The sequence below is a fragment of the Sparus aurata genome, chromosome 9 (assembly GCF_900880675.1).
Source record: "Sparus aurata chromosome 9, fSpaAur1.1, whole genome shotgun sequence".
Taxonomy (NCBI): domain Eukaryota; kingdom Metazoa; phylum Chordata; class Actinopteri; order Spariformes; family Sparidae; genus Sparus; species Sparus aurata.
In genome coordinates, this window is record NC_044195.1 from 34,782,410 (window position 1) to 34,923,545 (window position 141,136).

The 141,136-nt window shown below is 43.0% G+C and overlaps 9 protein-coding genes and 2 long non-coding RNA genes across 16 annotated transcripts in view; 6 read left to right on the forward strand and 5 right to left on the reverse strand.

The window, feature by feature from the left end:
* The window catches only part of LOC115588002 (tRNA (guanine-N(7)-)-methyltransferase non-catalytic subunit wdr4-like), a 5,484-nt gene extending 3,890 nt beyond the window's left edge, over positions 1-1,594 (reverse strand). Inside the window, exons 1-3 of the mRNA XM_030428233.1 lie at positions 1,438-1,594; positions 396-464; positions 13-156 (exon numbers count right to left, since the gene is read on the reverse strand). Coding sequence (XP_030284093.1) covers positions 13-156; positions 396-464; positions 1,438-1,520 — 296 coding nt within the window. The 5' untranslated portion in view covers positions 1,521-1,594. The remainder of the gene's footprint in view (positions 1-12; positions 157-395; positions 465-1,437) is intronic.
* A 1-nt stretch (position 1,595) lies between these two features.
* On the forward strand, positions 1,596-10,465 carry LOC115587996 (coiled-coil domain-containing protein 8 homolog). The gene is made up of 8 exons (XM_030428222.1): positions 1,596-1,740; positions 1,979-2,092; positions 2,301-2,367; positions 4,811-4,910; positions 6,094-7,125; positions 9,046-9,109; positions 9,789-9,913; positions 10,135-10,465. Exons 3-8 carry the CDS (start codon positions 2,323-2,325, stop codon positions 10,164-10,166), a joined length of 1,398 nt encoding a protein of 465 aa, XP_030284082.1. The 5' UTR covers positions 1,596-1,740; positions 1,979-2,092; positions 2,301-2,322; the 3' UTR covers positions 10,167-10,465.
* Positions 10,466-36,190: 25,725 nt separating this feature from the next.
* Positions 36,191-36,744, reverse strand: LOC115588016 (uncharacterized). Its single transcript, XR_003985259.1, has 3 exons — positions 36,665-36,744; positions 36,444-36,539; positions 36,191-36,345 (listed from the first exon to the last, which is right to left on the reverse strand). It is a non-coding gene; the product is annotated as an uncharacterized LOC115588016 (long non-coding RNA).
* Positions 36,745-41,684: 4,940 nt separating this feature from the next.
* Positions 41,685-52,096, forward strand: LOC115587988 (neurofilament heavy polypeptide-like). The gene is made up of 6 exons (XM_030428205.1): positions 41,685-41,696; positions 43,910-43,963; positions 44,844-44,956; positions 46,817-46,928; positions 47,370-49,094; positions 51,788-52,096. The coding sequence occupies exons 2-6, from the start codon at positions 43,939-43,941 to the stop codon at positions 51,952-51,954; spliced, it is 2,142 nt and encodes a 713-aa protein (XP_030284065.1). The 5' UTR covers positions 41,685-41,696; positions 43,910-43,938; the 3' UTR covers positions 51,955-52,096.
* A 452-nt stretch (positions 52,097-52,548) lies between these two features.
* On the forward strand, positions 52,549-64,948 carry LOC115587999 (homeobox protein PKNOX1-like). Of its 4 annotated transcripts, none has more exons than XM_030428229.1 (11): positions 52,549-52,638; positions 54,143-54,255; positions 56,337-56,467; positions 56,944-57,115; positions 58,144-58,344; positions 58,474-58,591; positions 58,792-58,889; positions 60,049-60,177; positions 60,270-60,346; positions 61,171-61,337; positions 63,182-64,948. In XM_030428229.1, the coding sequence occupies exons 2-11, from the start codon at positions 54,205-54,207 to the stop codon at positions 63,358-63,360; spliced, it is 1,323 nt and encodes a 440-aa protein (XP_030284089.1). In that variant the 5' UTR covers positions 52,549-52,638; positions 54,143-54,204; the 3' UTR covers positions 63,361-64,948. The 4 variants fall into 4 exon arrangements, with proteins under 4 accessions (XP_030284089.1, XP_030284088.1, XP_030284087.1 ...); XM_030428228.1 differs by lacking the exon at positions 52,549-52,638 and adding an exon at positions 52,647-53,644 and having other exon boundaries at positions 58,474-58,624; XM_030428227.1 differs by lacking the exon at positions 52,549-52,638 and adding an exon at positions 52,647-53,585 and having other exon boundaries at positions 58,474-58,624.
* On the reverse strand, positions 64,315-76,816 carry LOC115588750 (transmembrane protease serine 3-like). The gene is made up of 14 exons (XM_030429519.1): positions 76,750-76,816; positions 76,608-76,657; positions 75,417-75,630; positions 74,818-74,931; positions 72,837-72,953; positions 72,297-72,420; positions 72,015-72,134; positions 71,264-71,310; positions 70,144-70,309; positions 69,539-69,708; positions 69,355-69,450; positions 69,139-69,281; positions 67,468-67,620; positions 64,315-65,116 (listed from the first exon to the last, which is right to left on the reverse strand). Exons 1-14 carry the CDS (start codon positions 76,814-76,816, stop codon positions 65,072-65,074), a joined length of 1,626 nt encoding a protein of 541 aa, XP_030285379.1. The 3' UTR covers positions 64,315-65,071.
* Positions 76,817-79,892: 3,076 nt separating this feature from the next.
* Positions 79,893-83,369, reverse strand: LOC115588009 (fibroblast growth factor 4A-like). The gene is made up of 4 exons (XM_030428242.1): positions 82,073-83,369; positions 81,028-81,156; positions 80,683-80,786; positions 79,893-80,596 (listed from the first exon to the last, which is right to left on the reverse strand). Exons 1-4 carry the CDS (start codon positions 82,239-82,241, stop codon positions 80,411-80,413), a joined length of 588 nt encoding a protein of 195 aa, XP_030284102.1. The 5' UTR covers positions 82,242-83,369; the 3' UTR covers positions 79,893-80,410.
* An 850-nt stretch (positions 83,370-84,219) lies between these two features.
* On the reverse strand, positions 84,220-94,659 carry LOC115587991 (coiled-coil domain-containing protein 93-like). Of its 2 annotated transcripts, XM_030428212.1 has the most exons (24): positions 94,503-94,659; positions 93,881-93,994; positions 93,620-93,714; positions 92,983-93,094; positions 92,512-92,610; positions 91,640-91,696; positions 91,361-91,461; positions 90,802-90,819; positions 90,481-90,517; positions 90,278-90,376; positions 89,955-90,005; positions 89,632-89,718; positions 89,349-89,465; positions 88,878-88,940; positions 88,499-88,572; positions 87,923-88,004; positions 87,502-87,576; positions 87,315-87,386; positions 86,557-86,665; positions 86,375-86,457; positions 86,250-86,287; positions 86,074-86,158; positions 85,751-85,864; positions 84,220-85,091 (listed from the first exon to the last, which is right to left on the reverse strand). In XM_030428212.1, the coding sequence occupies exons 1-24, from the start codon at positions 94,587-94,589 to the stop codon at positions 85,035-85,037; spliced, it is 1,926 nt and encodes a 641-aa protein (XP_030284072.1). In that variant the 5' UTR covers positions 94,590-94,659; the 3' UTR covers positions 84,220-85,034. The 2 variants fall into 2 exon arrangements, with proteins under 2 accessions (XP_030284072.1, XP_030284073.1); XM_030428213.1 differs by lacking the exon at positions 90,802-90,819.
* Positions 94,660-96,095: 1,436 nt separating this feature from the next.
* LOC115587985 (U3 small nucleolar RNA-associated protein 14 homolog A-like) lies at positions 96,096-98,716 on the forward strand. The gene has a single exon (XM_030428203.1). The coding sequence runs from the start codon at positions 96,188-96,190 to the stop codon at positions 98,528-98,530; it is 2,343 nt and encodes a 780-aa protein (XP_030284063.1). The 5' UTR covers positions 96,096-96,187; the 3' UTR covers positions 98,531-98,716.
* An 11,500-nt stretch (positions 98,717-110,216) lies between these two features.
* On the forward strand, positions 110,217-117,229 carry insig2 (insulin induced gene 2). 2 transcript variants are annotated; one of them, XM_030428239.1, is made up of 7 exons: positions 110,217-110,375; positions 111,861-112,096; positions 112,236-112,408; positions 113,754-113,878; positions 114,030-114,196; positions 114,902-115,001; positions 115,109-117,229. In XM_030428239.1, the coding sequence occupies exons 2-7, from the start codon at positions 111,975-111,977 to the stop codon at positions 115,148-115,150; spliced, it is 729 nt and encodes a 242-aa protein (XP_030284099.1). In that variant the 5' UTR covers positions 110,217-110,375; positions 111,861-111,974; the 3' UTR covers positions 115,151-117,229. The 2 variants fall into 2 exon arrangements, with proteins under 2 accessions (XP_030284099.1, XP_030284098.1); XM_030428238.1 differs by having other exon boundaries at positions 111,884-112,096.
* A 7,534-nt stretch (positions 117,230-124,763) lies between these two features.
* On the forward strand, positions 124,764-134,671 carry LOC115588017 (uncharacterized). The gene is made up of 3 exons (XR_003985260.1): positions 124,764-125,444; positions 132,803-132,900; positions 133,007-134,671. It is a non-coding gene; the product is annotated as an uncharacterized LOC115588017 (long non-coding RNA).
* The last annotated feature ends 6,465 nt before the right edge of the window (positions 134,672-141,136 follow it).

Here is a 141,136-nt window from a genome sequence, read left to right on the forward strand (position 1 = left end):
CGGAGGACAGACCTGGTGCTGATGCAGCGCCATGACGGCTCACAGTGAAGCAGAAACAGCCGTTTGTTGTCGTCAGTCAGCGCCAGCAGCTTTCCAGACGGAGACACGGTGAAGGCGAGAACTTTGTCACTTCCTGTTTCCTCTGAGCCGCCATCACTGACGACAGCGGAGACAAAACACAGCTGTTAAAATATTCATATTTCCATCTTTTTAGAACTGCTCTCATTTGAATCTCACATGCCACCTTTTTCTTTTGTTTAACAGTGACAAATGTTTTTATATATTTAGAAGCCACAACAATAAATGTTTTAGTTGTGACTTTAAAGATCAGTATTGGTCTCACGTTGTAAACATACAGACTTCAGCACTGACAGGTGTCATGTTTCTGTTCTCACCTGTTGTTTTCATCCTTCGGGTTCTTCGGCCTCTTCTCAGCAGCGCTGCAGTCGAACACAAACGGTTCTCTGCAAGAAAGTAAAGAAGAGCTCGTTATTGTTCCAGTTTCTTAACGGCTTTAAACGTTAGTTCAGTTCAGTTGACCTGAGACTCTGACTATAACTACGATCTGATGGCATCATGGGCAGTTTTCCAGGTAAAATTGTTTCAGGTGGTTTGACATAATTTTTTCTACTGTTGAAGCAGTTTTCATTTACAAAAAATTCAGGCTATGTTCCGATAGATCGGGCCCTCATCTGGCAAAGTATTGAAAACTCCTAATCATTACTATCCAGTCAGAGTGCTGTGATTAAATACTTAAACCAAAAGCAAATGTCTTGTTTTGTCCACAACTTAAAGATATTCAGTTTACTGTCACAGACGAGGAAAGAAACCAGAAAATCTTCACATTTAACAAACTGACAGAAGGGAATAATGACTTGTTTATTATATTTACTACTCACAGATGATCAAAATAGTTGGAGAATAATTTGATAGTTGACAATCAATCAAACTTTGTTTATATGGCAGCTTTCAAACGAATCACAATGCAATTCAACGTGCTTTACAAGTGATTAAAATAAAACATGATGTAAAAACAGGTTCAGGGAATTATACACAGCAAATATGATTTTATGAGAGTTTATAAAATATATGATAATACGAGCAACTAATAGATTAACCAATTAATTGTTGCAGCTCCAGTTTTAAGTGAGCAACATGAAGATACTTAAGTAAAGTCAGTACTTAGTAAATGTACTTAGTTACTTCTACCTGTCACATGTCTGAACATCTTGTCTCATGAATCCAAACGTTTATTTTCTCGTCACAGACATAAACTTTAAACCATCTGACACATGTCTCCATGTTCTCTCACTCCTTCCACATCTGTGTAGCTGGCTAACACTGCTAGTAGCACTGATGCTAACCCGCCCGATCGCTACAAACAAACAAACAAACAGACTCATTAAATAAAAAATAAAAGTTTGAATTCACTCAGACCTGCTCTGTTTGCTGTGGACCGCTACGAGCTTGGTGTCGCAGGTGAAGATGAACCAGTCTCCACAGAAGCCGACAGCAGCCATGACTGTTTTGGTGTCATGCGACGGCGGCGCACACACACGCGGAGGAGCAGAGTTCTGTCGCGCTCATGTGACGTCACCGCCACCACAAGTACACGCCCCCCTCGAGAAAGTACAGAATGTACACAAGCTCTGCAGGCTGGTGACAGAAGAGGGTTTCTGCTGTACAATACTCACTTTTAACCCACTAAACAGCGACGTAACGATACAATACTAAACCAGAGTAAGTAACGTCACCACAGCTGCCATTAAAGACGATTTAATCAATTAAATTAATCAATTTTAGCTCCAAAAGTTGCTAGTTGAGCTCATTCATAGTCGATATAACAACGCAGTGGTGTTTAATATTAGAGATATGTGGTGATATTAATGTGCAGCAGCAGATAAAGTGATTAGTGAAGACAGTGTGTGTGTCTGTGAGGGAGGGGGCGTCACTGACATGTTCATGTGTTACATAAAAGGTGAGGAGCTCGGACTGAGTCAGGACCATGCTGCTGCTGTGAGCTGTGAGCCGAGCACCACACCACGAACAAGAAGAAGGAGAAGCAGCATATTTAAGCCTTATTTATCAAAAGGTAACTATATTCATTTATTCCTAACATTCACCTGCACAACAGGCTGTTTGTGTGTCTGTGGTTGGAGAGTCTGTCGTGCTATAAAATCATGCACGATGCTAACACACCTGGATAAATGTTAAATATGTTCATGTACAGCTCGTTGTTGTTGTGTTGTTGTTGTGTTGTGTTGTTGGCTCATCGTCGTGTGTCTGTTGTTGATGCACAGCTCAGGCACTCTGTACAGAAAGATGGCGGCTTCCCTGCTGAGGATAGGACGACTGGGCTGTCTCAAGGTAAAACAATTTAAAGCGTTTAATATTATAAATGTTTGATTTAATCATCGTGTCATTGTTGTGAATCTTCAGTCAGTCTCATTGAATTCCTCTGCAGCAGCTTGTCTGTGCTGCCTCCCCTCTTCTCTAACCTCATGGCTGCAGACTAGTCAACCAGAATAATGTTATTAAATCAATGGAGCCAGCAGTGATCTCAGCCTCATTGTCAGCTCTTTTTTTTTAAATTGTCTGTTTTCTAAATGGAGTTTTGAATTGGTGAGGCACAAACTTGAGCCCCTTTGCACGCCTCAGTGCTGCAGGCTTCAGCCACACTCACAGGCCCGCCTTTGACTTTCTGAGCACACGGACTGTTGACATGTTCATTTTAACATGAAGCTAGCTGCTATGAAGGTGGACATGTTTGTACAAGGTTACTGAGGATTCACCAGCACAGAGGCACTGGTTCAACTGGAACATGCATTTAAATGTTGCTGCAGACTGGATTCAAGTTCATTTTTAAGATTTTGACAAACTCATCGTGTGCTGTGAAGAAGAATTGTTCAAAGTCTCAAAGGAAGATCTTAACAGTTCAAACGATACAAAATTCAGTGTAAATCTTGGGAAATGTGCACAAGACGTCCAGATCTGTTAACATTTTAGCTGCAAAAACAGATTTTTCACTTTGTGTATGAAAGGCTGCAACTTAGGATCATTTCCATTATCCAGGAGACTGGATAGGACACTGATCAGTTTGGTCGATAAAATGTCCAACAAACAAACTGAAAAGTGCTCATCCACGTTTCCAAGAGCGTAAACTGACATCTGCTGGACAAAAGAAGCAGTTTGCAGTCCGAAACCCAAAGACTCTTCAGTTACTGTCGGCAAAGAAAAGGCAGCAAATCGTCACGTTTAAAAGCTGGAACCAGCAAATATTTGACATTTTTGCTTTAATAGTGACTCAAATGTTTCTCTTGCAGCTCTAGTTGAAACATTTGCATCCTAATTAGGAGCTGGAACGATCTGATGTGATTCTGTGTGGATGTTTTACCAATTTTAAAACCACTTTGGGAGAGATGAAAGGCGGTGAAAGAAATGTTAAGATCCATGAAACCTCAGCAGGACGTTATGGTGTCAGGATGGCAGTTCTGCACAGCGGAGTGTCTGTTCTAGTCTAACATTTGAATGTGGCATTTAAAATATTCAAAAACATGAACAGAGCCTGGTTGATCATGAACATGCACTCTTGTTGTTTAACTACTCAGGTGCGCCTGTATCAACAGATCCTGGAAGTCTGATATGATATTGATGTCGTGACAGTCGCACAGTCCAAATGTGGAGGCAGTTTTCTAAAAGGTGGAAGAATGTTAATGAATTGTGACGCGTGTCGTCTGTCTGGATTTCACCTGGTGGCTTCGTCATGATGTCAGCAGCAGATTAATGATGTTTGTGTTGTCTGGGACAGAATCACGTGTTCACTGAGGTTCAAACTGCTCCTGACCTGTGGTCAGTCTGAGACCAGCTGATGGGTCCTGTAGTACCACCAAGACACCACCAGAGGTCGTCATATCTTAAACTTACTCATTTCAGGGACTGATGTCTTCAGTTTGCATCCTCTGTAGGATCGCAACGATTCATCGATTAGTTGGCAACGATTGAATTAATCTCAGATGAATCAGTTTGAGTTATAAGTTAATATTTTCTGACATTTTAGAGACCAAACAACTCATCGATTTAATACAGGAAAAAATCAAAAGACTAATAAACATGAGATCAGTCATTAACTGCAGCCTCATTGATCTGTAAAGTTCAGATTTGTCATCATGTCAGATCTCGTGGAGGCTTCACACAATCTCACATGTGGGGAAATCTTCAGTCAGTTATTATCTTAAATTCTCCTAAATTTTTCTCATTTCCACCTCTTTTTTTTTATGTTTAATGACTAAAACGATTAATCGATTGTAAATTGCAGCTTTTCTAAGGGAAATTCTGGACTCTTGTGCACATTACCCTCGATTAAAACTGAATCATCCATCTTGTTTCAGATCTCCCCTCCAGACTTTGAACAATGTCTTCACTGCACACGATGAGTTTGTTTAAAAAGCTTCTGAAGACGTCACTTTGGACAGTGAATCAAAGAAACTGAATAGATTAATCATGAAATGAGAATAATCTATAATGAATAATTGTAGTTGCAGCCTTATAATAATAAATGAACGGCATTAATCTGCAGCTGTAGCTCAGCTGAACCTTTTTGTTCTGACACAGTCAGAAGGTGGAAGTCAACGTTAAGCAGCAGTTCAGTAATAATCTGTTTTTGATTTGTATTAATCAACAGCTGTGTGAGTCCTGCAGGCTGAACTCAGGCCTTCTGATGATGCTCAGTTGCAGCTCCTTTTTATTTAAGGTATAATCTTAAAATATGTGTAACTTCATGTAATCTGTGTGTGTGTGTGTGTGTGTTCAGTGTTTGCAGGCTGAGAGCTGGACTGCTCTGAGGAGAGCACCTGCAGCTGCAGCCTTCAGCTCAAAATCAGGAGGATCCAAGAAGTCGAAAAAGGGCTCAGGTAGGATTCAGAGTCTCCGGGTGTTTATCAGCTCCTGAATGAAGCTCGCGCTGCTGAACTGTGGTACAAACGTCACTGATATCAGCCAGAAACATGTCAGGCTTCAGTGCAGGCGACATTTGAGGTTATTTTCTTACTTAAACACAATATTCTTAAAATAAGACGAGCAGACATCTGTGCATTACTTTTTACCATCTACAACGCTGCACACAACACTGTCCGACACAAACAGTCTGCAGTTGTAGTTGTGTTCAATTTATTTTTATTTCACTTAACGTCTGCTGTTGTATAACAGTGTCCATGAAGGTCAAACATTCATAAATCAGTTTTAAAGTACAAGTGGATGATTAATTTGACTTCAGATCTGCCTCACAGCCATCAGAGGGAGTTTATCGTGACGCTGGCGGAGGATTTCTTCTTCTGTCCTCTGAATGTGTGATTGTACTTGCAGCAGTCGGGAGCCTGAATATACTCGACTTCAGTTGTAAATATTGAGCAGAAGTCGTGTAAAAGAAAACAGAACTCTGCGTGTTCCAGCTGCCTTTCAGCTTTTCCTCTTTGACCTTGTGTAGTTTGGCGCCCTGCTGGACAAAATGTGACAGGAAGTGCAGTAAAGGTCAGGAGAGAGTCCAGCCCACATGCTCCATGTCATGGTACAAACATGTAACATGCAGCTGCTGCAGGCTGAGAGCGAGCGGCCGTGTTAATAAAAAGCCTGTCTAACAGTTCGCTGTCAGAACCTGCTGCGTGTGCAGGATCTGGAGTGTTTGCTGACACTGGTGTTAGATAACCTTCTTTAATCAGTGATGTTTGCTCCACAGTTCATCACATTCACTTTTGAATTTCCTCCCACAGGTTTTGAAGACTTTTTCACCCCATCAGCTGAAGTTTTAGCTCCTTTTTGGTCATAAAATATTCCTTTTTATCTCAGTAGAAAGCTGCTACGGTCAAGGTTAAAACTATTCTGTTAAGTGTTCTATGATACTTTTGCTCTTCTGTTTTGGCTCCCAGGCTTGTTATGGTTTTTCTTTTTTGCGTTTCTTTTTGTATAAACCGCTACATGTACCAGATACCACCTTCCAGGATTTTCTGTGTATAATGATGACATTTTATGGGGACATTGTGGACATTGTTTTTTAAAGGAAAATAATGCATCTTGTCTGCTTGCACTCCTCCGTCCTAGACTCGACTCAAACGTACTTCGATATAGAGAAACTTGTCCAGCACAAGACAGTTGACCCTGCCAAGAACGTGTCTGCAGCAGCAGCTGCAGCAGCAGCAGAGGCTGCAGTTAAACCAGTGGCAGAGCCTGCGCCCTCTGCCGCCGCACCTGAGGCTGTGGCAGAGGCTGCTGCTCCAGCAGCTGAAGCCACACCTGTAGCTGAGGCCCCCCCAGCTGTCGAGGCAGTCGCTGAAGCCGCACCTGTGGTCGAGGCAGTCGCCGAAGACGCACCTGTGGTCGAAGCAGTCGCCGAAGCCGCACCTGTGGTCGAAGCAGTCGCCGAAGCCGCACCTGCGGTAGAAGCTGTTGCAGAAGCCGCACCTGCGGTAGAAGCTGTTGTAGAAGCCGTTGCAGAAGCCGCACCTGCGGTAGAAGCCGTTGCAGAAGCCGCACCTGCGGTAGAAGCCGTTGCAGAAGCCGCACCTGCGGTAGAAGCCGTTGCAGAAGCCGCACCTGCAGCCGAAGCCGTCGCCGAAGCCGCACCTGCGGTAGAAGCTGTTGCCGAAGCCGCACCTGCAGCCGAAGCCGCACCTGTGGTAGAAGCTGTGGCTGAAGCCGTAGTCGAAGCCGTTGCTGAAGCTGCACCCGTGGTCGAAGCTGTGGCTGAGGCGGTTGTCGAAGCTGCACCCCTGGTTGAGGCTGTAGCTGAAGTAGTTGCCGACGCTGGACCCGTGGCTGAAGTTGTTGCTGAAGCTGCGGCAACAATAGCCGAAGCTGCAGCAGAAGCCACTGCCCCAGCTGCTGAAGCTCCAGTTGAAGCAGCACCAGCCACTGAAGAGGCTGCAGCAGAACCTCCCGTTGAAGCAGCTGCAGAAGCCGCACCAGCTGCTGAAGCTGAACCAGTTGTAGAAGCTGCCGCCGAGGCTGCAGCTGAAGTTTCTGCCCCTGTGGAGAGCGCCGAGGAGCTGGTGGACGTCGCTCCGGTCGTAGCTGAAGCTGCAGCAGAGGAGCCGCTGCCGGACGCCCCAGCTGAACCAGTCGAACCGTCTGAGGGTACACACCACAACCCCCCTCCCCCACAATCCTTCTCTTTTCCTCTGTGGACCCTGCAGTCTACCAGCAGTCATTTTCATCACCATTTCTATGAATTTAGAATATAAACGTTTGTGATGAGTGTAAAGGATAAACTGTAACGATACCTGACATCACAAACACACCTTTCTTTTGTTCTAGCTTTGCACAGCTTCTTCCTAATAGTCTAATCATGTTAATTGAAGCATTTTAGCCCAGAATCCTTCCCAGAATCCTCCCTGTTCTCATGTGGTTCAGACATTTTGAAGTTCAGCTCATTGTCTTGTGTCGTCGAGGTTGTTCACACCTGTGTCGACATCCGTCCTGAGTGATCCGATCATAGCTGCACAACTCTGAGTCGGTCAGTTCACATCTGGCATTCACGTCCGCTCTATTTTTTACACAAAGAAAGACCTTAATGTGGAACATTTGCCGAATTTAAAAGAAAGCACAAATAATAAAGAATTGATTAGAGACAGCGTTTCACAAAGTTGATCCTAAATCAACAACTCACAAAATTGCGAAGACTTTAAAGGGCGTCTGGGGATTTTCTCCAAGACGTAGCCTATACTGATTACTGTTTGCTTTAATGGTCACATTTCGACGTGTTTACCTCAACAAAATGTTGAAACAGCTGCTGAATGTTGGCACAGAAGCAGACGGGCTGGTTCAGCACTGCTTCCACAAACAGACCCATTTTACATGGAAAGAAACAACTTTACGTTTTGCATTTAATGCCGAATTTACAAGAAGGCAGCAGAGATTTAGAGGCTGTTGTAGACGGCGTTTCACACGGGTCAGAAAGTTTATTCTCAAACAACAACTCTTAGAATTATGTGATTTGTTAATGGAGTTTGGTGATGTTGTGTTTGGATCAGCTGGTAACATCTGTAGGTTAAGAGAGACACACTGAACATGGTCTTAATGATCGGATCTCAAATCTCGGTCTGTACTTGAAGCTCACCGCTGTGATCGGATCACTCAGGACGGATTTCGGGTCTGAACCGCCTCTTTGTGCTGCTTCAGCCATCTTCCATTGACTGCATGTTTTAACTGCATCGCATTTTGCACTTATTACTAACATCTGCCTGCTAAGTGCGCTCATGTCTTTAGTTTGCATCAGTCTGTTTTCTGTTCTTCACACCTTCCACTCATGCTTCGTTTCTGTTTTAAGTCACAGATGTTTTCTTTGGTTTTTAAGCTCCGCGCTCGTCGTCCCTCTGATGCTTCAACATGATAGAAAATAATTCTCGGCACCGTTTCTCGGTGTCGTGTTGTGGTTTTATGGACCTGTTCTGTTTTGATTTTTGTTCTGGTGATTTGTCACACACTAAAGATAATGTTAAAAGTTTCCACTGATGAAGGAGAATGTATGCCATCTTTTATTTTTTACCTCAAACTTCTCTCCTCCTCCTTCCTCACACCTCTCACACTCATCAGGGAGTCGCATGGTAAAAGTAATCAATCCCTCCACGTCTGATCCGACTGTTTTTGGTGTATTCTGTTAATGGATAATGTGTAACTGTGAACTTTCCCGGTGAGATTGCACCCTGGTTGCTGTGTGTGGGCTCAGAGTTGAGGATTTAAATGGATTCTCCACTGTTGAATACTTTTGTTTTACCTCCCAGCAGTTCTGTAAACGTGTAGCCTAGCATGACGTATCACAGCAACCTTTTTAACCTGTTAACTGACCTTTCACACGTTCTTTCCTGTCTGAGCCCAGTAGCCGGCTGCTCTGTCCACCACTCCCTGGTGCTGTTCTGTGCATGAGGGTTATGGTTAAGACTTGGTTCTGTTCTAGCCGAATGGACAGACGATTTCCAAAAGCATGGTCCTGGTTTATGAGCATGTTTCTGTGGAGAGAAGTTGACTAATGTGATATTTTCTCCCTGTGACTCTCAGCTGCACTGGACCCGATTCAGAAGCTCTTCCTGGACTCCATACGAGAATACTCCACAAAAAGCCAGTAAGTCATCGTCGTTGGCTTAGCTGTGTTTTGCACGTGTGGCTAATCTGGAAGTTTAAAGTGTAGCAGCTATAATGTAAGATGGAAATGACCATTTTAAAGGTACAGTTCACCCCAGACAGCTGCTAAATGTTGGCAGGTAAGACGTACATAAAAACCAGCACTTTTAACAAAGAGAGAAACAACTTAATGTTTTGCATTGAATGCTGAATTTGCAAGAAGGCTTCAAAAATGTTAAGATTTTTTTCAGAGAAAACATTTCACAAAGTTTATAAACTTTAAAGCCAACAACTCTTAAAATTGTGTGATTTTTGAAGGGAATCTGGTGACTTTCTTTAGGGACGACAAAGAAGTAGCCTATATTAGTTACACTTTACTGTAATTGACATGTTTAGAGTCAATAAAATGTCGTCTGCAGGTCACTTAAACTTCAGCCGCAACAAACCAACACTTACCTCCACATTTATATTTACCTGTTGGTTGAACTGGAGCATCAGGACCACAAAGCCACTGAAGCTTTCATCATAAAATAATGTACGGCAGCCAATCAGAGGCAGAGTAGAGTCTTTGTAAGGAAAGCAGGTGGATCCATATCAACGCTGGGCTCTCTTAAATTGGATTAAATGGGGGTGAAAATGAAACGTTGCTCTGCTGACGGTCTTTGTTTGTCCTCCTGGAGGGACGCTGGCGGTCTCGTGGATGCAGGTACAGAGTATGAGAAGGATTTAGCAGAGGAGATCACAAAGCTCCAGAGACTGTACGGTGGAGGAGACCTCACAGCTTTCCCAGAGATTAAATTCACAGGTGAGTCCAGTTCATCCAAGATCACATCGTGTAGCTTCTCTGTGAGCAGCAGGAGCTCGCTATACTGAAGGGTTTAATACTCAAGTTAACCAAACAACAACAATGAATATTTATTGATCAGTGTTGAAGAAACGGTTGAGCTAAAAATAAAAGATTCATTCAGAACTCTTCTCTTCTGAGAGCAGTAAACATCATTAACTCTCTAACTTTGTGTTTTTTAGAGCCCAAGTTTGAAGAAGTCTCCCAGAAGTGAACCTCGACACTTTGCAACTGAACTTTTCTACTGTCGCCTTCTCTCCTGTACATCTGTGCTGCTCCATCGTGTTACTAACCGTCTGTTCGTGTCAAACATCCCGCCTCCAGCGTAGCGTGTGAGAATAGAGCCAGTTTCAATAGATAGATCTTTTTTTTGGGAATGTCGGCTAAAGCAGTAGATGTACATGTCCGGCAGACAAAGTGAACTTTGAGCTGTGAAACGAGCTTCGTGCAGACGGATCTGTGGCTGCTGAGCTGAATGTAGAAGGAAAAAAACAATAAATTCCACTTCATATCTGCAGTGTGAACGCGTCTTTGTGCTGCACGACAACATCACAGATAAACTTCATGTTCTGATGAACATCACGCTCTCTGAGCTGTGAGCGCTTCATTTCCACAAATCCAAATGTTGATGGATGTATTCAGAGTTAAAGGTGAGCAGAAGTCATGTGTGATTAAAAGTCAAGTGTTGAAATATAACTTTGGTAACAGTGAAAGTCGCCAGGAAGGAAAGAAAGAAAGAATGGAGGGAGGGAGGAAGGAGATGAAAATAAAATGATTAAAAAATCATTTCAGATTTTTTTTTTTTCCTCATAATTTGGATTTGAAGCCCAGAATTCTGAGAATATATATTTTTTATCATATTTTATGTCCATATTTTTATGCAAATCTTATTTTTTCTTCATTTGGTTTAATATAATAAGCTTTATTTTATTTCAGTCCCCTCCAGGTCATGTGACACATTTAATCTAAATCAGTGCTGAAATGTCTTCATGTCCTTTGAATGACACAAACCTCCTTTTATTGGATTTAAGTTCTTTTCTTTTTCTATTTGTTTTCTTTACCTTTTCTATGTAAAATCGGTCTGATATTTCATTAGATTGATGAAAAACAGACTTTTACTCTAATACTTTTTTTTTTTTTTTTTTTTTTTTAAAACTCATATTTGTGATTATCAAAACATCAAGAGGAAACGTTCACAAATCTACAGGAGAAAAGATTATTTATCATTTATGTGAGTTTACAAGAAATCAAATCTCTGAGATTAATAAGTTAAACATTTACAAGAAAGAAGCAGATGACGTCATAATTCACCAGATAAAATAAAGATAAAAGGAAAATATTGTCTGAGATTATAAAATTATACAGAAAAAAATTACATAGTCTAAGAAATTAAAAATGTTGATTGTCAATACGAGAAGTTTTATAGTGATTTTCATCTTTTTCACAACCTTTCTGAGCATTAAAGAATCCAACAGGTGTTTATGAGTGAGTCCACAGGTGTAAAAGCAGAGGACAGCACCCGTGGTAGATCCTCAGGGCGCGAACCCGCGAGGTTAGAGAAACGCTAGTTAGGAAGTAACCACTGAGCTAAACCTCCACAGGTGAATGAGCTCACACCAGAGCTTTATCAAGCTGAACATGAGGAAGTGGCGTTCAGCAGCAGTGTGGACTGGTACCTGCTGCACACACAGGACAGGTGTTGTTAATGAGTCCACAGGTGTAAAAGCAGAGGACAGCGCCCGTGGTAGATCCTCGGGGCGCGAACCCGTGAGGTTAGAGAAACTGGATGAAGTTAAGAAGTAACCACTGAGCTAAACCTCCACAGCTGAATGAGCTCACACCAGAGCTTTATCAAGCTGAACATGAGGAAGTGGAGTTCAGCAGCAGTCTGATCAGCTGGGAACTGATCAATAATCCCCACAGACCCGTTTACAGAACCTACAGTCCACTTTAACGGGTCTGTAACATGGTTCTGTTGGTGACAGTCACACAGATGTGGAGGTCGTGTTGACTGAGATATATGTTGGACTCAACAACGATCAATACATGTTAAAGAGACAGACCCACAGGACAGGAGACGGTTCCGCTGGGCTGAGGGAGGTAAACACAGAGTCCGCCCACCACACCACACAGGTCGGTGTCCGAACCGGCGGCCGGTGTGAAAGTCGCCAGGAAGGAAGGAGATGACAATAAAATAATAATAATAATAATAATAATAATAATAATAATGTTCTGATTCTTTTCTCATAATTTGGATTTGAAGCTCAGAATTCTGAGAATTTACTTTTTCGTCACATTTTATGTCAGTATTTGTACGAAAATCTTTATTTTTCTTCATAAGGTTTAATATAATAATCTTTATTTTATTTCAGTAGCTTCCAGGTCATGTGACCCGTTTAATCTAAACCAGTGCTGAGGTGTAAAAGCAGAGGACAGCGCCCGTGGTAGATCCTCGGGGACCGCTGGACGCGAACCCGGTGAGGGGAGATAACTAGTCGGATGTTAGGAAGTAACCACTGAGCTAAACCTCTACAGACTAACATGCACACACAAGAGCTTTATCAAGCTGAATACACAGTCTACAGTCATGTTCACTTCATGTGTGGATCTGGTTCGTTTTAAAGCTGCTCTGAACCTGAAGTGGACCAGAACCTGCTGCACACACAGCACAGGTGTTGTTAATGAGTCCACAGGTGTAAAAGCAGAGGACAGCGCCCGTGGTTTGATCCTCGCTGGACGCGAACCCGTGAGGTGAGAATGACTGACAACAGTTAGGAAGTAATACTGAGTTAAAGAACTTTATCAAGCTCAACATGAGGAAGTGGAGTTCAGCATCAGTCTGATCAGCTGTGAACTGATCAATAATCCTCACAGACCCGTTTACAGAACCTACAGTCCACTTTAACGGGTCTGTAACGTGGTTCTGGTGGTGACCCTCTGTGTTCTGCTGGTCTCAGCCTCTGGTTCGGACTGTAGCGTGCAGAGTCATACAGATGTGGAGGTCGTGTTGACTGAGACTCAATAACGATCAATACATGTTAAAGAGACAGACCCGCAGGACAGGAGACGGTTCTGCAGGACTGAAGGAGGGAAAAGACAGAGGATGATAACTGCACCTGACTGAAGAACATATATTTATATATAATAATGTCTCTGACGCTTCCTGTAAAGTTTATTATTCCTGCATGTTGTTTAGAGGTGACAGTAAAATAACCTTTAGAGTTTGTTCCCTGGAGGTTTTCTGTCTGTTTGTCCTTCAGTGAGTGTTTGAAACAGACTGATGTTCAGAGTTAAAACACCTGAATGTATATTTATATGTGTGAACATGACGTATTAAAGAGGAACACAGAGAACAGAGGCTGCTGAAGAAAGAAAAGAAAAGAAAAGAAAAGACAGAGGACCACTCAGGGGTTCGATCTCTGTGCTGGATAAATTCCCACCACATGACGAGAACACTCCCATAGAAGATCAATGGCAGTGTGAACCGCTGAGCTAAACCTCCGCCGTATGAAAGTGGAACAGCAGGGCTAATAAAGGTGAACAGGTGTACTTCTGAACAGGTGTGACAACCCGGATAGAGAGCCTAAGCCACGCCCCTTCCGGTTTGCCCAGCACTCCACTGGAAGTCAGAATTTCCGACTTTCAATCTAAAAGCGGTCCAATCAGCCCCGTTTATTCTTATTACCGTTTCTTGCCCAAACAAAAAAAGAAGGAAGAGGATGAAAAAAGAATAATAATGACACAAATGTTTTCGTCATATTTATATCTATAATATTTATGAGAAACATCATTTATTTCCAACAGGTTTCATGTTTAATCACCTGTTTTCAGACCGGATCAATACTTTATCTGTCTGTCTTCATTGATTACTGTCTTCACGCCCTGAAGTCCCTCAGTCCTGACCCGTTAGAACCTCATTACATGAACCTTTGTCTGGTACTGAATGAAGTGACAGATGAAGTACTGATCCGGTCTGAACTGTGTCATGAATCTCACACATGATGTTTGTCAGTTTGTTGTCATTAAAGTCAAACCTCATGTAGTTTAGTGTTGAAGCTCAGTGAACTACATCGTCTCATCAACACGGAACCAGAACCAACATGGAGCCAACTGGGTCAGAAAAGGTTCTGAACAAGATGAACGTCACAATAAATCTGCTCATATTAACAATTATAACTTTTTAATCTCTGAGATTATGTAGTTTTATTCTGTATAATCTAATAATCTCAGACAACATCCCTGTTTTGTCTTGTGTTCTTGTGTTCTGGTGAGTTCTGTCTTCATGATCTCAGATATTATCTGAGTTGTTTCTCATATATCAGATTCTGTCTTGTAGATTAATGACTCGTCACAGAAAGAACAAAGAGAGATTGAAATTGTAATTTCCAATGGAGTGCTGGGCAAACTGGAAGGGGGCGTGGCTTAGGCTCTATCTGGGTTGTCACACCTGTTCAGAAGTCCACCTGTTCACCTTTATTAGCGCTGCTGTTCCACCTGCACACGGCAGAGGTTTAGCTAAGTGGGTTGCGGTCCGGTAACGAGAGAGGCTGCGGGATGCCTGAGTCGCATCGCGCAGTCCGCGGAGCTCGGATCCAGCTCCCCGGGTGGTCCTCTGTCTTTTCCCTCCTTCAGTCCTGCAGAACCGTCTCCTGTCCTGCGGGTCTGTCTCTTTAACATGTGTTGATCGGTATTGATCGATATTGATCACTTCACACCTGTTCAGACTGCTGTTTAACCAAAGTTTATTATTTCTAGCATGTTGTTTAGAGGTGACAGTAAAATAACCTTTAGAGTTTGTTCCCTGGAGGTTTTCTGTCTGTTTGTCCTTCAGTGAGTGTTTGAAACAGACTGATGTTCAGTGTTAAAACTCCTGAATGTATATTTATATGTGTGAACATGACGTATTAAAGAGAAACACAGAGAACAGAGGCTGCTGAAGAAAGAAAAGACACTCTGTGTTACCTGGCGCAGATCCGCAACTTCACGGCACCGTAGACCACTGAGCCACACCTCTGCCGACGTCACACTTTCATTCAACATTTATATATTGTTTAATTCCACACAAACACTTTTATGAATGTTGTTGTAGTTGTTAAACTTCTTCTATACATAGTTAAACAGCAGTCTGAACAGCTGTGAAGTGATCAATAACGATCAATACATGTTAAAGAGACAGACCCACAGGACAGGAGACGGTTCTGGTTCTGTAGGGCTGAAGGAGGGAAAAGACAGAGGACCACCTGGAGAGGTATCCGTGCACGCGGACCGCGCGATACCAGCCAGGTATCGAGACCACTCAAGTATCGCGCGATCTCTCACGTTTCCGGACCACAACCCACTGAGCTAAACCTCTGCCGTGTGCAGGTGGAACAGCAGCGATAATAAAGGTGAACAGGTGGACTTCTGGACAGGTGTGACAACCCAGATAGAGAATCTAAGCCACGCCCCCTTCCAGTTTGCCCTGCGCCCCATTGGAAGTCGAAATTTCCCACTTTTAATCTAAATGCGGTCCAGTCTGCCCGTTTATTCTTTATTCTTGTTTTTAAGGGTGGAAAATCAGCAGCTGCTGCATCATTTTCACTCTCCTGGTCTGTTTGCTCTCCTTCTCTCTCTGTGATAACTGGATCTTCCTCGGCCTCTTGATCCATCTCTGGATCTACTGGCTCTCTCTGACGTGACCTGTTGATCTTTTCCTCCCTCAGCATCTTCTTCTGCCTGATGCTTCAAGATACACTGAAACACAATGAGTTGAATTAATAACTGATCAATATTGAGGCTAATTCCATGACTTTCACTCACAACACAATAATTGTTTGCTCACAAATATTTTGAAGTTGCACAGATAACATTTTGGGCACATATGACTAAAATTGTTTTCTGAAAAATTAGCTTTCACCACTTTCTAATCATTACTCTCCTTAATAAAAGCTCAAGTTGAATCAGTCTTATATGGTGCAGCTTGACTGAAATGTTTCATATTTCATATTCATAATGAGTTCCAATAAAAAAGACTGCCTGCATCACAAATGACGCATTTGAGGTCTCTCCCCTCTCACTCCCTGTGCTCCTCTGCCCTGACTCCTACATTATTATTATTAGTGTATTATTATTATTTATTAGTCAAACAGGGAGCACTTGGTTCATTAATTACATGGGACATCCTGCTGTTAGCTGGGGGCGGAGCTAACTAACTGTTACTACTAACTGTTACTTTCTTAAATAATAATCCTCATGCTGTTCTAGTCGCTCTGTGTGCTTCAACGCACACACACTGCAGAGTGCAAGCAAGGTCTCAGGGAAAACATGGACTGGACTTTCAGTGATGCGTTCTCTATATGAGCAAGTGGAATGGATTGGATAACGACGCACTGAAGGGGTTCATACTTTACACAATGAAGTGAAGGGAAACTGACCGAAAACAGCTTCCCTAAAATAGGCCTAATGACGCCACTGACCTGAAGTGGACCAGAACCTGCTGCACACACAGCACAGGTGCTGTTAGTGAGTCCACAGGTGTGAAAGCAGAGGACAGCGCCTGTGGTAGATCCTCGGGGACCGCTGGACGCGAACCCGGTGAGGTGAGAGATAGTTAGGAAGTAACTACTGAGTTAAACCTTCACAGATCAACGAGCACACACAAGAGCTTTATCAAGCTGAACATGAGGAAGTGGAGTTCAGCAGCAGTCTGATCAGCTGGGAACTGATCAATAATCCCCACAGACCCGTTTACAGAACCTACAGTCCACTTTAACGTGACTGTAACATGGTTCTGTTGGTGACCCTCTGTGTTCTGCTGGTCTCAGCCTCTGGTTCGGACTGTAGTGCGCAGAGTCATACAGATGTGGAGGTCGTGTTGACTGAGACTCAATACCGATCAATACATGTTAAAGAGACAGACCCGCAGGACAGGAGACGGTTCCGCAGGACTGAAGGAGGGAAAAGACAGAGGACCACCCGGGGAGGGATCCGTCGTTCGCCCACGGCGCGACACCTCGTTGTTGTCTGCACCCAGCGGCGCACACATCGCTGGGTGCAGACAACGGCCATCGGTGTCTGCACCGATCGCCGGTGTCGCACCGAGCAGCGTGTGCGCCGAGCGGCGCAAACAACAACGAGGTGTCGCGCGGTCTGACGCTGCGGATCGCAACCCACTGAGCTACACCTCTGCCACTGACACAGGAAGCAGCATTCATATATGAACCTGAAAAAAAAAAAACTTTCTTAGCGCAAAGGATCAGGATAAATGTTAATATATAAACATATTATCTAATGTTACACAAACATTTTCATGAATGTTGTTGCTGTTAAACTTCTTCTATTTCAGACTTCTGTTACTTTTGTTCTTTTACTTCCTCATTGTGAAACCTGGAGGAAGAAGAGGCGGAACCTTTGTGTTTCTGACCGTCTCCTCCTCAGATAGTGACTGACAGGGAATTGAACCAGTGACTGAAGCCTCTGCTGTGTGCAGGTGGAACAGCAGCTGAACTGAAGCTGAACATGAAGCTCAGTCTGAGTGAAACAGGTGAGCAGCTCCCACTGAGGGACTGAGGTACCTGTGGTGACGCTTTGATATCTGTCATTAGACTTAGACAAGACTTTATTTATCCCTTTGAGAGGTTCCCTCAGGGAAACTGAAGCTCCATATCACACACAGAACTGTTAAATATACATAAGTTGGTCTCCCAGGCCAAAGCCTCCACCTGCTCTCTGGACTCCATGCCAACAACTCTGGTGAAGTCGTCCCTGCCTGCCCTGTGCTGTGCCTCTCATGGTGGACATTATCAACTCGTCCCTAGAATCTGGCATCATAACGTCCATCTTCATAACAGCTTCAGTGACCCCCATCCTCAAGAAGCCAGGTCTGGACCCAGATGACTTACATAACTACCGGCCGATCTCCAACCTTGCTTTCCTGAGCAAAATCCTGGAAAGAGCAGCACATGTCCAGCCATGAGCTCTATGAACCCCTTCAGTCTGGCTTCAGGGCGCGCCACAGCACAGAAACTGCCCTCATCAAGATCACCACAACCTCTTCATCGCTGCAGAATCTGGCCACATCAGTATTCTGGTCCACCTGGACCTCTCTGGAGCCTCTGACACAATCTCCCACACCATCCTCCTCACACACCTATCTGACTACCTTGGCCTCACCGGTACAGCACTCTCCTGGTTCCAGTCCTATTTAACAAACAGGAAACAGTTTGTCACCATCAGAGACTCCAGTTCCACCCCAGCTCCAGTCAACCAGGGCGTGCCTCAAGGCTCTGTGCTTGGACCCCTCCTCTTCACTATCTACATGCTTCCCCTTGGTCAGATAATTCCCAAACACAGTCTCAGCTTTCACTCCTATGCTGATGGCACTCCATCCAAACCATCCATAAATCACGCATCACTTACGAATTTCTCCTCCTGACCTGTAAATCTCTCCATTCCCTCGCCCCCCAATATCTGTCTGACCTCCTCCACCCCTACACTCAGTCTCTGACGCTGCGCTCATCAGGCACCAGCTCTCCATCCCTCACACCAAACTACAAACCCTCGGTGACAGAGCCTTCAGTGTGACAGCCTCCGATCTCTGGAACTCTCCCAGCTGAAATCTGCAAACTGACTTCTCTGGAGACTTTCAAAGGGACTTAAAAATCATCTTTTTAATGAGTCCTATTAGCTCTAGATCCAGCCCCATCAAATCAATCAACTTTTCTATTTCTTTATCTTTTATCTCTTTTTGTTTATCCATTTATTCTTTGTTTTGTTTGTTTCACTTTGTTAAGTGTCCTTGGGTACCCTGAAAGGCGCTATATAAATGAAACGTATCATTATTATTATTATCATTATTATATAGATGTTTAGGTCGTGTTGACTGAGACTCAGTAACGATCAATACATGTTAAAGAGACAGACCCGCAGGACAGGAGACGGTTCTGCAGGACTGAAGGAGGGAAAACACAGAGGATGATAACTGCACCTGGCAGAAGAATATATATTTATATATAATAATGTCTCTGATTCTTGTAAAGTTTATTATTCCTAGCATGTTGTTTAGAGGTGACAGTAAAATAACCTTTAGAGTTTGTTCCCTGGAGGTTTTCTGTCTGTTTGTCCTTCAGTGAGTGTTTGAAACAGACTCATGTTCAGTGTTAAAACTCCTGAATGTATATTTATATGTGTGAACAAGACGTAATAAAGAGAAACACAGAGAACAGAGGCTGCTGAAGAAAGAAAAGACAGAGGATCACCCTGGGAGCAATCCGTGGTTTGCGGTAGTGCGACCCCGCCCGGTTAATCGCGGTGGCAAACTCGACGGTCAGCAGCCCACTGAGCTAAAGCTCTGCCACCGTTATCTGAAGCTGCATACATATATGAAGCTGAACAAAATTGTCTTTAATCCAGCAAAGGATCAGGATTAATGTTAATATATATATAAACATATTATCTTATTTCACACAAACACTTTTATGAATGTTGTTATAGCTGTTAAACTTCTTCTATTTCAGACTTCTGTAACTTTTGTTCTTTTACTTCCTGATTGTGAAACCTGGAGGAAGAAGAGGCGGAACCTTTGTGTTTCTGACCGTCTCCTCCTCAGATAGTGACTGACAGGGAATTGAACCAGTGACTGAAGCCTCTGCTGTGTGCCTCTGACTCAGTGATGGCAGTGTAGAAGTGCACCATCATCGTCTTTGGCAGGTTGAACTTCTTCAGCTGCTGCAGGAAGAACATCCTCTGCTGGGCTTTCTTGGTGAAAGATCTGATGTTCAGCTCCCATTTTAGGTCCTGGGTGATGTTGGTGCCCAGGAAGCAGCAGGACTCCAGAGTCGACTGGGGAGCCACACAGGATGACAGAGGCTGGGTTCTTCCTGAAGTCCACGACTATCTCCACTGTCTTTAAAGCGTTAAGCTCCAGGTGGTTCTGGCTGCACCAGGTCACCAGATGGTCAATCTCCCACCTGTAGGCGGACTCGTCCCCGCCAGAGATTAGCCCAATGAGCAAGGTGTCGTCTGTGAACTTCAGGAGCTTGACGGACTGACGGACTGACTGGAGGAGCAACAGGGAGAAGAGCAGGGGAGAAAGAATGCAGCCTTGGGGGGAACCAGTGCTGATGGTCTGGGAGTCAGAGACATGTTTCCCCAGCTTCACGCGCTGCTTCCTGTCAGACAGGAAGTCTGTGATCCACCTGCAGGTGGAGTCAGGTACGTGGAGCTGGGAGATCTTGTCCTGCAGCAGAGCCGGGAGGACGGTGTTGAAAGCAGAGCTGAAGTCCACAAACAGGATCCTGGCATATGTTCCTGGGGAGTCCAGATGCTGGAGGGTGTAGTCGGGTGTATATCTGTCACGTCATTAAAAATAAACAGTTACGGGGTGCCGTTTAGCTCAGTTGGTAGAGCGTCCCATGTACAGAAGCTCTGTCCTCGCTGCAGCGGCCCCGGGTTCGTTAAAGTGTTCCCGGTATGGACCCTCTGCTGCATGTCACTCCCTCTCTCTCTCTCTCTCATCCTGTTTCCTGTCCTGACTTCAGCTGTTCTATCAATAAAGGCCAAAAATAAAAGAGTTACATGGTGAATGTAAAGTTAGTTTATACTTATCTCACTGTTAACAACCAATGAAATGCTTTATAACTATAACTTATAACTATTATCAATTCTTATTAGAAAGATGCAATTAATGTTCATAATCAATTGTATTGTTTGTTTATTTATTGGTCGGTGATATTTATTTATTGTATTGGTTGTTCATATTGTTTGTTATCTATCTATCTAGAGATATGTATACTGTATATGTGTGTGTGTGTGTGTGTGTGTGTGTGTGTGTGTGTGTGTGTGTGTGTGTGTATAATAATGTCTCTGATTCTTGTAAAGTTTATTATTAGCATGTTATTTAGAGGTGACAGTAAAATAACCTTTAGAGTTTGTTCCCTGGAGGTTTTCTGTCTGTTTGTCCTTCAGTGAGTGTTTGAAACAGACTGATGTTCAGAGTTAAAACACCTGAATGTATATTTATATGTGTGAACATGACGTAATAAAGAGGAACACAGAGAACACAGGCTGCTGAAGAGAGAAAAGACAGAGTTACTCTGGTCTCGATCCGCAGTCCGTCGATCGCTGCCGACACTCTCTGTGTTACCTGGCGCAGATCCGCAACCTCACGGCGCCGTAGACCACTGAGCCACACCTCTGCCGACGTCACAGGGCGCACGTCACACCTTCATCCATCATTTATATAGATAGGTATTGTTTAATTCCACACGAACACTTTTATGAATGTTGTTGTAGTTGTTAAACTTCTTCTATACATAGTTTAACTGCCACATGTATTGATCGTTATTGATCACTTCACACCTGTTCAGACTGCTGTTTAACTATAGAGGAAGTTTAACAACTACAACACCATAAAAAAAAAGTGTTATGGAATTAAACAATATGTAGATATATATTAATGATGGATGAAGGTGTGACGTGCGCCCTGTGACGTAGGCAGAGGTGTGGCTCAGTGGTCTACGGTGCCGTGAGGTTGCGGATCTGCGCCAGGTAACACAGAGAGTGTCGGCAGCGATTGACGGACTGCGGATCGAGACCCGAGTACCTCTGTCTTTTCTTTCTTCAGCAGTCTCTGTTCTCTGTGTTTCTCTTTTTCGTTTATTCTCATTACTGTTAAACAAGTTCTGACTTTTTCTCACCCATACAAAAAAAGAAGGAAGAGGATGAAAATTCAAAAAAGAGTTCTGATTCTTTTCTCATACAAATTTAGATTTGAAGCTCAGAACTGTGAGAATAAATATGTTTGCATCATATTTATATCTATATTATGTGTGATAAACATTTAGGCTATTTCAACAGGTTTCATGTTTAATCAGCTGTTGTTCAGAACCTTTTCTGACCTTGTTGGCTCCATGTTGGTTCTGGTTCCGAGTTCACTGAGCTTTAACACAAAACAACATGAGGTTTGACTTTAATGACAAGAGACTGACAAACCGGACCGGATCAGTACTTTATCTGTCACTTCATTCAGTACCAGACAAAGGTTTATGTAATGAGGTTCTAACGGGTCAGGACTGAGGGACTTCAGGGCGTGAAGACAGTAATCAATGAAGACAGACAGATAAAGTATTGATCCGGTCTGAAAACAGGTGATTAAACATGAAACCTGTTGGAAATAAATGATGTTTCTCATAAATATTATAGATATAAATATGACGAAAACATTTGTATCATTATTATTCTTTTTTCATCCTCTTCCTTCTTTTTTTGTTTCGGCAAGAAACGGTAATAAGAATAAACGGGGCTGATTGGACCGCTTTTAGATTGAAAGTCGGAAATTTCGACTTCCAGTGGAGTGCTGGGCAAACCGGAAAGGGGCGTGGCTTAGGCTCTCTATCTGGGTTGTCACACCTGTTCAGAAGTACACCTGTTCACCTTTATTAACGCTGCTGTTCCACCTGCACACGGCGGAGGTTTAGCTCAGTGGTTACTTCTTAACTACCACAAGTTCTCTCCCCTCACCGGGTTCGCGTCCAGCGGTCCCCGAGGATCTACCACGGGCGCTGTCCTCTGCTTTTACACCTGTGGACTCATTAACAACACCTGTTGATTCAATGATGCTCAGAAAAGGCCGTGAAAAAGATGAAAATCACATCAAACCTTCTCTTGTTAACAAATATCATTTTTAATCTCTTAGACTATCTAAGTTTGTTCTGTATGAATTTCATAATCGCTACTTTTCTTGTATCTTTATCAGGTGAATTATGACGTCATGATCTTAGAAATTTTTTCTGGGTTTTTTTCTTGCAAATGTGAAACTTTTTAATCTCAGAGATTGTATTTGTGTTCTTGTAAACTCACATAAATGATAAATAATCTTAGACAATATTCACGTTTTCCTCCAGTAGATTTGTGAACTTTGATCTCAGATATTATCTGAGTTTTGTTTTTTATTAACGGTATTAGAGTAAAAGTCTGTTTTTTCATCAAACTAATGAAACATCAGACAGAGTTTTTACAAAAAATGTCAAGAAAATATAGAGAAAAAAGATTTAAATCCAATAAAAAGAGGTTTGTGTCATTCAACCAGGACATGAAGACATTTAAGCACTGATTTAGATTAAATGTGTCACATGACCTGAAGGTACTGAAATAAAGTATGTTATTATATTAAACCAAATGAAGACAAATAAAGATTTTCATACAAATATTGACATAAAATGTGACGTATATTCTAAGAATTCTGAGCTTCAAATCCAAATTATGAGATAAAGAATCAAAACATTTATTATTATTATTATTATTATTATTATTATTATTATTATTATTATTTTATTTGAATCTCCTTCCTTCCTGGCGGCTTTAACACTCTGGTGTGGTGGGCGGACCGCAGAACCCTCCCCGGGTGGTCCTCTGTGTTTACCTCCCTCAGCCCAGCGGAACCGTCTCCTGTCCTGTGGGTCTGTCTCTTTAACATGTATTGATCGTTGTTGAGTCCAACACAGATCTCAGTCAACACGACCTCCACATCTGTGTGACTGTCACCAACAGAACCTTGTTACAGACCCGTTAAAGTGGACTGTAGGTTCTGTAAACGGGTCTGTGGGGATTATTGATGAGTTCACAGCTGATCAGACTGCTGCTGAACTCCACTCCCTCATGTTCAGCTAGATGAAGCTCATTGATCCGTGGAGGTTTAGCTCAGTGGTTACTTCTTAACTTCATCCAGTTTCTCTAACCTCACGGGTTCGCTCCCCGAGGATCTACCACGGGCGCTGTCCTCTGCTTTTACACCTGTGGACTCATTAACAACACCTGTTGATAGAGACAGACCCACAGGACAGGAGACGGTTCTGCAGGGCTGAAGGAGGGAAAAGACAGAGGACCACCTGGAGAGGTATCCGTGCACGCGGACCGCGCGATACCAGCCAGGGACGAGACCACTCGGGTATCGCTCGGTCTCTCACGTTTCCGGACCGCAACCCACTGAGCTAAACCTCCGCCGTGTGCAGGTGGAACAGCAGCGATAATAAAGGTGAACAGGTGGACTTCTGGACAGGTGTGACAACCCAGAGAGAGAGCCTAAGCCACGCCCCCTTCCAGTTTGCCCAGCACTCCACTGGAAATTACAATTTCCGACTTTCAATCTCACTTGTTCTTTCTGTGACGAGTCATTAATCCACAAGACATAATCTGATATATGAGAAACAACTCAGATAATATCTGAGATCATGAAGACAGAACTCACCAGAACACAAGAACACAAGACAAAACAGGGATGTTGTCTGAGATTATTAGATTATACAGAATAAAACTACATAATCTCAGAGATTAAAACGTTATAATTGTCCATATGAACAGATTTACTGTGATGTTCATCTTGTTATAAACCTTTTCTGACCCAGTTGGCTCCATGTTGGTTCTGGTGCCGTGTTGATGAGACGATGTAGTTCACTGAGCTTCAACACTAAACTACATGAGGTTTTACTTTAATGACAACAAACTGACAAACATCATGTGTGAGATTCATGACACAGTTCAGACCGGATCAGTACTTTATCTGTCACTTCAGGACTTCAGGGTGTGAAGTCAGTAGTGATCAATAAAGAGAGAAATAAAGTATTGATCCGGTCTGAACTGTGTCCTGAATCTCACACATGATGTTTGTCAGTTTGTTGTAATTAAAGTAAAGTCTCGTGTAGTTTTGTCACATTCTCTTGAGAAGTCAGTTTTCAGACATGTTGCTCTTCAGAAGTGGACTGACCAAGACAGGTGTGACGTCATCCGGGTCTGACAGGTGACGACACACAGAACGAACACGAGCCAGAAGTGACTGAGAGTTATGGATCGTGTTTCACACCGAAGTCAGACTGGAAGCATTCACTGCTGCACACACAGCACAGGTGTTGTTAATGAGTCCACAGGTGTAAAAGCAGAGGACAGCGCCCGTGGTTTCATCCTCGGGGACCGCTGGACGCGAACCCGTGAGGTGAGAATTACTGACAACAGTTAGGAAGTAATACTGAGTTAAACGTCCACGGATCAAGTTTATTATTCCTAGCATGTTGTTTAGAGGTGACAGTAAAATAACCTTTAGAGTTTGTTCCCTGGAGGTTTTCTGTCTGTTTGTCCTTCAGTGAGTGTTTGAAACAGACTGATGTTCAGAGTTAAAACTCCTGAATGTATATTTATATGTGTGAACATGACGTATTAAAGAGGAACACAGAGAACACAGGCTGCTGAAGAAAAGAAAAGACAGAGGACCTCTGAGGGCTCGATCGGTGGTCTATCGACTCCCGCGGTGCACTGGGGGCAGGTGCGGCGCGCAAAGTGGACGATTCACGGCTCGCAGCCGGCTGAGCTACACCTCTGCCACCGTTACATGCAGCAGCATCCATATATGAAGCTGAACAAAACGAACTTCAATAGAACAAAGCATCAAGATTAACATTAATATATTTGTGTAATTTCACACAAACACTTTTATGAATGTAGCTGTTAAACTTCTTCTATCTTCTATCTAGACTTCTTTGACTTTTGTTCTTTTACTTCCTCATTGTGAAACCTGGAGGAAGAAGAGGCGGAACCTTTGTGTTTCTGACCGTCTCCTCCTCAGATAGTGACTGACAGGGAATTGAACCAGTGACTGAAGCCTCTGCTGTGTGCAGGTGGAACAGCAGCTGAACTGAAGCTGAACATGAAGCTCAGTCTGAGTGAAACAGGTGAGCAGCTCCCACTGAGGAGCTGAGGTACCTGTGGTGACGCTTCATAATATCAGAATCAGAAAAACATTTATTTATTGCCAAGAAGGGTTTTACACCAACGAGGAATTTGTCTTGGTGGGTAAGGTGCATACATTGAGACAATAAACAGTGAACAAACAGTGACTATTATATATACAATATACAATATAAACAATATATAAACAGAGACACAAGTGAAGAGATTAAAGAAGATAAAGATAAAATTAAAACAATGTAAAAAAAAATAAAGGATACTTAAAAATTACAAAAAATCTACAAATTCTGCATTACTGTAATGCATACATTCATGGGGGGTGATGGTGTGAGTGCAGGAGTCAGTGGGTCCTGGGACCTGTTCAGGATCCCAACTGCAGAGGGGAAGAAACTGTTCATGTGGTGGGAGGTTTTGGTCCTGATGGACTGCAGCCTCCTGCCAGAGGAGAGTCTCAAAAAGTCTGGGACCGGGATGGAAAGGGTCGGCCACAATCCTGCCTGCACGCCTCAGAGCCCTGGAGCTGTGCAGGTCCTGAAGGGATGGAAGGTTGCAGCCAATCAGCTTCTCAGCAGAGCGTCTGATCCGCTGCAGTCTGCTCGTGTCCTTATCAGTGGCAGCAGTGTACCAGATGTGATGGAGGAGGTGAGGATGGACTCCATGATGGCAGTGTAGAAGTGCACCATCATCGTCTTTGGCATGTTGAACTTCTTCAGCTGCAGCAGGAAGAACATCCTCTGCTGGGCTTTCTTGGTGAAAGATCTGATGTTCACAGCTCCCATTTAAGATCCTGGGTGATGTTGGTGCCCAGGAAGCAGCAGGACTCCAGAGTCGACTGGGGAGCCACACAGGATGACAGAGGCTGGGTTCTTCCTGAAGTCCACGACTATCTCCACTGTCTTTAAAGCGTTAAGCTCCAGGTGGTTCTGGCTGCACCAGGTCACCAGACTGTCAATCTCCCACCTGTAGGCGGACTCGTCCCCGCCAGAGATGAGCCCAATGAGCAAGGTGTCGTCTGCGAACTTCAGGAGCTTGACGGACTGACGGACTGACTGGAGGTGCAACAGGGAGAAGAGCAGGGGAGAAAGAACGCAGCCTTGGGGGGATCCGGTGCTGATGGTCTGGGAGTCAGAGACATGTTTCCCCAGCTTCACGCGCTGCTTCCTGTCAGACAGGAAGTCTGTGATCCACCTGCAGGTGGAGTCAGGTACGTGGAGCTGGGAGAGCTCGTCCTGCAGCAGAGCCGGGAGGATAGTGTTGAAAGCAGAGCTGAAGTCCACAAACAGGATCCTGGCATATGTTCCTGGGGAGTCCAGATGCTGGAGGGTGTAGTCGGGTGTATATCTGTCACGTCATTAAAAATAAACAGTTACGGGGTGCCGTTTAGCTCAGTTGGTAGAGCGTCCCATGTACAGAAGCTCTGTCCTCGCTGCAGCGGCCCCGGGTTCGTTAAAGTGTTCCCGGTATGGACCCTCTGCTGCATGTCACTCCCTCTCTCTCTCTCTCTCATCCTGTTTCCTGTCCTGACTTCAGCTGTTCTATCAATAAAGGCCAAAAATAAAAGAGTTACATGGTGAATGTAAAGTTAGTTTATACTTATCTCACTGTTAACAACCAATGAAATGCTTTATAACTATAACTTATAACTATTATCAATTCTTATTAGAAAGATGCAATTAATGTTCATAATCAATTGTATTGTTTGTTTATTTATTGGTCGGTGATATTTATTTATTGTATTGGTTGTTCATATTGTTTGTTATCTATCTATCTAGAGATATGTATACTGTATATGTGTGTGTGTGTGTGTGTGTGTGTGTGTGTGTGTGTGTGTGTGTGTGTATAATAATGTCTCTGATTCTTGTAAAGTTTATTATTAGCATGTTGTTTAGAGGTGACAGTAAAATAACCTTTAGAGTTTGTTCCCTGGAGGTTTTCTGTCTGTTTGTCCTTCAGTGAGTGTTTGAAACAGACTGATGTTCAGAGTTAAAACACCTGAATGTATATTTATATGTGTGAACATGACGTAATAAAGAGGAACACAGAGAACAGAGGCTGCTGAAGAGAGAAAAGACAGAGGTACTCTGGTCTCGATCCGCAGTCCGTCGATCGCTGCCGACACTCTCTGTGTTACCTGGCGCAGATCCGCATCTTCACGGCACCGTAGACCACTGAGCTACACCTCTGCCGACGTCACAGGCCGCACGTCACACCTTCATCCATCATTTATATAGATAGGTATTGTTTAATTCCACACGAACACTTTTATGAATGTTGTTGTAGTTGTTAAACTTCTTCTATAGCCTACATAATTTAACTGCCACATGTATTGATCGTTATTGATCACTTCACACCTGTTCAGACTGCTGTTTAACTATAGAGGATGTTTAACAACTACAACACCATAAAAAAAAAGTGTTTGTGTGGAATTAAACAATATGTATATATATTAATGATGGATGAAGGTGTGACGTGCGCCCTGTGACGTCGGCAGAGGTGTAGTTCAGTGGTCTACGGTGCCGTGAGGTTGCGGATCTGCGCCAGGTAACACAGAGAGTGTCGGCAGCGATTGACGGACTGCGGATCGAGACCAGAGTACCTCTGTCTTTTCTCTCTTCAGCAGCCTGTGTTCTCTGTGTTTCTCTTTTTCGTTTATTCTCATTACTGTTAAACACGTTCTGACTTTTTCTCACCCAAACAAAAAAAGAAGGAAGAGGATGAAAAAAAAATCAAAAATAAAAAAAAAGAGTTCTGATTCTTTTCTCATACAAATTTAGATTTGAAGCTCAGAACTGTGAGAATAAATGTGTTTGCATCATATTTATATCTATATTATGTGTGATAAACATTTATTTCAACAGGTTTCATGTTTAATCAGCTGTTGTCCTTCAGCAGCCTCCAGGTCAGGTGACTTACTGAGTTAATCAGTGCAACATTCTTCATGTTCTGGTTTAATGAGACTCTCTTTGTTCTTTCTGTGACGAGTCATTAATCTACAAGACAGAATCTGATATATGAGAAACAACTCAGATAATATCTGAGATCATGAAGACAGAACTCACCAGAACACAAGAACACAAGACAAAACAGGGATGTTGTCTGAGATTATTAGATTACACAGAATAAAACTCGTAATCTCAGAGATTAAAAAGTTATAATTGTTAATATGAGCAGATTTATTGTGACGTTCATCTTGTTCAGAACCTTTTCTGACCCAGTTGGCTCCATGTTGGTTCTGGTTCCGTGTTGATGAGACGATGTAGTTCACTGAGCTTCAACACTAAACTACATGAGGTTTGACTTTAATGACAACAGACTGACAGACATCATGTGTGAGATTCATGACACAGTTCAGACCGGATCAGTACTTCATCTGTCACTTCATTCAGTACCAGACAAAGGTTCATGTAATGAGGTTCTAACGGGTCAGGACTGAGGGACTTCAGGGCGTGAAGACAGTAATCAATGAAGACAGACAGATAAAGTATTGATCCGGTCTGAAAACAGGTGATTAAACATGAAACCTGTTGGAAATAAATGATGTTTTTCATAAATAATATAGATACAAATATGACGAAAACATTTGTGTCATTATTATTCTTTTTTCATCCTCTTCCTTCTTCTATTGTTTGGGCAAGAAACGGTAATAAGAATAAACGGGGCTGACTGGACCGCTTTTAGATTGAAAGTCGGAAATTTCGACTTCCAGTGGAGTGCTGGGCAAACCAGAAGGGGGCGTGGCTTAGGCTCTCTATCTGGGTTGTCACACCTGTTCAGAAGTCCACCTGTTCACCTTTATTAGCCCTGCTGTTCCATCTGTACACGGCGGAGGTTTAGCTCAGTGGTTACTTCTTAACTACCACAAGTTATCTCCCCTCACCGGGTTCGCGTCCAGCGGTCCCCGAGGATCTACCACGGGCGCTGTCCTCTGCTTTTACACCTGTGGACTCATTAACAACACCTGTTGATTCAATAATGCTCAGAAAAGGCCGTGAAAAAGATGAAAATCACATTAAACCTTCTCTTGTTAACAAATATCATTTTTAATCTCTTAGACTATCTAAGTTTGTTCTGTATGAATTTCATAATCGCTACTTTTCTTGTATCTTTATCAGGTGAATTATGACGTCACGATCTTAGAAATTTTTTCTGGGTTTTTTTCTTGCAAATGTGAAACTTTTTAATCTCAGAGATTGTATTTGTGTTCTTGTAAACTCATATAAATGATAAATAATCTTAGACAATATTCATGTTTTCCTCCAGTAGATTTGTGAACTTTGATCTCAGATATTATCTGAGTTTTGTTTTTTATTAACGGTATTAGAGTAAAAGTCTGTTTTTTCATCAAACTAATGAAACATCAGACAGATTTTTTACAAAAAATGTCAAGAAAATATAGAGAAAAAACATTTGAATCCAATAAAAAGAGGTTTGTGTCATTCAACCAGGACATGAAGACATTTAAGCACTGATTTAGATTAAATATGTCACATGACCTGGAAGCTACAGAAATAAAGTATATGTTATTATTTTAAACCAAATGAAGACAAATAAAGATTTTCATACAAATATTGACATAAAATGTGACGAAAAAGTATATTCTAAGAATTCTGAGCTTCAAATCCAAATTATGAGATAAAGAATCAAAACATTTATTATTATTATTATTATTATTATTATTATTATTATTATTATTATTATTTTATTTGAATCTCCTTCCTTCCTGGCGGCTTTAACACTCTGGTGTGGTGGGCGGACCGCAGAACCCTCCCCGGGTGGTCCTCTGTGTTTACCTCCCTCAGCCCAGCGGAACCGTCTCCTGTCCTGTGGGTCTGTCTCTTTAACATGTATTGATCGTTGTTGAGTCCAACACAGATCTCAGTCAACACGACCTCCACATCTGTGTGACTGTCACCAACAGAACCTTGTTACAGACCCGTTAAAGTGGACTGTAGGTTCTGTAAACGGGTCTGTGGGGATTATTGATCACTTAACAGCTGATCAGACTGCTGCCGAACTCCACTTCCTCATGTTCAGTATGATGAAGCTCTGGTGTGTGAGCGGCGCTCCGTGGTTACTTCTTAACTCACGTTTGACTAACCTCATGGGTTCGCGCCCCGAGGATCTACCACGGGCGCTGTCCTCTGCTTTTACACCTGTGGACTCATTAACAACACCTGTTGATAGAGACAGACCCACAGGACAGGAGACGGTTCTGCAGGGCTGAAGGAGGGAAAAGACAGAGGACCACCTGGAGAGGTATCCGTGCACGCGGACCGCGCGATACCAGCCAGGGACGAGACCACTCGGGTATCGCTCGGTCTCTCACGTTTCCGGACCGCAACCCACTGAGCTAAACCTCTGCCGTGTGCAGGTGGAACAGCAGCGATAATAAAGGTGAACAGGTGGACTTCTGGACAGGTGTGACAACCCAGATAGAGAGCCTAAGCCACGCCCCCTTCCAGTTTGCCCAGCACTCCATTGGAAATTACAATTTCCGACTTTCAATCTCTCTTTGTTCTTTCTGTGACGAGTCATTAATCTACAAGACAGAATCTGATATATGAGAAACAACTCAGATAATATCTGAGATCATGAAGACAGAACTCACCAGAACACAAGAACACAAGACAAAACAGGGATGTTGTCTGAGATTATTAGATTATACAGAATAAAACTACATAATCTCAGAGATTAAAAAGTTATAATTGTCCATATGAACAGATTTACTGTGATGTTCATCTTGTTCAGAACCTTTTCTGACCCAGTTGGCTCCATGTTGGTTCTGGTTCCGTGTTGATGAGACGATGTAGTTCACTGAGCTTCAACACTAAACTACATGAGGTTTGACTTTAATGACAACAGACTGACAGACATCATGTGTGAGATTCATGACACAGTTCAGACCGGATCAGTACTTCATCTGTCACTTCTGGACTTCAGGGTGTGAAGTCAGTAGTGATCAATAAAGAGAGAAATAAAGTACTGATCCCGTCTGAACTGTGTCCTGAATCTCACACATGATGTTTGTCAGTTTGTTGTAATTAAAGTAAAGTCTCGTGTAGTTTTGTCACATTCTCTTGAGAAGTCAGTTTTCAGACATGTTGCTCTTCAGAAGTGGACTGACCAAGACAGGTGTGACGTCATCCGGGTCTGACAGGTGACGACACACAGAACGAACACGAGCCAGAAGTGACTGAGAGTTATGGATCGTGTTTCACACCGAAGTCAGACTGGAAGCATTCACTGCTGCACACACAGCACAGGTGTTGTTAATGAGTCCACAGGTGTAAAAGCAGAACACAGCGCCCGTGGTTTCATCCTCGGGGACCGCTGGACGCGAACCCGTGAGGTGAGAATTACTGACAACAGTTAGGAAGTAATACTGAGTTAAACGTCCACAGATCAAGTTTATTATTCCTGGCATGTTGTTTAGAGGTGACAGTAAAATAACCTTTAGAGTTTGTTCCCTGGAGGTTTTCTGTCTGTTTGTCCTTCAGTGAGTGTTTGAAACAGACTGATGTTCAGAGTTAAAACTCCTGAATGTATATTTATATGTGTGAACATGACGTATTAAAGAGGAACACAGAGAACACAGGCTGCTGAAGAAAAGAAAAGACAGAGGACCACTGAGGGCTCGATCGGTGATCTATCGACTCCCGCGGTGCACTGGGGGCAGGTGCGGCGCGCAAAGTGGACGATTCACGGATCGCAGCCGGCTGAGCTACACCTCTGCCACCGTTACATGCAGCAGCATCCATATATGAAGCTGAACTAAACGAACTTCAATAGAACAAAGCATCAAGATTAATATTAATTTATTTGTGTAATTTCACACAAACACTTTTATGAATGTAGCTGTTAAACTTCTATCTTCTATCAAGACTTCTTTGACTTTTATTCTTTTACTTCCTCATTGTGAAACCTGGAGGAAGAAGAGGCGGAACCTTTGTGATTCTGACCGTCTCCTCCTCAGATAGTGACTGACAGGGAATTGAACCAGTGACTGAAGCCTCTGCTGTGTGCAGGTGGAACAGCAGCTGAACTGAAGCTGAACATGAAGCTCAGTCTGAGTGAAACAGGTGAGCAGCTCCCACTGAGGAGCTGAGGTACCTGTGGTGACGCTTCATAATGTCAGAATCAGAAAAAGATTTATTGCCAAGAAGGGTTTTACACCAACAAGGAATTTGTCTTGGTGGATAAGGTGCATACATTGAGACAATAAACAGTGAACAAACAGTGACTATTATATATACAATATACAATATAAACAATATATAAACAGAGACACAAGTGAAGAGATTAAAGAAGATAAAGATCAAATTAAAACAATGTAAAAAAAATAAAGGATACTTAAAAATTACAAAAAATCTGCAAATTCTGCATTACTGTAATGCATACATTCATGGGGGGTGATGGTATGAGTGCAGGAGTCAGTGGGTCCTGGGACATGTTCAGGATCCCAACTGCAGAGGGGAAGAAACTGTTCATGTGGTGGGAGGTTTTGGTCCCGATGGACTGCAGCCTCCTGCCAGAGGAGAGTCTCAAAAAGTCTGGGACCGGGATGGGACGGGTCAGCCACAATCCTGCCTGCACGCCTCAGAGCCCTGGAGCTGTGCAGGTCCTGAAGGGATGGAAGGTTGCAGCCAATCAGCTTCTCAGCAGAGCGTCTGATCCGCTGCAGTCTGCTCGTGTCCTTATCAGTGGCAGCAGTGTACCAGATGTGATGGAGGAGGTGAGGATGGACTCCATGATGGCAGTGTAGAAGCGCACCATCATCGTCTTTGGCATGTTGAACTTCTTCAGCTGCAGCAGGAAGAACATCCTCTGCTGGGCTTTCTTGGTGAAAGATCTGATGTTCACAGCTCCCATTTTAGGTCCTGGGTGATGTTGGTGCCCAGGAAGCAGCAGGACTCCAGAGTCGACTGGGGAGCCACACAGGATGACAGAGGCTGGGTTCTTCCTGAAGTCCGCGACTGTCTCCACTGTCTTTAAAGCGTTAAGCTCCAGGTGGTTCTGGCTGCACCAGGTCACCAGATGGTCAATCTCCCACCTGTAGGCGGACTCGTCCCCGCCAGAGATGAGCCCAATGAGCAAGGTGTCGTCTGCGAACTTCAGGAGCTTGACGGACTGACGGACTGACTGGAGGTGCAACAGGGAGAAGAGCAGGGGAGAAAGAACGCAGCCTTGGGGGGATCCGGTGCTGATGGTCTGGGAGTCAGAGACATGTTTCCCCAGCTTCACGCGCTGCTTCCTGTCAGACAGGAAGTCTGTGATCCACCTGCAGGTGGAGTCAGGTACGTGGAGCTGGGAGAGCTTGTCCTGCAGCAGAGCCGGGAGGATGGTGTTGAAAGCAGAGCTGAAGTCCACAAACAGGATCCTGGCATATGTTCCTGGGGAGTCCAGATGCTGGAGGGTGTAGTCGGGTGTATATCTGTCACGTCATTAAAAATAAACAGTTACGGGGCGCCGTTTAGCTCAGTTGGTAGAGCGTCCCATGTACAGAAGCTCTGTCCTCCCTGCAGCGGCCCCGGGTTCGTTAAAGTGTTCCCGGCATGGGGCCCTCTGCTGCGTGTCACTCCCTCTCTCTCTCTCATCCTGTTTCCTGTCCTGACTTCAGCTGTTCTATCAATAAAGGCCAAAAATAAAAGAGTTACATGGTGACTTCAGGGTGTGAAGTCAGTAGTGTTCAATAAAGAGAGAAATAAAGTACTGATCCGGTCTGAACTGTGTCCTGAATCTCACACATGATGTTTGTCAGTTTGTTGTAATTAAAGTAAAGTCTCGTGTAGTTTTGTCACATTCTCTTGGAAGTCAGTTTTCAGACATGTTGCTCTTCAGAAGTGGACTGACCAAGACAGGTGTGACGTCATCACAGGTGTGTGTAGGGCGCCATCTACCGGGTCTGACAGGTAACGACACACAAAACCAGCACGAGCCAGAAGTGACTGAGAGTTATGGATCGTGTTTCACACCGAAGTCAGACTGGAAGCATTCACTGCTGCACACACAGCACAGGTGTTGTTAATGAGTCCACAGGTGTAAAAGCAGAGGACAGCGCCCGTGGTTTCATCCTCGGGGACCGCTGGACGCGAACCCGTGAGGTGAGAATTACTGACAACAGTTAGGAAGTAATACTGAGTTAAACGTCCACAGATTAAGTTTATTATTCCTGGCATGTTGTTTAGAGGTGACAGTAAAATAACCTTTAGAGTTTGTTCCCTGGAGGTTTTCTGTCTGTTTGTCCTTCAGTGAGTGTTTGAAACAGACTGATGTTCAGATGTGCGAACATGACGTATTAAAGAGAAACACATATGGTTTTATTTTCATTTTAAAGGCTGTTTTAATAATAAAAAGAAGAGAAGACAGAGGACCGCCCCGGGAGCGATCCGTGGTTCGCAGACAGCGCGACCTCACTGTGTCGGTGTGTCGCACAGTCCACCGCCACGGATCGCAGCCCGCTGAGCTACACCTCTGTCACTGACACACACAGCAGCTTTCATATATGAAGCCGAACAAAACGATGTCCAATAGAACAAAGCAGGGGGTCAGTATTAGTTAATATATATAGGCTACATATTATCTAATTTCACACAAACACTTTTATGAATGTTGTAGCTGTTAAACTTCTTCTATCTAGACTTCTGTTACTTTTGTTCTTTTACTTCCTCATTGTGAAACCTGGAGGAAGAAGAGGCGGAACCTTTGTGATTCTGACCGTCTCCTCCTCAGATAGTGACTGACAGGGAATTGAACCAGTGACTGAAGCCTCTGCTGTGTGCAGGTGGAACAGCAGCTGAACTGAAGCTGAACATGAAGCTCAGTCTGAGTGAAACAGGTGAGCAGCTCCCACTGAGGAGCTGAGGTACCTGTGGTGACGCTTCATAATAATATCTGTCACGTCATTAGATAAACACTTATATACATACATGGTGACAAACTGTTGATCACCACATATGGTTTTATTTTAATTTTAAAGGCATTATTCCTATTTAAAATGTTTGGTAGATATCTTTGTTTGTTGTAATGATTTATTATTGACAGCATCCAGCCCAGCAGCACTGCAGGGACTCCTGCTGAGCCTGTTACTGTCCATCATCTGTAACTGTTAATATCGCTTTTAATAAGAATTGTTCTTGTTAATAGTGAATAATAATCTGTAAATAGTTATTTATGCTGTAATTTTGTAAATAGTTGTATTAATAATAAAATAAAACATTCCTGTTCAGCACTTGATGCCGTTTGCTGTTATAAATTATACTTAAGCTGTAAATACTGAATGGAATTGACAACGTGTCACAATAGAGCAATATTTTATTTTATGAATTATATAAAATGAACAATTATGAACAAATAATGTTAAAATAACTCACAAATTAACTAAATAACAGATATAATGTAAGGATTGTCCTCTGGAGCAGAGAAGAGTCTCTCCATCCTCTCTGCAGCCTCATGTCCTCCTTCATCCTCCTCCATCCTCCCTCCTCCTCTTCCTCCCTGCTCCTCTTCCTCCTCCTTCATCCTCCCTCCTGCTGGTCACTGGACCTGGTGTGTCCTCATGGATGAGGTGTTAGGACAGAGGAAGGTCTCTGTCCTAACACCTCCTCCATGAGGACACACCAGGTCCAGTAGCAGCGCCGGGCCTCCCGCTGACCCTCTGCTGTCCCTGGATATCTGCAATCCTAAGGTGGTGGAAATCAATCAGCAATTATCAGCAAATTATTTATTAACTTGCATGGGTAAAACAAATATAATTTAGTTTCCACATCATCATTCAAACCTGCAGCTACTTCTTTCTGTTCTTTAAATGGTCCCACTTGTTTCTGGCCTGCTGGACTCGACCTTCCCCTGCAGGCCCGTTGTTTCCAGAACTGTTCTGAACACAGAGAGAAGCAAGAGTAAAGGTCAACACAAGATCACATTAACACAGGGATGCAGAGATTTGTGACATCAGGACTGACATATGGGCTATTTATTATTTATGATTTATGACTGTCTTACTTCCATCCAGCCGAATGTTTCTCCCTGTGAATAAATCTTCACTCTGACCTCGGACAGTGATGAAGCTCTCTGTTGCTCCCTAAAACACAATGAAATGTAAAAGATGTATTTTGTTATGCCAACAGACAAAAGGGTTCTAATACAACAAAAAAATATATAATCACCATTTAGCTCTTTATTCAATTCAAAAGTTTAACTAGACTTTACAGTGTTACAGTCTGAAATAAAGCAGGGATCTGATCTGAATCTGTTTATCTTGGTACATTTATGTACATGAAGTCAAAATAGTCTCTAACATCTCCACAGTCACAATAAGATATAAGATATAAGTCCACCTCTGAACATCTAACGTTTGAAAGTGAAGGCTGAGCATTACCAACATATTTTAACTGACATTTTGATGTTTTAAGGTCCCTTGAAGTTTAACATAGTACAACATGAGTAAAAACCTATGGGATCAGATTTGTGCCAAAAGAAACAAACAAAACTTCCCAAATGTCAATCAAAAATAGGAATTTGAGAGAAGATAAAACTAATAAATAAATCAAATACAATTTGCAATCAAATAATTTGCCAAATAGTGTAAAGTATTGTTCTTTTTCTCCTCTAATAATGCATTATTTTGTTTAGGTTCCCTCTGCTTCTCTCTCCCCGCTCTGACTTTTGCACTGACTCTCTGCAGCTCTCTGATTTGCGCTCCTGACTTTTTGTTTGCAGTTTTGGCAGAACCTCTCGGGTGGGCGGGCTTTATCGGCAGAGCGTCCCCATTGGCTAATTAGTTTTTGACTGACACAGCTCAGCACCTATTTGTAGGTAGATGAAGATGACGACGACAATGAAGAACAGTAACAATCCAAGAAGGAAAAACTAATGAAATGTAAGTAGTTATTACATATATTGTTCTTTATTGTCGTCGTCATCTTCTTCTCTCTGTTTTAAAGCTCGGGTCGTTAAGCGCTAGCTACCTAAGATGCGAGCAGCACAACATTTCCTACTGATCTGATAGAAAACATTTGACAACACCAAGCTTGTAAAATTAGTTTGACTGATTTAATGCTCCTGTTACGACCAGGGCCTCGGGGAAACCCTGGTACAAGCACCACCACCAGCCAAGCATTTTTAAATGGTTTTTAAAGTGAAACTCTCGCCAAAAAGCAACCGAGGCTTTATTTGGGATTGAATATGAGTCAAACCTTCGTGTGAAAGCATAATTACGACGAAAGAGGCACTTTTAAGATTAACCGTAGTTTCGGTTTTGGGCACGTTCATTTTGAACGGGAGTGCATGGGGCAAGACATGCTAGCATCAAAATCGCTATTTTTAGAACAGTAAGAAGGCTCGACACAACATGAAACTTTGCTGGTAGTATCACCAGGGTCTCTACACATGAACACGAGCATTGAGAACATTGTTTGTGTACACAGAGTTTATGAAAAAGAAGGTTTTTGAACAACTCACGTTAGCAGTAGCTTGTTCCGCTCGCCGCCGTCCTGCCAGTGGAGAAGTGTGGATCCCTGAGTGCGACCTGACAGGCAGGCTTGAGGAGCGCTTCACCATCACTCTCCTGCCTGTCAGGTCGCACTTGGGGGTCAACTCTTTTTGTCTGCCATGACGGGGACGCGCCGGAGCTGCAGCAGCTAACGTGAGTAGTTCAAAAACTTCTTTTTTTTTTAAGTAAACTCTGTGTACACAAACAATGTTCTCAATGCTCGTGTTCATGTGTAGAGACCCTGGTGATACTACCAGCAAAGTTTCATGTTGTGTCGAGCCTTAGTGTTCTAAAAATAGCGATTTTGATGCTAGCGTGTCATTACCCATCCACTCCCGTTCAAAATTAACCTGCCCAAAACCGAAACTACAGTAAATCTTAAAAGTGCCTCTTTCATCGTAATTATGCTTTCACACGAAGGTTTGACTCATATTCAATCCCAAATAAAGCCTTGGTTGCTTTTTGGCAAGAGTTTCGCTTTTACACACATCTCGTCAACAATCAACCATGCTGACAGTCTGGGACAACGGAGGAGAGCATGGCCATCGCTGCTGGTAAACCAAACTATCGGTATTTAACGACCTGTGAATGAGACTCGACTATTCTCTAGAATCATTTACTGATCCTAGAGTATTAATGAACAGCAACTGAAAAATCTCACACTTTCTGCCTTTAATTTTTGCAAGTCTATTGCACTGACCTTGTTGGACCAGGTGTCTCTCCTCTCCAGGTCTGATCACCACACAGGTCAGAGCTGTCCCACCTGAAGCTGAAGACAAGTCCCACTGTTCACCTGGAGAGAGGAGGAAGTTCTTTAATATAACATGATGACTACATGCATATGTGTGAGTGTACACATATATATTCTGATTGTAACAGGAGAAAAGAAGATGTAATCAGATTACAGACACGTCTGGTAAAAATGAAATTATCATTTCATAATAAAGAATGGTATAGCAGTCTGTAACCATGTGCATGACATCACTTCAGGAGTCTCTCACCACTCTGCACTGTAAAATCTACTATAATCTGATTTAATAAATGTGTTTTTTAAAGGTAAACCAAAAGTAAGCAAAATGTATTCAGTCCTGCGAACATTTAGGGCTTTATACACAAGTAATATGATTTTAAAGTCTATCTTTTAACACACAGGGAGTCAGTGCAGTGATTTAATTAACATATTAAACTAGAACTGAGACAAACTGAATACATTATGTGCAGCTACAATGAGGCTGCATATTGTGTGTTAAACTACTTTAGCTGCTCAGAATGACCTTCTAGCTGCTGACATGCTAACATACTGAGACATCATTAATCACAACACATGGAGCCTGTTGGCTAATTGTGCTGTACTCAGATATTCAGCTGTAACGATGCTAGTATTAGCAAGCTAACATTACACAGCAGGATAATGGCGTCATGCTAACACTCTCCAACAGACAAACACGTTAGCTAACATGCAAACCTGTCTGTAAAAACACGACGATTAAATGACTCAGATGTCTTTATAAGCTCGTTATAGTGTCAGTACCGGTTATTGTGTCCTTACCCGTTAATAAAGGCAGCTGAGCCGCTGCTAACGTGTTTCCAAGCCGTGCAGTGCATCTGCAACAACTTTAAAGTCAGCTAGCTAACATAGCATAACATGACCACTCACTTAAACTGACCAGCTAACGTTAGCAAACCAGATTCCATGCCTTTTAAAATAATACATCCTTTTCAAAAAAGTTTCATGCCGATTTTACCGAAACTGCCGAGTTGTTTAAAGAAAGTGGCCTACATTTAATTAACTGTACAATATTCATGTAATAAACGCGGCAGAGAAAAAAACGGCAAAAATCTCAATGGAGTTTGGCGCACCGAGCAAAACACAACTTCATCACGGATTTAACTGGATGTAATTAAAGGATTATGTTCCAGCCGAATTTACCTCAAAACTTAACAGTTAAATGAGAGATCTTCAGCTTCTGTTCAGAGTTATTTCAGAAACATTTGAGGCAGAAACAAATCTGACCGACATGAGAGGGAGGCTGGCTCCATTTTAACCCGCACATATGTAGAACTTAATGGGCTGAGACAACATGGAGGTAGTTACTATGTAGAGCTGCTGATATATGAAGGAAGATCACCTGGGCTATTTACCTGAGATCTGCAGGTAATAACTGATCTGGACACCTCCCACACAGACATGAATACACCTGTACTGAGCAGGTAACTGGACACATAAAGCAGATTCGTACAGAACAGTTTACTGACCGTGTTCGTGTCCTCAGAGAAGAGCAGCTCCAAACAGAGTGACAATCATTCAGCCATTTTTATACACATCTGAGGTTTTGGAGGGAAATGCAGTAAGTTCACGCGGGAAACGAGCGAGACCGCCCCTTTTCGCGCGCACCACCTGGATTCGTCAGAGAGTCAGTGGGCGGGACTTATTTTGCGTGGTTTACCTGGATCAGACCTGGGAACCTTTGAATGCTCTTTTGCTCAGTTGTTAGAGCAAGTGTCTGAGAATAAAAGGTTTGTGGTTTATCTTGGTTCAAAACTACGTCTGGATGTTGGTTTCAATCTTGCATCCTGTATTTACTTAATCTGTTTTGTCAATAGAAGGTAAAATAAAAACAAAACAAACATTACTTGAACCGACACACATAAACAACAGTTAATACGATTAAAAAGGTATTTTTTAAATTGATATTTAATTTCTCTGATCCTTATTTGTTATTATTCCAATACTAATGGAATGTAATCAAGTTACATTACTTTGATATTGTAATCAGGTGAATTCAGGTAATTTGGTTATCTCAGCTCAACTGTTACTGATATCTGTTTGGTACTTTTACCATAAAATGAATGAAATTAAATGCGAATGACGACTTCATGGGGGTGATGTCACAGAAAGGGGCGGGGCACATAGTACAAAATATGTATATCGGAATCTATTTCTTAGCTTTTTATTATATGGTTTATTTTGTACTATTATTATTGCTTATTGTTAAATTGAATTAATGCTGCTGTAACACTCCTTTATATGCAGGTCATGTAAGGGAGTTCTGATTCTGATTCTGGTTCTGAGTCAATCACGATCCACGGGAGCTGCATAAGGAGGTCAGTGACGTAATATTCTGATCAGCTATAAATAAGAAAATGTTTCAATATTTTATCACATTATGTTTGTGTTGGGACATGAGAGTGGCTTAAATTGCACCAACAAAGGAAAGTGCATCGACCCTGATGTCCAGTAGGTGGCGCCTGCTTGACACAGTCCTCCCAGATTTGACAACTCCCATCTCCCATTGTCTGAGAGCGCACCTGAATGCATCGTCAGTTGCAATGACCGGATGAACGGAGAAATAAAAGTACCTGTGTGCCCATTACTGTGGTTACAACCGCAGTCCCAGAGTGACGTGTTGCTGGAAGCATCAACCTTTACTCACCTGTGTCCGATACAGTCCATTATCTTTAACCCGCTTCATCCAAATCGTGTGGGTTACCTGTCCGGTGCCCGAACCCGTTCAGAACTCTGCTAAGGTACCTGTTGGGACGGTAAGATCTGTCATGTTATTTGAATAAACACTCATACATGGTGAATGTAAAATTTATTTCACTGTTTACAATAAATGAAATGCTTTATAAACTATTTTTTATTGGAAAGATGCAATTAATGTTCATAATCAATTGTACTTGGTAGTTTATTTATGTATTCATTTATTGTTGTTTATATTTATTTTGTTATCTATAGTATTGGTTTATTTATTTATCGTATATGGCTTGTTATCTATCTATCTATCTATCTATCTATCTATCTATCTATCTATCATATATAAATATATGATATCTATGTTTGTATGTATATATACTGTATAATATATGTGTGTGTTTATATATATAATAATGTCTTTGGAGCTTTTTGTGAAGTGTATTATTCCTAGAATGTTTTTTCGAAGTGACAGTAAACGAACCTTTATATCTCATGTAGTTTTGTCAAATTCTCTTGGAAGTCAGTATGTTGCTCTTCAGAAGTGGACTTCTGTGTAGGCAGACCCAGACAGGTGTGACGTCATCACAGGTGTTAGTGCGCCATCTACCGGCTCTGACAGGTGACGTCACACAGAACCAGCACGAGCCTGAACTGACTGAGAGTTATGGATCGCGTTTCAGACTGAAGTCAGACTGGAAGTATTCACAGTCATGTTGACTTCATGTGTGGATCCGGTTCGTTTTAAAGTCCACAGGTGTAAAAGCAGAGGACAGCGCCCGTGGTTTGATCCTCGGGGACCGCTGGACGCGAACCCGGTGAGGTTAGAGAAACTTGACATAGTTAGGAAGTAACCACTGAGCTAAACCTCCACCAATCAACGAGTACACACAAGAGCTTTATCAAGCTCAACATGAGGAAGTGGAGTTAGAATGTGCTATTTGTTTTTTTAAAGAGTGACATTTCAATTGTAAAAGAATTTTATTTAATTAATATCATTATAATTCTTTCAAAATTTTACAGCCACAAATGTAAATTTGCCAAAGTGAAACCTCTTTTTTGTGTTTTTACTGAGTTATATTTTAAGTCTGTCTCCTCTGCTCAGAACAAGAAAACTATAAAAACTGTGAGACTGTGCTCCCACTTAGATATCTTTAATTCAATTACATTTTTCTTTGCTCATGACCCCTGGCATCATTTTATTTAGTTTTATTTATTTATTTTCTGTATCATTGATTTGTTTTTCAATTATTATTGAGAAGTTTACCCTGTTGTTTCTATCATTACTGCACTGCTACCATGTATGTTTTGGTATTGATATATACATTTGTTTATTAAAAAAAATGAGGAAGTGGAGTTCAGCAGCAGTCTGAACAGCTGTTAAGTGATCAATAATCCCCACAGACCAGTTTACAGAACCTACAGTCCACTTTAACGTGACTGTAACATGGTTCTGTTTGTGCAGAGTCATACAGATGTGGAGGTCGTGTTGACTGAGATCTGTGTTGGACTCATAATGATCAACAGTGGCAGTTAAAGAGACAGACCCGCAGGACAGGAGACGGTTCTGCAGGACTGAATGAGGGAAAACACAGATGATAATTGAACCTGGCTGAAGAATATATATTTATATATAATAATGTCTCTGACGCTTCCTGTAAAGTTCATTATTTGCATGTTGTTTAGAGGTGACAGTAAAATAACCTTTAGAGTTTGTTCCCTGGAGGTTTGCTGTCTGATTTTCCTTCAGTGAGTGTTTGAAACAGACTGATGTTCAGAGTTAAAACTCCTGAATGTATATTTATATGTGTGAACATGACGCATTAAAGAGAAACACAGAGAACAGAGGCTGCTGAAGAAAGAAAAGACAGAGGACCACCCGGGGTTCGATCCTTGGTCCGCCGACAGCGCGACCCCAGTCGTGGTGTCTCTCCACGCACTGCGTCGCGCCGTCTGACTCCAATGGATCGCAGCCCGCTGAGCTACAGCTCTGCCACTGACACAGGAAGCAGCAGGCATATATGAATCTGAACACAATGATCTTAGATAGATCGAAGCATCACGATTAACATTAATATGTTTACATATTATCAGTTCTATTAATGTTGTTGTAGGTGTTAAACTTCCTCTATCTCAGACTTCTGTAACATTTGTTCTTTTACTTCCTCATTGTGAAACCTGGAGGAAGAAGAGGCGGAACCTTTGTGTTTCTGACCGTCTCCTCCTCAGATAGTGACTGACAGGGAATTGAACCAGTGACTGAAGCCTCTGCTGTGTGCAGGTGGAACAGCAGCTGAACTGAAGCTGAACATGAAGCTCAGTCTGAGTGAAACAGGTGAGCAGCTCCCACTGAGGGACTGAGGTACCTGTGGTGACGCTTCATAATAATATCTGTCATGTCATTAGAATAAACACTTATATATAAACATAGTGAATGTAAAGTTGGTTTATACTTATTTCACTGTTAACAAGCAATGAAATACTTTATAAACTATTAATGGAAAGATGCAATTAATACTCATATTAAATTGTATTGGTTTTGTGTTTATTATTTATTTATCGTATCGGTTGTTCATATGGTTTCTTATCTATCTATCTATCTATCTATCATATCTAAATATATGATATCTATGTTTATATGTATATATACTGTATAATATCTATGTGTGTATTATATTTATAATAATTTCTCTGACGCTTCCTCTAAAGTTTAGAGGTGACAGTAAAATAACCTTTAGAGTTTGTTCCCTGGAGGTTTTCTGTCTGTTTGTCCTTCAGTGAGTGTTTGAAACAGACTGATGTTCAGTGTTAAAACTCCTGAATGTATATTTATACGTGTGAACATGACGCATTAAAGAGAAACACAGAGAACCCAGACTGCTGAAGAAAGAAAAGACAGAGGATCACCCTGGTCTCGATCCGCAGTCCATCCGTTCGCTGCCGACACTCTCTGTGTTTTCTAGGCGCTGAGTCAAGGACCTGTCGGCATCGCAGCCCACTGAGCTATACCTCTGCCGCTAAACGAGGGCGCAGCATTCATATATGAGTCTGAACACAATACTTTAAACACAGCGCAGGATTACGATCAGTAATATATTCATAGGTATTGAGTAATTTCACACAAACACTTTCATGAATGTTGTTGTAGCTGTAAACTTCTACATCAGAACTTCTGTAACTTTTGTTCTTTTACTTCCGCTATGTGAACCCTCAAGGAAGAAGAGGCGGAACCTTTGTGTTTCCGTCACAGGTTCCGACCGGAGCACAACACTGGGAACACAAAATGGCGACCTCCTTGCTTCGGTTAGGGCGACTGGGTTCCCTCAAGGTAACATCAACTAAACTCCCTCCTAAACATGTTTTATGTGCTTAGTTTTGATACCACACCTCCACAAAGATCAGCGGGCGGTTTATTCGTGTCAGTGACCGAGGTATAGTTGACATCAGGCGGGTGTCTTGTTCGTTCTGACCCCGAGACGAGACGCGTTCGTCTGGATACCAACACGGAACAGAAGGGCACAGACGGTTCAGCAACTTTAACCACACCTGACGTACACCTGAGCCAACACGTCTAACCAGACCGTGTTTACAGTGATTTTCAACACAAAACACTTTAGTTTAATGCGCAAAACATCCGATTGGAAGCGGCCAATCACAGAGCTTTCTAGACAGAACATGACGGTTTGGAGCTAGCTAAAGTTTTCGGCTAACCAACGTTAGCCAGCACGACCAAAACAAATGCAGCAGCTATGACAGGACACCGAGTGCTGTGATGAATCCTGAATAAACAAACTCACCTTAAAGCACAACTTATACTGTTTTACTGTGTTTATATGTGGCGGACCCTGCCACCTTTCTAGATTCAAACAGTGTTCCGGGACCTTATTTTTCACTGAGAACAGCTCGTTAATTCACTGATGGAAAAAGTTTCTATTATTACCTCATTGATACTGTAAATAAGAAATGTGGGTTTGAATTTCTCTTCCGAAACTTTATAATGCCCCCTTTAAATGCAATATGTTAGAATTTCAGCTGAAAACATCAAAGAATTAAATAAACTTCTCAACAGAATGTGATGAGCAGATCTGATGATGTGGCATCTGTGTGTTGTGGTGCAAAGATATAAAGGCTGACTGAAGTTAGCATGCTAACAAACTAGCCCTGACCCATCCTGCTATAAGCTCCTTGGTAGTGACACTGTTATCTGAACTCCCTGTCCAGGCTGCTAGCTGCACGGCTAACTGAGCTAACCAGCTAACGACAGCTACAGTTGGTAGTAGTTAGAGGTTATTCCAGCGATATACTTTTCCCTATTTGTTTTGAATTTGACAGGTGGTCAGTTCTAACATATTACACCGTCATCAAAAAATTTACTAAAGAAATCTGAGATTTCAGTAATAATGTAATTGAGAAGAAAATGGTAATATTACAAGAATAAACAAATAAAGTCATTTAATGAGGATAAGGTCACAACAATTCCAGATAAAATGTCACCATTTTATAAAAAAAATTCAAATGAGAACTGGCTTTAATGTGTCATGTGTGTTTTTCACTAATTAGCGTCAGACAAAATCAAAACAGTTAAATAACCAACCACCTTGAATCGACCTGTCCTACAGTCTGCTGTGCCCTTCTGCTCTGTTAGTATCATCCCACTCAGTCCAGCTGATTCCCAATCCTGTTTGACTCGTTGACACGTCAGCTCAGGAGTAAATCTCATCATTGTGTGAGTTATTATCCACACAAATCTGAACTTCACCTCCTCTAATGAGGTGGAGCTGATAACTGCCTCCCTCAGCTTTTCAGTGTGAAACCAAACAGTCCATAGGCTACAGAAAACTGTCGAAAGAAAAGGAAATGATAAAACATGCACAAGTAATCCATAAAACTATAGGAAAAGTACACAAAACAAAGCAACTTATTCTATGTTATGTTGTTGTAATGTTATTCCACACGTCTACATGTAAACACTGAAAATGTTTCTGAGTATCTTCCGCATGGCTGAAGTTTCCAAAGCTCTGTTTGACTGAGCTGCAACACTGTGAATGTGTGTCTGAAAGCCCAAAACACAGAGAAAAGGCTCGTTTTAAGAAATATCCGTGTCTGTGACTACAACGCCTGTGTGTGTGTGTGTGTGTGTGTGTGTGTGTGTGTGTGTGTGTGTGTGTGTGTGTGTGCTCTTGTGCAGTGTCTCCGGTTGGAGACCCTGGGCGTCCTGAGGAGTCGCTCGGCTGCTTCCTTCTGCACTCAGGCTGAAGAGCCTCCAAAACCAGCCAAGAAGACCAAGGCTGCGAGCAAGAGTAAGATCCTGTTCACCTCATGATGTTTATAACTTAAGGTTTTTCCCCCTTTTGTCCATAAAGTCACATAATTCATTTGTATAAATGGTTGATCATTTATAGTTTAAACTTAACAAGTAACTCTTTTCTTTCAGTGCCATAAGGTGTAAAATTTCTGCTCCAGTCGTCCTTTCCATCCTGAATAATTCACTGTTAAAATTAAGCTTGCAGTAAAGTGTTGCTGATTGGCAATATAAATGCTATGACACTATAAAGGTTAACAGTAAGTTTGGGTATTTTGATGAATGAATATTGTGTTGTGGTAATTCTATTTCTTTTTTTAAAAGTAGAATGTGGAAATTCCAGGAAAGCAAGATAAAGTTTAAGAGACCTCGATCCCCGTTTGTAATCCGGAAGTCTTTGTGATTATTTAACCACTCTTGTTCCCATTTTCCTCGGCAGCAGAGGCTCCAGATGAGAGAGCAACCTTACTCGCCTACAAGACCGCAGTTGCCTTCCCAGTTAAACTTTCAGAACCTGGAGTTTTCACAGCACCGTCTGTAGGTGGAGCCGAACCAGCAGCCGCCCCAGAGACAGTCGTAGCGGCAGCAGCTGCGAGTGAAGCAGCTGTAGCTGAGCCAGAGGCAGCAGAGGCTCCAGATGAGAGAGCAACCTTACTCGCCTACAAGACCGCTGTTGCCTTCCCAGTTAAACTTTCAGAATCTGGAGTTTTCACAGCCGACACAGCTGCACCTGTAGTCGAAGCAGCCGCACCTGTAGTCGAAGCAGCCGCACCTGTAGTCGAAGCAGCCGCACCTGTAGTCGAAGCAGCCGCACCTGTAGTCGAAGCAGCCGCACCTGTAGTCGAAGCAGCCGCACCTGTAGTCGAAGCAGCCGCACCTGTAGTCGAAGCAGCCGCACCTGTAGTCGAAGCAGCCGCACCTGTAGTCGAAGCAGCCGCACCTGTAGTCGAAGCAGCCGCACCTGTAGTCGAAGCAGCTGCACCTGTAGTCGAAGCAGCCGCACCTGTAGTCGAAGCAGCCGCACCTGTAGTCGAAGCAGCCGCACCTGTAGTCGAAGCAGCTGCACCTGTAGTCGATGCCTCCTCATCTGTAGCAGATGCAGCTCCATCAGCTGCTGAGCCCCTCGTTGATGCAAGCAGTAAAACTCCAGAAGACACTCCAGTTGCAGCCTCCACCACAGAAGACGCCGTCCCAGCCGCCACAGCTTCCTCCTCTGAGCCTGATGATGCAGCAGCTGACGGATCATCCTCCTCTTCATCCAGCGACTCTGATTCTGATTCAGACTCAGACTCGGACTCTGATGATGAAAAGTCAGAGGTGAAGACTGAAACCAAGACCTCGCCACCTGGGGATTCAGAATCCACTGTGAAAGAGGAAGTAGAAGTCCAGGAGGTCACATCAGAAGTGAAGGAAGACGCTCATGAAGCTAAAGTTCCACCCCAACCTGAAACTACTCTTGCCTCTGTGGCTGAAGCTGTACAGGAGGCTGCTGCAGCACCCAGTGTTCGTGCCGAAGAGTTGGTGGACCCTGCTCCTGAGATCTGCACCGCCACCAAAGATACTCCAGAGGGTGCTGTGACCAGCCCAGAAGTCTCAGCTGAAGCATTGGAACCAGCTCCAGAAGTAATCGAAGATGTTGCCTCTCCCGCTGCCCCCGATGCCCAAGTAGAAACTCCAGCTGAAGTTGTGACCAAAGTTGCGGCTCTAGAAGAAGCTCCAAGTAATGCTCCAGTGGAAACCACAGAGGCAGCCTCAGCAGAAGCCCCCGTAGAAGCAGCAGAAGTTCCAGTAGAAGCAGCTGAAGCCCCCGTAGAAGCAGCTGAAGCCCCCGTAGAAGCAGCTGAAGCCCCCGTAGAAGCAGCAGAGCCTCCAGAGGCTGTAGTGGCTGCTGAAGTTTCTGCCCCTGTGGAGAGCACCGAGGAGCTGGTGGATCCTGCTCCAGTCATAACTGAAGCTGCACCCGTAGAAGCTGTCGAAGACCCCGCAGCAGTTGCAGCCGAGCCTGTAGAAGCTGAAGCCGCCCCGGCTGAAGTGGCTGCTGAGGCTGCAGCTGAAGTTTCCACCCCTGTGGAGAGCACAGAGGAGCTGGTGGATGCCGCTCCGGTCGTAGCTGAAGCTGCAGGAGAGGAGCTGCAGGCGGAGGCCACAGTTGAACCATCTGAGGGTACACACTACACCACCCTTTCCCCAAAAATCTCTACCTCTCCCTTTCTTCTTTGTGGATCTTTCAGCTCCCACAGATGACCATGCTTTTCTTTTCTTCATAACACATTCTGCACTGTTAGAGTGTTAACCAGCCATCACATACAGTAGCCTCTGTTTTTAAACATCATCACTGGATTCTTTTAAACATCATCATTTTGCTCCATCACCATGACCTCTAGCCTCACCACTGTGGTTTTCTGTTGTTTTGCATGAGGTGGATGTAGTGCATATGTACTTTAACCATGCTTGCAGGGCTTTTTGGAGCATTTCTTTTCCCTTTGCATTTTTTTTGTTGCATTTCTTGAACATTGCTTTTGCTTGCAAACTGAAGTTTAGATGTGTCTCTCTTTGACCCGCCCACACAACTATGGTGTCAATGCATGATCTAGGTGATGGTGCTTGTTGCATACTGTGACACAAACCATGGACCTGTTCAGCCTGGTATCAACGTTGTTCCATAGTGATTCGATCACAGGTGGACAGCAGTAAGTACAGGTGTGAATAGAAGAAGAAGAAGAAGAAGCAGCAGCAGCTACAACGACAGGCAGAATTAATCACACACTGTCTAATTCCCTATAATGTAAATTCCACCTTTTGGCTTTCTTAGCCTGCCAATATTAGCAGCAGATGTTTGTGAACACACTGTCTGTTTAAACTGACCTAACCCTGGTTAACATGATATCACCAGACTCCCTTAACAAATAGCGAGATTTAAAGAGTTGTTTCATGAGGAGAAACTTGACAAACTTTGTGAAACGACTACGACAGCTTCTAAATCATTGTGTCCTTATTGTAAATTCAGCATTTAATCAGAAGCTGGAGTTGTTTTTCTACTTGTAAAAAGTGTTGGTTTTTGGCAGCATGTCTGTACCAGCCTGTCTGCTTCTGTGTCTGAAGTGCTAAAGTCTTACCTGCCAACACTGATCAGCTGTTTGAACACACTGTTTACACTGATTTTACAGCAAATTGTAACCAAAATAGGCTACCTCTTAGCGAAAATCACCAGACTCCCTTTAAAAAACGCTCAATTTTGTGAGTTGTTGAGTTGGAGAAACTTTATAAACTTTCTGAAATGCTGTATCTGGTATTTTTTTTATTATGAGGGCCTTCTTTTAAATCCGGCAAATGTTCTACATTAGATTCTTTCACTCTTGTTTGTCTGAGTGATGTACGTGTATATTTAAATACAGAGATGGGAAGTGGTCACTCAGACACATGTTAATGTAAGGCGTGAACTGACGGACTCAGAGTTGTCCACTTGTGATCGGATCACTCAGGACGGATGTTGGTACCGGGTCTGAACATTCACAGGTCTCTGGTGTTGCTGTGTGTGCATGATGACAGTGATAGTGCTTGTTGCACACTGTGAGACTCACCCTGCTCATGTTCTGCTCTCTTCCTCTCATTCATGACTCAGAAATCTACCACCTATCTTTTTTTTTAATCCCTCTCGTTGAGCCTCCTCACTGTTGCCAAATCCATCTTCACTCCCAGAATATTTCTCTCATATTTTGCGCTTCGTAATATATTTTGCTCGCTTTGGCTCATTCATAATGTCTGTTTGTTTGAAATATGGGTTACAGGTCTGCTGAGTTAATATTAAGGTTACAGGTAATACTGCAGCTGTTTGTTGTCATTGTGCCAAGTAATGCTACTGCTAACAGTAATGTTAGAGTGCACATCACGGTTGGTATTGTGGTTACAGTGTCCCTGACAGCAGCTGGACGAGCAGAAGCTGGGAGTGGTTGGAGTCAGCGGAAGGACTTCAGGAAGCAGGATTACACAGTTACAAGATGTTCTTAAAAACCATCAGATCACAGTTTGAGTTCTGTGTGTCGAACCGGTCGTTGCTGTAACTTCAGCCTCTTTGTACCTGACACGTCTCTGACCAACTGGGTCATTCTGCTTCCTGGAACGACCCCCTCCTCACCACTTGTTCATCTCTTTCCTTTTTTTTCTAACTTTGTAAAAATCTGTTCTTCACATGAAAGTCTTTGGAGTTGATTAATGAAAATTTGCATAAATGTGTTTTAAATGTTTTTCTCTGTGATTGTGGATGTGTAAGATTTTCTCTGTGTCATGTTGTTTATAACCTCACTGTCAGAGCATGATTAGGGGTTTTCCAGGACAGATTTAGGTGTTAATGGGTATTTTAAGAGCATTTAATCAAAGTTTCCAACACTATGATTTTGACTTGTTGCCCTTTTTTAAAATCCATTTCACGCCTCTGCCAGTTTATCTCTAGTAAGGGCTGTTTTACTATCTGCAAGCACGTTTACCTTCACATAGTTTCCCCCTCACACACACGATTCTTGAGGCTTTTCACACCAGTGTGTCTCTGCACTCTGTTGGGGGTAACGCAGCCTGCCGCTGTAGGAAATGCCCCACCATAAACCACCTTTGTCAGCATGTGTGAATATGTAAATGTGCTGTCGCCTTTAAAAATCTTGTAAAATATTTACAGAGCAGGCTACGTTTTTGTTTTGTAGCTTATTAGAAATGCCAACATCAAGTTTTTGTTGCTTGAAAAAGAACCAGTGACGCAGAATCTGTCTAACCTTGTGTTGTTTCCGTTTTAATGCATGAGCAGCCGGAGGATTTGTACACTCATCTCTGTACCAGCTTTCTAAAATGCTCTTTTTGTTTCTTCAGAGGCTGCAGCAGCCGCGGCGGCGGCACCTCCAGAGCCAGAGGAACCTTTTGACAACACCACTTACAAAAACAACGAGCACCACACCTACAACCCCTTCACATTCGCCGACCTGGACGTGGAGATGGCCAAGTTTCGTCTCCCTCAGCCCTCCGCCCTCAAACACTAGAGGAGCAAACATTCATAATGTTTAAAAGATGATGATAATGATGATGTCCCTCTTGATGTATGATCAACCTCGCTCCTGTCAGATCAGCATGAAAATCTGTAAAATGTTATATTATTAAAGTAAATGAACAAATGAGACATGACGTCTGTGTTTGTCTGCTGTGATTCTGTTTTGTCCTATATAAAGGAGTATGCGTATAAAAGGATAGGCAAAGATCAAACGCTTCTTTTGTGCTGCTTCTCTGCCTTGGGGGGGTCATTTGAATAGAGCTGAGTGTGCAAGTGGTTTATCTGTGTTTCTATTTTAATGATCACAATTTTCACTCCCTGGGCCTGCCTGCTTGAACATAATGCCCTAATTATCCTAGCTACACACGTCCATTTTTAGGAGCAAACAATCAGCATCTGTTGTGTTTTTATGTGTTTATGATGAGGGAATATGCATAAAGGAATGTAAAGCTGGAGATATACATAGAGAATGTGTAAATGAGGGCAGTGAAAGCCAGAAAAAACCCCCAGCAGGGTGCAGAGGGACGCTCAGGCAGCAGGACGTCATGACTCCGCCCACCTCATGACTATTCATGAGCCGAGCGCCCCTGCGTGCCCTTACGCGATGACGCAACGCGACAACTGCGGGTCCCGATTGCTGCAGCCGCTTGTCAGTGTGACGAAGATTGGCACTCAGGTAAGCTGTCACTCAAAATCCCTCTTTTTCCGTTCCCTATCAATCAAACAATCTGGGCCGCACGCAAAAATGCCCCGGGGCGAGGAGCGCGGACCTAGTCAGAGCGGCGGAGGGTGTTTTTGGAAGGGAAGCAGAAGCGGCAGAGCTCCGGGAAGAATTAAAAAAAAAATCTGTATACAGGGGAGGGGGGGTAAAAAAATATGTCGGCGTTTTGGGGGCAGAGGAGGATTGTGGAAAAGCAAAGGGCGAGAGCTAGAAACGAGGCCCGACAGTTGTAACGTTAGCGCGGAGGGGAGGGGAAGGAGAGGGCAGCTGTCCCCGCTTGATTGATTGACTGATGTGGGAAGGTTTTTGAGGATCAACCGGGCTAGCCTGGTGTGCAGCCAACGCTTCTTATTACCACTGCAGTCGAATTAGTGAACACGACTGACGAGGAATGCATATTCATTTAGAAATGTTAATGGAAAAGCGGCCGCTGCTGTCTTGTTATTCGGACGAACGGCTCGCTTCGTATCAATCCGCAGCGGGGTCTTTTTTTGTACCTGGCTAGCTTAGCTGGGTTAGCTTGTTTTTTCTGGCACCGATTCCCTTTTGCTAAATATGGCGCTTTGCATTTTGGCTTGCACCGTACCAGCACGAGAAACACTTTAAAGTTAACAGTTAGCCAGCTTGCTAACGTTAGCTGTAGCTCGACCCGCACGGTTAACCTCAGATCGGGTTCGGGAGCTAACGCGAGTGTAGCGTTAGCATTACGAGCTAGCTAAATACTGTGGGAAATCAGGGCTGACTCCAGACGAGCCTCTTTGTCCGCGAGTTACACTAATATTACCACAGTTAGAGGATAGTTAGCTGATCTAAGCACCAAGGCTTTTTAAAACTTTTACGTCCTTTTGCCGCCACAAATGTTAGGAGCAGCTAACACGGGGCTAAAAGCTAATTTCATCGTGGTGGGTGTGTTAAAAGCAGTTAACATAAGCTCACTATTATCACAACAAGGCACCTCAGGGTTTGTTTAACAGTCTGTCTTCTTTTATAGGAAATGCCTGAACACAAACCTTTCATTATAATTACAGGATATATCGAAATAAATTGGTAAACGCTGTCCTTTTATGTGTAATGTGACTGTTTTTATGAGGGTGCCTTCACACTCCCTTGTTTTGCCCAGATGTGTGTGCACATACCAACACTCAACATCAAGATTTTAGTTTATTTTAATTTTGATAACTTCTGTTGTTGTCCTACATCTCCTCCAAACACTGCACGTCCATTTTTTTTATCATAATAGTTTAGTTTTTAATGAAACATCCAGCAGAAAGTCACATTAATCAGCATTAATGTTCAACATCTGTTCTTGTTAAGTATGAAAATAAGCCTGTTTTTTTTTTTCCTCCCCTAATCACACCAGCACAGTTCAGAAAAAGCCAACCATCATGTAATCATCCTGACATCATGACAGTTACATTATTAAAAGCTAGTCTAACTGTGTAATGTGTGTATTGTGTAGGTTGGCCACCTGTCCCTGCGCTCTATAATGCCCCAGTGTTTGCAGCATCTGCAGTGAACGTGATGGCAGCCCAGTCGGTTTCCATAGACAAGTACCCAAAGGGAGAGCAGCAGGTGGGTGAGAGGCAGATATTTGGTTTTGGGACCTCGAGGCCTGAACACAGCCTGCTCCATCTGCACTTCTTTATACTTGTTTGCTGAACATAATCATCCACGACAGTGTTTTGCAACAAGAACACGGAAATGTTTCAGGCTACAACTCACAGTATTCTGCATCCTCTGCACACGGATCCCCCTGTTTTATTTTTAGTGGTGATAAGTCAGGCTGGATTGCCAGACAAAGGGAAACAATTTATGCACGTAACACCATAACACAGACAATTTTAATGCCATTACATCAGTTTTAGTAATCTGTCTGTGGCGCGCGTCTATGTCTGTGGCAGGCCACCACAAATAAATCACTGTATGAGACACTGATGCAGTTTAAAGACCCCTTCTTCTGCCAAGTATTTATGTGTCTGTGCTTATGTAAATTGCTTACAAAACATCTTTACTCAAGTGCCAAATTTGGGGGTGTCGAGAGCCGAGAAGGATCTATGACTAATGAGAAATTTTCCACCCCAAGCAAGTGCTTATTTTTAGCATGTTTGTGCTCAATCTAAGTCATTGTTGGTCTCAGTCACATGTTCGGGGATGGGATTTATGCCCTGGGTTGTGTGAAAGAAAAGGAGGAGAAACCTGGCTCCTGATCTATGGATGTGCCCCGAGCCGAGTGCTGCAGAGGCTACGGCCGCATTCTAATGTCCTGTTATTTGCATGTGGTGACAGGTGTGTAAACGGAGTGTGTTGATTGTATTCTAGGTTGCAGTCAGATCGCAACACTAGATATGTTAGTGTTTATGTCTGCATCGTGATTGTCAGGATGCAGTCTAGCCATGGTGTGCTCACGAGACTGGAGGGCATGAGACAATGCAGACACACATTTTAGTGCAGCCTTTCACTGAAGTTGTGTTTAAAGGAAAGGTTAATCTAAAAATGTATGTTCACTCATCATCTCCTTTCTTTATGCTGATGGAAAGTCAGGTGAAGTTTTGTAATCCTCAAAACATTTCTGGAGCTTCACAATAAAACCGTGTTGCAGTATTCTCATAAACTTGTTTTAAAACCAAAAGAACAAACAAACACAACCCCCAAAACTCTAAAACTCCATTAAACCCATGCTGAACTAGCTGGTATCACTTCCTATTTGCAGTGTACTCATGGATGTACAGACAACTATCATCAGATTACTTTGATTCTGAAGACAAGTTAAAAACATGACGTTTCTCAGGCAAGTTCTGTAAGTAATGTATGTAAGGAGCATCCTTTTTATGAGGATTTCTAAGCAGATTTAGGGATCCATCATCTCCATGTTGATGTAAAGTTTCATAGTCCACAGAACATTTCTGGAGTTTAACAGTAAAGCAGAGTTGCAGCATTCTCGTAAACCACTGAAGTAGCTGGAGACTTGATTTAAAACGTAAAAAAATCAACCACAAAAACATAAAATGCTCCACACAGCTGGTCTGGTGTAATCCAGGTCTCCTGAAACACCAAAATCAATTTGAGAAAACTTTATCTACACCCTTTTTTTAAGCCGTAATCTTCACTGTTGCTGCTAAGCTAAAAATGTTCGGGTGTACAAGCTTGACCGAACATCAAGGGTGTGAAGAACGTCTTCTCAAATCAGTTGTTCAGATCTCGGGGCTTTTGGAGACTCTGATTACGCAGTATGTGGGTTTTTTGGTTGTTTTTAACTATTTACCACGTGTGTACCATTGGCACGGGGGAGATGATGACTGAGTAAAATTTTTGGGTGAAATGTTCGTTTAACAGTGCTGTGATCAGCTGATACAGCACTGAGAACCCCATTAATAGTCTTTCTCCCTCGTAATCAAATCCTCAGAACCACTTCAGATTAGATTGATCTCAGTCTTGTATGAGGACGTATAGTTTCTGAAAGTGTTTGTCAGACCTTTCTCTCATGACTTCATATTGAAGTGAAGCTCTGTGTGAAGCTTTTCCCTCCAGCTACTCTCGCTCTTCACATGATGTCTTTATGTCGCTCATTCTCCGCCTTTCTCCTCACCTCTTCTGTCAGTTTCTGTCTCTCTTTCTTTTCCTCACGTCTTTGTTTTCCTCTTTTTTTTCTGCAGATGCAAGGTGTGGCGACGGTAGACAGCGATTCGGAGCAGAAGTTTATCGAGGGGACGTTGGCAGAGGCGCCCAGCCCGGCGCCCACAGAGCCGCAGACACCCATGGACGTGGACAAAGCCTCCATATATCGGTAGAACTAACTGTGCTTGTGGCCTCTGTTCCTAAATCTGTCTTAACTTCATCATTGGGGAAATCATATGATGTCTGTGAAGTCCTCCCCTTTGTTCATGTGACTTTCATATTTCTTTCTTTATGGAATTTGAAAAGTGAAAGAGTGTTTTAACACCTACTGCTGATTGTTTTGTTGTCTGAACTAATGGAAGTGTTTGTTGCATTTGTTTTGTTCACACTGCCCACGTACAGTCTAATCAGAGCCCACAGACGAGTCACATGGTCTCACATAAGGCTAATTTACTGGAGAGTGTCTGTCAGTGTACTGGTTGAACTGTAGTCTTGTGTTCAGTCAGATAACTTCAACACCTCTTTTGTTTCTTTTAATTTGGCGTTAAATCCAGACTATGTTACTGGTGATAAAGTGTAATATTATGTTCTGTGAAATAAATGTGCAGTTAAGCAGCTGTTCTGTCTTTTGTGCACCTTCCGCAGACATCCCCTGTTCCCTCTCCTGGCCCTGCTGTTTGAGAAGTGTGAGCAGTCGACGCTGAGCTCCGACTGCATCACCTCGGCCAGCTTCGATGTGGACATCGAGAACTTTGTCCGCAGTCAGGAGAAGGAGGGAAAACCCTTCTTCAGCGAGGACCCTGAGCTTGACAACTTGGTGAGAAAGTCGGGGGTGGAAATCCTCACATTTCTGTTTGTTGTTTTTATCTTTACACCGACTCAGGCCCATAAATCACCCAAACTGTTTTAAGGGTGAACTACATATTGAGAGTTGGCAGCATAAACAGACTTGTTTGAAAAGACGAGAACAGAATATTACAGCTTCATTTCATTCGTCTGATTCGATCATCTGTTGGACAGTCAGCTCTAAAGATTTATATTTTGGGCTTTCAACATGAGCAGGTAACTGAAAAACAGTTTTAGATCTGAGGTATTTGACAAAACCAAAACAAGAATGTGAAGTATTTCACAAAGAAATCCAAAATGGAACCTCACACACTCAGTAGTTGGTGACCTTTGACCTCAGCAGCCTGGTGAAATGCAGTCCTGGCCACATATTAATCAGAATCCAGGACGTCCTCAGAATGATTAGACCAGATCAGTCAGTGTCACTGCGCTGGTCATTCTGACTATTTTCAACTCAAACACTGTAATTTGAAAAACAGCCTGGTTCCTGTGCTGCAGCTGGCTCTGACCTCTGACCCCCCCGAAGGAGCCAGGTTTAACTTTAGTCTCCCTCACCCGACCACGAGGGACAGAAATACCAAAAGAAGCTGGTAGAGGTTTCTTTTGACCCCCAGTTGTAAGGCTGCAACTAACAATTTTTTTTTATTATATATTAATCTGATTGTTTTCTCAACACACTAGTTGTGAACCACAAGAAAAACTCATAATTCCTCAGAGTCCAGAGTGATGTCTTCACATTGCTTCTTTTGTCCAACCAACAGTCCAAAACTGTTCATTTACTCAGAAACGATGAAGAAAAGCAGCAATCCTCACATTTCAAAAGCTGGAAACTGACAACGTTTGCTTCAAAAATGACTGAAACGATTTATGAAAATAGTTGGCAACCAATTTTCTCATGATGACTAATCAATGAATCTCTGCAGCTCTACGAGGGTAACACTGTACGTTTGGTATTTTAGCTTTTTGCTCATTATTATTTTGAACTCCTGTGTCGTGCAGATGGTGAAAGCCATCCAGGTGCTGCGGATCCACCTGCTGGAGCTGGAGAAGGTGAGCGACCTGTGTAAGGACTTCTGCAGCCGCTACATCGCCTGCCTCAAGACCAAGATGAACAGCGAGACTCTGCTGAGTGGAGACCCGGGAAGCCCGTACTCCCCCGTGACGGGCCAGGTGCAGGGCTTCTCACCCACCAAGACGCAGGTAGGGACTCGGGGTGGACTGAATGCATGAATGGGTGCCAAGAATCTGACAACAAGTTAAATTATTACTCGTAAAAAAATCAAATGAACATGACAAACACGCTGCTGCTGCCTGCTCTGTGCTCTGCAGACCACCAGCTCTATCTCGGGGACCATCAGTCCCCAGGGTCAAATTGTGGTGCCTGCGTCAGCCCTGCAGCAAGGGAACGTTACCGTGACAGCCGTCAACCCCACCCAGGTGGTCGCAGGTATGTCACCTTGGCATACGACCGCTCCCTCAGGTACTTGACTGTTACTACAGCTGATGTGTTGTCATGAAGCAGTGGGACACGATGTTCAGAGCTGTTTACCGGCAGCTGTCAGTGGATTATATTAGTGTGTGTGTGTGTGTGTGTGTGTGTGTGTGTGTGTGTGTGTGTGTGTGTGTGTGTGTGTGTGTTAATTCCAGGTGGCACGGTGTACCAGCCTGTTACAGTCGTCACTCCTCAGGGCCAGGTGGTAACACAGGCTCTGTCTCCCGGGACAATACGCGTCCAAAACAATCAGGTACTCCTTCTCTCCTTCTCTTCTTCTCTCTCTCCGTGTGACTGTGAGGCTGAACCAGTGTTTCTAAAATGAGGTGTGGAGGCATTAAAGGGAGCGAACATGACCCTAAACGGCCACGAGTCTATCATATTATGCAGCTGCAGTTAATCTTTATTTGTTTTCTTCAGCTCATGAGATATTTATTTCATTTTGAAGAGATAACAACTGGTGTTTCCCGAGATAACAACATAATTAATTCACAAGAAAGCAATGACGTCTTGGAACAGTCACGTAGGGAAGGGAAGTCCTTTCCTACATTTGTTTTGAGCTTTTATACTTTATTCTAAATTAGTTTTTGAGTGAGTAAAAACTGAGTGAATGTAAAGCTGTCAGTCAATATGAAGGTTACTTGCTGTCTTAAAGGAAAGAGGGAATCTAGGATCTTGTTATTTGGAGATCTCCTCATTATAACGGCTGGATTTTTTGGTTAAGATCAAAACATGTTTATGAAATGATTAACTAATGATTGATTGTTAAGGCAGCCAAGTCAATTATATGAATGTCCTTTTTTTAAACAAGGCTTTTATGGTGAAACATTCACAGGAAGTGTTTTTGGAAAACTCTGACTGTCCAGGTTGTATTTTATTTATTCTTAAGATGTTAAACTGGAAGAAGAAAAGTTTAGCTGAGTGGTTTAAGAAAAAGAAAGAAAGATGTATCACAGTTGTCCTGATGGATTGTGGCGCCGTCAGACTCTCATTCATTGGCTCTCGTTATGTTTCACTCTGGAGTGGTTGAGTCATCAATGACACCTGGTGGTAAAGTTCAGCATTAAAGGGATTTGGAACAGTATTTGGCTTTAGGGTCGTTCCATACCAGCTCTCTCTGGGCCACACAGCTCATGTCGGGATGTTGCTGGAAAATCTTAGAAACTTCTATTAAATTCATGAGACTTTGCAAACTCCTGTAGCTGTTCTCCAAAATCCTTTTTAAGTTGAACTGTAGCTCAGAGGGTCAAACTAAAAAAATCATATTTTGAATATGTATCATCTGTTTTTCTGCACCCGCTGCTGCAGATGTTTTCATGGTTGTTCTTAAGTAAAGCTTCGTCATGGCTCGTTCAGAAGTTGTTCTGTTTGAATCCCAACTGTTAAAGTGTCGTTGTCGTCTGTGTGTTCAGCTCCAGCTGCAGTTTCACCAGGACCTGAACCTCTTTAATCACGACGACAACTCAACCAAGAACAAACGTGGCGTCCTCCCCAAACACGCCACCAATGTCATGCGCTCGTGGCTCTTCCAGCACATCGGGGTGAGTGTGTGTGTGTGTGTAGCAAATCTTCGCCTGTTTAACACTTTAATCCTTGAAAAGAAAACACTGAGTCATTCCTCCCTCTGCTGCAGCACCCGTATCCAACAGAGGACGAGAAGAAACAGATCGCCACTCAGACGAACCTGACGCTGCTGCAGGTCAACAACTGGTGAGTTCAGGTGTCAGTTTGGACTATTTTTAGATCAAATCACTTGAGATCAGACTGTCAGAGTAATAAATCACATGCACTAAATTATATATTTATTTTGTTCTTGATTTTATTAAACTGAACAATTGAAGGCAAACGTTATTTGTGGCTTCACTCGTTATCAAGCTTGTGTTTTATATTTCTTGGTTATTGTTCTCGAAATCACAGATTTATTGCATTTTATTTTTTTGTTTTTTTTCTGCAAGATTTGCTAGTTCTGCACCTTCATTGTATGGAACTTTATTTTGTGAAGCACTTTAGGTTTTATTTCCAAATCAAAGATTTCCTAATCTTGGCAAACACAGAACTTTTTGCAGTGTGTTTGAGGGTCACATCCTCGGTCATAGAAGGGAAACTCGCTCCTTCTCTACCTTTTTGTTGCTACATTAAAACTACTTTTACACCAAAATCAGTGAGTATACGCAGCAAAATCACTAAAAAGGCCGTTTACCTCTCGGTTTTTCTCCCCCTCCTGTGTCACATTCGTCATCATGAATAAACCAGGAAAACAGATCGAGTAGTTCATCAGAAAACATCCCAATGATGTTGAATTTGTTTTCAGAAGTTTAATCAACAATATTCTGAACAAGTCACATCGTTTTCTCCCGAGTTGAAAACCAAAGTTGCTAATGAGTGAAACATCTTACTTCTTTCTCATCTCTGTTGAGAGTTAAACAGGTTTGCAGCCTGAAAGACTTTCAGGTGGAGATGTTTTCATCACAGCCTGTCAGGACGAAACACACGTTCCAGCCAGAACTGAACCACCCTGTGTTTGGTGTCTCCAGGTTTATAAATGCACGGAGGCGGATCCTGCAGCCCATGCTGGATGCCAGCTCCTCTGAGACACCAAAAGCCAAGAAGAAGACGCCTCAGAACCGGCCACTGCAGCGCTTCTGGCCCGACTCGATCGCCGCAGGGGGAGGAACTCACCAGCAAGTCACCATGCCAGACGGTAGGCAGCACTGCTCTGCATGTGGTGAAGACTTTATTTCAGGGCACTCAGGGTCAAAGCATCAACTTACAGCTGTCAGAAAGCTGATGTAGATTTTTATACTACCTCATATTACTTGTGACAAATAATCAATAACTGTTGAAGGTCGTCGCCTGGCTGCACCAAATTGATTTTAACAACAGCGTCAGAACAAGTCGCATTCACTGTGAATGTGCTTCTTGTGTGTTGAGGCAGAGAGTCGTCGGCCTCGAGCTTCAGCTGGGACAGAAAAACAGAACTGGTTTCATTCTAAGCTGTAAAATGTATTTCAGTCGCTGAAATTATATTCAGGGATGCAGTGACTGATAATTACCTGCATCTCATCACCGATACAGATAATTTCACAAATTTATGACTTGGAAAAAAGTTACTAAGCTGTTACTTTTGCATACAGCCTCCTACTGTGTAGATGCTGCGCTGGTGAAGTCAGTGAAAGACGTTTGGCTTCAGATTATCGGCATTATTATAATTAATGTCTAATAGCCGATAATGTGCATTTCTCACTATCAGGCTGATAATATGTGGTGTATCCCTCTTAAATTGTCCACTTCTTTGTTCTGATACAATAAGCACGGGTCACAATCACTGCTGGAAAAATTCTAGTAAAAAAACCTGCAACCAATCTTTGGATTTCATAATTTCAGCTGCTATCTTTGCATCCTGTTCGTTCTCCATCTATGTCGATGGAGGACTAGTTTCTAGGGTTGCACGATATCTATCGGATAAATCATCAGCCCAATAATGTAAAATGGACATTGTTTAATGGCAGATAAAGAAATTATAGACGATAATACAGAGCTAAATTGCTTTAGTGACAGGGGGAATGCACCTTTAAAGTTGTTTTGTGAGTAGTTAATAAATTCAGAAGAACAACCAGCACGCTGTTGTCGTGCTCATGACGTCGAACTGCTGCACCTGTATACAGCCACACAGTGTAGACAGGTGTTTTTTTTTTTTTTTCTTATGAGAACACGACACGAGGGAAAAGATCGTTTTTTACAGCTGGAACGTCAGATAAACCGTCTTTGCTCACTACTTCTTAGCCTTTGTTACACACAGGTGTGCATACAAATTCATAAACATGTCTGTTTCTATTATCGGTTGTTCAAGCGGCTGAAAATGGTCCGTATTGTGCGCGCTTACTGTCTCCGTACAGCCAGTCAAGTGTTAGTTCTGTGATGAAACAGACGTTACTGCAGACGGTCACACCGAGCCAGACGGCAGCTACACATCACAACAAACCACATTCACTTCCTGTTAAAGTCTCCTAACGATGAACACACGTCTTGTTCTCAGCTACAGCTGCAGAGACTAACACCTGTTCAGTCGTCAACTATTAAATTAATCACCAACTACTGTGATAATCAATTAATTGATTGGAGTCATATTTAAGCTTGTTACATGTGAAAGTTTTCTGGTTTCTTTCCTCCTCTGTGACAGTAAGCTGAAGATCTTTGTTCTGTGGACAAAACACTGATGGACATTTTAACATTTTATAGACCAAACAACAAAATAATCAAGATATTCATGGACAGTAGGAATAATTGTTTGTTGCAGCCTGGACTGAACTTTAGCTTGTTGGACGAGTTAACTGCTTACATCAGTTTGCAGCTGCTGTGGTTCGTCTTCTCTCTTCATAACAACACGCCGTCTGTCCCTGACATGAAGCCCACAGCTTAAGTTTGTTTAACTCATCTCAACCAAATTTAAATCATTCACTGTTTGAGACTAAAACACTAGGGCCGTTTGTCGCACTTCAACAGGCTCTGATAAAGTGTTTTAAACGGTGCCTCTTCCATTCTCAGGCACCATGGTGACCATGAACGTGGAGGGTCTGCAGAGCCTGACGTCAGACGGCGCCACGCTGGCGGTGCAGCAGGTGATGCTGGGAGGCCACAGTGAAGACGAGTCGGGGGACAGCGTGGACGAGGACGATGATGACATGGCCGGGCTGGGCCTGGACAACAGCGACTCATTGCAGTAGACGACACACTCCCTCACGCTCTGATCTACACACACAACACACCTGACGAGTCACAGCACACACACACACACAGACACACACACACACATTAGGTTTACATAGAGCACAAAGCTACAGGATGTGACGGTCCTGCACTCTTCCAACCCTCCACCCTGCTGAACGGCGGTTTATGCTGCGTGTGTGTACATCAGGAGTTTCATTTCAGAAACCGTTTTATAATTATTTAGTTGACGTATGCGAGTGCACTTTTTTTGTATATTTAAGCTCAAAAAGATTAAATCAAACAAACGGAAGAAAAAAAGAAGTGTTAAAACACCCGAAGCAAGTTTGTAAGCTCCGTTACTAAATGTTGACTGATTCCTTTTATTTCGTCCCGTCCCCGGCTGAACTCTCATTTTGGATGCCAACACTTTAAAGTTGTATCTGTAAGAGTTTGTCTTCACTTTTTGCATGCTTGTGTTTTGAGTAGATGTGCGCACTCTTACGACCGACTCCACGGCTCGTCGCAGAGCCCGAGTGGAGAGAATGAGAAAAAAAAAAGAGGAGAGATGCTTATTTTTATATACAAACATATGAAAGTAGTGTTTTTGTTTCATTTTTGTGTTCTCCTGTTTTGTAAGGAATATTTATGTACAGATTCATAATTAAAGCTAGTGACCCTGTTTTCCAGGGTTCTTTGAAGTTTTCTAAAAAACAGAAAAAGAAATTGAATGCTGAAGAAAATTGCTATTTAAATTGGTTTTAAACTTACGATACTAACAAGGCCTTACGTGTTTTTCTTTTCTAAAGAATTCTTGCCAAGAAGCACAAAAACAAAGCGTGACCCTCGGTGAAATTGGTCAAAAAGACACTAAAGTGCAGAACACTTGTGCGGTTCTGCGAAGCATCGTTAATAGTTTTACTTCACCCGTGAGAGATCTCTCGCTGCAGTGCTCCGATTTTTTAAATACAGCGTCATTGTGTATACCATCCAACTTTTAATCATTTTACAGTAGTAGCGTAGGCGTCACTTTCTCAAATGCACAATCCAGAACACTATGCTGATCACACAATCACAAAGGGTCCGACTGTTAGACCCCTGGAGCGGCAGCATCCACAGTGACACGAACTCCATCATCATCATCATCATCATCAACACCAAGAAGAAGCAGCAGTGGACTTTTTGCACGCATTAAACTTTTATTTATGTACACGCGACGGCGCTGAAACAAAGAGGAAGTTGGACTCCTTGCTGTTGCTGAAGCGCTGCGGCCTCTGTCGGTCCCCCGCCACTACAAACTGATGTAGTGAAAGATTTGACAGCTCGTTATCAATATGTTGATATTACTGCACAAATTTGGGGTGCCTCTCGTTTGAATATCTGTAATATTGTACTGTACAACAGTTGTCTGTCAATAGTTGCAGTAATCTGGTTTCTATCCCTCTTGTAAAGACTTGAAATGCAGCCTGAAGCGGAGGGGGTGTAGTGACGGTGAGCTCTCGGGCCCTCACGTGCGTCTGTCTTGCTTTTTATGAAGCGTTCTTCACTTTTCTCTCGTCTGTTTTGCCTTAGAGCTTTCTATTTTGGAATAAACGATGCCTAACTCTCCGCTGTGCACCGGCTCTTCTCTCTGCTCCGTCAGGATGAGTGTGGATCGAAGGATCTGTCTCTCCGGTGTCAAACAGTTTGTGTCTTTTTAGTTTTTGGTTGTGTGGAAACAAACGAGGTGGTTCAGTTGTCTGTGCTCTGAGTCGGAGAGTTTTCAGCCTCTTCTCTCTGAAGGACGACAAAGAAAAGGAGAATTTTAACACAAGTGGACACAAACATCAAAACAAGTGGAGCTGATGATCCACCTGGACAGAAAGAAAGCCTCGGTTGGTCCATGTGGACTTCTAGATACGGAGGACCGAAACTCACAAAATCAAAAATAAAAGTAGGCATTGATTAATATTTAAAATTAGATAAATTTATATTTATTGACATATTCATGTATGTTGCAAAATGCGAAGATAAAAGAATACAGGAAAAAATATATTATACAGGAAATGTTTTGTTTTAATTTGCGTCAGTATTTATTTACCTTTTATCCTAATGTCCTAATGTTCCCATTTTTTCCAAATATTAATGTGAAACATTTATTTACATATTTATTTGTTATCTGGAAAAATGCAAAGGGAAGAGTAAACAAAAACAAATGATTGCATTTAAAAATTTATCAAATTAAATGTGAAAATAAATACATACTTAATTAAATAAATACAGAATCAAATTGGGACAGAAATATTAATGTTACATTTGATAAATTCATTAATGCCTACCTTCATTTTTTATATATTTTCTGGTGCATGTTTTTAAGCTGCAACACTCAAAAGGTTCTTTAAACATCTGACCTGCAGGATTCAGGAGCAGTTATTTATAAGCTTTCCAATTTTAGTTATTTAGAATTAATGCATTTTTATATTTTACCTTTTCAAAATCCAAAGAAAAAATACAGATATGAACACGTAAAAATTTTTTCATGCTTATTTTATTCAAATAACCATTTTGTTGCATTTAAAGACATCATTTATTATCTTAGATTTACCCTGAAACGTTAAAACTTGAGTTTCCAAATGCGGACTTACATATTCAGACATATTTAATCATTTTTAGGTTCTTTAAACCAGCAAATATGAAGTGTTTAGATTCATATGTCGATTATTTTGTTGCTTTCTCTAGAATTTATTTGATCTTTAGATGTTGAAAAATGTCGATCCGTGTTTCGTCCACAACCCAAAGATTCAGTTAACTGAGTAAAGAATATAACTCTTAATAAAAGATCAAAATAGTTTCTGTGTCACGTCATCTTAGATATCTGATTTAAAAGTGAAACTTTTGGTTTTGATATGCAGAATAAACAACACTTTCGTATTCTAGGAGTTTGATTTACACTCAAACAAAACAAATTCAAGCAGAACGAGGAATTTGGAGGGAATTTAACGAGGGAATAATTTAAACGAGTTCTCGGCTGTTTGCTCTCAGACTCCTGCAGGGATCTAAGTTCGTCTGAGAGTTTGGTGACCAGCAGAGCACACGGAGACAAGGCCCGTTTTATGTTCTCATATCACAGGATCTAAATGGTGAAAGGAACTCGGTGTCAAGTTTAATGTTTCAAAGCGTTCACCATATAAAGGCAGCTGAAACCGGGCCAATGGGACGACCCGGCAGCTGCTGCAGTCAGACTCTATTACAGAGGAGAACCAGCTGTCGGCCCAACAGCTGGTTCTGTGCCGTGGTCAGTTACTCAGAGCTGAACTGGAGGAACTGGACGGGTTCACTCATGTTTCTGTTTAAATACAAAGACGGTAAACAAAGAGTCTTTAGGTTTTGGACTTTGGGTCAAAAGACGTCACATTTTTCACTAGTTTTAGACATTTTATAAACTAAATAGTTAATTGATGATTGGTGAAAACAATCAGCAAATATTGATTATAAATATAATCGTTAGTTGCAGCATCTGTGCTGTGGCTCCTTCATCTGGCAGGCTGCAGTGCTGCAGTGATAATTTGTCAGTCTGGTTCAAGAATACAGAGGATTCAAACGGCCAAAATTAAAAGTAAATAAATAATTTAAAAAACATTGAATAAAAAAATGATGTGCTATTAAATGCAAGTAGGGGCGTTAATACAAAAGTATACTAATATCTTTTAATATCACATGTTATAAATTGCATTATTTAGTTGATTCCTACATTTATTTTCAGTGTTATCTTTAATTATATGATTGGCATTAATTTATTTGAGCTGTTTCTTTATAAATTTTGATTTTGGCGGTTTCAGTCCTCCAGACAGGACCAGTGTTTTGGACCAGTGATGACTGATGATGAATAAAATAAATCATTATTTTAATCTCAGAGTAAAATGAAGACTTTCTGGATTATCTTTACGAGACAGAAGCAGCTAAATGGAACTCAGCCATCGTTCTTCTAGTTATTCACACCTGTGATCTTCCTGCTGTGAACTTTTTTGGGGACCAGGTTTGTATTTTTGGGGCTCACAGGTTCAGTACCGGTCTTGTGTTCTCTAAAGTCCAGCTTCAGTGGTTCTGGCCCCGGAGGTGGAGGCAGGACCAGCTGTTGGTGTACTGACCTCCATCTGTTGGCGGATCCAGCTGAGCGACTGTGTGATACGAGTGTAAACGCCCGGCTTGTTCCTCATCGCGCAGCCGATTCCCCAGCTGGTCGCTCCGACCAGCTTCCACACGGACGAGTCCTCGCAGGCCAGAGGGCCGCCGCTGTCGCCCTGACGACGGACGCAAACAAACAGGTGAGACATTCTTTGAGGGTCGCGTCTCACTGAGCATGTCACCGATCCTACAGAGCCTCAACCGTGACCTGAGCAGTTTGTTACTGAGCGAGTTCACGTCAGCTCATGATTCATTCAGATTAACCAAAAGATAAATGTTTACAAAAAAAATCCATGTAACTGATGGATCCACAATAACGTTTCTTAAATTTGTCTCGACAGTGAAGTGTCCCCACACAAAATGGTGTTATCAATGAAAACCTATATGTTTCTGGTTATCAGTTAAAAACATGCAGCCAGAACTTGATAATATTCAAAACAGTGAAGCTGTAAAATCCACGATTAGTAACCTGAATTATTTATTTTTTACCAGGTTTCAAAATATCAGATCAATAGATTTTCTGTCTGATCATCATTCATCAATAACTGTTTTCTCTCCTAGACAATAATGTAAAAGTATTCCTCATCATGTTGAATTATATTACCGGTCACCCTACATATAAGTGAAGTATGTAGTAAACATTTTCATTTTTCGTTTAATCTGCTAATGTAAAAAATGCTTTGTTCATTTCTTTTTGTCAGGTTCAGTCCTCCATAGTCCTGAAATATTATTTTATGTATTTATTTTTGTTTTTATTGATGAACAAAAACTTAGTAAATGGGAAATTAAATGTGAGTATAAAAAAGGTAAATAATACAGAAGCATCTTAAAACAGAAATGTCATCGATGTCACATTTTATAAATTAATTAATGCCTACATTTATTTTTATAAATGTATTTATTGAGCCATTTGTTATTTTTGATTTTGGCAGTTTCAGTCCTCCATACTTCTGAAACATTATTTAATTTTTTTTTTTTTTTTTTACATATTTATACATAAAAAAAAATAAATTATTACATAAAATAAAATGTTAGCAGTGTTAGTCCTCCATACAAAATAATTTTGTATTTATTTGTCTTAATGTATTTTAAACATCTATACATTTAAGAAGGAATAAATAAAACGTTAAAGTAAAACGGTTAATTAATACAGAAGCAATTTATAACAGATGTCAACTGATGTCACATTAATATATTCTTTTATGCCTATATTGATTATTAATATGATTTTAGTGCATTTAATGGCATTAATGTATTAATGGACCTTTTTTTATTTTTATTATTTAATATGTCAGTTTTAGTCCTAAACTGTCAGATTAAGAGATTAAAGCTGCACCAACGATTATTTTTGTTATTGATTGATCTGAAGATTTTCACCGTTAATCGGTTAATCATTTATTATATAAAATGTCTGAAAATAGTGAAAAAAGTCTTTAATTTTCTCCTTTTGTCCGGACAACAGTCCAAAAACTCAAAGTCTCTTAATTCACTGTCAGAATTAGAAAGAAAGGCAGTAAATCTTCACATTTAAGAAGCTGGAGACGGACAGTGTTTGAGATTCTTGTTTGAAAAACGATTCATCAGTCAGTTTTCTTGGTTCTGGGTGTTTAAGTCTGAACTAAACGGGTCAGTACCTGACAGGAGTCGGTTCCTCCGTCCAGGTATCCTGCACAGATCATCCAGTTGGAGATGTAGCCCTGGTAAACCTCCGGCTGGTTGCAGGTCTTGGTGGAGAGCAGCGGCACCATCGCTGAGCGCAGGACCACACTGGTCTCTCCTGAAACATGTCAGTTATCACACTACAGCCCGTTTCACATGAGGACAGGTGTCAGCTGATGTCATGTTCACACCTTCTTCTTCAGTCGCTCCCCAGCCTGAGATCCAGCACATGGTGCCCTCCTCAAACTCCTCCCCGTAGTTGGGCAGACAGATGGGCTGCACGAAGCCTACGGAGGAGAGTCTCAATGAACTACAACTCCCAGAGTATCAGACAGTTTCATCATCAACGAGAGAGATTAATGACGTCATCATTACCGTTGAAGACCAGCGCTGTGGACAGCTTCATGAGAGCGATGTCGTAGTCCAGTCCTTTGGGTCTGTAGCGGGCGTGGTAAATGATCTTGTCCACGGCCAGAGACTGAGCTCCGTGGACCGGCTGCTCCGTCAGACCCACGTGCACCGCCCACATGGACGGGTCTGCAAACCTGACGGGGAGCAGAAAAACATTTCTGTCAGCATTTAAGCTGAGTCAGAAGCTGTGAGCTCGGCAGGACGAGGGAGTCACTGGAGAGTAATCAGACTCCAGCTCTTACAACTTTAACTACACACTGTGGAGAGTTCGTGCTGGGTGTGTTCACGCAGCAGCTACATGTAACACCTTCTTCCATAATGGAGGACGGCTGCAGCTACGTCACCTGTGAGGCCAGGTGCTGCAACTCTGTTCTACTGTGAAGCCCCAGGAATGATTTGTGGACTACGACACTTCACCTGACTTTCTATCATCAGGAGGAGGAGAGGAGGACTGAGGGTTCATCTTTGGGTGAACTGCTCCTTTAATTACTTTATATTCTGTAGGTTTCTTGAAGTTCCATCTTCAGAGGACAATAGAATAAAATAGTAAACAGAAGGTGGTGACTCACCCGTACACACAGTGTGCGGCGGTGAGGATCCAGCGTGACGTGACGACGGAGGCTCCACACAGGTGTTCACTGCCGAAGTGCAGACTCACCTGCCAGGGGAACTGACCCGGCCTGGAGAGGTTCCCCCCGACGATACGGGTGCTGTACTGAGGCCTGGAGCCGCACTCTGAGGACACATGGGGAGGGTCAGAGGTCAGATACTGAACCTCGTGGAGTAAAACACACGCTGGGTTAACACCATGAGCTGGTCACCAGACTCCATTAACAAACGTAGTGATTTTAAGAGAAACTGAACAAACTTTGTGAAACGACTACGACAGATTCTGACTCATTGTGTCCTTGTTGTAAATTCAGCATTAAATCTTTCAGCTGAAGTTGTTTGTCTCCTTGTAAAAAGTGTCAGTTTGTGGCAGCATGTCTGTACCAGCCTGTCTGCTTCTGTGTCTCAAGTGCTAAAGTCTTACCTGCCAACATTGATCAGCTGTTTGAACACACTGTTTACACTGATTTCACCATTTACACTCCATTTATGAAAGAAGAAACATGTTATTGATCTAAACATGTCACATGTTACAAAGACACTAAACAGTAACAATATAGGCTACTTCTTTGAAAAATTACCAGACTCCCTCAGAAAAACACTCAAATTAGTGAGTTGATGATTTAGTAGAAACTTTATCATCTCTGTGAAACTCTGTCTCTGATAAATGTTTAATTATTTGGGCCTTCCAATAAATTCGGCAAATGTTCTACATTCATTCATTTTTTTATTTGTGTCCAAAGCTTCATGTTTGTTCCAGTGATGTACGTGTTGATTTATATAGTCACAGCTCTGAGCTAAGGACAAGTAGTTGGCGTGGCCCTTTAAAGCTTCAGCTATGAGCAAAATATCAGTATCAGAGTTCACAGATTTTAGAGAAATGTAATCTTGGTGCATGCAGACAAACATAAACACACTCATGCACACACTGCGTCTGTACTAGTGATGTCACAGTAACCAAGACACACACACAGGAAACACACACACACACATCTGAACACCATGCAAGAAGCTCATGTGCTCCTCTCGACTCCATCTCTCAGAAAAACACTTCACTCAGTCTGCAGTTTGTTTTCTCACCCAGACATTTCAGAGTGGTCACCGTCCCTGAGCTGCACTGACTCTTACTGTGGCGAAACAGGAAGTGGAGGTCAGGTGAAACTCAGCAGACAGGAAGAAGTATAAAAGCTCTGCTGACTCCACAGAGCAGAAACCAGAGAGCAGGAGGCTCGAACGTAGACAAACGTTTGTCACTGAAGAGCAGATGATCTCCTCAGACAGTCGAGGACGTGACAGGGAAGCGGGACGTAAAGTTACTAAAGTAGATCTACTTCTTTGTCCTCACTGTCTCTCAGAGGAAACACTGAACTTGTGCACCGTCTCGTCAGCTGTTCGGGACACAATCCTGAATGATTCCCATAGAAAATCTAATGAAAGCAGCCGTGTGTTGCTCTGTAACAGCTGGTGACGTAAACTAGAATCACAGAAACAAACCAGACAATCTTTTACTTGGTTCAGTCCTCATCAATACTTCAGAAAAAGCTTCATTTCCACTTTGTGGAAGGCTGTGGAGTCTGAAATGGGCTCGTTGTCGCCCCTTGTGGCCGTCGGGGGAAGAACAGTCATTACACCTGTGGCTGAGTTCTGTCTCGAGGATTTAACCTGAATGAATTTAATGTCAGCAACATGTTTGTCGGTGAATCATCAGCTGTCAGATCCGTTAGAGAAAGTACTGTTTGAGTCCAGAGAGTGAACTGTAACCGGGTCTGTGTTACAGAACATCATGATCGTTAACAGACTCAGTTCATATACAGGTGTGCCTCCTTCCTACCTGAAGCTGGTGGCGTTCTGGAGCTTGATGATCTGTGATTGGCTGAGGTTCAGGGACACCAGGTTGAACTGGAGGTCCTGCTCGATGGAGGTCAGAGCGACGAAGAACGACTCCACGTACCTGACACACAGAACAGACGGCTGAGGGTCACACCGCTGAAGTTCTAACAAACAACGTTGTGTTATTGTTGTTTTTATGATCAAATGACTTAATGCCACACAGAGTTCTGAACCGTGCAGGACGATCCAGATCTGTGGATGTGGGTCAGTATCACGTGAGGACCTGGAGTATCCCAGCTGTTTGCAGGCGGAGAGTCCCAACAGGTTGTTCCAGCCCTCTGAACACACCGTCCTCCAGACTCCGCCCCTCTGCACCTGCAGGACGGAGCTCCGCCCACTCAGACGCACTGACACACAATCAGACAGACACTTCATTAAATGTTATCCTGTTAAACTTTGAGGAGAGTAAACAAGTTGTGTTAATTTGTTTCTGTTTTGTTCGAGTCAATCCAGATATAAAAAAATATATAATTTGCAAAACAAACTAATTTTATTTCTAATACTTTTAACTTAAATGATTTTACAGTCTACATCACAAAACAAGAACTATATTTACCTGATCAGAGACGTTAACACTGACTGTTAATAACAGAATCAGACGTCAATAATCCAGATTAAATGATCAGATTCAGTCAGAAGGACGAATGTGTTTCAACAAACCATCAGATAAATACACACACAAACACAAACAGGAAGTGGCTTTACTGTGTGTGTGTGTGTGTGTGTGTGTGTGTGTGTGTGTGTGTGTGTGTGTGTGTCTCACCACAGCCGAGCTCGTCCTCTCCGTGCTCACACTGAACTTGTCCGTCGCACTGATTGGAGCTGCTGATGCATTTAGACGACGAGCCGCAACGAAACTTCCCCACACAGCTCAGACCGACTACACACACACACACACACACACACACACACACACACACACACACACACACACACACACACACACACACAGATCTTCACCTTAACTGTGTACCAACATGTTTCAGTAGAAAGAAAACTAAATAAAACTTTTTGAGGGCCCCAAAATCTGTAAGCGTCTGTTCTGTTCTGAGACCCAACAGACTCTCCAGAACTGAACTCATTGGTGCTGCAGCTGCTGTTGAATAAACTTTAATATATTGTTGTGTATTAATAATAAACTCAGTAATAAAACTCTGATCTCAGCTCCCTCGTGTCTCTCTGGTTCTGAATCGAGATGCTGTTTGTTTGTTTCTGATCAACACGTGTGGGTCCAGCTCAGCGCTGGTTCTGATACTCATCTGATCCTCCAGCCGTGTAAAGCTGTGATCTGCTGTGGACGGTGACCCGGCGCCATCTGACACCAGCTGCTTCCCAGCAGTGTTCAGGTGTTCAGGTGATCAGAGAGCCAATCACAGAGGAGCGGTGCAGGTAACACGTCCGCTTTAACATGAGACCCTGACTGAACAGTCAAAGTGCTGACGTCTGTTTTTAAAGCTGTTTGAAGATGTTATGGATCAGAAACGTCTGAGATTAAAGATGAAACTTTACTATATTTATTCTAAAAGTAAAATCTATATATGGAGCCATAAATGGTGAAATTATTTAATAAAAAATCAAACAGATCTATTCACATCATTCTAAGTTTCAGTTCTCAACAGTCTGATTGTTATTTATTAATAACATTATTTTAAAAGAAGCTCTTTTGACTTTTTAAACTTTATTTAAAGTGTCATCAGTCTGGTTTCTATCCAACAGGACGGTGGAGGATGTTTTAAAAGAATATTCTGAATATTGGAAGAATAATAAAACATTTGCTCCTCTCTGCTTCTTCTAGCTGAAAGTTAAATTCAGTGACAACAAGCTCATAACTGACCAGCTGCGGTCACACTGAAACATCTCATGTTCGCCTGAGATGAGATTTATTTTTGTGAAGATTTGTTTTATTAAGTGTTCGACATCTGACCTCAGATCTGTACTTACTGCAGCGAACATCAACAATGAACCTCAGAGTTTCATCCGCAGATTCATCTGATCTGAAGCTGTTTCTCTTTTTGTACAATATTATGTTCATATGTTTAGGAGTTTATTCTATTCTATTCTTACCTTTTAATTATACTGTTTATTTCTACTACTGTTATTGTTTTTGATAATACTTCTGTTCTGCTGCCGTGGAAACACATTTCCCCGTTTGTGGGACAATAAATAAATTCTGATTCTGATTCTTGTTGGATAAAATCACCTGTACTGATAAAATCTGCCAACAAGAATCCAACATGTCGACAGAGAGCTTCAGAACAGACGAGCTGATGACATCTGATACTGACCCATGTGATCCGGGCTTCACTACTGAACAACATCCAGAAACAAGCAGGAAGTAAAAACATCAGAACTGAGATCTGATTCAAATCTGCATTGTCAGCAATGCATTCTGGGATTTATGTCGAGGGTTTAAGTGGGAAATGAATTGGAACTTTTTCTGAATCTTGTTTTTTAGATTTAAAAGAGAGTTTGAATGTTTTTCTGTGACAGGAAGCTGATCAGAGGTGAAGATCTGAAGTGTCTGACGTCAGACTGTCGCTGACGGATGTCGAATATGAAACCTGACGTCTCATCACGTCTCTCCACACGACATGAAGCTGAGAGTCAAACTGACCTCAGGTGTTCTGTGTGGGTGGGATCTGAGTTGTGTAACATGTAAGGACCTCATCAAACATTGATGGAGCAGTCAGTCCTCGCTACACTGCCTCCATTATCAGAAAATAAGTTCCCGCTGAGCTGCTCACCTCCGAGTCCGATCCCCAGAACCAGAGTGACGGCGACCGCGACGCAGGAGGCGATGAGCAGCTCGAAGCGGTGAGCCAGCAGCCGACTCCTCCAGCCTTTGTCCAGGTCGTCCTCTGAAGAGACGGGAGACAAAACCAGCTCATTTAATGATCCGTGACGTAAAACATCACTATGTGACAGAGTGACATCACGGCTGTTTCTGCTCTGACTGACGCTCAGCTCGTTATACAGACTGAAGCAGACAAATCAAAACTCAACTCAATAATAAATAAATTGATTCAGTTTTACTTTTGCATTTAAAAAAAAATCTTTTATTTATTCTCCTTTTCTAGTAAATGTATTAATTTATGTTTATCTTGCCAAATGAAAACTGGAAAGAATACAGACATAAAAACAGAAATAAATAAATAAATTAATGTGACAATAAATGCACCAAAAATAAAAATAAGCGTGCAGCAGTTATTAACTATTGTATAAAATGTGATGTTTTGTTGTTGTTGATGTTACTTTCCTGTTGTTTATTTCCCTCTGTATTAATTCCTCTGTTCTCCTGGTTATCTTTGGTTTGACCTTGTATTACAGAGACGTTCTCTCTCACCGTGCATGAACGGCTGCACCTTGGTGATTGGCATGGTGGGGCTGGCTGCAGGTTTGGCAGGATCGGTCTCTGGGTTCGGGTCTCCGGTGAGGCTGCCCAGGGGGCTGACGTTCAGCGTGTTGGGGGTCTCGACCACGGGGAGGTCCTCCTCCGTCACCGACACCACCTCGATCTTAGAGGGGTCCGGTTCCTCTGGAGCTTCTGCCTGAAGTTTCTAGAGAGGACGACAGAGAGACGATCGATCAGCAGCTGTAGCAGAACAGATGTTTGGACTGAAAGTGATCAGAAGTCATCAGAACTGACAGAGTCCAGAGGACCACTGACACTCCCTGGTTCCTGGTTCTGTTGGACTAAGCTGAATATTTGCTTCCTTTAACGAGGACTCAAATGTTTCTTTGTTCAGGACTCCAGCACCTTTTCTCAGGTCACATTTAAGAACTTTTAAAGAACTTTTAAAGAACAATGTAATATTTGTCCCTCACAGCTGTGGTGGATTAAATATTTACAGTACAGACGTCCACTCTCTCCCTTCAGCTGCTCCACACTGCTGCTTATGATCACTTTCATTTTTTCTTAATTTCTTAAAAAAAAACCAACCCTAAAATAATCTATGAATTTAAGGGATGATAATACACACATGTATTTACTTTACAGAGTCGATCGATTATCTGATATTCAGCCTTTTTCTGATCATTAGAATTTGAGCAGAACAATCCTGAATATTATAGTTTGAACAATATCTGATCCAGTCCTCCAGCTGCTGTTCAGTGAACACACATGAATGTTTTTGCATCTGTTGAAAGTTTAACACATTAAAATGCAGCTGCAGCCGTCTGTGTGTCGACTGATCTCAGGTCTGCTGACGAATGATCCCAGTGTGGTCGTCTGGTTCAGATGCAGCATGTAATCTGCAAAGTGACTGAAGTTATTAGTTTGATTGTCGTGGAGTCGAAGGTTAGAGTAGCAGAAAAGTACAAGTAACTCAAACAGCACAGACCAGAACCAGAACCCCACCTATGTGGGGTTCTGGTTCTGGTCTGTGCTGTTTGTTGTACTTGAGTAAATGTACTTAGTTACATTGCATCAACATGTTAGTTCAACTTGAAGAGAGCTGCTGTTCTTTGCAATATGGTGGAGAGAAACATCACAGATCCTGGATCAGTTTACATTAAAGCGTGTCATCACACTTACTGTTGGAGATGCTGAGTCAGCAGCAGCAGTTGTGTCGGCAGCAGGATCAGCTGAAAGATAATAAATGAAGACATCGTTAGAGGAAAGAGAAGAAGAAGAACTGATGAAGAAGAAGAAGTCTGGCTGAGTCGATGTGACGTACTGATCTCCACGGAGCTCTTCGTCATCGTGCCATCGTCCACGCTCAGCTGAGTTCTGTCCAGGACCATGTCCTCGCCTCTCCCACCGTCTCTCCTGGTTTCCTCTCTTTTATTCCTCTTTTCCTCCCCTCTCTCCTTCTGTTAATGGCCGCCCTCCTGCCGTGCTACACTGAGGCACAAAGAGACACCTGAGCAGGTGAGTGCTGCCACTCGCAGAGGGATCAGGTGACCTGCACCTCCCACTCCGAGGGTCAGATTACTGACTCCAGTGTCCCCAGAGTGTCCCGGGACTCAGAGAGGAGGAGCGAGGCTGCTGGTCAGAACTGGGACGGGCCTCACTGTCCAGCTGCTGGTCAGAACCGGGACGGGCCTCACTGTCCAGCTGCTGGTCAGAACCGGGACGGGCCTCACTGTCCAGCTGCTGGTCAGAACCTGGACGGGCCTCACTGTCCAGCTGCTGGTCAGAACCTGGACTGGCCTCACTGTCCAGCTGCTGGTCAGAACCTGGACGGGCCTCACTGTCCAGCTGCTGGTCAGAACCTGGACTGGCCTCACTGTTCAGCTGCTGGTCAGAACCTGGACGGGCCTCACTGTCCAGCTGCTTCAGAACCTGGACTGGGCTCACTGTCCAGCTGCTGGTCAGAACCTGGACTGGGCTCACTGTCCAGCTGCTTCAGAACCTGGACTGGCCTCACTGTCCAGCTGCTGGTCAGAACCTGGACTGGCCTCACTGTTCAGCTGCTGGTCAGAACCTGGACCGGCCTCACTGTCCAGCTGCTGGTCAGAACCTGGACCGGTCTCACTGTCCAGCTGCTTCAGAACCTGGACTGGCCTCACTGTCCAGCTGCTGGTCAGAACCTGGACTGGCCTCACTGTCCAGCTGCTGGTCAGAACCTGGACCGGTCTCACTGTCCAGCTGCCTCAGAACCTGGACGGGCCTCACTGTCCAGCTGCTTCAGAACCGGGACGGGCCTCACTGTCCAGCTGCTTCAGAACCTGGACAGGTCTCACTGTCCAGCTGCTTCAGAACCTGGACAGGTCTCACTGTCCAGCTGCTGGTCAGAACCTGGACCGGTCTCACTGTCCAGCTGCTTCAGAACCTGGACTGGCCTCACTGTCCAGCTGCTGGTCAGAACCTGGACCGGTCTCACTGTCCAGCTGCTTCAGAACCTGGACTGGCCTCACTGTCCAGCTGCTGGTCAGAACCTGGACTGGCCTCACTGTCCAGCTGCTGGTCAGAACCTGGACTGGGCTCACTGTCCAGCTGCTTCAGAACCGGGACAGGCTTCACTGTCCAGCTGCTTCAGAACCTGGACCGGTCTCACTGTCCAGCTGCTTCAGAACCTGGACCGGTCTCACTGTCCAGCTGCTGGTCAGAACCTGGACGGGTCTCACTGTCCAGCTGCTTCAGAACCTGGACCGGTCTCACTGTCCAGCTGCTGGTCAGAACCTGGACCGGTCTCACTGTCCAGCTGCCTCAGAACCTGGACCGGCCTCACTGTCCAGCTGCCTCAGAACCTGGACTGGGCTCACTGTCCAGCTGCTGGTCAGAACCTGGACCGGTCTCACTGTCCAGCTGCTTCCTGCAGTGTGAAGTGTGTTTTAAAGGGTCAGTTCACCTGAAACAGGCAGACGGTTCTGCAGCTGCTCTCCAAACACATCAGGTGAAAAACATTCCGTCTGTGTTCTGATGGGCAAAAAGTGGCTCCATGACACCTGAGATGTGTTGATGAGACAGAGATTCTGTTCCTGTTGATGTTTGCAGAAATTATTAATTATCGGGGTCCAAACAGAAATAACAAACCTTCAACTCAGAGCAGATAAAACTAAACGTTTCTGCATCATTTAAATCAGGTGAAATGATCCTTTAAGTTCAGCCTACTCGTCAAACTACCGTCAGCTTCAACACTGAAAACATTTGCAGGTTTTCAGTTGAGAATTATTTTATTTTATACATTTTTCAAACATTTCTAACATCTAGAAATATCAGAACACTGAAGTTTGCTTTTCTCTCTCTACTGTTTCCTCTTCTGGTATCTGAGTGACTGTTTTCTAATCGTGCTGTTAGCCCGGCTAACTAAAAACTAGCTGCTGGATATTTAGGTAAACTAGTTTATCTGACAGAATCATCAGTAAATAAAAAGTTATTTCATTTCACTCACATGAAACTAAACATGAGATTTACTGAATATTAATGAGTCTGTAAAGTTTGTAAAGATCCACTCCAACACAATGTGATTATAAAAAATAGATATTTTATTTAAAACTATATGATATTCTACAACGACAATAAATAAAACTAGACAAACATAATAAATAATGTTAATAAAGTTACAGGAAGCTTCTTCTCATAATGAATTTCACAAACAGTTTCACTGAATCTCGACATCATCAATATTTCTGACATCTCTGCCTATATGTAGCTGTTTAGCTGCTAACTTTTCCCATCTGTGGTTTGGTTCTGGTTCTGGTTCTGGTCGGGGAGTGAACACTGGGTTAATCAGAGATGATTAACTGAAAACATCTGGAAAAGATGCTGCTGGAAGTCGACTTCTGTCTGAAAAAAACACCCAAAGAATTGTTTTTCAAAATGATAGAAGGCTCACCATATTTTGGTGTTAAAGTGACGAACAGAATCAGAACGTTTCAGAACCGGTCCAGCAGATCGCCTGACAAAATGATCATTTTAACTCACAGAACATGGGAGTGATGCCTCAGTCAGATATTCTGACTCTTGAAGTCACTCTGGTTGGTGAGTTTGTGTTAAAGTCACTGGCTCACTATGAAGTGCTGATCCAGTAACTCTGGACTCTGGTGGTTCTGAACAGAGCGACTTCACAGCCTTACCCTCTGGTGACAAGAAGGTCTTTTTCAATACGGATCCATAACGTTGTTCAGAGTAACGACCTCAGCCTGTCGGTGGTCGTTTCACTACTGGAGCTGAAACTTTTTGTACCTTTTATTCAGTCAGACACCAAAATATGCAAAAATATTTAGAAATATAAATAATATCCTAAAAAACTCACACACACACATTTGACAGAATAAATAGAATAATCCTGAGTGTTGCAGTTTATATTTGAAGCGTCTTCCAGCTGCAGGTGTGTCCAGGTGTGTACAGGTGACCGGGTCAGGTGTGTACAGGTGACTGATGACGGTTCGTACTCAGTTCACTGTTGTTACTCACAGGAAGTGAAGTTTTGTTACTGCAGCTGTTTACTCAGTTTTTTAAGTTTATTAATTATTTGGTCTGGCGTTCGGGTGAACCCAGCCTTGGCCATCTCTTCCAAAAGTTTGTTGTATAGTTTGCTCTTTCTTGTGGAGGTCTCTAATTTCTCCTGGAATTCGGGTGATGCCCAAATCGCCACCAAACACTTAGTTTCTTCTGCCGACCACTGAACATTTTTCTTCTCCATCGTCTTCTCTGCTTTCTTTCCTGCTCGACACGCCCACTGATGATGTCACGGTTCCCAAGGAAAAACCAACTAGTTTTAGGTTCCGCTGAGAACCGACTTTTCAGGTTCCGAACCAATTATTTTTTCAGTCTGAACTTGCCGGCCGGTTCAAAGTTGCGTTCGGGAACCAGAACCGTGCTGGAGCCCTGCCAGTGTGAAACCCGTATCTGTGAAGCTTTTCTTCAGCTCTGAATAATCCGTCCTCTGATCACGTGGTCGTCCTCCGCGGCAGGAAGTGTGTGCAGGACTGGTGGCGTCCCACCGTGTTGCCCTTCCTCAGCTCTCCTCTGTGGGACAGAGCCAGGTAGAGGCCCGGGTGGGCCAGAGAGGAGTAGGTGGTGTAGTGGTTCTCCTCCAGGTGCTCCTTCAGCAGGCAGTCGTCTGAGAAGTTAGCCTGAAAAACATAAAATCATGGTTTAGTTCTTGTATCTGACTCAGTGCCTGTAGCTGACTGAGTGGAGGACATACAGAGCGACTCACCGCTCCGTACGCTCGTCCCTGAGCGCTCATGCAGAGGTACAGGCCGCTCTTCACGCCTCTGATTCCCACAACGCCGTGTTTCATAGCAAACATCTTGAGCCAGCCTGGAGGAGACGGAGGAAGGCAGAAGAAAGATGAAGAATATCTCAAACACTTCAACATTCAACTGGATCTAAAATATTAAAATGAATATACACAAAGTATTTAACATCTTCATCAGCACTTTCAAGGTGTATTTAAAGCTTTTACAGTAAATACACTGTGTTTTTATACATTTACATACATATAAATACACACATGATTATTCCTCCTCACATTCAGTCATGTTATTGTGTCTGGACTCACAGTTCTCGGTGGGTTTGTGGACGCCTCCCACGGAGCCGTTGGACAGAATCTGGAGATGGTAGCCGATCCCGACGCGGCAGTAGAGCAGCTGCTGTTTGACTCCTTCTCTGATTGGATGAGGATTTGAACCTGCAGTAGAAACACATGTTAACGAACCACACCAGAGGATGATACAGAACATGGACCGAGCCGCAGAGAGAACAGCGCCTGATGAAGTTTGTCCACTGAAAGTCTTGTTTTTGCACCTGACAGGCTCAGATTTAAAGCCACCAGACTCCATTGACAAAATGGTCATTTTACCTCACAGAACGTAGAAGTGACGCCTCAGTCGGTCGTTTTGTTTGTGTTACTGTGTGACTTCCTGAGTCAGTGGCTCTCCAGGATGAATCCCAAAGTGACATCATGAGTTACACAATCACACAAACAGAATAACTGACTGACGCATCACTCCCACGTTCTGTCAGGTAGAATGGCCATTTTTGTCAATGGAGTCTTGTGGCTTTGAACAGAGCGATAAAATCTCTTTCTAATTCAACAAAAAGGATCAAACTCGTTTAGAAAATAGTGTGTGTCCTTACAGATGATGTTGGATTACGTTACAGCCTGTTTAACAACGAGACCAACTACAAAATATTTTGTACATTTAAACACCATGAGATGTAAAACAGGGCCCAGGTTTAAAAATACTGAAATGACCCTTTAAGAGCTGAGGCACTGTGTTTTAAACCATGTGGTATAAAGAGTTACCTCTCAGGATAACTTAACACTTGACTGTCATTTAACTCTGTTAGTAAGTTCTGTTAGGACAGAAGGAGACATTAAATTACTGTTACCACATAAATGACTTTATTAGCAGTATTTGTCCAGTGAGTCCTGATGGAAGCACTTGTTGTTCATTGTGTGTGTTTTTGTATAGAGATCTAATGTAGGTGAGTTTTAGACGACGTGAAACAAAGAAAACATCAGAGCTGAACGTCTTTAAATAAATCAGGAGAACTTCTATCAAACGAAGGACAAACTAAATAATACGTCACAGTTTTCTGACCTTTTCCTTTGAGCAGCGTCTCCTTCATGTGCAGCTTCCAGAGGCCTCGCAGACGAGTCCCGTGGTCGTCAGGTGAGTTCACGGCTTCCTGTTTGTCGGCTCCCAGCGCTCGGTCACACACACTGAGGACCAGCAGCAGCAGCAGGGACACACTCATGGTGACACACATCAGACAGGTGAGGACGTTCTGAACACGCTCATGTCCTCTGCTGAATGTCTGCTCTTCTTCTGTGAGCTTCACTGTCGTCTCTGCTTGACACACTTCCTGCTTTTATCTCCTCCTCGACTGACACAGTAAGATACTCCTCTGAGCTCCATCTTTATCATATCAGTGATCCTCACACACGTGTTCCTCTCTGAGGAAACAAACCTCTTCATGTTCTCACCAACACGACTTCTCTTCAGGGCCAATCTGCTGTTAACGCTCCAGTTTATAGTTTAACTTCAACTATTAAAGGAGGCAGAGGAGATCAGAGCAGAATGGTTTTACAGTTTTCAGCCTGCGTACTTCAACATGTTTTCATGTCGTCCAATCAGAGCTGTGACGGGCGAGAGACATGCAAACTGTCTGTTCAGTATCACAATCAGCAGATTAGAGAGCCGCTCAGCTGATAGAGGGAAACACAAACCAGTTCAGGGATCTCATGGACGGTGACGTCATCATGTTGTGGTTATTCTTACACAACATGGCCAAATGTATGTGGACACCTGAGCATGTTCATCAGCCTTCATCTCAACTCTTCTGATTTCAGTCTGTCCACCAGATGTGGAACCAGCTGCAGGGATTTGAACAGCACAGTATCAGAGAGGTTGAACAGGTGTTAGTGATCAGGTGTTCAGGTGTATAAAACCTTCAGAACCTCCAGAGGGAGCTGCACTGAAGTCTGAACACGTGTGAAAGTGACAAAGAAAAAACGTAGATTGTTTATTGCTTTGGATTTAATGTGGAACCTTTCTGCATTAAAAAGACTCACAGAGCAGAACCTCAGCACACCTGTGGGCCGACCGGTGCTGAAAAAGGCCCGGTCTACACGTACATCTGTATTTTAGAAACTGAGATTTCCCGACAGCCAGCTTCCTGTTTGCTGAGTGGCTGACAGACTGTTTCAGGTGTGTCAGGATGGATGGAGATTATTTCTAAAACGTTGTTAAAACACTCGTCTGGATGGAGATCTTTTATAAAAAAACAACAAAAAAACCTCTTTCCAAAAACAACACCTCTGTCGACACAGGTTCTTCTCCTCGGCACCTGTCAGTCCAAACGGCTGAACACTTATTTCAGAACATTCTGGTCCAAAGTCCTTCAGAGTGTTTGTGGGGACGTTGTTATTAAAGTCTCCTCAGCGTCACAGTGAGTTTCATCTGGTCGCCCGTCGATGTAACTTCAGGAGGTCAGAGAGTGAAGAAGGAAGTCGAGACGAAACATAAAGAAGACAACAACTCCCATGATGCAACGCTGCTTACTCTTTTGTTTTGATTGAGAAACTACAAATGATTGATTCAAAGTTTTAACAGATGAAACCTTCTTTGTTGAGGCAGCAACTATTGTTGGTATTATAGGTTCATTATATAAACAAATGATGTGTTAAATAATTACATTTATTCATGTTTCATGTAGTTGACATGTTAGAGTTGAAGGTTCTGACAGACGGGATTCTGGGTAAGTCTCTTTTTATGGCTGTAGACAGTATGTTCAGATCATGAGTGAAAAAACAATAAATAACATTTTGTCCATGTTTCGATGAATTAAATGTTCTTTAAATCAGGTTGTGAACGACACATGAACACTGAGGAGTGTGTACGAGCTGAAGGGAAGATTTCTGACTCATTATAAAGATATAGATTGTAAAATTTTAGACATTTACCAACAGATATCACAATGAAACTTTCCTGGTTGATTACTCACACTACAACGGTTATTTGTTTGTATAGATTTTTCTGATATTTCATGTTTACATTTACAAATTAAGACTTTTATCAAATATGAACTAGTTTGTGTAAATGTCCAGAGCAGAAATCTGAACCAAATAAAAACCTTACGATGCAAAATTTAAGTTTTTAAGTGCAGTTGATAAAACAAGTGTTTAGTTATCGACCATCTGATTCAACAGTCCTGCGAACAAAATCCTGGAAAACATCCTGAAACATTCCTTCTTATTAAACTTTATTAAATTCTCTGTCGGTTACAAACCTTCCAGGACTTCCAGGCCTGGTGGAAACTGTGTGGGAGCAGAAGTTTATTTTAGCCGCTTGTCTAACAGCAGATCTTTTGTGTTTGGGTGACAAACAGGATGTTTCCTTCACAGATCCAACATGTGACACTGACACTGTGCCGACTTGTGATAGCTGCCGTCTTCAATCAGCACACAGTGTTTGGCAGAACACGTCTATCTGACATGAGTCACAGCTCAGACATGCACTCGTTCATACAAACATGGTTTTACTGGTTGAACACTGTCGGTACATGATCGTCACTGGAGGGTTAGTGTAAGACACGAGGTGAGTTCAGACTGCAGAGCAACACAACTTCATTCACAGAGAGACTTTACACTTTCCATCAGCGAGTCCTGCAGCAGCAACACGTTCAGGCACTGAAGATTAACTACAGCCGGTGCAGCTTTAAGGTGCTGAATGTTAGTTTTTACATTGTAGATTCCTGTTTGTGCAAAATTTTTCAAATATTATTAAACACATAATTTATAGCTTGATTTTTCCATTTTTTTTTTTTAGAGGAATTTAAGATTCAAAGTCATTTCTGTATTTTGGCACATGAAGACTGTGAAACTCTTCTCACAGGTTTCAGATCAGAGGTCACAACATTTATCAGCTATGAAACATTAATGAACAAACACGTGGAATGTTAAAAAAAACCTGCGTACATATAAAGTTAATGTGATCGTTTGAGCTCGTATAGATTAAATATCTTTCATTTACATCAATAAACAGTTTACCAACAGCCGAGCTAAGAGGCTCCTTTAGCTCTCAGCTTGGACAGCAGCATCTCGTTCTTCCGACACTCCTGGAGACACAAACGTGACATCATCAGTGACATCATCAGTCACACATATCATAAATACACTGATTCTTTACTTTCAATCTTTGCTAAAATATGCCAAACTAATAACATCTATGATCAACTAAACTAATACTGATATTTTTTACCAGTAGACAAAAAAACTTTGTTCCTGTAAAAAACACGACAGATGAATCCTCCGATATCACCTGATTTTATTATTTATTATGTTTATTTCTCAGCACTTCTTAAACTTTACTGTAAATATGACAGAATTAGCCAAGAAGCTAGTTTTCAACTGAAGTCAAGAAATAATCATCAGTTTATTAGATCCAGTGTGAACTGTTGATCTGAATCAACAGTTGTGCAGAAAATCCTCTGCAACTTTATAATGTTCAGTTCAACCTGCACAAAATGTTACCACAACATGGCCATGTGCCAATAATAATAATGATAATAATAATAATTTCTTGGCTGCATGTTGTGTCGTAACATGTTTGAATATCTCGTCCGTCTCATTTAAATGAACAAACATAAATTCTGTGTTAGCCGACTGATTTTTTACAGCAGTGAGTCAGACAGACGTCCTCTGCTCGTCTCCTCTCAGCTGCAGACTCACGTGTCTTTACGTCGTCTTTAACTGGAGAACAAACTGAGTTTCTCACCTCTTTAAAGTCTTTGACGGTTTTGAAGTAAAGCCGCTGTTTGTCGAGCAGCTCCAGATACTCGTCGTTCAGCTGATCTCTCCTCATCTTGTTCTCCTGCTTCTTCTTCTCCATCTGCACACACACACACACACACACACGCACACACACACACACAGACACACACACACAGACACACACACACAGACACACACACACACACACACACACAGCTGTCAGAACTGTGGGTGGTTCTGCTTTATTACACCGGCTCATGAGAGTTTCCTCTTCACAGAAAAAGAAGACTGAGGTTGGAACAAGCTGAACTCTCCCGTCAGTGTTACCTTGATGCGACTCTGTTTGATTCCCTCCACGATTTGCTCCATCTGTCGGAGGAACTGATCTTTGGCTGCTGAAGACGACATCGCCCTGAACGACGACAGAGCAGCAGATTATTCACTGACTGACAGCCGGCAGGACGACAGACACACGACACACTGCAGGGTGTGTTTGTACTCACTGTTGGAAGTTGTCGTGGATGGAGTTCAGCAGATTCACCTGCAGACAGAACAGCAAACGTTCTCTCATTAATATAAAGAACATGTTAGCTGGTGCTGCTAACAGCTGACTGCTGCGTTCACTCACCTCCTTCTCCAGATAAACCTTCTTGTCGTCTAACGTGTTGTACAGAGTGAAGAACTGCTTCGTCTCTTTGTGTGTGGCAGAAACTACAGAAACAAGCAGCAGAGATTTAACATCTTTGTTCATCGTTCCACAGACAGGTACAGTCGTTTATTTACGGCTGGAGAACGTGGAGTCTTTTCCACCTTGGCTGTAGAGCTCAATGAACCTCTTCTGGTACTGGGTCAGCTCGGCCCGGCTCGGCACCTCGTCGATCTTCCTCTGCAGGATGGCGATCTCACGGTTCCTCCGAGCCTGAACGCAGCGAAAGAAGGAAAGTTTTAAATACACAAAACTCAGATTTTTCTCATTCTTTCAACTCAATCATGAAGTTGAGCTGCACATTTTCACTGCTTTACATTCACACTCAGTATTGTGTGAAACATGAAACATTCAACGCGAAAACATTCATGAAATGTTAAAAAACATTTCAAAAAAAGCTTTTTAATATTAATACTTTTTGGTTTAACCGACTAGAAAAGTTGAAGATGATCAGCTGTTTATAAACATTTCAGTTTCTCTCACATGAAGATGAGAAGAAGCATGAAGTAGGACATTATTTAAATATTATTAAAAAACATTTAAAAACTGAGTCGAACACTAAAATAATGTCCTGATTCTGGTTTCAGTGGACAGTTTAACTCTCATAAGTTTGATGCAAACTGAATTACTTTGAATAAAAACTGCTGGATTTGAAGCAGAGAACTAAAACACAAAGACGTTAATATTGAAGACACGCAGCGAGTTCCAGCCTGAATAAAGTGTATTTGTTGTGTTACTGTCAGAACCGCCTCTCTGCCTGGTTCTTATCCGGGCTGTGTTATCTGCTGCTGTGACCTACAGAACCGTCCACACGGATCTCTGCAGCAGCTTCTTATCTGTGTTTGTTGTATGAAGCTGTTACCATGAGCAGGCGGATCTTCTGCAGTTTCTCTCTGTCTGTGTTGTACTGTTTGTCGATCAGCTGGTTCCTCTCCTGTAGAAACACAAAGTATTCAAGCAGATCAGAAGATTTGAGTTTTCTCACGACTTTTCAGAAAGCTGAGATATAACACGTGTTTGATGTTGTAGATAAATCCAGGCAGACGAACCTTCTCCTCGTCTGTATCCTGTCCTGACTCCGTCTTCAGCTCCTCGATGTTCTGCTGCAGACGCACCATCTCCTCCTGCACACACACACACACACACACACACACACACACTATCAGACCTCAGCATTTAATCGTGCTTCATTTATTGTTTGAGGTTGTTTGGTTTTAAGTTATGGTTTATTTATTTTGGTTATTCCTATATTTTTTAATCACACTCCCTGAATCTGAGGATTAGGGTTTTGGAAAATATAAAGTAGTAACGAGACTCAGCAGCTGTGTGTGTGTGTGTGTGTGAGAGTGTGTGTGAGAGAGTGTGTGTGTGTGTGTGTGTGTGTGTGTGTGTGTGTGTGTGTGTGTGTGTGTGTGTGTGTGTGTGTGTGTGTGTGTGTGTGTGTGTGTGTGTGTGTGTGTGTGTTCTCACTCTGCAGTGTGTGCGGAACTCCTGCTCCTGCTGCTTCAGGTTCTCGTTCATGGTCACCAGAGCTCTCAGCTTCTCCAGCAGACTGATCAACAGGACAACACTTTATTAGATACACTGTCTGATCATCAATCAATCAGAGATCAAAGGTTCAATACTGCTGAAGACTGAATCTCTCAGAGGGCCGAGCTCTTTACACACACGTTCTGACTTCAGACATTTGGCTGCAGTTTCCTTCAGGAGCCTCCAGAGGTCAGTAAAGTCTGAGTTCAACTGAACTTTGTCCCAGGTTTTAATTGTTCTCAGAGGTTTTATGTGTATTGCATTGTTCAAACGTTTTCTGGCTTTATTCAAACATTTACACAGAACTGTGGGATTCAATGAGTGAAATCAAACCCACAGTCTTTACTTATCTCTCCTGTCAGTCTCCTGTCTGAAGCAGTAAAACCTTTGTTGGATGAGAAGTCACTGATCTGACTCTCTGAACTTTACTTTAACACTTCTGATGACAGCAGGCAGCTGTTGGGGGTGATGGAGGAAACATCCTCCTAAAGTCAGAGATCTTTTGTGTCCACTCACCTGCTGTCCGCCTGCTCCTCCATCTCGTCTAAAGACTTCAGCTCTTTGTCCAGTTTCTCCGACTGCTCTGTTGCCTGTGAAGACACGGCTTCCGTTACAAAATGTCTCCTGATTTTTAAACGGATGACTCACTGTGATGTCATCGATGTTACGTTAGAATATTGGTGGAAACTTTCGGCTGAGCTGTTTGTCAGACCGCCAGCTGCCGGTTCACCCTGAACTTCTCTTCATGTTTGTTTGGTTTCAGAACAGCAGAATGGAACAGGCACTAAAAATGTCTGACAAGTAATTCAGCAGTTCAGTCCCTCAAAGACAACATGAACCAGTCGCTCTTCACTCTGAGGATTAACTCCATCATGTGTCTGCTGCTTCGTCTCACCTCCGTCAGGTTTCTCTTGGCCTCGTCAGATCCTTTCTTCACTTCTGCATGTTTGACTTGTAGCTGTCAGAAAAAGACACAAACACGTGTTAGTGAAAGTTATGAGCCCTCTCAGATCGCTGCTGTAAATCAATGTTCACTTCATTTAAAAAACACCATTTCAGCTGTCAGTAAGACACTATGAAGAGGTTCATTTTGTGTCCAATCAGTGATTCAACAGAACAGGAAGGTACATTATCTTTCTGGTTGCTCATGGAAACAAAAGTAGCCGTGACAAACTGAACTGCTCGGTGAATAGAACGCTACAGAGAGGTTATAAATGAATATCCTGCATTAAAACTAATAAATACATTTTTAAAAACTTCACATGTTGGTTTCTGTAAAGCCACCAACACACTCCTGTGCAGACTTCACACTCCATTAAAGAGTGTGACACCGTGAGGAACACGTGTGGCCTGTTGGCCCTCTCACCTCCTCCAGTTGTTTCTTCTTCTGTTGGATCTGTTTGTTGAGTGAAGCCAGCGCTCGGCGGTGCTGCTGCAGCGGGCCGTAACGCTCTGAGCGCTCCTCTGACGACAGCTCCGACTGCTGCAGGGACACACGGGACAAAATATATTATAACTAGCATTATAACAGCAGAGAAGAATGGAAAGCTAAAAGCTGTGTTGTGTTAATGGTTTTATTTCATGTTTTAATTTTAAAAGATGATATGAATCCAAACAGCTCTACAGTGAGAGTGCTGATGGTTTCTCACCTTCTCAGCGTACTCGGAGGCGATCTGTTTGATCTCCTCAGACTGAAGTCCGACTATCTGACCCACCGCACTCGCCGTCAGCTTCCCCTGCACAAACACACATCAAGGTCAGAATCACACATTAATGTTTAATTCACATGTATGATTTTTAGCCATTTAGGTGTTAAGTTTATAGTTAATGCATCCCCACAAAAAGATTAAATTATCTGACAACTCAAAATGGAGTTAAAAGAATATGAAGACATGAAGAAGACGAGCTAACGGTCCAGATTTCCTGAACCTGGAGCGGGAGACAGACTGGAAGTAAAAAGAGGTTTGTTTACCTCTTCATTCACCATGGCAGCCATGCTGGTCATCAGAGTTTTGATTCTCATCTAAAAGAATAAAAAACAAATAGAATTACGTCACAGTTTAAAACAGGAAGTTCAAGAAAGTGCAGTATGACATCGTGCTCTACAAATAAACTTCAGAGTGCTCCAAACAAATGCAGCTTCATTAAATTCTCGTTTATTCTCACAACTTTAGTAATAAAACTGCCTGTTAAAGGAGAGAAATTAGAAACGTTTTAGATTATCACAAAATAATGAAAAATAAAATAAAATCGTTCCAGTTTTGCATTGCAAAAAGTAAAACACTGAACACTCACCTCCTCCGCTGCCTGCAGGTCTTCTTCCTCCGACACCTCCGACATCCCAGGCGGCGCCGCCTGAGAGCCGCCGGCCTGCGAGCCTTTCTTCTCATCCACCTGGAGGAGGGAGAGAGGATGGAGGAGGTGAAGATAACGAGAAGGAGGAGTAACAGAAAGGAGCAAAACTCTCAGAGTAACAGAGGAATCAGTCAAACACCCACCTTGTCTTGTTTGGACTGTTTGCTGAATCCATATCGCCTGCAGGGAGAAAGAACAGAAACTCTTCTGTGAATGAAATAAAGTGAGAATTTCTCCCAAAAGGAGTTTTTAAACCCACCATGCCACATTACAACATCACACAACAAACAGCAGTAAACCAGCCGCCTCAGGACTCCACTGTGTGAACAAATAAACCAAACAGGCATCACAGCAGCAGTTTGCATCCATCATGCCTCAAACGTGTGAGAGCTGTTTGCATCACAGAAACACAGAAGTGTGAGGAGGGAACAAGCCGCACACACTCAGACATTCACAGTACTTACAGGAGGAAATCTGACACTCTAGTACACAAGTGGAGATGGATGGATGGAAAAACAACATGTCAGACAGATGAGACATGAGACGTGTGTGTTAAAGAGTACAGCAGCACATGACTGGTGTTCAGGTCAAAGGTCAACAAGAGAGGAGGGCTATACGTCCGTCATGGTTTTATTTCATGACATCCTTAAAAAAATCCTCAATAAAGTGATTCTTTGGATTTCTTTCTCTTGTGACACCTTGATTTTAACTGTTACTGTGGTGATATAAATTTAATATAAGTCAGTTTTAGTGCAAGCATCACTGAAACACTGAGCAGGATGTTGGTGTTGTGTTGGACTGATGGGGTTAAAGACTGCGTCTCTATCAGTGCTGAGAGGAGCAGCTCGTGTTACAGCTTCACATTTAAGAAAACACAAACAGACGCTGTGGAAAGTTTGTCTACAAACCCGCTGAACATCACAAATGTCTGATTAAACACGCACATCTTTCAAAGACTGTTTACATTTACGATAAATGGAAATCAATAACCAACATGGACGTCTTGAAGAGGATCAGTCTTACCTGCCGTACTCCAGCAGAGTGGAGTGAACTCTGGACTCCTCGTCCAGCAGCTCTCCTGCGTCTCTCTGCCTCCTGTACTTCCTCTGAGGTTTGTACACTTCCTGCAAAACAACACAGTGTCGCTCAGGGTTTAAGAGTTTATATTCAGTAGAAAAAGAAAGTCACAGATCAGCTGGACAGATCAGTTATTTTTACATTTCAGTATAAACAGTTGTCATAATAATGTGTGTGTGTGTGGAAACTTTGCTGTATGTGACGCCTGATGGAGCAGCGACTCACCAACACATCCAGCACCGCCCTCACAGCTTTGTCTTTCCTCTGGAGAAACTCTTCGTCCTGGACCACAAAGATTCACACACGTCAACACTCACAGCTCTGATCACGTGACGAGGAGGTAAATAACAACCACACGGCTGTAAAACACAACTGAACGTCTGTTAGAGATTGTAATTATCTAAAGACTCTAAATTTTAGGTCTGCAAGTCACATATTTAGATACATCAATTTTAAAATTGTCTTAGCATTTCAACATCTTATGAAAGTTAGAGTTCTGAATAAGATAATATTTTGACGCAGGAAATTCTTGACAACTTTTTATTTTGTCACTCCTATTTTATGTTTTTCTTTCTCTCTTTGCACTACGAGGCCTCTAAACTCTGTTCAGAAGAGTTGAAAACACATTAGGATTTATATAAACAGGAACTTTTTATGTAATAATGTGAGCAACAGTTAAGATAAGATTAACTTTCTTTAGCTATTTATTTTACAAGTCAAGGGTGAAAACCAGAAAGGAGTGAATAATAAATGTAAAACAAGATAAAAACAAGACAATAATAAAAACTGGAGTCACAATAAAGACTTTGGACACCTTCGACTTTCTTTAGATTACAGTTCAGACTGACTTTTTCAAGCCTGTGTTGTTGATAACGTACAATTCATAAGATATAACTGAAAACAACTCACACTTTCAGGAACCTTGCAGCGTATATTTGATGCCACCTCGGCTGCAAACTCAGACGCTACAAACCTCTGAATGTTCCAACATTCTGAGCTTTCAAAGACACTTATGTAATTGCTAAGATTACAATTTAGCTGTGCTTCCCTCCATCAGCCACTAGGACTCAGCTGAGTTTCTGGTACTTAACCGTTACCTCTGGGAGTTTGTGGGTCTTGTTGAACTGAGAGATGGAATACGCTCTCACATAGTCGCCCATCTCCTCTTTCGTCTCTATGGCTCTCTTCACCAGCCACTGACAGGAGACACAACAACACAGCTCATCACATACAGGAAACACGACTCGGTGCAGCACAAACTGATCCAGCCTCCAGCTGAGCCTGTCGTCTGGAATTTGTCAATTAAAAACGTTAATGAGCTGATAATGAAGTCCTGCAGTGAGTTAAGATGGAAATCACAGATTCAGATCTCATCAGGTGAAACAAATGTCATTAAAATGTTCCAGACTTTGAAGACAAACTACAAACAGACACCACAGACAGAAATTATACTCTGACTTTATGATCCTCACTTCTTTTAAATGCCGTTAACAAACAGCCACATTTGATGCCGAATTTTAACACACAGGATGAGTCTCTGCATCTCAGTTCAGGATGAATCCTCTCACCTGTATCACGGGGAAGATGTGGATGAAATCCAGCCCCTGGATCTGATGAGGCTCCAGACGATGAGGACACTTCATCTTCGGGAGCACAGACACGATTTTCTCAGTCAGAGCTCTGCAGAGAGACAGAAACACTCCTCACAGATCGAATCGAGCTTTACTCTACAGTGATGGCAGCCCATAGATTAAATTAACACAAAACCAGTAAGAATGACGTCCAAAACTATCTTAAACTGACAACTTGTCTTGTTTTAACTTTAAGTTAAATGACCGGACTGATCCGACAGATTTTAGGCTTGATATTCGAAAATTATATTATTGACCATTTCTCCGTATCTGTGATGAACAGAGGCAATCATTTGATGTCCAATTCCTTTCACTGTCTTAACAAGTGCAGCTTCTACACACTCTGATCTGATACTGCAGGTGGCTGCAGGCTACTTGACAGGTGGTTTGCAAGCCACTAATAAACACAAAGAAGAAGAAGAAGAAGAAGAAGAAGAAGAAGAAGAAGAAGAAGAGAGCAGCAGTTGTTGTGCTCATGAGGTCAAACTGCCATTTGCAACATGTGTTAAGAGAGAAGAGAAAATGTCTATGAGCTTTAACACAAATCTTATCAGAGCTGAAAATACAGACTTACATTTTCTGACCAATGGTTGAGTTTTCTTGAAATAGCAGGTCGACATCGATGTCAAAGTTACATGTGGTGATGCACCAGGTCATACCGCCGACCACCTGAGGAGGAGGGACAAGGAGACAGGAACAAAGAGGGAGAACGTTGTGATAAATTGGTATTTGTTTACTTTGTGAAGCCTCCTGAACATGAAATAGAGCTGAACTCCAGATCACAGTTTAGTAAAACCTGACGAGCACTGCCTCGTCTGTGGATCCTCTGTGTTACCTTATCAAAAGGCGACAGTCCTTTGATTCTTGCTCTGAAGTATCCAGCAGCCAGCAGCAGCTCCAGGATCTCTGCCAGCTTAACGCTCTGCTCTTCATCCTCTCGGGTCTCCACCTGGGAATCAAACACACCATCATCACCATGATCATATGTAGAAAACTAGTTTGGGCATATGGGCTGCTGAAGTGCTGTCGTGCAAGACACTGCTGCAGAAATGCGGCTTTATAACTCAGATAGCTGATGTCAGGGTGGAAAATTAGCACAAGCCAAATGCTCATATAATATTGAAGTAAATGGCAGATTCTACATTAAATATTCATCTGTCAGAGGCTGATAGATGCTCACAGCTTGATTAGCTTAACTTGCCTCCTTAAGGTAGATATTACGTCGATATTCCTCCATAATTAAGTTATTCAAAAAGTTCTTGAACTTCCTACTGAGCCGTAAAAACTGTTATATGACAGAAACGTTTAATTTCAGCCGTTATAAGCTAGTTTTCAACCGTTATCTCAACAGTTAGCTAGCTAGCACCCCAGCTATTCGCCGACATTCATCGCTTTGTGCAGTTTTTACAGTTAACTTCTGTCTGCGGCGCTAAAAGGAAGATAATAAAGATCTTTACCTGGATGAGGTTGCCGTCTTGGTCATACTGAGCCCCTATTTTAGAGCCAGTTCTCACTCTGTGGAAAACAGACGAAGCCGCCGCCATGTTGGCCGGAAGTGTTGATGACGGATCACATGACGGAGACACGTGACGCGCTGATATTTATTGTCATTTACGTCTAATTTTGACCGCGGATACACACAAAAACAAGAATTATGACTTTTTACTCACATTCTCTGGTATCTGAAACTATAATATGTGTTTTAAAGTGTTGCGAGGAGCACAGACATGTCGACGACACAACATGTAAGCGCGCTTTTAACCAGCAGGGGGCGCAGTGGGGTCAGTGAACAGCTGCTGGACCAGAAGAAGAAATACAATAAGTTTTATTATTATAATATCATTGTTTATATATATTATATGTTTGTTGTTATTGTTGTACAAATGTGTAATTGTTGATTTATTATTAATATCATTTTTTTTATGTTTTAATCAGCTTCATTTTATATTTTATATTTAAGTATTTTTATTTAGCTTTTAATTTATTTGAATGTGTTCCCTTTTTTATTTTTTGACATATTCCTTTGCCTTTGTGTTAATGTTCTATGTCTGTTACTTAGTGTTTACTCAGTGTTCATTATAGAAGAAATAAAGCTGTTTTTTAATGTACAAAATTTAAGTAATTACCATTATTTCATTATAATTATAATTTTATTTACATTTTTATTTGTGTGTTATCTAAATTATAATGTATGTTTTTACTCAGCTTAATTTTCTATTTTCTATTTATGTGTTTATATTTCGCTTTTATTTTATTTCAATGTTTTGCTTCTTCCTATGTTACATATTCTTTTGTCTCTGTGTTAATGTTTTATGTCTGTTCATTATAGAAGAATTAATGATAGAAATCATACAGTTTATTACAAAATAAAGTAAAAGAAATTCATGTTTGCCCAGATATCGTACTTGCAACTAATATCATACAAAATATCATACAAAGTCAGCATCTCATTTTTACATTTTAAAAAACATGTATATATTTTAGAAACAGATTTGTTTGACACATTTTTTACTGAGCATTTTTATCTTAATTCTTACATTTGGCTGTAATTGATTTTCTTTCTCTTTCTCTATGTCTATTGTTTAAACCAAAATAAGACAACATGTATAGTACGTAGCACGCATATAGTCTTCATTATGTTTATTTCACTGTTCCATTATTGTATTTATATATATTTTAATATATATATAATTCCAGAAGAAATAAAGGTAGAAATCATACATTTTTATTAAAAAATAATGTTAACGAAAGACACACAGGGACATAAATAATCCATCTGACTCATTATTAATAAACGTCAATACATACAAAACATGTTTATATTTTTTCAAATGATGCATTTTGCACATTTTTCACAGTATATTATTGTGTTTTATCGTATGTATTGTTAATAAATCAATACCGACTAATCAATCAATAACAATCAAGTCTATTTCAAAGTCAGTTATTGTTATTTAGTGATATTTCATAATTTCTATATATTTTAATCTGTCGTCTTTAACTGCAGAAGAAGAAGGAGGAGAAGAAGAAGAAGAAGAGGTTTACGACAGTGCCGCTGACGGTCTGTTTTACGACAGCGGCTCGGTTTACGTCACACGTGTGTACAGTCGTCTCCTCTCCGCCGCGGTGTGTTTACTCCAACATGGCCAGAGCTACAAAGAAGAAAGCGAGTAAAAAGAGCGATAAGAAGCGCTCGGAGCTGACGGAGGAGAAGGTGGAGGAGAAGGTGGAGGTGATGTACGATGATGAAGATTTAAACGAAGACGATGAAAACATCACGAGCGAGGAGGAGGAAGAGGAGGATGAACGAAAACACCATAAGCTGCTGGAGGCGATCAGCTCTCTGGGAGCTAAGAGGAAGAAGACCCTGGGGGAGAGGTCCGAGGCGGCCGTGCAGATGTCCGAGTTCACCGTCACCGCGGAGGGTGAGCGGGACCGGGTGGACCTGTCGGACCTGATCGGCTCTATGGAGAAGACCCCCGGTGTGACCTCCAGAACCAAGAAGCAGCTGAAGAACCTGCAGAAAGACAACAAAACCATCGAGAGCCCTCTGAGCCGGCAGGAGACCGACCGGATCCAGAGAGATGTGGCTTTCCAGAAGGCGGCTACAGAGGTGACCAAGTGGAAGGGGGTCATCAAGCAGAACCAGAGAGCCGAGCAGCTGATCTTCCCCCTGAACCGGGAGCCCTCCGGACCCAAACCCATTGAGAGGGTGGTGACCAGCTGGAAGGCTCACACTCCGCTGGAGGAGGAGATCTTCTCCCTGCTGCACGCCAACAAGCAGCCCATCCACGACCCCATCCTGACCCCGGCGGAGGAGGCGTCCATGAAGGCGATGAGCCTGGAGGAGGCCAAGATCCGCCGGGCTGAGCTCCAAAAAGCCCGAGCGCTGCAGTCCTACTACGAGGCCAAGGCCCGCAGAGCGAGGAAGATCAAGAGCAAAGCCTACCACAAAGTCCACAACAAGGCCAAACGTAAAGAGTTCCTGAAGCAGTTCGATGAGATGGTGAAGACGGACCCGGCCGGCGCCCTGGAGGAGCTGAACAAGATCGAGATGGCCCGGATGCAGGAGAGGATGTCGCTGAAGCACCAGAACAGCGGCAAGTGGGCCAAGTCCAAAGTCATCATGGGCAAATACGACTTGGTCGCTCGAAAGGCCATGCAGCAGCAGCTGGAGGTCAACAAAGACCTGACCCAGAAGATTGTGACCTCGCTGAACGCTGAGGAAGAGGAGGAGGAGGAGGAAGGAGGCGACGCTGAGGTGCTGCCTGACTTTGTGAACGACGCGGAGCAGGCAGTGGACCCTTCAAACCCCTGGATGAGAGGGAAGCTCTCTGAAGACCCCACAGAGAAGGACATGATCGTGGATCTGACAGCCGAGGAAGCGCCGAGGGCAGCCGAGGAAGAGGAGGAGGAGGAAGAGGAGGTGAAGGAACCAGAAGAGGAAGTGCTGCTCAGAGAGTTTGATGAGAGGAGGAAGCAGCGTCAGGCTCAGGAGGCTGAAGCTCAGATAACTGTGGAGGAGGAGGATGATGATGAAGAGGAGGAAGAGGAGGATAAAGCTGCTGACGAAGAGGAGGCGGAGCTGTCAGCGTTCACGAGTCTCTTCAGAGAGAAAGCCGAGGCAGCAGCAGACGTCACGGACACGTCGGCTCAGCTGGAGGAAGGTCTGACGAGGATCAGGACTCTGGAGGACGTGGAGCTCCTCAGTGTTCCTCAGGAGGAAGCAGCCGCTGATGAAGCTCCTCTTCCTCCTCCACCTGCAGAAAACCCCCCACCTGAACCTCAGAAACGGGAAGCAGCAAAGCCCAAGAAGAGGAAGAGAGCCATCGAGCTGAAAGAAGTCCTCACCAAGGAGCCCAAAGTCATCCAGGTCCCTCTGGCTCCGACCGTCGAGGACGCCGAGGACGCTGACGAGCAGCTGGACCAGCGGGGGCTCATCAAGGAGGCCTTCGCCGGAGACGACGTCGTCGCCGACTTCCTGAAGGACAAGAGGAAGCAGGAAGACGCGGGGAAGCCGAAGGTGGTGGACCTGACGCTGCCCGGGTGGGGCGAGTGGGGAGGGACCGGTCTGAAGCCCTCCCGCAGCAAACGCAGGAGGTTCAGGACGAAGGCGGTGCCGCCTCCACCCAGGAAGGACCAGCGCCTGCCCAGCGTCATCATCTCAGAGAACAAGAACAGCGCCGTCAGACTCCACCAGGTGAACTCGCTGCCCTTCCCCTTCCAGAACCACTCACAGTTCGAGAGCACCATCCGCTCTCCGCTGGGCCGCACCTGGAACACCGAGAGGACCGTTAAAAAGAACATCAAGCCGAAGGTGGTGACACAGATGGGCGCCATCATTGAGCCGATGGCGCGGGAGGAGCTGCTGAAGGACAAGAGGCCGGCGGCGGGGAGAGGAGGGCGAGGTGGGCAAGGAGGGAGAGGAGGGCGAGGAGTGGACTCACAGAGGAGACACATCAGAGACAAACGAGCAGAAAAATGACTTCAGCAGGTTCTGTTTCCTGGTTCTGTGTGATGATCAGTTCTGTTTAATCCATCTGAGAATATTTCAGCGTGTAGAGATCAAGTTTGTGTTTCTGGAGCTTTTCATGTCCAATATTTGATATTAAAATCTGTCAAATCAAAAGTCGACTGAAATACTTTGAGTAAACTCGACTGAAGATCTGAAGTCGCTGGTCTGTTTTGTATTTTACTGAAGCAATTAGGAATGTTTTGATGTTGGATTATATTCAGAGGAAGGAAGGATTAGTATTGATTAGAATCTAAATATAAGTGTGACGTCTTTAAATGTCTTCTTCAGTCCAACAGTCCAAAACTCAAACAGTTTTGCAGCAAATCGTCTCATTAACCGGCTGCAGACACACAGACACACGACTGGACGATTAGCACGATGGCTGACAAACAGATTTTACTTCAACTGATCGATGGAGCTGCTGAGATGTTTTATTAGAACTCAGATGACTGATGTCTGGAGGAGAAATGTGGCTTTATTACCTTTAAACTGTTGAAAACAACATGAACTGAAATGTTCACTGAGCTGATGAGATGAGAATATTTCAACATTTACAAAATTAATTGTGTTGAACTCGTCACATATTTGACTAAAGTTCTGACAGAATAAAATCCTCACAAGAATCTGCTGATGCTGCAGGTTGAAGTTGCAGTTTGGTCATATTGAGATGTGAGAAACGTCTCAGCTGACGGTGCAGCTGATAGAATCATAGTTTGAGGGAAAGAGAACCAGAGAAGTCAGCTGTGAACTAAATGACAGTAACGTGAGAATAAAATGCAAAACTAAAAACAGACTGATGATAAAAAGTGTTCAATAATTAAACAAGACAAAAATAGAATACAATAGATTCAGAAAATTAAGTTGACTGCTGCCGAGAAGAGAATATTGTACATTATAATAATGTTCTGACCCGGTTCTGTGTCTTTAGTCCAGTCCAACTTAAAAATGCATTAATTCATTCTCAGTATTATGGATGTAAACAAAACATTTGAGTTTTTTATTCTGCTAAAACAGAATGAACACGTGAGTGAAAACCTTGATCCTATTAAGTCATTTCCATTTTTCTTTGTCTCTTAAAAAACAAAGTATTTTGTCATCAGGCTGAACTTGAGAACATAAACTGAATCAATAATCATTTCTTACAGTTATTATTGCAGTAAGATGTGTCAGACAAACATCCTGCTGCACAGACACATTATTTCACTACAGTTAAATCCGTTTCTCCTCAGATTCAGTGATTATTTAAGGTATTCTTTTATTTTCCCTTTTTGTAGTTTGTCAATGAAAACCAGCAATTAGCTGCAACACTGCAAACATGTCTAAATATCTGAATATAAGAGATTAATTCTTGTTTGAGACGGAGCAAGTGATGTAATCTAAATATAAGATTATTTCACCAGAGCTCTGACATGTTTTCTGTCTCTGTGACTCAAATTCTGAGATGAAATCAAGACTCAAACCTTTTTTGGGGCTCTTATCTTCTTCTTTATATCATAATAAGAGTTGGATTGGTTTTGATTTTTAATCTGATTGTAAGTTTAACACACTCGACTCCATCTCCAGTTTTTCACAGACTGTGAGTCATTTCTGCAGCCGGCAGCGAGGCGTCTGTGGATCAGGTGAGCAGTTACCTGCAGCCTGAGAGAGTCGGAGGCACCGTGACGAGCGGAGCGTCGTCCAGCAGCGTTTTACACGTCTGTGCTCCACTTCCTCCCTCTCTCCTCCTCTGTTGATTTCCAATACATCTGTAAGGCCGTGCAGCAGCGTCTAAAAGAAAAGCCATTTCAGTTGGGTTAAACCTTCACACATGGGTGAGAGTGCATGCTTTGGCACCTGACGTCTCTGTATTTCACGTGATAGACACTCTATTAAAGCGGGGGATCCTGTAATGGACTATGCATCAGTTCAGGTAATGGTTGTCAGGCTGAGTGCCCGAGAGGCAGCAGAGAATTCCATTAGAAAACCTTATAGTTACTAAATCAGTCATTCTGCAGCGTCCTCTCTATTGAACCTCCTCTTTGGGGCAATTACTACAGCTTCATACAGCTGTGAGCAGTGAGCAGAGCCGGGCCTTGGACTCAGTGCTGCCCACTGGACTGAAACCAGATCAGACACTCACCCTCACTCAGATATATGAAGGCTGCTGCCGCCTTAAATCACACGGCTGCAGCTGCAGCCTCCATGATGGAACATGTTGTTCTCCATAATGTCCGTCTGAGAGACACGCTTAAATATTTGTCCTGGGACGAGAGAGCTTTCCCCTCATTGGTCGACTGTGAAGCAACAAAGATGAGTATTATTTTCTGACTGTGTTCATCGTCACGTAGAGTCACTTCACACTGATTAAAGGGACATTTCACTCAGTAAACTCAGTCCTCTCCTCCTCCTGGTGACACAAAGTCCTCCTCATCATCTTTAAACCTTCTGTTTTGATCTGAGATCAGATTTACATCCTGTTTGTTCTGCTAAACTAAACGTGTTGGCATGAAATGGGTGCACAGAGGTGTAGCATAAAACATGTAACAGGGTTATGTTAATAGGATACAAAAAGGTAACTATGTTCTGTCAAAGATGTAATTAGATTACAGATAATTCAGTAAAAAGAGGGATTACACGTTTTAAATAAAGAATACAAACAACACTCTGAAGATTAAATAAAGTCATCTGATTGATATTTTTTTCTCTCGTCCTTATCTGTTCATGTTTGGTATTGATGTATCTTGTAATATGATGTAATATTGTGAGATTTCTTTACATTTGTGTTAATTTCTCAGCGAATGAAGCGTTGATCCTGATGGAAATAATAATAATCAGGCTTATTCAGGCGGCTGGTGACGATGAGCGAGTACTAAAGAGGACTGTGGGGCCTTGGCGGAGGTATGCGCTCTACAGCGTGCTACTTTAGCTCCCAGAGAACGCTGCAGTGCTGTTGTTGCTGTGAGTCTGCAGAGGTGTATTGTGTAGTGATGAGATAATGACTGAAGTGACATCATTGTGTGATCTGTTCCTCTACAGATGTGCACAGCTGCAGTCGTGTCCTCCTCTGTTTCTTCTCTCAGTCCGGCTGTGAGCATGAAACCATCAGATGAAGGACTCTCTCTCCTGGAATCCGAGGCCCAACTCCATTCCCACCCTGACAGGTGTAAGATTAACTTAGTTAGGTGCAGCGCCGCTCATGCGCACCAAATTAAATTAATGGAACAAATTTCCCTCCTAATTAAGATGAAAATACGTGTCAGTTGTAACCTTGCTGAGCACTAATTATGTACAAATGATTTATCATCTGTTTCGTCCTGAATAGCAATGGGCTCACCTCTCCGATAGCCCTGGCTGGCTGTTAAGAGATGGGCCCTGATTAACTGTGACAGGTTGTGCTGCGGAGAAGCTGCACGTCGCCCGCCAGCCAATCAGAGGCCGCCTGAGCTCAGACTCTCCTCCCTTCCATTAACCTACATCGAGTGTGCAGCTGAGCATCACTTCGCCTCGGCTCTCCTTCTTGTTTCTCTCCTCGGAATGAAAATAAAGTACATTGAGAGAGGAGAGGTGGGAGAGAGAGGAGAGGTGGGAGAGAGAGGAGAGGTGGGGGAGAGAGAGGAGAGGTGGGGGAGAGAGAGGAGAGGTGGGGGAGAGAGAGAGGAGAGGTGGGGAGAGAGAGAGGAGAGGGGGGAGAGAGAGGAGAGGTGGGGGAGAGAGAGGGAGAGGTGGGAGGAGAGAGAGAGGTGGAGAGAGAGAGAGGAGAGGTGGGGAGAGAGGAGAGGTGGGAGAGAGAGGAGAGGTGGGGAGGAGAGAGAGGAGAGGTGGGGAGAGAGAGAGCGGTGGGGGAGAGAGGAGAGGTGGGGGAGAGGGAGGAGAGGTGGGGGAGAGAGGAGAGGTGGAGGTGGGGGGAGAGAGGAGAGGTGGGGGAGAGAGAGGAGAGGTGGGAGAGAGAGAGGAGAGGTGGGAGAGAGAGAGGAGAGGGAGAGAGGAGAGGTGGGAGAGAGAGAGAGAGAGGAGAGAGGGAGAGAGAGAGAGAGGTGGGGAGAGGAGAGGTGGGAGAGAGGAGAGGTGGGAGAGAGAGAGGAGAGGTGGGGAGAGAGGAGAGGTGGGAGAGAGAGGAGAGGGGAGAGAGAGAGGAGAGGAGAGGTGGGGGAGAGAGAGGAGAGGTGGGGGAGAGAGAGGAGAGGTGGGAGAGAGAGGAGAGGTGGGGGAGAGAGGAGAGGTGGGAGAGAGAGAGGAGAGTGGGGAGGAGAGGAGAGGGGGGGGAGAGAGAGGAGAGGTGGGGAGAGAGAGGAGAGTGGGGGAGAGGAGAGGAGGGTGGGGGAGAGGGAGGAGAGGGGGGGGAGAGAGGAGGAGGTGGGGAGAGAGAGGAGAGGTGGGGGAGGAGAGGAGAGAGGTGGGGGAGAGAGAGGAGAGGTGGGGAGAGAGAGGGGGAGGGGAGAGAGAGGAGAGAGGTGGGGGAAGAGAGAGGAGAGGTGGGGAGAGAGAGGAGAGGTGGGGGAGAGAGAGGAGAGGTGGGGGAGAGAGGAGAGGTGGGAGAGAGAGGAGAGGTGGGAGAGAGAGGAGAGGTGGGGGAGAGAGAGGAGACTTGGGAGAGAGAGAGGAGAGGTGGGAGAGGGAGGGAGAGGGAGGAGAGGTGGGGGGAGAGAGGAGAGGTGGGGGAGAGAGGAGAGAGAGGACAGGTGGGGGAGAGAGGAGAGGAGAGGAGAGGTGGAGAGAGGAGGAGAGGTGGGGGAGAGAGAGAGAGGAGAGGTGGGGGGAGAGAGAGGAGAGGTGGGGAGAGAGGAGAGGTGGGGAGAGAGAGGAGAGGAGAGGTGGGGGAGAGAGGAGAGGTGGGGGAGAGAGAGGAGAGGTGGGGGAGAGAGGAGAGGTGGGAGAGAGAGGAGAGGAGAGGTGGGGGAGAGAGAGGAGAGGTGGGGAGAGAGGAGAGAGAGGTGGGGGAGAGAGAGGAGAGGTGGGGAGAGAGGAGAGGTGGGGAGAGGAGAGGTGGGGAGAGGAGAGGTGGGGGAGAGAGGAGAGGTGGGGGAGAGAGAGGAGAGGTGGGGAGAGAGAGGAGAGGTGGGGGAGAGAGTGTGACTGATGCAGCTGATGGAGCAGAGTGCTGCAACCTGAATCCTCAGGAGGAGCCGACGGTACCGAGACCGTCTGATCAGAACCGACCAGCAGGATGGAACATCTTTAAAATGAAGTGAATCACACAGAATACAGTCAAACTCATACATCTACATTTTATGGATAAAAGAGAGCTGATGTCAACATCAGTCCTGAGTGACTCCTGAGATCAGATCTCACTTCTCTGCTATATATTCAAATAAACACGTATATCTCAAACAGAAAGGATATTTTACCTGTTTATATAACATTTGCTGAATTTACAAGAAGGCCCAGATCATTAGGAATTTGTCTTCGACAGCATTTCACAACGTTTATAAAGTTTCTTCTTTCTCAACTCTTAAAATTGAGCGGTTTCCTAAGGGAGTCTGGGGACTTTCTCCAAGAGGTATCATATATTGGTTACTGTGTGCTGTATTTGTAAAATGTCACATGTTTAGCTTCAATATAATGTGGTCTGCTTTCTTAGATTTAGTGTAACTAGTGAAATCTGTCGATAGTGTGTAGAGAACAGCTGCTTGATGACGAGCTTCAGCTAAGACAAACTGACACTTTAATACAAGGAAAAAACTTTAATGTTTGCATTTAATGCTGAATTTCCAAGAAGGCTCAAATAATTAAGAAATAGTCAGATACAGAGTTTCACAGAGTCTGTAAAGTTTCTTCTGTCTCAACAACTCTTAAAATTGAGCAATTTTTGAAGGGAGTCTGGGGTCTTTTCCCACAGGCTTTAAAGAAGTAGACAATATTGATTACTCTTTAGTATATTTGTAGAATATTATGTGTTTAGCGCCAATGACATGTTGTCTTCTTTCATAAATTGAGTGTAAATGGTGAAATCAGTGTAAACAGTGGCTATATGCTGACAGATAAGATGCTCTTTAGACTCTAGACAGAGAAACAAACTGATGCTTTCTGATGTTCTGATTTAATGCTGAACTTGTAGGAAGACACCAATGATTCAGAATCTGTCGTAGACGATTTTTGCCAAATTCGTTAAGTTTTTCTTCACTTAACAACTCTTAAAATCACACCATTTATTAAGGGAGTCTGGTGATGTTGTGGTTACCATGTTTTTACAAATGTCTGCTGCTAACAGTGGCAGGATGTGGCTTCTTCTTCTTCCTCTTCTTCTTCTTCTTCTCATTCTTCTTCTTGTTTCACAGAGGAAGTCTGTTGAGTAGACAGCTCAGACCCACTCTGAATGTGTTCTGAGTGGTTCTTTAATGCGTCCTCACACCTGTACCGGTCCACCTGTCACTGGTACTGATAGCAGGTCTGAACGGCCCTCACAGTGCTGTGAACACCACCAGGCTGCAGCCTCCTGAGGCCAGCAGGTGGTGCAATAGGTTAAGTCTGCCAAAAGCTTCTGTATGAATTCCTAAAATATCAAAATAAACAGGGCTTCATTATACAATTACAGCCTAACTGGGATATTCCATCTTATTTCCTGCTGCCTTGCGAGCACAGATATATTTCAGTGGGCAGCGGCTGTGATTAGCATTAGAATCAGAGTCCCGGTGAAGCTGAGGGACACACCGGCCAATCTGTAATCATTGTTCCGCAGGCCTGCTCGCAGGGGAAACAGCCCGCTTTGTCATTATCATTCAATATGCCACACACATGCTGGCAGAGCTGCCGGGCTGCTGCCACACACATTTGCATTTCCTCCTCACAGTCCCGAGAATTTCTCAGAGACAATGATGCACCACAAATGACTTCCTCTCTGTTTCCTCTCGTCCTACGTCTCATTTGTGTGTTTGTGCTCCTCACAGTGTCACCGTGTACAGGTGTCAGCTGCAGCCATTAGGGATCATTTGACTTTCTATTGTGGGCTTATTTAACCGACGCTGCCACAATTTGCTCGTTGGATGTTTCATTGTTGTGGTAAATGTCAGTGTGGCTGCTCAGGGGGGAGGAACCTGTGTTAGTCTGTCCAAACCTGGTTACCTCTCCCCCTCCTCACCCTCCTCACCCTCTGCAGGAGAGCATCACTGCTGCAGCTGATGCAGATTCAGGGCATGTCGGGGGATGTCAGACACTCATCTGTGGGTGGAGGCTGCTGTAACCTGCACCAGTCAAAGCAAATCCTCTGCTGCGACACAAACGTGTGAAGGAATTAGAAATAATAAGTCTTTATTTGGATTTTGACATATTTCCCCAGACGCCGGAACACTTTATTTATTCATGTCCACAATACAACAGCGTCATTATCATCATCATCATCAGCAGCAGCAGCATCAGCAGCAGCAGCAGCAGTGAGTGAGAAGAAGAAAACAGAGAGATGTAAAATATTTGAGACAAAGGAAGAAGAGAAATGATATTTATAGATGAGAATCACAAACACGTGACCTCAACCTGCTGAGAAGGATCCACTGTAAAGAAACCTGTCATTTTATGAAACACATGAAAATAATAATACATATGATGACTAAAAATGACTGAATTTTTTACCTGTAGTGTAAAATAACCTGAAAAATATGGAGCTGTGAATAAATATTTACATTTTTACAGATTTTTTTCCCAAAGTCTTTGTTTTATGAAAACAAGATCAAATCTGTGACTTTGTGGTTTTGCAGTTTCACGTATCTTTGTTTGTTTACTAACAGATATCTTGTGTAATTATGGAGGTTTTAAAATCTGTTTTAACGTTAACATCATTCACTTTCCAGCACTTTACAGTGAAGTCCCCGTCACACAGTGCTGACAGTGTTGTAGAGGCTGCAGGCTGTTTGTGAGGTGTGTGCTCAGAACATTTAAAGGGTTTAAAGGCAGCCGCCATGTTTGTGCTGGTTTGTAGTTTTTACACATTTGTTGCCTCCAGCTGTGAATCAACAGCGAGGTAAAGTTCACATAATGAATTCAGATTTTCTCTGAGCTGATCTGGTTACGTTCAGGCACAAAAACCACTCGGTTAGAGTTGGAAACATCTTGGTTATCGTCGCCATGAGAACGGCTGAAATGTCTCCAGGTGTCTCTTTTGACTTCTTCTCTCTACATCTGAACTTTCTCCTCCTCACAGCTTCAGAACAGGCTGGTTACTTTAGTTTGATGTATCTGAGGTGAATGTGAGACTGGAATGTGGAGAAAAGGCGTGTTAGTGTCTCGTATCTGCAGAGAGTTTCTGATTTTCTCTCTTTGTTGCTGCTCGGGACGCTTTACCAACCCAACATGTGTCTGTTTGACGTCCTGGGAATGAGACTCAACAATCAACTGTCTTTGTGGTGTAAATATCTTTAATTAAACATTAAAACAAACAACATCTCAATTAAATTAAAGCTAAATCTCACAACATTACTGTGTTTTATGAGAGATTGACAGAATATTACAGTTTATTTCTTCCTTTTTATCCTTCTTACAGTGCATCTCTCCACATAATCAATAAAAGGTGATCAGGTTCTGTTAGAGCAGATTTTAGCCTCTCCATGATAAAGTGATGTCATGTTTAGTTGGAGCTTCTCCTAATAACTCTTTTTATAGATTAGGATCTGTTATTAATATTTCTGTACACATGTGCGTCCCTCTGTCTGATGTCTCTCAGGCTTTGTCATGAATAAATTCACATTCTTATGGATGAAGATCAATATATATTCAGTTTCAGGAGCGCTGAGGTCATCCCAGACATGTGACACAACAGCAGCAGCCATTTTCTTTTGTTGCTCCCAGTTCAGCGCCGCCTGCAGTGAAGGATCTGCTGGCAAACAGCGACTCTCCGCCACATCCCGGCTGTCTGTCTGGGGACTGGCGGCTGCGGCGGGGAGGGAGGGAGGGAGTGAAGGAGGGAGGGGGGTTAGAGGTTAATTATAGACAACAGAGAGGTCACAGGGCCTATTATTCTGGAGCCGGGACCTGCAACGGTCCAATGGGGATGACATTTACGACGAGGGCCCGGCCCCACCCCTCCATCGCCATCCACACCCACAGAGCCACCGCGTGCACGCCATCACTCACGTTTATACTGAGGCAGCGACAGTGGGACAGATAATGAAAAGGCCCTTAGCGTTTGGCAGCGGCAGGATGATGGATTGAATCCCTGGCTGTTCTCCGGCTGCGTCAGGGGGCCTCCAAGTAGCCCTTGACAACTAATTGAAAGCCCCCCGTACCCTCCTCTTACCTACCAGACTTCCTTTATCACTCTAATTATGAGGGTTAAGTGAGTGTCCCCGGGGACAGCGAGCTGAACCTGCACAGTCATCTTATTAGATAAAAAATACAAGTCGAGGCAGAAATTCCTGAGTGGAGCTGAAGCCGAGCAGAGCTCAGGTCCTGGCCCAGGGTTCGTTCTCTCAGGCTTTGGACCAGATAAAAATGGATTTCTAAGATCGTACGACAAAAAAAGGGCTGTGAAAAATAATAATTATCTCACACGACTGCAGCCAAACTGTGATTTTATTATGGTGGAAAAATCCAATTAAAAAAGCCGGACAAACAATGAATGTATCCTCACACACACACACACACACACACACACACACACACACACACACACACACTGTGCTGCCTTGAATACTCATCAGAGCATCAAATATGGATTCATCCGCTGCTAAAAATAGTCCCAAACAGATGCAGTATTACCTCTGGTCTGAGTCATGTTCACAGGAGACAGCAGCTGTCTGAGGAAACGACTGAAGCTCTGAGCATGAAACTGTTTATGTGTGAGGACTGAGAGAGAGTTTACCAGAATATACTCCAGAACCTTTCAGTCTTTATTCTGATCTTCCTTTTCACCTCTGCCAGGAAGTTTTGCTTGTTTGTTTGTTTGTCTGTTTGTTTGTTGGTCCGTCAGCAGGAAAACATTTGAGACTTTTATTGAAAGACATTGTGACAGTGCTTGTGTACTGTGTGTTAAAGAGGCTCTGTGAAACAATTTGAAGTAGTTAACATACATGAATCACTATTTTATCGTTCTTGTGTTATAATGATGTGAACAGAGAGACCTTCCTGTCTCTCTCTGCTGTCTGTACAGATGTGTGAGGATGTGTTGAGGCTGATTTCTTTGTTTAGGACTTGAATGTACGGAAACAGTCCAAAGGATGATGTTCTCTCTGCTGCGCTAAAAGAGAGCAACAGGAGCTAACGTTAGTTTAGAAATGGAGTCTGCTAACATAAACCCGACACACAGAGAACCTTTAATGAAGTTAGTTTTTTGGTTAATTAAAACCTTTGTCTCAAAATATTCACCTAACCTTTAAAACGATTGTTGATTGGTATTATCATGGTAATATTATCATAGTAATGTTGATTATTATTTGTATATGTTTTCAGTTGTCGTGTTTAATGTGAGAATAAAGCTGTAGAATCATATCTCTTCTCAATATGCACATACATCACAATATTCAGTGAGCATTTCAGCTGCGCTCCAACATGAACATAATGAGTCCAGTTATGTGTTTATGTTTAAATCAAATTAAATATAAAAATAAATATGTCACACTTCTTGTTGATTGCAGTTTCTTCTGCATCGACACACTCCGGTAACACCAGCAGCTCTCTGAACTTTCTCTGCTGGGATGTTTTAAAACCTGCAGCTCACCTTGATAAAGTTAGCTGAGGCTCTGAGCTGTGCTGGAATGAGAGAGCACGGATAGTCTGTTTATGTTCAGACTATTGTGTCGCCAGATATAATCCCTGAAACCCCATCATGAGCAGCAGGCCTCAGTATGCTGAATACAAAATGGAGTGTAAATGGGACTGAGGATTAAGAGTGATCCACTCCGCACTGTGACTTTCTCACCTCTGCAGCCCTGTAAGCCTATTAGACCACGAGAGCAAATCAAATATGTTGTGGGGGAAACAGACGCAACTGTGTGTGTGTGTGTGTGTGTGTGTGTGAGGAATGACTTTAACATCCAGCTGTTTATTTATCAGGGCTGGAAGCTGGAACAGCCTCTTATCAATCTATAAATACTATACAAAGCCACAAACCACACTGTTATTTTAACTGCTTAAGAAACATCATTCTTTCCAAAATACTTCTTTAAACATGACTTTTCTCTCACCAAACGTCAGATTAGATGAGTTGGTATTAAACAATAGAAACATTAAACTATATAAACCAGATTTATTTATTGATCATCCAGCTGCTTATTTATTTACAACACCACAAATGACAAAGTTATTTCAACTGCTAAAAAGACAAATACTTCACACAAAGAACTTCTTTAAACATGATATTTTTCTTCCTAATGCCCAGAATTAATTAATGAAATGTATAAAACAATAAAAACATACATTTGAATATATAAACCTTTTATAATTATTCATATAAAATCATCCAGCTGTTTATTTATCGTGGCTGGTAGCTGAAAACAATTATTAATATCAATTTATAAATATTTAAACCACAAATTACAATGTAAATCTAGAAAACAAATGATTATAAACAATAAATTGGTATAAAAAAATGAAAACAAACATCTAAATGTAAGAACTTTATTTATAAACATCATCCAGCTGTTTACAGGAATTCCTTTTGTGGGTTAATCCACGCGCCGTCACCTCCAATCACGTGACACGTCTGCTTTGTGTAACGCGGTTACGTCACCACTTCAGACGCCGATTGGACGTCCGGTGTTCATTCAGCTTAGACAACCGGAAGTAGTCTCAGCAGGGAGAGAGGGCTAATTAATAGTTTCGTGTATTTCAGCCTAGTATTACACCCGGGAGTTAGTTTAAATGTTGTATGAATCTCGTAAATGTATTCGTGGAGCATCTGTGTCAACTTAAGGTAAGCGTTAGCGTTGATTTCAGCTAATATGCTACGATCGGTGGCTGTTAATGACTAATACAGTTTAGCTAGCCAGTTAGCTATCATATATAATCAGGCTAGCCAACTCTCGTCAAGCTAACTTTGTATATCCGCTCCTAACATCGCTACTTGTTCTGTATTACTGTTTAATTAAGATGATTCTCATTGCTTCATCTGAACGTATCCATCAGCACTAAGAAGGATAATACAAGTAAATCCTTCTGACGCTGCTTGGTAAATAATTAGTAATTAGCCGTTAAGCTAACTTCAGTTTGGCAGTTAATTACACTAGCAGCTCAGGCGCTAGCTAACTTGTTACACGGAAATAAAAGTTGTAGATTAAAATGTGTGACTATTATGCCTCAGAGTGACGTGTAGCTCTGTCCCCAGTGTGTGCCTCACGTATTACCTCAGCCTGAGAGGCACACACGGGAGCTAAAGGTGAGCGAGGTCCAACAGGAGCCAGCTGAAGGTTATCAGTTATCTAACGCTGCCTCATCAGTAATTTACTGAGAGACAAACTGCTGCTGCTGATGGACGAGTGGTTCAACATTTAGCACCACGTTATTAATCACTTACAAACCATGATTTGCTCAGTACAGAGAGACAGTGTGTCAGAATACAGTTTACATGTTAGTTCTGTTATTGAAGTGTCTGCATCAGCTGAGCACCAGAACAATAGATGGTAGTGATGTCATCATGAAGAGACACATTCTGGAAGCTCTCCATTGATGAGGGATAAAAGAACAGGACATACAAACACACAAATAAGTTCAATTAGTGTGTCAGTATATCAGTGGGGCTAAAAACCATGAAAGCTTCATTCACGATTGTGACTGGTGTCACACATCAGTGTGCTTAAACAAATATGACTGAGAGTTTCTGACGACTTACCAGAGTCATTAACTCTTTGTCGTGTTAACTTCTCTAAACTTAATCATCACACTGATGAGTCATAGTTGTATCTTTAAAATCTTCACTCTAGAACTATTCTGCTTTATTTTCAAGAACAAATGTACAGAAACTTACACCAGACATGAAACTGGATGTTGTCAGTGCCATTCATACCAAAGTGTGGAGACTCCATGTTGAATCAACACCTCTCAAACCTTTTAAACAGTAGCAGTATGTATACATTCAGTCAACAATATAAAGTGTATATACAGTAAAATACTGTACTATATACAGGGGTAACGATACTGAAAGAGGGCAAAGCAGAGTACAGATTACTGATAATGTAAGTACACACTAAGTACAGTACAACAGGTGGTTTATGTTGGTTTATTGCAGGACTAGTTGTAATTGTTTCATCTGTTTTTCTTAATGATTCCTGTCTTAAATAATTAACAGAAGATATTAGAGACCGACTTGGTAAATCATTAGTTTGTAAAGATTCTGTTACTGTGTAAACACTTTATGTTGCTCACCACGACTGTGATCACTAAATGACGTCTGAAATGACAGACATTTGTGTCCTTGTTCTTCAGGCCGCTCTGGGATGTCAGGGGAGGACGTTGAACTCACTGGTGGATGTAGACATCACACACCGCTCGTTATCATCCTGACCTAGGCTTACGAATGTCCCTGACACTGACAGCCATGAGCGACAGCAAAGTGACCAGCGGCCAGCAGCAGTGGTCGGGGTCCGGCCAGACGCCGCGGCCGGCCCGGGGCCCCTACATCTCCGTCATCACCAACAGGTTAGCTCGGAGTCCACTGCACATTATGGCACCTACTGGAGGAAATGTACTGACGGTGTCTGCTGGATATACGTTGCACTACACTGGCTATAAAACTTAGGGCCTTAAAGTCTCCTGACTCCTTCTCTCTGCCTTGTAGGACCACCAACCTGTTGATCCGCGGGGCCATGCTGTTCTCTGTGGGCGTATTCTTGGCTCTGGTGCTGAATTTACTTCAGGTGCAGAGAAACGTCACCCTGTTTCCTCCTGATGTCATCAGCAGTATATTCTCCTCAGCTTGGTGGGTGCCGCCCTGCTGTGGCACGGCCTCAGGTACGTGACGTTTTCTGAACGCATTTAGATCAAAATGCTCAAGTTACTGATTTAGTGAAAATACTCCATTACACATCGTTATTTGAGAACCTCATTTAAGGGATCATTGCAAAAAAACTTGCACATTTCAACCATTATAGAGAAATCTGTAGTGAAGGTGTCGGCCTCAAAACTCAGTCAGACTGAAAAAATACTGATTGTAGAAATCAAAGTAGCTCATTTTAAAACAGCCTTTATGGACCGCACAGAGTATAGATACACACACACACTCACACACACACACACACACACAGCCTTCCATATGATTGCACAACATGCCCAGCAGGCGAGACTCTCCACGTTATTGAAATGTGGTCTCCGGGGGGCGACGCTGTGGATGGAGATGCTTCCTGCTCCCACGAGGCTCAGCACAAAGCACAACAGCCCGAGGCTCTTCCTCCCCAGACACACCGCGCCTCCTGCAGGAGGCTGCCGCTTCCACACACACACACACACACACACACACACACAGTGCACTTCACTCCCACAGGAAAGAGCTGCTGCGTTTTGTTGACAGTGCAAAAATTAATTTGTTTTGAAGCAACATTAGTGATGTCAGAGGTTCAGATCACTGCGGTTTGTTCTTATCTAAAGAAAACAACTGGCTGAGTGTGAAATGAGCTGTCGGGCTGGGAAATAAAAGAAGTTACACTTAGTTGATCAAAGGAGAATTATCTGCCAGCTATTCTGAAAACATCGTCTGCTTCAAGCTCCTTAAATGTGAAGATTCGCTGCTGTTCTTTGTCGTTCATGACACTGAATGTGTCTGGAGAATAGGACAAAAGAAGAGTTCAGTTTCTCAAATCTGTCCAGAGTGAACCCTCGTTCCAAATACATCAATATAGGAATTTTCAAAAGTAAATAAGCCAACCTCTCCGACGTGCAGTCAGCTGATCACCTTCATCACACAGGAGAAGTCTGGAAGTGATGCTGCAGGCTAACACTAAGCTGGCGAGTTGGAAGAGAATCTAAAATCTGTGAGAATTTCTGATCCTGCTTTTGAGTTTGATAAACAGAATTGATTTTGACATTCAGACCGACAGGACAGACGTGTAAGTGTCCCTGTTCTCTGTTCTGTGGCTCAGACGGGTCGTTTGTAGTTGTTTCTGTCCCTTTTTGTAACTGTCACATGAAACAGAGGCCGGTGTCTGTCTTCAGTAATCCTCCCATGGTTGTGTGAGTGTTCCATCAGAACAGCATGAATGCTGCCTGAATGCCTGTTTTTAGCTAAACAATACAGCATGTGACATGTTTGTGTAGTGAACCAGGTTGTGTCGCTCCATGTTGACTCTCTTTGTCTCCTCAGCGCTGATCGGCCTGTTGTACCCGTGCATCGACAGCCGGCTGGGCGAGCCACACAAGTTCAAGCGGGAGTGGTCCAGTGTGATGCGCTGCGTGGCCGTGTTTGTGGGCATCAACCACGCCAGTGCTGTATCCTTCAGTCTGTACTCAGTTCTCTCAGCTGTAAAGAACACTAACTCCTCTGATGTAAACTCACTGGGTTAAAGGTAAAGTGGTACACATGTAACAGCTCTGTAAACACAGCCGTTGACTGTCTGGTCCTTGACCCTCCGTCTGTCAGAAAGTGGACTTTGCCAACAACGTCCAGCTGTCTCTGACGCTGGCGGCGCTCTCCATCGGTCTGTGGTGGACGTTCGACCGCTCCCGCAGCGGCTTCGGCCTCGGAGTCAGCATCGCCCTGCTGGCTACGCTGGCCACACAGCTGCTGGTTTACAACGGAGTCTTTCAGTAAGTTCCATCACACATTTACACACATGCTGACAGAAGAGAGACCGAGGGAGGCAGAAGAAGAGGACAGAGCGGAGAGAGAGAAACAAAGGCAGCACAGTTTTTGTTTGTTTTTATAAACATTTAATTTTATTTTGTTGGAGATAAAAGTTCTCCTCAAAACCCCCTGGAGTGACACTGACAAGACTTCAGTCAGTTAATAGAACTTGGGATCTTTGTGCTGCTTCACATCTTAACTATACAAAATATTACAACATAGTATGTGTTTGCTTTTGTCCCATTGTGCCAATAAAGTTACATTTTGGGTTTGGCTAATCAGCTCCTACAATCTAGTTTCTGTCTGATAAAGCTCAGGATGGACAGAACAAGCTTCCCCTCCATTTTGTTGGTTGCCAGGGTGACGGATGACACGTTACCTGTTTAAACATGAATCAGAACGAGGACTGTGTTGTAGAAACGAAGCAACAAACAAATGCTCACTTTCACTTCAGCTCAGACGTCTTTACCTGCTGCCATCTTCTGATGTGTGCAGAGATGAGAAGGAAGCGAGTTCTCTCCTTCATCACTTCCATCCTCGGCTCCAGAAGAAGCCGTTATTCAGTCTGTTGCCGGATGTTCTCGGCCCAGGTGTTCAGGCAGTCGTCGTTGTTGAGCTCTGTTATTGTTTGACATGTTGCTGTCATGTGTTTCTTCTCCCCTGCACAGGTACACGTCTCCAGACTTCCTGTACATCCGCTCCTGGTTACCTTGCATCTTCTTTGCGGGGGTGATAACGATGGGGAACATCGGACGGCAGCTAGCCTTGGTAAGAAACTGGAGTCATTTGACCAGAAGTGGTCTGCTCAGAGAGAGCGGCCCTGAAAGCCGACGGTGTCTGATGGTTTTTCCTCCACTTGTGTTTGTTTTGCTCAGTATGAATACAAATTCATCCAGGAGAAGAGCCATCAGGACTGAGGACGTCTGCTGGGAGAGACTTTGCAGCTGAAGCCGGCAGCGTCGACCAGGCCTGGCTGACCCTGGAGGAACCACTCGGGCTCCTCAGACGAGCTCCTGATTGGCCGCCTGCTGCCGGACTAACAGTATTTCTGATTGGCTCTCGCTCTGGCCGCCGAGCTGATGCGAACACTGAGAGCAGAGTTTGTTGTGTTTTTTTTCTTCGGTGCAGTTTATCTCTCCTAACCTGGATGGGATTAGCGGCGGAGCGTCTATCGTTCTTCAGATCAGCTCGACGTTTGAAACCTTTGGCTCCTTTGTGCCAAACGCAGTCACACGGAGGATCAGTTTAAAGGCTGCTCTTATCGGCCGACTCTTTCACGGATCAGTGGAGAACACACAGCCCGGTTCACTTCTGTCTGCAGAGATATGCATCTATATACCAGACCTTCTTCTTCTACGTCATTAGCTTATATCTACATTTACATTTCTTTGATAAAAGACGATGATGGTGTTCAGTGTTCACCTGCTGTGGGATTTTGTACCAGACATGTACAGTATCATCAGATCCAAAGAATGAAAATAAAAGAGATTTGTGAGGCTGCGTTCAGAACAAATCAGGTGCTGTGGAGTTTGGTGCAGGGTTTGGAGGTGGAGTGGGAGGAGTCAGCGTCTGCTCCCTGAGCTCCACCTGGACACCGTCTACTTTCTGGTTTCAGATTTCCATTTTGCTCGTGATAAAGAGTCTCGATGCCGTCCGTCCTGTGCACTCTGCTCAGAGGACTGAAACTTAAACGGCCACAATGATCGAAAACAGCATCTGATTTCTCTTTGTTGAAACTTGGCGGCCTTCATAGCATTTGTAAAAATATTGACCTAAAATCAAAACGATATCCCCTTCATTTGTTCATAAGCAGATTCTAAAAGTTTCATAAAAGTTAAATTAAATCAGCGACCGCTAATATTATCATTCCGGTCCCTCTGTGATCATTTTCAAGCTGTTTAACTGCAGCAGTTTCAGTTATTGTACTCGGTCCCGTTGAGCAGTCGGTCTGTGATGTGACGTCAGGTTGCTTTTCTACCAAAATCGATTCTGTAGAAACTTTTCGTGGTCTTTCTGACCCGTCACCGTGTAGAACCAGCGCCGGCTCTCAGGACGAGTGTCAGGACGATGTTTTCACCGCGTCGCCTGGTTGGGTCTGAACGCAGCCTCCGTACCGTCTGTATGATGTCAGTGAATGTTACATTTTGAATTTACACCAGCGTTGGAAGTGAGTTTCATCCATTTATGGACACTTTACGAGTTTTAAGACAATTTTTAAAGAACTCCCTTTTATTATAGAAGTTTTATAGACTTTGTTCATCGGAGGAGGAACATCTGTTTGACTGCAGCCTTTTTAGTTTCCTGGAACAAAAACAGACAAAAAGCTGCGTTTGTTTCCTCACAAACAGCAGGAATGCCAAATTTCCCCACTGATTGTCTTCATAGTGCTGAACTAAAGCTTGATGTTTATCCTTTATGAATACTGAACATATATCAGAGTAGATAACAGTAGAAGTAGAATCAAATAATCTATCGTCTTAGCTTTATATTTCCATTATAACGCGCTTACTAATCTTTTGTTAGAGACACTTTTTGTTCTGTTCATAAAGGATAAATGTGGTGTTGAGAGTGCGAGCAGCTGATTGGATCTGCACACGTTTCCTCTGATTCTCTGTTAGAAGCAGCCGACAGTGTTGAGCAGTGTTGTTCTGTTACAAACCGTCTGTTTGAGCCGCAGAGTACAAACAGGAAGCACACGTGAATCTGCACGACGAGCGGATCGTTTAAAGGGACTTTTATAACAATCTGTGATGAAACATGACGGTTTATAAAATTAGAGTTTCAGGACTTTTAAAAACAGTGTTTTTGTAATATTCTTCATTGTAGATTAGAGACACATGATGGAGACACGTTTTTAACTCATGTTCTGGGATCAGTTTCATATCGGCTCTGTGAAGACGAGTTGTTTTGTGGTTCAGCAGGATTCATAGTTCAAACTTCTGATAACTGAACATGTTCTTTGTTTTGGTGTAATAAAGACGACGGCCTTTTGGTAACTGCCTCTGATTCATCTGTCCATCAATACACGAGTCACAGTCAGGTGACGTGACGGAGAAAATGATCTAGGTGTGAAAAGTTATAGAATTTCTTCTTGATGCCAAAAAGAATTAAGATTTAATAAATCATTTTTGTCCAGAGTCACACACAGTTTTGTGAGCTGAGTGTCTTCTGTGTGTTTATCGTCGTTATGAAGCAGTTAGAGATGACTGATCAGAAGTGATGCGTGATCAATACGCTCCTGTTCTCTGACACTGAAACACATAACACAAAGGTTCCTGCAGAGATTTGGGTCGTTTTCTCAGGACAACATCAGCTGATGATGGTGATAATAATGATTAATGTGTGATCAGGAGACAACAGAGCTAAAACTTGAAACAGATGACATGTTTGACTCGTGGTCGTTCAGGGCTTCTGTACAAATCTACAGTAAAACCTTCAACATCTGATTCTCAGGCGTGAAAGTCTCAATTTGTAACACAATAACACAATAATGTTCATTTTTCCTTCACACAACTTGACCCTGAAGATATTTCACAAAATACAAACATAAATGAAGTCCGGCACACGCAGACGACTCGTGTGTGATGTTATTAAACGAGCGTCGGCGTCTGTGTTGCGTTAGAAAGTGTGAGGCCGCTTTAAAGCTGCAGTTAATTAAGTGGAGCTCGTCAGACACAAACTGCAGAGCTGCTGCAGAAGTGCTCACATCAACTGCTACAGTGTTCCCTGCTAATGTGGATTAATGCGTCCTGTCTGCCTGCAGCTCCCGCAGACACCCACTCGTATAGACACAAGTAATTAAGATGAATAATCGGGATTTAAAGAGCCTTTGTTTGCATTATTGCTAAATTTCCAGGATAAGGACAGAGTTTGTGGGAGCTTTACACGAGCGCGTGAGGCAATTTGCTGTGCGAATGTTATTGTTCAAGGCTAACTAGCTAGTAAAACAATAGGCGTGATGTGTCATAGCGGTAAGTGCTGCTCCGAAGAGCTAAACTCCCCACCACTAATGAATTCATTAATCTCTCTATTTATTCCTGACAAGCAATTATCTCCTCTCACAGAATGAGGGTCAGGAGGCAAGGTTGAGAGCTCCTGGGTGAATCTGCAGAGGAGGAAACAGAGGAGCTGCCGCCTCACACACCTGCTGGACCCGCCGGGCTGGTGGTTCTGGTCCACACTGTGAGACGCTGTCCAACGTTAACCTTCATCCAGATATAAAGTTAGTGACGTTAGCTTCTTCCTTCTGTCAGTCGTGTTTCTGTCTGTGCGGTTTAAAGACTTTTACAGAAAAATCATCGACTGGGTTAGTTTCCAGTTTGTGATCTCTGGTTCTTCTCCTGTTCATCTCCGACACGTGAAGTAGTAAAAACACCAGCTTCTAAGAAGACTCTGAGAAATTTTCCTGAGGCCTTGTCCACGCCACACAGGTGTTTCTTACAGCAAAGCTCTTTCTATACGTTTTGACCTTCTGTCAACAACACATCAGGAACCTCCTGCCAGGGTGAAGATGTTCAGTGACGCTGTTCAGTGTTCATGTGTGGACAAGCGAACAGGGTTTTTTTGTCTTGTCTCCTTTGACGTCAGAGTGTGTCCGTTATCTCCTCAGAGCAGTTTTGGTCGAGTTTCAACCGCGTATATAATCACGTATAAATGTAGATCTGAGGAACAGAAGCATCAGAATGAAGGGAGCTGCCATCGCTACATCCTCCTCCAACACAGACATGGTCGCAGTGGATGCTGTTGAAGAACTGCAGCCCGAACTGATCTGAAGAGACGTTATCTTCAGCTGAATTCTTCACTGTAGCTGCCAAGCTAATAGCGTTAGCATGCAGCCCGTCTGAAGTGGAGGTCGACCACAGACGAGCGGCACGGAGACATCTGAGGTTTCATAGGTTGTTTCTCTGTTTTAAATCAAATCTCCAGATACTTCAGGTGTTTAGCAGAACTGTTGTGTGGACTACAACACTTTATATCATCAGGAGGAGGAGAGGAGGACTTTATATCCTCAGGAGGAGGAGAGGAGGACTTTATATCCTCAGGAGGAGAGGAGGACTTTATATCATCAGGAGGAGGAGAGGAGGACTTTATATCATCAGGAGGAGGAGAGGAGGACTTTATATCATCAGGAGGAGGAGAGGAGGACTTTATATCATCAGGAGGAGAGGAGGAGGACTTTATATCATCAGGAGGAGGAGAGGAGGACTTTATATCATCAGAGGAGGAGAGGAGGACTTTATATCATCAGGAGGAGAGGAGGAGGACTTATATCATCAGGAGGAGGAGAGGATGACTTTATATCATCAGGAGGAGGAGAGGAGGACTTTATATCATCAGGAGGAGGAGAGGAGGACTTTATATTCATCAGGAGGAGGAGAGGAGGACTTTATATCATCAGGAGGAGGAGAGGATGACTTTATATCATCAGGAGGAGGAGAGGAGGACTTTATATCATCAGGAGGAGGAGAGGAGGACTTTATATCATCAGGAGGAGGAGAGGAGGACTTTATATCATCAGGAGGAGAGGAGGAGGACTTTATATCATCAGGAGGAGGAGAGGAGGACTTTATATCATCAGGAGGAGAGGAGGACTTTATATCATCAGGAGGAGGAGAGGAGGACTTTATATCATCAGGAGGAGGAGAGGAGGACTTTATATCATCAGGAGGAGAGGAGGACTTTATATCATCAGGAGGAGGAGAGGAGGACTTTATATCATCAGGAGGAGGAGAGGATGACTTTATATCATCAGGAGGAGGAGAGGAGGACTTTATATCATCAGGAGGAGGAGAGGAGGACTTTATATCATCAGGAGGAGGAGAGGAGGACTTTATATCATCAGGAGGAGGAGAGGAGGACTTTATATCATCAGGAGGAGGAGAGGAGGACTTTATATCATCAGGAGGAGGAGAGGAGGACTTTATATCATCAGGAGGAGGAGAGGAGGACTTTATATCATCAGGAGGAGGAGAGGAGGACTTTATATCATCAGGAGGAGGAGAGGAGGACTTTATATCATCAGGAGGAGGAGAGGAGGACTTTATATCGTCAGGAGGAGGACTGGACTTTTATCTTCTGGTGAACTGTTCCTTTAAATTTTCACTGGTGCTGAGCAGCTATAATTAAATACAAAGCAGCATTCAGATGAACAACAGTCTGTTCTCCACCACAGCATTAATTTACAGAGCTCATTAATCATGTTCTCACACACTCACACTGATACACACCTGTGTGTGTGTGTGTGTGTGTGTGTGTGTGTGTGTGTGTGTGTGTGTGCGCACGTGGAGCCACATTCAACACCACACTCTGATTTTCCCGTCTCGTTCCTCTACAAACAGCAGCAGCCTGGTCCAGCACCTCCTGCCACCTTCTCGACACCTCATGTAAAACCGTGGCTGCTGCAGGAGCTCGTAAAGTTTGACCTTGCTCTCACTTACGTGTTTTTCACACATAGCGGGGCACAAAACCTATAAAAGGCGCTCAGTAATCGCTGAGGACAGGCCGAACACAATGAAATAGGTCTTCGCGGGGAACCACAGCGCTCCATCTCCAGCCCGTCTCTGAGGGATGACCGTCTAAACTGGAATAAAACCCCGTTAAACGGTGTCACAACATGAATCACTGCCCCGCGAGACATCCATCACTGCTTAAAAGGTGACCACAAATGATCTGTGAGCCACTAGATATTGATTACTCATGTGCTGCAGGTGTCAGGTTTAATGTTGCAGCGGCTTGATAGCGTCGCCTCTGACAGCCGCTGCCCTAACTCTCCTCTGATAGATTTTAATGGTGAAATATTGATTTCTTTCTGGCCAAGGTCTGCCAGCAAGGGCCAGATCATTTGTTGGGGTAATGCAGGACACTCTGTGCCCTGGTCCCAATCAATCATTTTGACAGGAAGCACCAAAGAGAAGAGGAAAAAAAAAAAAAAAAACCTGGTGAGGCTTCAGCAGATACATCCACAATCAGGACGTACAGACAGAGCGCTGCAGATATCTGCGACTCTAATATGAATACTAATGATGTGTTTATTGAGTGGGAATGCTCAGCAAATCACAGCTGACGGGGTAACAGTCGGAGTGCCTTGAGCAGGGAATGAGGATCTCGGAGAGAGGGTCTATATTTTATTTAAGCGTGTGTGTGCCGGGGCCGGGGAGAGAGACTCAGGTAATGTGTTGTGTTACAACTCAGTGGTCGTTCCCCCCAGCCGGAGCGATAACAGACTTGCTAATGGGAAGCCATCAATCACAATCAGCCTCCTATTCCACCAGTGTCTCCGCTCTCCTCGGCTCTGTAACAGGGAGCTGGAATAGAGGTAATAATGGAGTTTTGTGGCTGCAGCAGCAGCAGCAGCTCGTCCACAAGTCATATCTCCAGCCAAAGCAATAGATGCTTTGCCATGTCAGCACGTCTTTTAATAAGAGAGCCACAAAACGGCCATGAGAAGCAGTTAAAGGCTGGACGAGGCCTTGGGCCGCTCGGGGAGAGCAGAATTAATGTGCAGCCGGTCTCAGGTGGGATGAGTGTGTTGGCTGTTTGGTGCCAAAAGCAGCTAATTGGTTTTTCATTACACTCTGTTCAGTCTACTGTTACATCCTCACAGCACCGGCTGCAGACAAAGGACAGAGAATGAAGGAAGAAGAGAGCGCGGGAGGATGAATTTCATGTTTCTGCACATTTAAATCACATTTTATCAACCGGAGCGTCGAGCTGCAGCTCACAGCTGACGGCAGGAAGGAGAGTTCTGAGTTAACATGTGACGTTTGTCTCGTTCTGATTGGAGCAAACAAAGCTAGCAGCTAGTTAGCTTCCCTACATACTGTATGTTTCTCATTCAATGGAGACTCTAGTTCAAGAATTTCTCAAACTGTCCATGAAAAGACAAAAACCAACAATGTTTGAGTCGATCTCTTGATTCTTTTTTACTTTTACCATCTTCAGCATCATCAGCCCACACAGAGAAACAACCGTTATTCTCATATTAAACATTATATTGTACATATTTCACATAATATTGCAAAGAAGATTTTATAATGACACTGCAGTAACTCTGCTCTCTCAGCCTGGAGACCAGCAGGTACGTGAAGCTGACGCTGATCTCTGCCTCACACAGCAGGACAGGAAAACATACAGATTCAACATGTCGACGTGTACACGCTAAAACATGTTCTCAGGTGACCGGGTCAGAACACCTGTACCAGCGACACCGCGGGTCTGATCCCTGCAGAGAGTAAGAGGAGGACGCGGTGCTTCTGCTGGGACTATTTCCAGCGGTGGATTAATCCACATGTGGCAGCAGGACGCTGGACGAGGGACAGTTCTGGTCACTGACACGTTTGAATAGTTTCTGGACGACGATGCAGCTCAGAGACATCAGAAGCTGATCGAGCACTTCTGGTTTGAGAACTTTTCATGTCAACAGGAAAATACAAACTTCAAGTTAAACCAGTAACAGCTGATGTTTGGAGTCTAATTACTCTTGTGTACTTTATATTTTAGTCTTTTCTTATTTTCTGTGGACGTGTTCTTTTGTTTTGAACTGAGTTTACTGCTGATAAACACACACAAACACACACAGAACACACACAAACACACACCCTGTAATTAAATATGACAAGATGAGTAAATAAGATTTTGAGGTGTTATTTCATTTTGATTTCATCTTACAAAGGGTGTACAAATAACATCTTTGCTTCTTCTTTTGTCTGAACCTGTTTTAGAAAATTGTAGTTTCCTTCATACTTCTTCAGACCTCTGTGGTCCAGATGTGGATCAGAACACTTTGCCGTCACTCAGCCTCTTCAACATGTCGTCTAACTGCAGATCTAATGTTTTATGTCTTTAGTTTAAAGTCTGAATGTTTGGAAGAAGCAGCTGCTGCCTCAGTTCAACACTCTTTATACATTTATATCAAATATTCATTATGTTAAGATGGAATGCTCGTTTTCCCACCACAGCTGATATCTGACGTCTCTCACTCACCTGGATCAGAATCATTTGAGTGTACCTGACCTGCCTGATGCTAACACTGTTAGCTCAGCAGCTCCAGTGAAGACTTGATCTGAATAAAGGGTGTAAATCTGATCTCAGATCAGGTTGTGATGTGTTCTGTCCTGCAGACTGACATCACAGCTGTGTGGAGACGTCTGATGTTTTAAATCAGGTCTGAGCTGCTTCAGGTGTTTAACAGAATGATGCAACTCTGTTTCACTGTGAAGCTCCAGAACTGTTCTGTGGACCACCACACTTCACCTGATGAATAATAATAACAGAATTGTAATTTTTTATTGACTGTTCCTTTAAGTTTTCTATATTTATCTTGACCTCCTGCTGTAACAGGAGATCAATAAAGAGTCCTCTCATTTTAAACTGCATAAATTCTTCTAAATAAGAAGCTTCACATTAAAATTACTCAGAGATCTGATCAATCTTTTAGGAGTTGTATGTCGAGAAAATGCACAAATGTTCCGTTAAACATCCCGTTGTGTTCAGGTTCACTTCACACTCACCACTAACGATATTTTACATCCTGACTGATAATTATATATATTTTCTTTATTGCTTTCTTCTGGTTTCAGTGAGGATTCGTCTCATCGGCTGAGTGCAGTTTGTCCTCGGAGCTGATGCCCAGCAGGGGGCGCAGCACCACACCGATCCACCACACTGTCAACAAGCTGACTGTAACGGATGAAGTGATTCTGACCACGCTGAATAAATACCAGGGTGGGCATGTTCCGGCCTGCACGCCTGTTTGTTCTGGTTCTGATCCGCTCCGAAAATATTTTATTCTGTTTCATCAATTTCAATTATCAGATCTTCTCGTTGATGCGTCTGATAAAAACACAAAACACACATTCGGGTCTCGGGACGATTGTTGCGACCGATGGGACGTACAAGCGCACACACACACACACACACACACACACACACACACACACGCACGCACACACACACACACACACACACACACTGTTGTTTCCCAGGAGGGATCAAGTGGAGGTTAAAGACTTGTAACCAGACTAATGGCCGACTTCCGCCTCGTATTGTTCCGTCGTCTTTGGGCTGTCTGCGTGGAACATGTATGTCAATCAAACGGCGGTGTCTGCATGTGGCACTGCGTTGCCATGGCTACAGGGTAGCCTCACAGTGAAATGTGGTCAGGCGGGGGGGCCCCGAACCCAAATACACCAGGGGCCCCCCGGAAAAGGTGACTTCCTTCCTCCCAGAGCCGCGTGTTCTCTTCTGCATCGTTACTGATGATTATTATTTACTGGAATCTTTCTCACTGTAGGAGAAATGTCAAATCAGCGAGGTTCTTATAACTCGACGCTGTCTCCAATAAAAAACCCAAAAGGTCGCTCACTCACACATCAAAGCGAGCACTCTGTGTGAGGGCGAACAATAGTCGTCACACATGACGGCCTCTGTTCTGTGGCCGGCGTTCGACTCCCTGAATCTCCAAAGACGTGGAGCCGGTGGGGATCCAGCAGGCGGGGCGGCGCTGCAGCGACAGGTCCGCACCAAAGTCAACACACTGCACACACACACTTCAGTGAAAACACACACCTGTGACGACACACGGCGATACGTGACGGATTAACAGATCGTCAGGGTGTTTCTTTAAATCTAAACATGGACTCAGACTCAGCTCCACCTGGACAGACGTAAATCACTGCGTAACTATTTCTAAATCATCTCGTGGGAGCAGTGAAGCTCTTTCATCCAGACGCTCGTCACCGCAGCCTCAAACCCTCCTGGGTGTCGGCCGCCGGAGCACAAAGGCCAGACTGTGCTCCTCCTGCGGGCAGAAAGTCAGTTTGTGTCTAATCACATATGGCATTGTCATCATACAGTGATTTCCTGCCCTGACACAAACTCCACAGCCACTCGGTCATGGAGGTCAAACCGAATTTTCTCAGAGAGGGTCTGGAGATACAAAGGCACTGTCACGGTCCCCCCGGTGATTTCCACTCCCTCCCTCCGTCTGCTGGGAAGCTACAGAGCTAAATCTCAAGTGGAGATGAAGTTGGTGGCTGTGAGTCGGGGTGTGTGTGTGTGTGGAGGAGCAGGCTGAGGAGTGGTTAGCGGGTCAGGAGGTCAACGTTTCTGGGGACTGCACACTCATGATGTGTGGGTGACCTTGGAGCTCCAGGAGACAGTCTGCACTCGGCTTTCTTCACCGCCAACGTCTCCTCGATTCACTCCCCCGAGGTACATTTCAAACTTTTCCCTATAAGACGACTCTCGATGATGATAATCAGCTCGAACAGGAAGGATGTTTAATTTCATACACTTATATAGTTTTAATCACGTAACAACTGAAGTGGAGGAAGAAAAACTTTAGCTTCAGTAGAAGTAGAAATACGACAGTGTAGAAATACTTTGTCACGTCCTGCGTTCACGTCTTTACTTCACTGAGAGCGTTAATATTTACTAACAGCACCCAAAATAAATGTAATAATTATGGAGAATGTGACTGAATTATAATTATTGATACATCAACGTGTTTGTGTCCTAAATGTGGAGCTCATTTTAATTTAAACATAATGAAACTGTTGGGTTGCTCCTGAATGTTCCTGTTGAAAATCAATAAAACTGAATATTAATCTACAACATTTAAAACAAAACGGACAAAATTAAGTTTCAGATTGTATTTTGTAATATTATTCTTAATCTGCAAAGAGATTAGAAACAACAATGATGAAGTTATTTATTAAAAGTTGTGCAGTATTTGAAAACTGTTCTTTGGTAAATGTACTTAATTACTCTCTGCAGTTGTTTTCAGAACATTAAAGCTTAAAAGTCGACAAAATGTGTCTGAAAGCTGAATATTTTCCTGACGTCTAGGATTTATATATAAATAACTGAATATATATTATATAATTGTATTTCTGTGGTGTGATGTGTTCTATATTTAATCAGCCGTGTGAGTGTTTTATGTTTGTTGCACGAAGGAAACAAGAAACTCTCTTTGTTTGTTGTGTCAGAAAATAATTAATTTACGATGATTTCAAGAGAAAAATAAACGACTGCACTTTAATCTGAACACATTGAAACTTACAGAAGAATTATGATAATAATTAAAACTTTTGTATATTATCTGTTTTATTATCTGGACAGTTTTGATTTTTCTAGCAACATTTTGCACATTTTCCAGGGTTCGGTCACGTCGCTGGTACGAGTGCAGGATTTTATTCTACGATACAAAACGACAAGTTTTAAAAGAAGAATCCAGAAATTTAAACTAGCTGACGTAAAATTTTACTCCCGACAAAAAGAAGAAATGTAAATAAATAATTCAGAATTTTATTTCTAGCAAAGTCGACGACTCTGAAACACGACTGTGAACATGTTGGGAGATAAAACGTCCAGAAAATAAAACTGAACACTTGAAGGTCAACTCAGAAATCTACTTTACTGCAAAGTTAAATAAAATAGATCTAAATAAATAAAAGCCTTTGGACTGTGTCTGGTGCTGGAGGCCCGTGGGGGGGCTGAGTTCTGCCCTCAGTGTGTCTGAGATCCAAATCAGCTCAGTCGTCAGAACAAAGCGCTGACGTATCTGATGGATCTGAATTCGTACGTACTGTATCGACATTTTTACAGCACGAGTGAAAGCTGGAAAATCTGGACGACAGACATTTATAACCGTGACTTTAAGGAGACTGTGGGAAAATTCATCGACGTGTTTGTAGCGTCAAAAGCCTCGTATTTTAAACTCGACATAGTGACGTTTCCGCCCTGTTTGTGGGGACTGAGCCCAGGATTCCCTCAGTACGTAAACCCGATTGGACTGTAAGCACCGGGTCGCTCCAACATAAAACTGAACATAGATAAACATCGAGAGAGGTTTAGCTCTAACACGTGTTGTGTTTAGACATCTTTGAGTTGAAATCAGCAGATGAATGACTAACAGCAGGTCCGACCGGAGATCTGGTGGTCTGCCCGGTAACAGAACGCCTCGTTTTGTGATATTTTTGCATTTTAAATGGTTTTAAACACCAAACAATAATCAGGAAACTGAAACCCAGACGACCCACCACACCAGCGTCTGATTTTATATATATCACTCATAAAAACAGCTCACGGTTTAACTCATATTGCCGTTCGCTGTGTCACTGATCTGCCTTTCCCTCCGTGAGGCCCCTCCATGACTCTGGCCGTGGACAACATGGCCGCTCATGTTAATAACAGACCTGATCCTGGTCTCGCTGTGACCCGAGACCTGAAGCTGTCCGCTGCTGTTTATCCAGTTGCTGTGGGCTTGTAGCTACACGGCCGGCGTCCCGTCCTGTTAGCTCGTCCGCTGACAGACACATATGACATGCTAAATCACTGACGCCATTAGACATGCTCGCTGACCAAACGGATGACATGCTAGGGTCCTAATCCCTGGTTTGAATTGCTGTGCGCTCCGTGACTAAATGCTTTCGGTCAAACACAAATCATCAGTGTGTAATCCACTTAGCTGTGTGTGTGTGTGTGAGAGAGACAAAGACGGTGTGTGTGTGTGGTCCAAAATAGCATAACAAACTGTAACATAGCAGCTTTAAAGCTGAACATGACCTGGAGGTCAGGACGGAGCCGCGGGGAGTTAAACTAGCTGCTAGCAGATTAGCTCATGCTAAAGCTCCTGTTTACATTTATCATCTGTGAGGTTTGAGCCACTGAACACTAAATGTCTGATAACTGTGGACGTGATAAATGATCAATATTATTTCAACAACTGGTACGACACATTCTGACGTCACTGAAATAATGATGAGATTAAATCAGAACGATTCGTCTATCTGGAAACAAACTAAAGCACGAGTCTAAAATGTAAATTTGTTTCCACACAAATCCTGAAGATTAAATCTCTCCATTATTTTATAAACTGATTTTTATTAACATATGAACCAAAGAGATCCTGTGGATTTAAATTCACGACTTGGGAAAAGACATTTTCATTCCACAGACGGACGATCATAAATGTTTTGTTTCAGTTGTGCAGAAACAAAAGATTTCATGTTCTGCTTAAATTCAGAGAAAGAACGAAACATTTCTGTCTGTTAGCGAACTCCTCCGTTAGCTTCCGTTAGCTTCTGTGACTCTCTGGTGACTTTCATCATCTCTGTAAATCAGAACATCTTAGACGAAAACTTAATTTTTGTGAAAGTAGAATAAAACTTAAGAAGTTTCATTCTGGACCTTGAAAACAAACATTCTTTACTTGTAGCTGAGCGTCCTTTATACACGTTACGTGACGACACCAGATTAAATTCAAAGTCTAGTTTGAGCCTAATTCCTAACTAAGCACAGAGTGTACGTGGTGTGAACGTTTTAAAGGTTATTTAACACTACATTGTGTTGTGACGTGATCGTAATCCTTTCTGTTGATTGTAGGTAATTAACGTTAGCTAGTTTAGCTGTTTGCTGTTGCGAGTGGAACAAGAGACGACACGTAAACACAGCAGAGGACTTTATGGAAGACAATCATTTGGTGAGTTTGGACTTTATGTCTCTGTGCTGCAACTTAAAGTGAAACTCTCTCCAAAATGCAACCGAGGCTTTTTTTTGTAAATGTATACGAGTCAAACCTTCATGTAAAAGCATAATTATGATGAAAGAGGCACTTTTAAGATTTATCGTAGTTTCGTTTTCGGGTCAAACTCATTTTCAATGGGAGTGCTACGGGCACTTTTATGATAGCATCAAAATCTCTATGTTTAAAACAGTAAGAAGTCTCGACACAACATGAAACTTTGCTGGTAGTATCACCAGGGTCTCTACACATGAACACGAGCATTGAGAACATTGTTTGTGTACACAGAGTTTACTAAAAAGAAGGTTTTTGAACAACTCACGTTAGCAGTAGCTTGTTCCGCTCGCCGCCGTCCTGCCAGTGGAGAAGTGTCGATCTCTGAATGTGACGTAACCTGGAGGACAGTTAAGGTGGAACGCTCCTAAAGCTTAGTTCCATATAAATGCAGGATAATTAGTTGTTTTGTCGTTAGTGAAAAACAATATTGACCTTGAAGTTGAAAAAGGAGCCTCATATAAGAAACAATACTAAAATCAAAAGCCGGAAAAGTCACGTGAGATCTCGCGTGGATAGTTGTTGCTGGAAGACAGTAGTTCCACCTTAACTGTCCTCCAGGTTACGTCACATTCTGAGATCGACACTTCTCCACTGGCAGGACGGCGGCGAGCGGAACAAGCTACTGCTAACGTGAGTTGTTCAAAAACCTTCTTTTTAGTAAACTCTGTGTACACAAACAATGTTCTCAATGCTCGTGTTCATGTGTAGAGACCCTGGTGATACTACCAGCAAAGTTTCATGTTGTGTCGAGACTTCTTACTGTTTTAAACAGAGAGATTTTGATGCTATCGTAAAAGTGCCCGTAGCACTCCCACTGAAAATGAGTTTGACCCGAAAACTAAAATACGGTAAATCTTAAAATTGGCGCCTTCAACTTCATTATGCTTTTACATGAAGGTTTGACTCTGGTACATTCACAAATAAAGCCTTGGTTGCTTTTTGGCGAGAGTTTCACTTTAACTTCACAGCTTCATCATCAAACCAGGTAGTTTCAACATATTAATTAGTTTAAACTATTGATGACTTTTAATGTACAGAGCTCGTAGAAGCTGCAGATAGAAGCGTCTCTTTTCTTGAATTGATTATTTTAAAGTGTTTGTCAGATACAGAATGATGTTCTGTTGATCTCTGAGGTTTGTCGCCCAACATGAACACTGTTGGTATCACGCGGTATCTTTGTTTTCAGCGTCAAGAGGAAGTTAACAGTTTGAGTTTTACTGTGTAGAGTTGAAGCCCCGCCCCTTCCTGTTCCCCTCAGGATCAATACATGATTTGTCTCTCTTCATTACCAGACAAAGCGTTTCTGATATTGAGGGCAGATGATTCTAACAACAGCCGTGTTGTAACGTGAAAACGATGGAAGAGGCTGAGTGTTCATGATAACATCTTTGAGACAGAACCGAGCCGGTCCAACGGGCCACAGACGCAGCGCGTAAACGAAACCTGAGTGTAGAATATCTTACGTTACGTCTCTTCGTCACTACGATCCTCCAACACTTTCTCTTGAAGTCGTCTTTGCCAACATTTGCCTTAAAATACACACTTTCTTTCCTGCTGTTGTCACGGCGACGTCTGTACTGACTCGAGGAGCTGATGGCTTCTGGGAAATGTAGTTTGTTCGAACTAAGCAGGAATATGGAATAAACCAGTGCTTGTTGATTGTTAGTGATCATAATATGATGACCAGCGTAGAAAATAAGAGCTGTGTATCATTTCAGATCAGAATTCCTTTATTTGTCCCGCAGACGAGGACATTTCTGCTCGTGTTCAGAGGTAAATGTTGTGTTTCAGACTTTGTTCTGAGGTCCAGCTGACTCACATTCACTCTGTAGGACGATGTCGCCTTGTAATAAAGGTTGTGTCTTCTGTTTTTAACGTCGCCCTCGCATGATGAGCAGCACAGAACTGTTGCTCAACAAACTGTTTCTGTTCCAAGGCTGGATCCAAAATTACATTTTCACACAAAACGATTATGAATGAGGCTTTTTTCTTACTTCTGTACAAAAACCCTGAACATGCAGTTGTTCCATCTGCTCTCCAGACACATCCATGAAACAACAGTTCAAATGAATTCCAGAATAATTTAATTGCTACAAATTGACACGAAAGAATAAAATGTACAACAACAACTCTTCGGCTGTAAATCTGAGCGCGAACACCGAAAAAAACAAAAAAAAAATCCCCCCGCGTTTATTCCTCGACATAAAACACACACAACAAAAGGCGGCGCCCGCGACAGCGTGAGCACATGTGTGCGTGTTCACGTCCTCGGCGCGGCGGGCTGAGCTATGTGACCAGCTTTCATGAATATCAAGGTATTCAGGGGCACTTAAAGGGTTTAACACTGCGCTTAATCCCTGCTACAAGTCCCCAGAAAAACCAATTTAGCTGCCATAAAAGAGGCCGCCGCTCCCTCTGCCTCTTCCTCGCCTCCTCGCCTCTCTTCCCTCTTCCTCTATATCCCAATGATGGAGATTAGGCTTATTAAGAGGGCTTATTGTCTGTGGTGTCATGGATACCCAGTGATTACACACTCCGTGGCTGCTCCTCCTCCGTTCGCCCTCAAACCTCGCAGGGATTCGTTGCCTCCAAAGTCAAATCAATTATTCCCCCCCCACACCGTCCTCCTCCTCCACATTCACCTCTGATATCGTGCCAGACAGGCTGCACACTTCATTGTCAACAAGCAGAGACGGCGAAAGGCAGGGGAGTATCTGAAAAGAGGCTGCGATTGTGGATTTCACGAGGTGGCTCATCCCGTCGTTCACCAGAGAAATATTCCTCCTCTGCTGCTGCTGATTCATCCGATTCAACAAATACACTAATAAATGCTGCCAGACGCTCGACTGAAGGTTCAGAACCAAATCTGTCACTTTCTCCAGTCGAGGTGCTTTAAATGTAACGTGCTAAACAAACGTACACGTTATCATGACGTCACCAGGATTCATGTACTCAGCAGGGAAATCTGTCAGTAGAGAGCATACCTCCGCCAACATCCCTTTAATTCAATTAAGCCTCATCCAATATCAAATAAAACATTTACATACGCTACATGTTCGCTCCAACATTAAACGTCCTCACAGCGAACACGGAGACTCATCTACTCACTAGTCCGTCTTTACAGGCCACTTTAGTTACACACTGTTCTAACTCTGACTTTACAACTTGTACATTGATCAGTTTATAGAAAACCTGGATAGTAACTGTGCAGTAAGACTCTTAGTGGTGGTGACGTTTCAGTCATGTGACCGTGATGTCGTCTGTTTGTAGCCTAGCATTAGCTTCTTACTGCTACATGTTTAATTTATGTTCATCTGTGGAGATTATCTTCATGAACAGAACCTGGACAGATCAGAAACTTCAGATTATTTTTTGTAATAATCCAGAATCCAGTTCAATGATCCCACAGAGGAACCAGAGAGATGCAGGACGCGTCATCACTACACCTCCGTACGTCTGTTTTCATCATGAGAACAAATAAGAGAAAAGAGAAAACAGTTTATTGATAATAAAGCTGATAACAGGGACACAATCACAGCTGAGCCTCGTTAGCTCGACTGAATCTCACTAAATCACAAACAAACAACTTTATAAACTCATTTATTATGTCGAATTAAACATGTTTGGATTTATTATAAGATGATGTGACCCAAGAAGACAAGGTTGTGTAATAAACCAGACTGAACTTTATTAGTAACGTCTTATATTACTACATTACCACTGAAGGTAATATAGAGGAGAATAAAAGAAATGAACGTGATTTTTAATCTGTGTCACGACTTGTTTGCAGACACGAGCAGATTGAAGCGACTCGTCTTTGTAGAGAAACTGATGATTACAGACTGAATGTGAGAATGATGTGATGACTGTTGCTGTTCACTCTCCTCCTGCACATGAATGGAAACTCTGCCTCCTGAATTGGAAGTGATTTGACCTCTGACCTTGTCGTTGCCTCTGCGGTTATGAGACAATGATTTGTGTTCCTCAGGAACCCCCCGCTGCCTCCGCGAGCTCACAGGCTGGATGTTAAACCCCGGGGAGCCCGCGGGCCGACAAGGAGCTCCCGAGGATCGGGCCTAAAGAGGGGTGAGAGGGGTGACGGCTTTAAATGTTCCCCCGCTGCCGGGGCACTTGACCCCGGCTGGCCCCTTGAAGCCCTCGTTCACGGCTGATGTCATCCCCTCTTTTGCAGAGCGGTAACGGCGGCTTGACTCGAATGTCTTTGTGAGTACCTGCGTGTTGGGTCATCTGACGCCTGACACTCGCTCTTATCCCGGTCCAGATCCAGGAAGGCGGCGCCGCTTCGATCACGAGAGCTCGTTGACCTTGAACAGCGAACCGCGCCAGAAAAACCACAACCTTTGAGACGCGGCGAGGAAATGAGAGCGAGGACGAACAATCAGGACAAACAGAAGGGTGAGCAGGTGAGACACAGAAACAGAATGTATAATTGAGCCCGTGCATGAATGGGTTATCTCCCGTCAGTAGACCCTGAACACAAAGGTTCTGCTTTTGTATGTGAGGAAACAGAAGGAGGCCCGGCCCATGTGGGACCAGCCGAGTGTGTGTGTGTGTGTGTGTGTGTGTGTGTGTGTGACCAGACAACAGAAAGGTCTGCGGCAGGAGACCCCGGACACTGATAGGCACTCGTGAAGCCTCTTCAGCAGGTTAGCGGCGACATAATTAAAAAGATAAACCTTATGAGCAGGGCACAGAGATAAGGGGCGTAATGAGAGCGAGCGGGGAGATCGTCCAATGAGAGCGCAGACGGGGGGGTTAGGAGGCGGTCTCAGGGGAAATAAACCCCGACCTGTCAATCATCCGCCAGAGATAAGTGAGGATATGGAGCCCGGAGCAGATCCAGGAGAGCATGATCTGTAGCTTAATGTGGTCGGGAGTCTCGTCCAATCAGAGGGCTTTAAAGAGAAGACCTGATGACACACACACACACACACACACACACACACAGAGTCGCTGACTGAAGTCTGACGTGTGTTCAGGACTTCATGGTCCATCTTTAACACAACTCATCCCTGGTGACACGCTCAGTACCGACCCGTGTTCAGTCCAGTGTGCTCTGCAGTCCGGTTCATATCAGACACAAGGTCCAAGTTCTGGAAATAAAACAGATTTAAGAGAAACTGAGACTTATACAGATTATTATTATTATTGTACAGAGACAAAAAAACAAATCGGTGTCAACACATTTTGGTTTTGTGTGCAAACTGTAGAACAAATGAGATTGATCTTGTTTAAACATGAACATTTATGTGATGTTATAATGTGAATGTGTTGAAGATGTTCATTTGATCATAATGATTCATGTTGTTACATCATGACACGTTAAACAAAAACATTTTTATGTTACTACAAAACACAAACTTGTCTCATGACACCAACAAACAACAATATACCATTTATTTTGTTATGACGTGATAATTTATAGTAATTACATTTCACATCTTTTCAGGTTATATTATCACGTTCTAACTGTAATCTTTTATCATTTTAAAGAAGGCTTAATAACATATTGTCATAACAAGACACACGTATATTTATATATAATCAGTTTTAATTTCTTTACAATGTAAAAATATCTTGTATTAACAACAGACTATTTATCTTAATGCTGAAATGTGTTAATTTATTGTTACGACATAAAACATTTAGAATTAAAATGCTGAGATATTTTCACATTATCACATTTTAACAGCAGTGTGTCGCGTCACGAAAATTTATTTATTTATTTATTAAGCTCTGATGTTATAACAATTATATTTCACTTTAGAACAAGAAACGCTTTTTATACTAATGTTCTCAGTTTGTATGATGTAATAAATATGTATTTATGACCTGATTTTATACTTTTTTCACTGATTGGCTTCAAACACATCACTGACATTTCATCACGTTAAAGCTAACCTGGCTAACGTGCTAGCACACAGTCGCCAAGTAGACACAGAGCTTTTACCTTCACCTGGAGTTGTGTGTCGGGTCTTTATGTGAATATAAATCAGATATTTACTCCCATTCTCTTTTTGTGTCCAGTCTTCAGCGACTCCTCAGATAATGTGGCTCTGCAGCTGCTAAATAATCCTCAAAGTTCATCAGCTGGTTCTTTACTACGACCCAGAGGAGCGCAAAATCACGCTAGCCCAGAAAAATCTGAGTTTAAGAGACTTGAAAGACTAAAATAAGAATTACAGAGCAACAGTTTTATGTTAAGTACATTTAACTTGAGTTTTAATTGTCACCCTGAGTAATTCACCCAGTCTGGTGTGAACCTGAGTGAGTCTTGGAAATAAAAAAATAGCACCGGAAACATGTTGCAATAACTAAAAGAGAAAAATTAGTTTAAAAAAAGTTCAGAATTGACAGAAACAGAAGGATTGTGACTCCAGAGAGAGGGAGATTAAAAGTTGCGTCTCTGGAGATAATCAGGAGAGTTAGCGAGCGCTGGCTAGCTGCTAACATTAGCGGCCTGCTACCTTTGTGTTATCAGAGGTTATGAAATGATGAGCGAGGTGAGAGTGAACTGAAACAATAAACTGGAATAAAAAGCAGCTGAAAACGATGAGCTGCTGATCAGAAACGCGGCGCTGCAGAGTGTTTCTCTCTGCACATTCAGCACAGACGTGATGTAAAACTCTCCTCTCATCCTTCACTTCTCTATTCTCCCTTCACTTCCTGGATTATTACGGCTGAAATGAACTCCGGTTCTGCGCCCCGGCTTTAAAAAGGGGTCACCGCCATCCGAGCAGGACCGCGGTGATCCGGCGCTCGGAGCGTGGCGTGGCTGTGTGTTCAGGGCCTGCAGCGCTCTCACAGCTGCCTCCATAACAGACATGTATTCATTCGTATAGCGAATAATTCCCACCCTTCAAAACACACATATAACAATCTGTTCCAGTTGCAGACGTACGACTCTCTCCCACTCGGGTGTGTAAATGATCTGGGAGCACATTGTCTCTTCCTGCAGCAGCCTACCATGTGAGTCCTGCACAGCCGGGTGCCTCGTGATTGACAGTCAGCTCGTCTCCGCGACACTCGGCTGCTCGTATGTAGAGTTTAGAGCCGTGAACGCAGCCGTCTCCTGTGAAATGCTCGGCTCTCTCCCTCCTCCTCCTCCTCCTCCTCCTCCTCCTCGTCTCTCTCCCTCTCCTGTCTTTGACACCCCCGATTAGAAGGGAAACCTGCGTGGAGAGAATGCATCTCTAACAGGAACATCGTGTGGTGCTGTGAGGTGGAAAGTGAGCTCTCTTGTTACCGGGCCTGCAGTGGAGGTTGTTTACATGAGCACCTGAGGAGGAACAGGGTGTACAGCCTGACAGCCGCCGCCGCCGCTTCATCTCCCAGAGCCCCCTGTGAACAAACGCCAGAGAGAGGAGGCGGCCATGATGCCTACCTGAGGAGGAGGAGGAGGAGGAGGAAGAGGAGAGGAGGAGGAGGAGGAAGAAGAGGAGGAGGAGGAGGAGGAGGAGGAAGAAGAGGAGGAGGAGGAGGAATCTCCCTGCACATGTTGACAAGAGAAACCAGCTTTCGATTTAGAGGTGATGTGAAAGAGACGCTCGAATTCTGATTGTTTAATCAATGAAAGGATTGTTAATGATCCTCCTTCTTTCTCAGATTCATGTATGAAACCCAGTCAGGCTGAGAAAACACCTCAACAGAACCAGAACAGGAACAGAACCGTCCTCAGGCATCGGGTTTTTAATATTCAGACAAAAATGTGTCCGACTCAAAAATCACCTCTTCACACCAGCCAGAGTGAAATGTCGCCACTGTTGTACATTTTATAATTTTAATATGATGATGAGATTACGTAGAAGCTGGCGGTCCGGTCAGTGGGTGGTTCTGGTGGTTCTGGTGGTGCTGGTGTGACCTCTCTCTCAGATCTCTGTGGCACCAGAACCAGAAATATTCATCCAAAACACATTTTACAAACCCAATCAAGTGTTCTTATGCCTGAACCGAACCCAGCTGTAGGTTCTGTTTATAAAGCGGGTTCTACTGTCATCAGCAGTTTTATTGTTGTTGATTCACTTCTGAGATTTTTAATTGTTTTATATGATGATGTAATCTTTACAGCTCCACCCTCGGTACCGGCTGATGCAGACCCACCACAGGTTCTGTTACTGGTGCCGCTGCAGGCCCGGCAGCTGGAGCTGTTAACAACAGTTTCATGTTACCGGATTGGCTAAAACACAAGCAGGCAGAATCGATGCTGCCAGTGAATGTTGAAAGAATCTCTCGCATGTGTTGCAACTCAATCTGCAGTTTTATGTCGTCGTGCTCGAGGTCCAGTCAGGTATAAATCATAATTTGGATTAAAATACATGTTTCGTTTGTCACAAACACGACTGGAGACGCTCAAACTTCACATCAGAAACGCTGCAGTGTCGTGTTTTTAATCGGTGACACGCGGCGAACAGTGTGACTGATGATCGATCACTTTCACCAGTAACCGATCAGCTGGTTCGTCTGAATGTGGATCAGAGTTTTGTTCACCAGCAGAGAATGAAAACAAACTGATTCATCAATGATCAGAATAGTTGCTAATTAATACTGTAGATAAGTATAATAATGAACAGTTACAGGTGAAGACTTCATCGTTCGTATGAAACAATATTGACGAGTGTCTTTAGTTTCATTACTGATGAATTAATAAGAATTAGATGTAACATGAAGGTTTTTCTCGTCTGATGATGAGACCTGCTGTATGTTTATGGATGATGATGCTAATGAGAGCGAGATGTAATTAACTCTTTGTGTTTCCAGTGAAGACCTTCCTCCTCCTCGTCTCTCCGGTGTCGATGTAATGGAGACGATATTTAGCCGACCTGCCCGAGCTGCTGACAGATAATTAGCTTTGTTCATCGAGCACAAGACGCCATGAAGACGTTGGAGAATCTCTCATCCTGATTACAGACGAGTCGTCTCTCCGCCGCTTCCCTCAGAAACGTCCTCAAAGTATTTATCATTCCAGAGTTTTAATCACCTGAGGAGGAAAATAATAAAGAGAAAAATCAATTCCATCAGCCGCTCTTTTCCGTCTCTATCCCCGCTGTCAGTATTTGACAAGGTGACATTGACGCCACATTGATCGGCGCTGATTGATTTGTTGCCGCCGGTATAAGGTTACTTGACGCGGCCATGTTAATGAGCTGAACAGAAGTACGAGCGCGATCAACACGTGTCGACGATCCTGCAGTCTTGGCTCGGTGTCCCCGCGTCGCTCACGAGAGCCAAACGCTTCGACTCGCTCCGCGGTCTCACGGTCCTGCGGGAACAAAGTTCATCTGTCAAGACTTATTTCAATTGTGCTCCGTGAATTACGAGCAGTTTTATTCCCGATGATAAATCCACAGCAGACAGCCTTGTTGAATTAGTCGTTCCGGGAACTCGGAAGGATCTTCATTATCCTGTTTATCGCGGTTTGGCGCGCTTTCTTTACAGAGCAGCAACAGTTCAACCGTTTACGCTCGCTTAATATCAGCTTCATGTTGAGACAGAAGAGAACCTTAAAAATGGAAAAACATTGAAATAATGAGTCCCTGACAGAAACACTCGATGACATCACGCCACACATCGACACATTCATCAGCACTGACACTGTGAGAACCACCAGAACTCAGCAGAACCAACAACAGACCCATCGATCCGCACAGTACTCTTACTTTATATACTATATATACTTTCTACTCCACTACACTGATTACATTAGTAACAAGTTACTCTGCAGATTACAAACTGCATCAGAGCCAAAGCAGAACGTTTTAATTTATTTAACTTTATAGAAAAAACTGATTAAAAAAGAAAAATGCTGAACATCAGATCTGATAACTGGCTGATGTATAATTTACTTTTACTTTTGACACTTAAGTAACTTTAATATCAGATACTTTAAGACTTTTACTGGAGTATTTTCACTTTGACGTGATATTTTAACGTATCTTTACTTGTATTTTCACAACACTGCCTCTGATACGATGAGAAACTTTAAAGTAACTAAAGTAACTAATGAATAATTTACTCAGGTACTGTACTCGGAGTATTTCCACTCCGCTACATTTATTTAATAATTTTAGTTACTAGTTACTTTGCAGATTACATGCAGCATCAGAGCCAAAGTAACTCATTCATTTATTTTATGGATTAAAGGAAACAAAAACAGATTATATTTAAATGAATATTAAATCTGATAATCAGTAATAATTAGTTTTTTTGGTACTTTTGACACTTCAGTAACTTTAATATCAGATACTTTAAGACTTTTACTGGAGTATTTTCACTTTTTTAACACAACATCTTTACTTTTACTCACATGCTGGTAAGTTTAACATCACTGCTGCTGATGCAGATGATTTAATAACAAAACACCAAATTAATGATGAACAATAATATAAATATGAGTGAATTAAAGTGACTGTACAGATGTTTCATCATACTGATGATGCAGCAGAGAACAAACACGATTTACTTTGTCAGAATAATAAAATCAGGAGGATCAGATCGACGTGTTGGGCTGATGTTGAACTTAAATCACGATAAACTCTTAATTAAAGGTTTATTTCCAGTTCATCCTGATGTTTAATGTGTGTTTGGTGTCTCTGAGCTCTAAACGTCTCCAGTAAAAACTAAATATACGACCTCATATTTGTTTTCCAAATCTGGAAACATGTTTAACCGTGATAACCATCGTCCACATCGAGCCTCTCGCTCAGTCTGGTCTAACGTGTAATCCCACATAAGAAGGCCTCCATCTTCACAATGCGACCCTGTGACTCGGCTCTATTCCTGGAGCGGCAGCCTGAGCCGCTCATCACCAGGACATCGGTTACATACGTATTATCCCGACACTGGCGCCTCAAATAGAGGATTTCACGGCCCGACCCGGTGAGGATGACATAGCCGGTGCGCTATGCGGCCTCTCGCGGTGCTAAAAGCACAATAGCAACTGTGGGATTGATAATTTATCTTCTCTCTGCACCTCCCGGCTCCACAGAGAGCAGCGCCGCACAGTCGCTCCTCTGTGATACCAGAAGCTGATGCAATCCGGATCAGGACCGACGTTACTGACGGGCCCACAGCGTTCACAGAGAGAGGAAAGTGTACAGAGTTCAAATTAAACTTCAACTGTTCCGAGCATCAAGTGGCTCCGAGCAGCTCCAGATCCAAACTGATGTGAAAAGAATAATCAGTTCAGTGTCTTAGATCAACATTAGCCACGTTAGCTAACGTTTGGTCCCCATGACTGTTTTTATGATTGGTGCTTAGAAGAACTGTCCAGAAGAAAATGTGAACGACTGATCAGGCAGCAAAGCTTCGACCTCGCTGCTCAGAAGAGTCACAATGTTTATTTTAATTTCAGCTGCAGGCTACAGAGGTGATTAACAGAACCATCAAACACCAGAAACGATCTGTGAATATGAAAATGATATTTGACACGTAATACAATCATTTAAATAATAAAAGAATGTACAAAGCTGACTGTGGAGGGAGGAGAGGACGACTGAGTTTACAGTTCTGGGTGAACGTTGTTTCCAAGATCATTTTAATTCATCAACCAAAAAATAAATTATTTAGATTTTTTTCCACAAGAAAATGAGAATAAATCCTCCGAATCATGAAACTTAAGCATAAAAATCGAAATGCTTGTGAGGAAGTGGTTTAATGCTAACATTAGCTAACGCGTTGTTAAATATATCCATCATCATCGTCGTCATCATCATCGTCACATATAGGACAATTTGTAGATTATCTACTTTAATCACACAGTGGAACAATACGTTTACTTCATGTTCCGTCATCTCCAGCTGTCGGTCAGTGTGGAATGGAAGAACATTAACTCTCAAACGTATTTAATATTCTAAAAGTTACTTATGATTGTTAAGAAAAAGAAGTCAAAATGAAATTGAAAACTAAATGTTTGACTAAATGATGTGGAAGTGAGCAAATAAATTAAAAGTCTTATTCGACAATCTCCAGAAATGTTGAGTGGACGATGAAACGCACCTGATTGCTCCTTTAATCCACATTAACTCTAAAACATGGATACATCAACGTATTATTATATGGAGTGAAGCTGTTTCCTGTGTGAAGACACCAGCAGATCTGTTTGAAGCTAATGGAGCCTCGACGTCTCTGCGGTATAAAATAATTACCTCCAGGTTCCAGCAGGGTTCATCTCTCCGGGGATGAAGCTGTTTGTTGAGATCCATCAGAGGTGTTCCGGGTTCAGCCTGACCCGACATGCTAGTCCTCGCTCGAGCCACTAGAAAGTGCTCTTCAGCAGCGTATCATTCATCTTACACAACAAGCC

Excerpts from the sequence above, each read along its gene's own strand:
- LOC115587996 (XM_030428222.1), top strand. The coding sequence starts at position 2,323 with ATGGCGGCTTCCCTGCTGAGGATAGGACGACTGGGCTGTCTCAAG. Across the intron at positions 2,368-4,810 it reads GACGACTGGGCTGTCTCAAG|TGTTTGCAGGCTGAGAGCTG; the intron begins GTAAAACAATTT and ends GTGTGTGTTCAG. Across the intron at positions 9,914-10,134 it reads CCCAGAGATTAAATTCACAG|AGCCCAAGTTTGAAGAAGTC; the intron begins GTGAGTCCAGTT and ends TGTGTTTTTTAG.
- LOC115587988 (XM_030428205.1), top strand. The coding sequence starts at position 43,939 with ATGAAGCTCAGTCTGAGTGAAACAG. Across the intron at positions 46,929-47,369 it reads GACCAAGGCTGCGAGCAAGA|CAGAGGCTCCAGATGAGAGA; the intron begins GTAAGATCCTGT and ends TTTCCTCGGCAG. Across the intron at positions 49,095-51,787 it reads CACAGTTGAACCATCTGAGG|AGGCTGCAGCAGCCGCGGCG; the intron begins GTACACACTACA and ends TTGTTTCTTCAG.
- LOC115587999 (XM_030428228.1), top strand. The coding sequence starts at position 54,205 with ATGGCAGCCCAGTCGGTTTCCATAGACAAGTACCCAAAGGGAGAGCAG. Across the intron at positions 60,347-61,170 it reads CTGCTGCAGGTCAACAACTG|GTTTATAAATGCACGGAGGC; the intron begins GTGAGTTCAGGT and ends TGGTGTCTCCAG. Across the intron at positions 61,338-63,181 it reads GCAAGTCACCATGCCAGACG|GCACCATGGTGACCATGAAC; the intron begins GTAGGCAGCACT and ends TTCCATTCTCAG.
- LOC115588750 (XM_030429519.1), bottom strand. The coding sequence starts at position 76,816 with ATGGTCCTGGACAGAACTCAGCTGAGCGTGGACGATGGCACGATGACG. Across the intron at positions 70,310-71,263 it reads GACCACTCTGAAATGTCTGG|AGTGCGGCTCCAGGCCTCAG; the intron begins GTGAGAAAACAA and ends ATGTGTCCTCAG. Across the intron at positions 69,282-69,354 it reads GGGAGCGACTGAAGAAGAAG|GAGAGACCAGTGTGGTCCTG; the intron begins GTGTGAACATGA and ends GACATGTTTCAG.
- LOC115588009 (XM_030428242.1), bottom strand. The coding sequence starts at position 82,241 with ATGTGTGTCACCATGAGTGTGTCCCTGCTGCTGCTGCTGGTCCTCAGT. Across the intron at positions 81,157-82,072 it reads GACGCTGCTCAAAGGAAAAG|GTTCAAATCCTCATCCAATC; the intron begins GTCAGAAAACTG and ends TTTCTACTGCAG. Across the intron at positions 80,787-81,027 it reads CCACAAACCCACCGAGAACT|GCTGGCTCAAGATGTTTGCT; the intron begins GTGAGTCCAGAC and ends CGTCTCCTCCAG.
- LOC115587991 (XM_030428212.1), bottom strand. The coding sequence starts at position 94,589 with ATGGCGGCGGCTTCGTCTGTTTTCCACAGAGTGAGAACTGGCTCTAAA. Across the intron at positions 93,995-94,502 it reads AAGACGGCAACCTCATCCAG|GTGGAGACCCGAGAGGATGA; the intron begins GTAAAGATCTTT and ends TTTGATTCCCAG. Across the intron at positions 85,092-85,750 it reads CCGTCAAAGACTTTAAAGAG|GAGTGTCGGAAGAACGAGAT; the intron begins GTGAGAAACTCA and ends TTGTGTCTCCAG.
- LOC115587985 (XM_030428203.1), top strand. The coding sequence starts at position 96,188 with ATGGCCAGAGCTACAAAGAAGAAAGCGAGTAAAAAGAGCGATAAGAAG.
- insig2 (XM_030428239.1), top strand. The coding sequence starts at position 111,975 with ATGTCCCTGACACTGACAGCCATGAGCGACAGCAAAGTGACCAGCGGC. Across the intron at positions 112,097-112,235 it reads ATCTCCGTCATCACCAACAG|GACCACCAACCTGTTGATCC; the intron begins GTTAGCTCGGAG and ends TCTGCCTTGTAG. Across the intron at positions 113,879-114,029 it reads GCATCAACCACGCCAGTGCT|AAAGTGGACTTTGCCAACAA; the intron begins GTATCCTTCAGT and ends TCCGTCTGTCAG.